Source organism: Ambystoma mexicanum, chromosome 14, assembly GCF_040938575.1.
Source record: "Ambystoma mexicanum isolate Mex_15411 chromosome 14, UKY_AmexF1_1, whole genome shotgun sequence".
Classification (NCBI taxonomy): Eukaryota; Metazoa; Chordata; class Amphibia; order Caudata; family Ambystomatidae; genus Ambystoma; species Ambystoma mexicanum.
In genome coordinates, this window is record NC_090940.1 from 522,402,158 (window position 1) to 522,546,336 (window position 144,179).

The 144,179-nt window shown below is 45.6% G+C and overlaps 1 long non-coding RNA gene and 1 pseudogene across 1 annotated transcript; one reads left to right on the forward strand and one right to left on the reverse strand.

Moving 5' to 3' along the window:
* Positions 1-3,746: 3,746 nt before the first annotated feature.
* On the reverse strand, positions 3,747-106,419 carry LOC138527319 (uncharacterized). The gene is made up of 3 exons (XR_011283891.1): positions 106,371-106,419; positions 23,098-23,225; positions 3,747-3,969 (listed from the first exon to the last, which is right to left on the reverse strand). It is a non-coding gene; the product is annotated as an uncharacterized lncRNA (long non-coding RNA).
* On the forward strand, positions 104,772-105,573 carry LOC138527525 (serine/arginine-rich splicing factor 7 pseudogene; annotated as a pseudogene).
* Positions 106,420-144,179: the final 37,760 nt, after the last annotated feature.

Here is a 144,179-nt window from a genome sequence, read left to right on the forward strand (position 1 = left end):
AACACAATCTTCTCATGGTGTCCATCTTGACTTACTAGCGTCACTTCTTGGGTGGTATGCGTTACTGGTCCGGAGGCTATCTCCGTACCATCCACCGTAGTAATGACGTCCTTTACAGCCTTTGGACAAAGAGTCAGATTCATCCTCAAAACAATTTCATGATCCACATAATTGCCGATGGCACCGCTGTCGACGTAAGCTTCAATCGCATGTAATCGATCCGGATGTTCAGGGCTAATGAGGACCATAGGTATCAAGAAATGCGAGGTCACGGAACTGGTTTTAATGCTCGGCAAGAGGACCTCTATTCTTGTCGGGCGAGGTCGTTTCCCTGCTCAGAGTTTGTGACCCTGGTAACTGCAGCTCCTACTGCCTTCTTGGCTGTTTTCACCGGACAGTCTCGAAGCAAGTGCCCGAGTTTCCGCAATAGAGGCATAATTGCAGCTGTTTTCTCCTTTCCCGCTCCTTTTGTGTTAGTGGTCCTTTCAGGCCCCCTATTTGCATGGGTTCCCCGGAGTCTACTCCTTTGGTAGGAGTTGGTGGTTTGGAAAATACTCGAGCATCAAACTTGGAACGATCGGCCTTCCTGTTCTGCAGTCTGTGGTCAAATTGAACGACTAAGTCAATATAGTCCGAACAGTCTTGCGGGGGATTCACTACTTGGGCTAACACATCTTTGAGCTCTGCATGTAGACCTCTATAAAACAGCGTAATCCTTTTGTCCTCAGGCCATCGAGTTTCCACTATCAGTCTGTTGAAAGACGCAATATAAGCCAAAAGGTCTTGATTACCCTGTTGCAATGAAAGGAGCTCATTGTCCAAGGCCTGCCCCTGTGAATGTCTTGCAAACAGTTTTTCCATACTGAGCTGAAAAGCTTGAAAATCATGGAGAACCGGATCATCTTGATTAACTAGAGGGATCGACCAGTCTGCCGCATTGCCACTAAGGTACGAAAGCACGAAAGCTACCTTAGCTTGATCAGTTGGAAAGGCTGCTGGCCGGCATAAGAAGTGCAACCGGCACTGATTAATAAATACTGCAAACCTCTTTGGGTCACCAGAAAATCGTTCGGGCGGAGCCAGAGGTACATTCCCAGGTAGGTTGATCTGCACTGGGTTCGTAGAGGATGTTGAAGGAAGATTTGCCCCTGATGCGGGTAACAGAGTTTGTCCGGCTTGTGACTGTAGCAATTGTCTAGCGAGATCGTCTGTTCGCTCCTTGGAAATAATCAGTTCCCTTCTTAGAGCATTCGTTTCCTGACGGGCTGCATGCACTTCTGCTCTTAGTTCCCCAAGTAACTGGGCTAGCTGGTCGGTATCCGAGGTTTCCATAGCGCCTGGGTGGGAGTTTTGCGATAGGCTTTGCGTTCTGTAACGCTCACCTGATTCCCGCAGAGGCGCCGGTCTTGACTGGGTGAATGCCGTATCTTCAAAGGTGATGTGTAACACACGGTTGGCTCTTTGGGCTGGACCTCTGTGCACTGTATGTCTGACTCGAAGAGTAAGATGTCTGCAGATAGAAAATATGGGATTAATGAACTGGGGTTATTGGGTGCCTCTCTCCTCTTCCCTTTCTCTTCTCCTGTAGAACCCCAAAGGTTAACACCCTCACCTTAGGTAAGTGAACGCCGAGCTCTCCATCTGCCTCGGGGCAGGGTGCCGTAACCAGTTTCTTCACTGGATAAGGGTGCAGGCCTCTTGACCTCAGAGGACTGCTGTCCGTCGTTAACTGCACGAACGGTAAGTTCTGGGCACTTCAAATGTCTTAAAAGTCTTTTGTAATGATATTTCTTGTTTTGCAGGGTTCCAGCGATGGCGGATGGCGGGCTGATGAGAGTTGAGGATCGAACCCGCGTGAGGAATAGAAGCGCCTGGAAGCACGTAAGTAAGCGCTTGTAGCCTGCTTCACAATGCGCACTAACTGTCCCTTTTATCTTGCAGGTACAAGTTCGGAGCTTTAGAGAAGCTGAAGGGTGGTGGAATACCCACTGGATTCGGCGTGGGAAGGAGTAATGGCACGTGAGTAATAAAGTTGCCCAATGTCTTTAAACGCACCTTCTTTTGTCTTTCAGATGCGGGATGCAGCGCCGAAGGCCTCCGGAGCGTGCGAAGAGCTGGTAAGCTTTTGTCTTTCAGATGCCGGAATGCAGTGCGAAGACCTCCGGAGCATGCGAAGAGTAGGTAAGCCTTTGTCTTTCAGATGCCGGAATGCAGCGCGAGGCGTTGATGACAGCCGATGGACCAGGTAAGAGATGCACTGCCACTGAAGACCGTAGTGCTAACCTGTTCTTTCTTTGTCTTTACAGGTGCTGCTGAAGACTGGATTCCAGGATGGTAAGCCTTTGTTCCCTTAGGCCCAGGATCAGAAGCAGAAGACACGATGAGCGTTCTGCTGCAGAGAATGCAGAATAATGCAAAGCAAGATTCATCCATCGGGTGTGGTTTAAATAGCCTCCTGTAGTGCTTAGGTGTCTCCTTCCACAGCCACGCCTAGGTAAGAAAAGAGTTCCTGCTTTCCAGAAGAGTTCCAGTGTTCTGAACCTAGGGAGTGACTCCTGCCCCACCCAACAGGAAAAGTAGTCCCAAACAGAAGAGGATCAGGGGTTCAACTGGCAGGTAAGTAAGCAGCATGGTCTGCTGCAGGTAAGTCCACCCAAGCATTATGAGCCCGGCGCTTCCAGCGCTGGGACTGGGCATCCTTATGTGCCTGGTGCCACTGGCGCCAGGACAGGGTCCAAAAGGTCCCAATTGGGACTGGCTGGCACTCGGAACCGGGGTTATGGGTCTGCTTCCAAGGGAGTCGGGCAAGTCCTGATCTTTTGGAAGCAGAGATCATGACACTGCCCGATAGATTTGGTACCCAACGCCTGCATACCCCATGGTTACATATATTCTCTTACACACAAGGAAGACATATTTCTCAAAGAGTACATAGAGAAAGCCTTACACCTGTGTCATATACACCCATCACGGTCTTCGGCAACTTCTCCAATCTTCTTTGTGCAAAAGAAGGATGGGAAGTTGCGTCGTTGTGTAGACTACTGGGCGCTGATATCGTAATTATTGGATTGCCAACAATCTTTGGCTGTTTTCACCAAGCTCGACCTCCGGGGGGGGCTTACAATCTGGTCTGCATACGACGTGGGGAGAAATGCAAAACCGCTTTCAAGACCAAATGCAGACTCTACGAATATCTCGGCATGCCCTTCGGCCTATGTAATGCCCCCACTACGATCCAGTACATTGTTAACAACATTTTCTGAGACATGGTATTGTTTGTTTATTTATATAGCGCCTATAGACAGGCAAGTGTTTCAAAGCATTCAAGAAGGGTGGGAACACAGGGAAAATACAGCAGTCACTCAGGGCCCTTGAAAATCTGAGACGATAATAGTCTGCACAGGCAGAGTAAGTGCATAAAATACATTTAACAGTAGGGATATAGCAAATTCTGCAATTTTAACAGTACAATTAGGGGTGAAGACAAAGAACACACTTGAATAGGTCAAAAATGAAGAAAAAACTTTTTTGCACTCTCCTCTGGTTTCTGTAGCAAAAAATACAAAACACTCTAATTACACTACACGGTCTGGGTAGGTTCTTGATTTTTATAATTTTGACAATTGCGCATTTGATAAATCAGAATACAAATTGTGCATAACACTCATACAGAAAAAATGAAACACAACAATATCAACACTGATTGATCTTCCTAAATTGTGTGTCAACAGTAATAAATGGAACACACGTGGCACAGTGTAAAGGACAGCGTGTGCTAAAGAACAAATGGACATTTTACACAAGGACAACAAAACAAATGACAGAATGTTCTTTCAAAATAACAGTGACGATGCACTGTAGCGAAAAGGTGCGTCTACACCGGGGTGTTTCAGGCCGTCTATGTGGGCTTGATGAGCCTTGTGTCTGTCGCGGCCTTCATCAGGACGGGGGCTGTATGAGCGTGGAGTGCTGTAAATATGGAAAGGGAGAGGTAATAAGGGCAGTGCCAAAGTAGTTTTCAATGCAATAAATGCGCCATATAGATAAAAACATGGAGGAAACACCTTAGCTAAGTGGTTTAGTAAACCCTAGGCACGTGTAAAGGCGACCGTCCAAAGGTACTTGTCCCGAAGTGCTCCTAATGTCAGACAAAAAGGACATACTCAATTTTGTGTCCTAATGTAATGTGAACACATTTACAGCTAAAAAATGTGCTTAAAAAAGTCTTACCTCAAAATGGAGGCGGAAGTCAAAATCTAATCAGGCTTGGTCACATAATGCAGGGAAAGTCCTGTAAGAGAGCCTAATGTCAATTCTACGTTCAATGTTGATTACTCTATTTTTAGATTGCTTAAGTATAAGCTAGCGTATAGCTTGAGCTGTGTATCATACATTCTGCAAGCGATGCGGGCGGCGAGAGCTTTGCCACGCCTGGCTGACAATCGGGTGCAGCAGCTGGAAACAAGACTGCTGAGTCAGTCTGGGTGATCGTGAAGCCTGGAGACGTAGCGTTGCTAAAGCCGCTCCCGGGCTTCCGAACTATTTATATCGGCGGCCATTTTGAGAAAATATGGACCGTCGCTGGCCTGAAAAGGATGCAAACGTGGCCCTCAGCGTGTAGAATGCAAAAAAAGCAATTACTATGATTTTCCTAGTTGCTCTCCTAATTGTGGTAAAGTTTGGTGAAAAGCTTTGAATGGTTGCCACGGTTACCAATAGACGATCGTTAGTCACTGATCGGAGTTGGGTAAAAGAATGCTCTGAGGGCCCTAAATAGGTCTCCCTGTGAGTGTAAAATTATGGGGTTTGGTGAGGCACTCCATGTGGCATGCGTGATGACTAAAACTGATGCTGCAAAAACCGTGCCCTAAAATGTTAGCACTAATAAAATGAGCATTATTCCGTGTCTCAATATTCAAATTAGGCCTTTGAATATGTGGTGTATCATATTTGTGACAAGGGTAAAATCAATCCTTCATACATATTTAACTCAGCCTATATGGTCATAAAATGATTACAGTTGAAGACATTCAGTAAGCACAGGGACATAATGCCTAGGTACTGCTTGCAAACCATATATTGACATTGGCATTACTATATGTCAAGTGAGCGACATGTACTTCATAACTAGGTATACATATATCGTTGTTACCCTGGAGAAGATGGTAGTCCATGTCTATGTCTGATGTTATAAAAACGCTGGTGACATGACCTTGGGCCTCATTACGACCCAGGCGGTAAGTTACCGCCTGTGCCGTGACTTTACCACCATGGCGTAAACTACGTTTACGCCATGGTGGTCGGCGGACTTACCGCCCCATTCCGACCTTGGCGGGGCGGTAAGTCCCCAATCCCCATTTACCCTTCCCCATTCCCATTTTTGCCCCATAGGGCATAATGGGAGTGGGGAAGGCGTTAATTACGCCACCGTAAATTACGGTGGCGTAATTAACTCCATGGTCCCTTAGCGCCATGGATTTTAACACCTGCTAAAAGCAGGTGTTAAAAGCGCCATGGCGCTAGGGGACCTCGTAATTGGCGGTAAGGGGTCGGCGCAGCTAACGCTGGCGTAAACCCCTTACCGCCAGGGTCGTAATGAGGCCCCTTGTGTTTATAATTAATCAAGGTAAAGGTAATATCCCTTAGATATAAACGGACCAACATCACACACATATACTAGAAATCCCCTGTTTGTATGAAAGGGGCCAGATGACCAGTTAACTAGTTCAAGAAATGGAAAGGTTATTGGGCCCTGGGAGTGGTCAATCAAAATGGATCACAGGGGGCCGTATGGTGTGTCAAGTGGGATGGTAGGGGTTAAAATGGTAGGGGTTAAGAATGGGCATATCTTTTCATATTCTCGTAGAGTCTCTTGAGGACAGATCAATTACATGAAGGTTTTCCATTCAACTGAGATGTTGAGTCCTGTGCGTACCGTATCCAATTTATGAACCCAAAGCTGTTCTAGTTGGGTAAGAATTCTGTTCATATCTCCCCCGCGTTTGGCTGGTTTCACTTTTTGTAATATGAGCCATCTAAGATCTGTGTCTTTATGATGTTTCTTCTCGAAGTGCTCAACCAGGGGTTTGTCGGCAACCAAATTTCTTATACGGAAAGAGGATACCCTCTCAAATCCATCAAGCAAGCGAAGAAGAGAGCAAAATATACACCCAGAGAAATTTGCCTTGAGAACAAGCCGAAAAAAGACATTGGTAGGTTGGTATGCGTTACAACCTTCGGACCATTGAGCCAGTTAATACAGAGGACTATGAAGAAAAACTGGCACCTGGTGAAACAACCAGGTACACTGAACCAGACCCCCTGTTTTGCATTCAAGAAAAATAAGAACCTAAGGGACTCCCTGGTACACACATTCATCGAACCACCGCCACGTGTGGACAATACATTGTGGAACCTACCCCCGGTGTTGGGGCACTACAAGTGTGGGAAGTGCATTGCCTGCCTCTTTACCCTACAGAAAAAAAACATTTGAATACAACAACACCAGATGGATTATGTAAGACCACACCAATTGCAATACAAAGGGTGTGATCTACATAATACAATGCCCATGTGACCTGCTATATGTAAGAAAGCCCATTCTTGTTTCCAGATGCTGCACCCGATTGTCAGCGACGCGCGGCAAAGCGCTCGCCGCCCGATACACAGCTCGAGCTATACGCTAGCTTATACTTAAGCGATCTAAAAATAGAGTAATTAACATTGAACGTAGAATTGACATTAGGCTCTCTTACAGGAGTTTCCCTGCATTACGTGACCAAGCCTGATTAGATTTTGACTTCAGCCTCCATTTTGAGATAAGACTTTTTTCAGCACATTTTTTAGCTGTAAATGTGTGCACATTACATTAGGACACAGAATTGAGTATGTCCTTTTTGTCTGACATTAGGACCACTTCGGGACCAGTACCTTTGGACGGTCGCCTTTACACGTGCCTAGGGTTTACTAAACCTCTTACGTAAGGTGTTGCATCCATGTTTCTATCTACATGGCGCATTTATTGCATTGAAAACTACTTTGGTACTCCCCTTATTACCTCTCCCTTTCCATATTTACAGCACTCCACGCCCATTCAGCCCCCATCCTGATGAAGGCCGCGACAGACACAAGGCTCACCAAGCCCACATAGAAGGCCTGAAACACCCCGGTGTAGACGCACCTTTTAGCTACAGTGCATCGTCACTGTTATTTTGAAAGAACGTTCTGTCATTTGTTTTGTTGTCCTTGTGTAAAATGTCCATTTGTTCTCTAGCACACGTTGTCCTTTAGACTGGGCCACGTGTGTTCCATACTGTTGACACACAATTTAGGAAGATCAATCAGTGTTGATAGTGTTGTGTTTCATTTTTTCTGTATGAGTGTTATGCACAATTTGTATTCTGATTTATCAAATGCGCAATTGTCAAAATTATAAAAATCAAGAACCTACCCAGACCGGGGAGTGTAATTAGAGTGTTTTGTATTTTTTGCTACAGAAACCAGAGGAGAGTGCAAAAGGTTTTTCTTCATTTTTGACCTATTCAAGTGTGTTCTTTGTTTTATAAGTAGCCCCCCTGGACCGAATAGGTCATTCACCAGGAGCCCTGATCTATAATCAATTAGGGGTGAAGACAGGGGAGAAACAGACAGACAATCTTCAGGCGTGATGCGTAAGGATTGAACAAGTGCACAGAGGGTCACAGGGAGGAGAGGGTCAAGTGAACCCAGTTGGTTGAGACTGGAGTAAGTGCAGAGAGAGCCACTCTCATGGGTTAATTTCTCAGTGCGTTGAGTGTGGGTGGGGTGTAGGGCTCTGAGGCAAGTGCGAGAGAGGACTGGCAGGGGTGCTGGGGACCAGTGATACTCTGAGGTACACCAAGCGGCCAATCGCCATACTGCAAGGAATAGGAGAGAGAGAGAGGGAAAGGACAGAGAACTAGGTTAGTAGGGTAGAGGGAGAGAGACGTAAGAGGAGAAGAGGAAGGTCTTGAGGAGTTTCCTGAATTTCAGGAGATCCAGCTCAAGACGTAGTGAGGCAGGGAGGCTATTCCAGAGGGAGGCACCTGCTGAGGATAAGGATCTCCCACCAAATCTCTGCTTGGAGAACTGGCTCACTCCCAGAAGGTTGAAGGTAGATCAGGGGAGGGCTCATGAAGGACAGTATTTAGGTAGGCAACATTGAAGGTAGGAGGGTCCTAGGCCCAAGAAAGCCTTGAGGACAATGCAAAAGGTCTTGAATCTGATCCTTGCAGCCACTGGGAGCCAGGGTAGGGATTTCAACGCCAGAGAGAGGCAGTCCCTGGGCTTGGGGCCAAGAATAAGTCTTGCTGTTCTGTTCTGGATGATTGCAGAGGGCGCAGGGCAGAAGAAGGGAGGTTGAGGAAGAGGCTGTTGCAATAGTTCAGGCTGGAGAGAACCTGGGCTCTAGAGACAGTGAGCCTCTGGGGGGAAGTGAAAAAGGTTAGAGTACCCCTGAGGAGGTGTAGTTGATAATTAGACTTTTTAGAGATCTCTGAAATGTAAGAGGAGAAGGAGAGACTGGAATCAAAGATGACCCCAAGGTTTCTGGCTTCACAGGTGGGTGCAGGTGCAGGGCCAAAGAGGCCGGGCAGAGGGAAAGTGGGAAAGCGGGAGCAGGGGTCCCAATGCGAATGATCTCATTTTAGTGGCATTGAGGCAGAGATTGTTTGCAGCACACCATACCTATTCCACCACCTCTTCCAGATAGACCCTCACTGACATCCTCTTTGATATTCATTCACCAGATCTATGGACCCCTCATATGATCTGTGCCCTGTCTTGTCTTCTCCTCTCCCATCATTAATGTCTACCTAAATGGCACTGTCGTGGTCCAAGGGTCTCAGTCCAATCTTCTCCTCTTCGATAGGTGGTACCCTTGCCTCATCAACTTCCTTTCATCTCCGGCTGTGCACTTTTCTCTTCCCTTGGCTACCTTGCCCCCTCTTCCCTCCTCCTCTGCCCCACCTCGGGCTCCCTCCACACCTTTGCAGGGCATACCTCTGATTTATACCCCTCCCCAGAAGGTCTTTAAGGCCGGCAACCTTCTTCATTTTGCCACCCCCAACTCTCGCTATGCTGTCAAACACTCCTCTGACATCCGCCACCTCTTATTAGAACTTGATCTTGATGCCTCGGTCTTACCGAGACATGTTTCACCGCCAGCTCTGTCACAAGCTTTGACACTCTCCTCCCTGATGGCTACAAGATCCTCTTCGTGCCCAGATCCACCCGGCCTGGAGGGGGTGTAGCCCTGATCATTCCTGAGTGGATTCCTGCTTCTATCATCCCCACTCAGACTTACTCCTCTTTCGAATTCCTTGTCTGCAGGCTCTCTCTCTCTCTCCTAGCCACTCTCTTAAAGTTGCTGCTCTATACCGGCCCCCTGATAAAATCACCTCTTTTTCTTTCTGAGTGGGCAGACCTCTCCTCCTCCCTCCTGGCCTCAACCACTCAACTCCTCCTCCTTGGTGACCACAACATCCATCTCGATTCTCTCTGCTCCTCATATTTTCTCTTTCACAACCTCTGCGAGTCCCTCTGCCTCTCCAGTCTCCCCTCTGCCCGACTCACTCTGCAGGTCACACACTTCATGTCTTGATCTCCTCTGGCTTCCCCCTCTCAATTCCTGTGATCACCCCTCTCTCCTGGAGCGATCGCTGCCTCCTCTCCTCTCATCTTTCCCACTCTTCCCCCCAAGCCAAGCCTCCCCCAAGATTGCCACCTACCTTCTCGGACATCCGGCCCATGGTGCATGTGTCAGTTGAGGCTTTCACTGCCACCTTCTCTCCCCCCTCCATCCCTGGCTGACTCACACCCTGACACAGCCCTGTCCCTGCTCTACTCCTCTATTTCTGCTACTCTTGATGCTCTTGCCCCTGTCATGAGGATCCATCTGAAGTCCAAAGCCAAGTGAAATTCTTGGTATGATTCTGACCTAGCTACACTTAAACGTAAGTGGAGGGCAGCTGAGAGGAAATGGAGGTCTTCTTGTTCATCCTCCGACAAACTGGCTTGTCGCCAGCTCCAAAGGCAATACCGACTCTCTGTCCTATCACCAAGAAGAGAGTCCATATTCAAGCCCGTGTCTCTGTGGCATCTAACAACTCAGTCAAACTCTTTAAAATCTGCAAGGGGCTGGTCAATCCTGCTGCAGTCTCTACCCCTCCTCTTGCCTCGCAGGCTCTTTGCAATGCCCTTGCCTCTCACTTTATCTCTAAAACCCAGGACATCCTGTCCACACTCTCCTCCCCCTCCTCTCCCCTCTCCTTCTCTGCTTGCTGACCCTCCTTCAGCCACGCCCACTCACTTTCTCATCCTTTCCACTTTTCCTCCCTGATGAGGTTGCTAGACAAATCCAATCTATGGAAGCCTCATCAAAACAGGTTCATCCCTGTTCCTCTAAAATCATCAAGGACCACGTTGATACCCTCGCTCGGGTCCTTGCCTATTTTTGCAACCGCTCCTTTGCCTCAAGATCCTTCCCCTCTCCTCTGAAGCACTCCCTTGTGCATCCTCTACTCAAGACCCTACAGCTGATCATTCTTGTCTGGTTAACTATCGCTCAATTTCCATTACTCCCTTTTTGGGTAAACTCATGGAAAAGCTGGCTATCTCTCAGCTTAACCTTCACTCCAATTCTGTTGGCTCTCTCCATGACCACTCTCCATGACCACCAATCTGGCTTCAAAGCTGCCAGAAGCATGGAAACTGCTCTCCTGAACATCTGTGAAACTCTGCTCCCCAACCTTGACTCTAACATTCTGTCTGGCCTCATCCTACTCAATCTCTCCTCTGCCTTTGACATGGTCAACCATATCACCCTGCTCAACTGTCCCCACGATAACCTGGGTATCACCGATCAGGCTCTGGCCTGGCTGACCTCTTTCCTCTCTGATTGACCCTCCCAGGTCCAACTTGGGTACTTCCTATTATCTATCACCCTCTCTACATGTGGGGTTCCGCAGGGATCTAATCTCTCGCCCTGGCTTTTCAACCAATACCTTGCAACTCTCACCCACTGCATTGCCATTTTCTGCTCAAATTTCCAGTGCTATGCTGGCGACACTCAACTCATATTCAGTCTTCCCTCGGCCACCTCCTCTCCTTCTCTCATCTCTGATTGCCTAACTGCCATTCAAGATTGATGTGCTGCCAATGATCTTTGTCTAAATGCCAACAAGACTGAGATCCTCCTATTCGGTACACCTTCACCATCCTTTCCCCTCACTCTCTGGCCGGCCTCCCTTGACCCTCCTCCTACCCCTACCTGCGAGGCTAAGAACCTCAGGGTCATTTTTGACTCCACGCTTTCCTTCTCCGCCCACATCTCTGACGTCTCTAAAATGTCAAACTTCCTACTTCACCTCCTCAGAAGTACTCTGCCTTTCCTTTCCTTCACCCAGAAGCTCCCTGTCGCCCAAGCACTGGTACTCTCTAGGTTGCACTACTGTAACAGCCTCTTTCTATATCTACCTGCCTCCACTCTCCGCCCTTTAAAATTAATCCAGAACAGGACTGCAAGACTTTTCCTTGGCCTCAAGCCCTGAGATCATATCTCTCTGGCTCTGAAATCCCTTCATTGGCTTCCAGTGGATGCAAGGATTACATTCAAAACCCTCTGCATTGTCCACAAGGCTTTCTGGGGCCTAGATCCAAAATACCTTCAACTATCCCTCCGTAAATACCTCCCCTCCCGAGCTCTTAGCTCCTCTACCTCTAACTCCCTCAGGGTCAATCGTTTTTTAAAGAAACCAGCAGGGGGTAGATCTCTGTCTTCGGCTGGGGCATCCCTTTGGAACAGCCTCTCTGCAACTCTGAAACTTGGGGAGAACCATCTCTGGTTCCGGAAGCACCTCAATCCCTTCCTCTTTGCTTCTGCCTTTGCCCTCCTTCTCCCCTGCTGATCTGTTTTTCTCTCTCAACACTGTGCAGCTGGCCACCCTCTGTTCTCCGGACCCAGGTAACTGCTCACCCTGCCACCCTATAGCACTGCCTCCGAGTCACCCCTTGCACTGGAGTCTGTATCTATACCCTTACAGTCACCCACCCGTTTTTCTTCTGCACTTATTCAGACATACTCTGTCTGCTAAACCCAGCACTTGCCACTTGCTGGCTGCACTACCACTGTTTCTTGTCTTTATTTATTTATTTATTTATTTATTATTTATCTGTTTTCTCCTATGCTCCGCACTTTCCACTTCTCCCGCTTCAATGCACTTTTCCCTCTTTTCCCTATCCCATGCACTTGCGTGTTCTCAGTTTCACTGGGCCTAGTAAGCTCGTTGTTTTTGTTCTCCCCCGTTCCCCCCTTGCCTTGTCGCGCTCTGAAACACTTTTGTATGAGCGCGATATAAATAAAAAATCAATTCAATTCAATTTAGCAGAACTGAATAGCAGACAGACAGTCATGTCAGACATATTGGACTGCTTCATTCTAGTATATCTGGACAACATCCTGATCTTCTCTGAAACCCTTGAAAAACACGTACAACATGTATGCATTGTTCTTCAAAGATTAAGGGAAAGTGCATTATTTGCGAAACTAGAGAAATGCGTCTTCCATGCCTCCTCAGTCAACTTCTTGGGATTCGTTCTTACCCCAGAGGGAGTCCAAATGAGCAACGCTAAACTGCGAGCAGTGCTTGACTGGCCGGTTCCCACTACCGTAAAAGCCCTGCAATCATTCCTGGGCTTTGCAAATTCCTATAGGCGATTTATTGCCTCGTTTTCAGAGGTAGTAGTTCCACTAACTCGTCTTACCAGTCCCTCTGTTCTGTTTGTTTGGAACGCAGAGGCAGAAGCAGCATTTCAATCCCTGATGGAAGTCTTTACCTCAGCTCCAGTCCTGCAATATCCGTATCCGTCCCAACCATATATCGTGAAGCCGACGCTTCCATGGTCGCTATCGGCTCCATCCTTTCGCAAAAATGTCCCACAATGCACCATCTACATCCGGTGGTTTATTACTCTAGAACCCTCTCAGTTTATGAAAGAAATGACACGATTATGGAAAGGGGGCTGTTGGATATTAGAGCCGCTTTTAGGGAATGGCGACATCACTTGTTGGGTACTCAACATCCTATCACAGTGTATTCTGATCATCCTAACCTGCAGGCTCAATCACGTGCCAAATGTACCAACGCACACCCGATCTGTTGGCATTTATTTTTTGCCATGTTTGACTTCATAGTCACCTACCATCCTGACACGCTACATGGCAAGGCTGACGCGCTGTCCAGGAATGGAGGGCTGGAGTTACCGCACACCAAAACCCTGGTCCTGCCAACAAACTCAGTGGACTGTGTTTTTTCGGTCTCTCCTTCTTTACTTGACAGCATCCGATCTTGGCTGAAAAAACATCCATTTCATACTAGTATACAAAACGCTCAAGTCATTAACAGTTTACTGTATATCCATGATCGTTTATACATTCCAGATAACAACACATGTCTTTTGGCATCCAAATGGTCCCACAATGCCAAGCTTGTATCCCATCCAGGTCGACAGAAGACCCTAGAGTTACTACAAAGATGGTGTTGGTAGCCTCATATGAAAAAAGACGTCATGAATTACATCCTGAAATGCGCTGCTTGCTCTCAGTGTAAAATCATCCAGGGAAAGCCAATGGGCTTGCTGCAAGCAATGCCAATATCACACAACCTTTGGTGCATGGTTTCTATGGGCCTTTTGGCGGAAATGCCACTGGTACAAGAAATGACCACCAATCTGGTAGTGGTTGATGCATTCATAAAAATAGCACGCTTTGCCCCCTACCTAGGAGTACCCCCGGCCTTGCAGCTTGCTACTCTGTTCTTCGACCATGTTGTTCTGTTTTTCGGTCTACCCTCTCTTATAGTCACAGATCGTTGATCGCAATTCACATTGCGCTTTTGGCTGGCTCTAACTAAATCTTTGGGTACTGATGCACGCTTTTCCTCTTCATACCATCCCCAAACAGATGGCCAGTCCAAAAGAGCCAATGCCACCATGGGGCAGTTCCCATGGTGCTTATGTTAACAATACTAATCCGATTGGCTTTCAGTATTAGGTGCAGCATAATTTGCTTACAACAACTCCCAACACTCTTTGGTCGCTGTTCCCTGTTCTTTGCTCTGTATGGTCAACATCCCTGTATTCTCCCACACATGCTGTCTAGCCCGGTGCATGTGCCGGCTGCTAATGCTGTGGTTCGCTCCCTGTCCAAGATACATACAGCCGTTCCTCTCCATCTACACAAGACCCAGGGACATATCAAACAACAGGCAGATTCACATTGGCAACTGGCCCTTTCCTATCAGCGCAGGGATAAGGTTTGGATAGCAATCAAGCATCTACGCCTCGCAGGAAAGTGCAAACAACTGCCTCGGTATGTTGGTCCGTATCTAGTGGACAAGTGTATCAACCCCATCGCTTATCGCATCAGGGTATCTTCGAACTGGCACATCTACCCGGTTTTTCATGCCGCCCTGTTGAAACCTTTTCTGGCCGGTACCAGATTACCTGCTAAACCCGCTCCCATTTCAGTGCATGGGGAGGATGAATATGAAGTACAGGCCATTCTTTGGTACACGGTGTCATGGTCCCAGTAAATGAGCACAGTTCCCATTTAGGCATACAGGAGAAGCAAGGGACATCACATCAGTCAACAGTGGGTAAAAGCATGGCACAAATGGCATTTGTACCATTCATAGCATGTGCACCCATAGGCTCTCATAGTGCTTACAGTGGTTTCATACACTAAACATGGCAGCCGCTAGGTCCATTGATAACTTACAGCACAGTCTATACCTATTGCAGAGGGAGCTACTTAAGCCCCACCTCCACTGGTGCGCTCGCTTCGCGTTTGCTCCACTGACAGCAGGTAATGCTACCGGCGTCTCTCCTCACAGAACCTATCAAAGGAGAAAAACAGAGACATTAGTTTTCACAGAAAAACAACAGAATTCCATAGTTATTGAAAAAACGTACCGAAACAAAGTATTTCCGAAGCAATTCTTCAGTCAGCTGTTTTTGTTCATAGCCGCAGCATCTTCTGTCACAAGTTCCCTCACAGCCGCAGCATCTTCTTCGCAGCAGTCTTCGTTCGCGGTGGCAGTACCTTCATTCAGAAGTTTCCTCAGCAGACTCTGCATCTTCCGAAGGTATTTCTTCTTCAGTTTTCTGAAAACCTGCAAACAAAAGGTATTTCATTAACGAACAAACTTAATAGAAAAAAAAATAAGTTTAAATACGTTACGTACCTGAAGTTTCTTCAAGTTTTCACCCCTTAGGTATTACTGCGCTCATCCCTGAAGGCTGCAATTACTCCGTGTAGACGAACTTACGTTTGTTAAATGTTTCTTCATTCCGAGTAATGTCGCAGTCATTCCACAGCCATTAACCTCTCCGAAATCCAAGAACCTGCAAGATTAAGGGAAAATATTAGAAAGAGAGATCTCTCCAATATAGGGACTAATCAAAATCTAACGAACTATAATATTTTCACCAAATATTTACCCAAGACAACTCTAGAAAAGCAATGACATTCTAAAGACAAGAGTTTATTGAACACTGCAGCCTTCCAAGTTAAAAGTTCTTCGTTCCAACGCGCCCCTGTATAATACAGGATGGAGAGCTCCACAAAACATGAACACAGGTGAGAAGGGAGGGATTACCAAAGGCACACTGCTATACAATAATTTCCCAGAAAATAGATATTATAGTAGTTCTATTGTTATTATTGTCGTTTACACAGAAAAGGACTACGAAAAGTGCCCAAGTAACAGATCCGCTGGCTGAGAAGGCATTACGCTCCCGAGCAGTCCAGGCAAGCATTACACGAGGGTTGTAAGGGGGGGGTCGGTACTATTTGATTGATTGGAAGGGTTACGAGCCGGAAGACAGAACCTGGGAGCCTGCTTCCAATGTACATGCTCACCGGCTTCTGCAGGCATTTCCTTCATCAGTTCTGCACGTTTCCCGGGGACAAGGTCCTTTGGGGAGGGGTATTGTCACAGCCTGTTCCTTCTCCATGGTGTCACTTACCCGCCACGCCATATAGTCCATACCGTGGTGCCTGCTGTGGCTCTTGGGACAACGCTCGGCACGTCGGCATTGCGCACTACAAATCCCAGGGATCCAAGAGCCTCACCCACGTGACAGGTCATGTGTCCAATCCACATACGCCACCCGGAAGCAGCCTACATAAGCATGCGTAACTTGCCAGGCGGCACTCTATAACTGTTGCGTTCCGCCCGGCAAGCAGCTTCTTACGATTTATTTTCTTTCACTACTTCTTGCTTGGCTCCCGACTTCATCAGCATTTTTTGCATCCAGACTTTGCTTTTGCCTCATCCTTGTCTGTGTCAGGTGCTCGACCCCTCAGAACTGATCTTCCGGTCCACCGATTGAACTTTGCCTAATCCATGTCTGTGTCTGGCGCTCCACCACTCAGAACTGATCTCACGGTCCCCCGATTGAACGTTGCCTCATCCTTGGTTGTTTCTCGGCCCCCTGGGCTTGATCACCTGGTATCCCTTGACCACAATTTTGCCTCTGGACTGCTTGTTGGATTCTTCCTCACCTCGCTCTGTGGATTCTCGCTTCCATACCTACCCTGGATTAGCTTGTCTCCAGCATCTGTGTGTTTGAACCCTCCTGGAACTATTCTTTACACTGGGCTAAAAGAAGTTTGTGTTGGACCTTCGACCGTCTGGATTAAGAACTTTCTGCCTTCTCCCTAGATTGCGCCCTCATGCCGTACGGGTCAGGTAAACTTGCTGTTGTACAGATCTTACACAGGACTCTTCTGGGTGCTTCTTTGGAACTTCCTGCTCTCTAGGTTTTTTCTGGCAGCTCACCCAGTAGGTATTTCCTTCTTCATCATCATCGAAACAGGTAAGAGCGGGATATTGTCTGAGGAAGGTGTTTGTTGTGTTGTGTACTATCATCTATGGTATTGGGATATAACATTGTATCTTTTTCCTCCCTTCTAGCTCTGCTGTTGCTCCTGCCTTTTCATCTGAGCCCCAAGACTGACAGTGGCCATTTGGCCTTCTGCAGGCTGCGCTCTTGGGAGGAAAGTCTCCCTGTGAAAGGAGACCCCAGTCTACAGTCCATACTGGGGTTATTAGAGGAAGACCCTGACAAGCGGTATATTGCAGCCAAATGAGAATTTTGATGGAAGCATGATGTAGGCAACTCGTGGCCAAGAAGAGCAACTACCCCAGAATTTAGAGTTTCAGTTTTGTGGCATGTTGATGTGGTAAAACCATAGGAGCCATTCCGTGAGGTTGAGCAAGGTCAAGTCCTGGTGAAGTACCGCTCCTTTTTCCCTAAACAGCTGGTTGTACACTGGTGAAAGCTTGATGGGGCGGACCGCCAAAAAGAGCCAGAAGCTCAGAGAACCATAACTGCATCATCTATGCCGGTGCCACAAGGATCAGCCTGCACAGATGGTGTTTAGCTATGTGCAGGACACTCGGTGTTACCAGAAACAAGGGAAAGGCATATAGGAATCTCCCATTCCATGGAAATGTGAAGGCATCCCCGGGTTCGGTGACTGCGGAAATCTGCTGGTGAATGTGACGCCTCTGGAATTGTCTTTCATGACAAAGAGTTCTATCTCCTGTATCCAGATGTTCAGAACAGGAGTTACATTTATCTGTGGAGGAGTTCTCATTCATTGCAGGAGTGGAGTTCTGTGCTGAGGGAATCGGCCACAGAGTTGTGAGATCTACTGCCAGTGGGAGTCCTGGAACTCCTGGAAAGGGGTGCATGCGGAGTCTTCAATGTTTGATAAGTGGGATGCATGAAGACATCATGCCTCGATAGCATGGACTTTATTCTGTAGACTTAAGAGGTAGCGGTGGAAGTGACAGTGTTGAGGTGCACACCTATGAACAGCATTTGCTGTGATGGGGTCATAGATGATTTTCCTTAATTGAGCGAGGAGTCCAAGGATGTGAGACAGGCTTTCATGGCTTCTGTGTGCTGCAGTCCCAGGTACAGGTAAACATGGATACCCGATTTTATGAGGTTTGCTGCAGCAGGACCCAAGCATTTCGTGAACATCCATGGAGCAGACTTGAGGCCAAAGGGAAGAAACTTGAATTGGTTAAGGCACCCTGTTACTGTGAAAAGTAGGAATTTGCTATGGCGACAGTGAATGGGTATATGGCAGTAAGCGTCCTTTATGATTTTTCTCTCTGCTGATAAAGGAATCCTTCCTTCATTTTCTCAGTGGGAGGAGGTCAAACATGTTGGCTGCTCTCATCATGGTAGCTTGTAATTTCATCGGACAAGAGTCTCTGAGAGTAAGCTCCTCCGGTTCGCCAACTGCAGGCACCAGAACATGAAACTTGTCTGAATTGGAGGAGCAGGTGCAGACTGAGTCTGGGGATACATCCGCATGAGAATGAGTGTTTGAAGAAACATCTCGAAATGGGCGCTCATGGTATAATGGCACTATAGCAGTCATTGGGTCCGGTAGCGGAGGGATGGTGGGAAACCTTGTCTGAAGTTTCGACACTAGCGTCTGAAGGGTGGACAATATTTTTGGATGTGATTGCGAGGAGCCTGGCTCATCCATTGCAGTCAGTGCTAGTGTGGAAAGCAATGGTGCACGAGGGGGCTGAACAGAAGATATCCCTGATAGTTTGTTTTCCTCCTCTCAAAACAGGTGTCAATAGTGTCTTCAGGAAACACATTGGGTTGCCCAGGCAAAATAGGTGGTACATAAAGTTGCAGCGTAAACAGCAGCTATTTAGAACTAACTGGAGACCTCAGCGGTGCAGGAGATGACAATTGACTTTCTTGACGAAGGGTGCACAAGTGAGGCCGGTGAGGAAGCAACAATGATGATGTCGACAGTGCTTTAGACGCAGAAAACGTGGTGGTTGTCGTTGAGGTGTTGCTCATCTGACTCGTCGATGGAGAAAGCTTGCAATATTTTGAGCTTTCAGTTATCGATTCGAAAGCCATTGAAGTGGTCGTTGACAGCTTCTTGGACAAAAGTGCTTTGGATGACGATGATGTCTTTTGGGTGCCATGACTCATGGACCTGAGAGTGTTTGGCGGCTTTGTTGACAGGGTTGACATCAAGGATTTGGTTGAAGATGATGACCGAGGATTCCCAGCCTGACAAAGGGGAATATTCTAACAGCATGCAAATCTATGAAAGATCCAGTGCTGGAGAACACAATTTACCTTCTATAGTTACATGAGGTTTGGTGGCATATATACTCATGTTCCTATTATTAACATGACACCTAAAACAGCAAATATTTAGTTCTGCTAAAATAACAGAAAGAGCCATTAGCGATAACATTACTGGGATGACAGGTTTATCGTTTATACCTTCCGATACTCATAATACAGAAAAGAATTGCATAATGTGTCATACCGGTGAGCGACATGGAATGCTTGCTTTTCCTCAACAAACACTGTCTTTAAAACGTGCAACTGTTTCTTTACATAGGTAATATTTTTGACTTGGGGTAAAACCAATAGACGATTTACAAACCTATGTGGCAACAACATGTACCAGTTCACTGGCATCTCATAGTCCATCTTACCGACCTAGACCTCTCCATCGGAATGAGAAGATGTTTGTATCTAGTAGTTGTCAAAAGCAAGAAATGTATGTCCACGGAAGGGGTCCCATGAGCCCAGGCACAACTATCATTGACCTCGAATTGTTCAATTCCTTGTACCGAGGTTCCAGTTACACATACCTCCCAACAAATTATATTTCCTCCCAACATTACCTGACTTGGTTCCATCTTTTATACATTACAGCTGGAATGGTTTGACGGGCTACAACAAGCAATAGTTCCTTATCCTATCAACACATGTGGCGTTATCCCTCGTGCGCTGAGCAGGAATTGGGCTGATTGTCCAGGAACATTTACTTGCCAGACATCACAGTGCAAGCTCAGTCCCAGATGGACCCTGCTCACATACCCATATAAATCTGACATTGTGGGGTTCACACTTCATCAACTGACCCCCAAGCTTGAAACAAGCACAACATCCTTTGACAGCTCAAGCTGCTGCATTTCTACAGCTTTATCCATGGTCACACCTCTGCAGGAACTCCAGATCTGTCTGTGATCTTGTGTGGCCAGACCTGATGTAATAAATCCTCGGAGATTCTAAGTAGCTGTCCATTCAGGAAGTCTTGGACTTCTGCACAGGCTAATTCGCACTTCATGTAATAACAAAATGATGTTCTAATATGAAGCTTTCAAAACAATTAAATTCATGTGTAATATAATCACCCATGTGAGGTGTACACAGTTTATTTCCCTTCTAAAGAGCTTGCAGTTATTTCATAACACAATTCAATACACATTGTTGTGTTGGGCGTTTCTCATTGCCCACATTATTTATTATATATTTTTTTCCAATCATTATTGGAGCTGTCCGAGCCCAATGTTTGTAACTCCTCGTGGCTCTTTTGCTCGATATTGCCTATTTTTGTGGGACTTTTTTTGAAGCAAAATACAAATCATATATAGTGAAAGTGCAAAAGTGAACAAAATGTGAAATAACAATACAGAGTTTTAAGGAAGTCCATAATTAATATACATTTACAATCATACAGTAAAAGACACTAAAATACATGCAATTCAATCCTAGCCTCTACATCTATATTTTTTTTGTGTTATTACTTGTGTATAATCACCTTGTGATTTTTACATCTATTATGTATTTGTAGGGTCAGAGTAGACACATTGTTTATATAATGTTGGCAGGGTTGTACTATTCTCCCCTGGTGTTCCTAATCCGTGGCAATAAAATGAGGCCTGTTGTAGTTTTGTTGTTCATCACAATAGTCTGTATGGCCAATCCTTCGCACTTCATAGCTTTTCTGGGAAAGGAGACATTGAAGGTGAGGGCCATCAGTAATTCTTAGTAATTGTGCTCAAGGCAGATATTATTCTCAGTTCTCCAATGTTTATATCTGTGTTGATCATCCGTGCCCCAGTGATAAGTCCCGTTACCTATTCTAAGGAGCCCATATGGTCACTAAGTGATTGTCCCCTGCCCACATTCGTTTGTATTCTTCCTCCCCTGAACTTCCTGGGTGCTGCCTGTACTGTGTTGAGCTCTATGTTATCATTTTGTGATTTAGAGGTTGGAACCACAGTGGGTAAGCTCTAAAAATTCTTTGTTTCATCGTGAAAGCTGGGAGACACAAACATTAGCCCTCAGTATGATTCTGCCGGTAGCCATGCCGTCATGAATTTTCTGGCACCCGGCAATGGGGACTTACCGGGACATTACAGCCTCGATGGTCCCGGTAATTCCCCATTGCCGGGTGCTGCAAAATATTACTCCCCATTCCCGTTTGAGACCTATTGGACTCAATGGGAATGGGAAGGACGGATGCACCGGCACCATTCATGAATGTTGCTGGTGCATCCATCAAGGTGTGCAAGCGGGTGCTGTTCCGCCCACCAGGTCAAACCTGGCGGGCTGAAAGGCACCCGCTCACAGAACTCGTAGTTTGCTGGTCCGGAAACAACGATACCGGCAAGCTTAACGGTACTGTTGTTTCCGGACCGGCAAACTTTTAATGAGGCCCATTGTTTCCTTGGCATGAGAATGTTTTGCCAGGAACAATTTTTCTGAAACTTTGTGACTTCCCTAACACTAAGATTCCAGAACGGAAGACAAGCTGGCAATATTGTGCTCATGGAGCCACAGGGTTCGCCGCAGGTCCCTCTAACTTCATGGAGTGATTTTCTTGGACAATTGGGTGAAGCTGTAACAGTATAAAACATTTTCTATCATTGTCGAGGGCAGAGAAATAATTTCCCTAAATGGGAACGTTTTATTTTACTGTGCTGGAGTTTTGGGTCTGCTTAAGGAAAGCTTGATGCTCTCCCAATGGATGAGAAGATTGATAAACATTGCTGTGCACATTATCATTAGAGGTTTTGGCAGGACCTACACTGAAGGACTAGTAGTGTGGGAGGACGGCAGGCCCTTACGACTGGCCTGCGCTGGCACCTGTGATTGTTATCTGGTATGTGGTTGGGCACAAGGTAGGTTGACAAGGGAGATCCTGCCTCAAAGCCCTGAGCTCAGAATCCACTGGCACAGGGTGTCACCTGGCCCCTTTAGTCACTACCATGGCAGTCCATACTGCTAAGCAGGGGGAGATGTAAGAGGGAGATACATGGGAGACGGGCAAGTATGCTTGCTCCCCAAAAGCCTGACACAGGCCCTGCTGACTGTACTACTGTTTTGAGAAAGGAAGCTGATGGTTCTAGGATCTTTAAGACTCCCAGGTTATGGTGCACTGAAGGTCAGTGTAGTCTGTTTCCCAAAGTAGATCCCCCTGCTATGCTCATTGACCCACTGGCTGGTGGCAACTCCTTTTTGTTTTTTCTAAAGCTGAATTCTGCTAACATTTTGAGATCCGGGAACAAAAGCGTGTTCCATGCAGGTACCCATTAAAAAGGTGGCCTGAACTAAGGAGTCTATGTGAGATTGCACAACTCGGTGGTGTTTACCAAGTGAGCATGGAAACACGTGCGGGCCATTTATGGGCATGCCCTTCCTGAAACTCCTGGTTGGGAGCTAAGGGCCACTATATGTAAATAGTTGGATGGATGCATGAGTGACAGGAGTTGACTACTAAATTAATAGTCTCTTTGTTTGCCCAGTAAGACACCTAGGAGAAGTTTGACTATTGAAACCAACCCTGATTGGGTGGTGTCCAAATTATTGAATGGTCCAGGTTTGTTGCCTTACTTGTGATCCCCCAGTTGGATTAAATAATCATTTGCCATACAGGCCTGCACCATCCTTGTTACTTTTCCTTAGCTTCTTTTATTCTAACTGCACTACTCTGAGAGAAAACATCCAAGTGCAACCCACTTCTGGGAGATGGAAAGGGGGAGCCATATTTTTCTGTCCCTGCATGAACTTAGTCAAATATGTGTATATAACTTAAGAAGTAAGAAACATGGACAGGAAATTGGTGTTGCAAGCTGTGCTAGGACCAAGTAAGCCTATTATTGACAGCCCCATTGATAAAAGACATGGAAGTATGACTTTTATGGATAGACCTGCAAAATTGCTTACCTTCACTACCTCAGACATTCCCAGTAATTAGGCTCTGCTGCCATGCCACTTTTAGGTAATCCTTCAAACGAGGTACTTTGCCCTGCTTGCCCAAGGCCCAATCCCTTCCCTGACATCCTTGAATGGACCTGCAGTCAAAGCAGAAGACATTCTTTGGCTATGTAACTCAATGCATGCAAAATAATAAAAGCACTGATGTTTGATTCCTTTCTTTTTATGTTAAAAAATCCTGATCTCTAGCTTCTGAATTAAAAGCACATGACTTGTTTGGACAATATTGCCAAATATATGCATAATATAAATAAAAGCAATCTTGAAACTGCTGCAAAAACAACACTTTACTTTGGTTAGCAAAACATAGTCACCATTTTGCAATCCATTCTACCGTCAGATTACGTTTTCAAACAAAAGAGGTTAAAAAAATCTGTTGTAAACAATACTTCCCCAAACTAGAGGTGGGATGATATGTAGTTTGAGACTATTCCTAAATCCTGACTTGACCACTTAACCGAAGTGTGTGCACCCTGGCAAAACATTTGATCGCTACAAGATACGTTTCTTTTTTTGTTTACATTTACCGTTTTTACTTGTGATGAAAGTGAAGGTGATGGTGACTGCTTAGTGATCTCTGCACTCTTGAAGATTAATGAATGACCTGCCAGTGTGTGTAAAGTAATTCACCAAATGCATTCAAAATCAAAGAGCTCGCCAGGCCATCAGCTTCACTCCCCCAGGGGCTTGTCAGCCATAAGTTGTTGTATGGCAGACTCATCTCTCGCAGTGCAGTAACACTTCCTTCTCAAGCTCTCCGCTCATCCACCTCCAACTCGCTCTGAGGGTCAGACGCTTCTCCAAGCAGAGAGTGGGAAGCAGATCTCTCTCCTCGGCTGGGGTCTCCCTCTGGAACAGCCTCCCTGCCTCTCTCAAACTTGAGCAGAACCACCTCCGGTTCAAGAAGCAACTCAAGACCTTCCTTTTCAATTCACTTTCTCTCTTCCTCTCCTCTGCTGATGTACCAGACAGCTCCACGCACTGGTCACCTGGCCACACTCTGAACTCGGGACCAGGCTCTTGCATGTCCAGATCCCCTTGCACTGCCTCCGGGCTCCCCCAGCACTTAAGGGTCTGTATCTGCAACCCTACAGTTTCCACTTATGAGCCACCTTCTGGCTGCACTTATTGTGTTACCTGCACTCCCCCCGCCACTGGCACTTCTCCCCTCCCACTTCCCTGTACTTGCACGATCTGAATGACACATGGCTAGTAAGATCGTTGTTCTGTCCTCCTTTTGTTTCTCCCTCCTTGTCTTGTCGCACATAGAAACACTTGTGTAGAGGCGCATTATAAATGACTTATCATATCACATCATATCACAGCAGTGTTCTAGCGAGTCTCTGTCTCTCCGGCTGAAGACAATGGTGTGAGGGCATGGCTATTCCGCACCCTCTTACAAATAATGAATACTCCTTAGAGCGCACACATTTGATCACCGAGCACAGCCCTTGGCGTCGGTCAGAGGGACAGGGACTTCCTCAGTGGGGTACAGCTGCGTGTTGTTACACAGCAAGGGCTGTCAGTTCTCTAACTCTAAGGTGTGATGCAACAACACACAGCGAGCCACTCAGTCATGGGCTAAGGGAGGTGCGGGGGCTGGAGTCTGGGGTGAACTGAGGATACTCTGGGTTGCCATAGCTGGGTTGCCATAGCTGCTGTGTTGCGGAGACTGCAAATTCCGGATATGTGCACACTCTGGGCATTGCGTTCACCTAAAAAAGCACTTCCAGTGCTGCATGACGCACAGATAGTGGTGCATGTTTAAGGGTGGCGGAGACAGAAAAGAGTAGTATGCTGCTGGCACCAATCTGCCATGTCTCTCTCCCCCTCGGCTCCCGACCTACTCCAGTCTAATTGTTTTTCTTGCCTGGCCAAGGGTTCAGATCCAAGATCTGGCGAGACACATTTTGCCAGATCTTGGATCTAGCAAAATCGGGCTCAATAGGCAGTGCTGAGTAGTCCATACATAATAAGATCATGAAGCCTACTGGAAGTCAAGTCTCGTTTCTTAAGTATTTGTGAAAAAATAGGGATAAAAGATGACCAGAAGAGTACATTGTTAAGGCCCTTTAACTCGGAGGTCTTGGAACACAGAAGCATTGTACTTGCTGAAAGAAATCATACAAATCTGAGCGTAAGATCTACCTTTGATGATGTTGATGAACGGTACGGTACATCTCGGCTATTGAACACACCATGGCTTAATGACACATCGAGTCTGAAAGAAATACATGATCACGGAGTAGAACATCAACCTCTTCTTCGCTTATAGCTCTCCGCCTCGTATTAAAATGATTGGTTAAATGAAATGGCAAAACAGCAGTGGAAGTAAAAGAACAAACATGGTGTAATGCTACATGCCATTAATAGTTTATATAACTTCCTGGCAGCAAACAAGCCTGGAGAATCCATGGGAGAAAGGGTGGTTTCCTGCTCTACACCACATGGAAACGGGGACATGTACATGGCACACGTTATAGCTGTTTGCCAGCTAGCAGGACAGAAGTAGATGGGGCCTATGAAGTAGTTAGCTAAAAGTTAGTTACAATGACAGAAAGAGAGAGAAGGGTGAAACCACATATGCAGACAGGAGGCAAAGACTTAAGGAGTATGTGGACATCAGACAGCTTACTAATGCAGAAGCTGTCAGTGAGAGGCAACCTTTACAAAAAGTCCAAACCCAACAAAGTCAATATAGGAAGGGAAAAACCTGCGTGGATAACTCAAGTAGCGAAGACTTGAATAATATAAAGGAATATATCTATAGTAAAGTACAGCAACAGAGGAATTCTTTGAGTAAGAATGGGAAATATTTAGGAGTGAGTGAGCTAAGACATTCAATGTTTTTAGATCATGAAATGGAAATGACGAAATAACCTGAAATGAATGAAAATCAGCATGCATGCCTCTTCTGATTACAACTATTTAACGCAAGTCTTTTCGCAAATCATTCAATATGGAAGGGGGACAGATATCTTCAAAACTGTGTGGTTGATGAGGGAAGAAGGGGGCCAAGGGGGCGAACTGGTCCTTTAAACGGAAAAGTGTATTATTATTATTGTATTTAATGTCCGCTTGTTAGGCACTTATACAGTAAGTAAATCCTGTTTCAAAGCGCCCACAGGGCAACCACGGAGGGAACATGGGAATGATACACATTAACATACACAAAATATTAAACACAGTGATGGGAAATAAAAAGTAAAAACCTACTATGCTTTGTGAGTATTCAGAACGTGCAAGTGCAGCAAGGAATAGGGCAGTGAGAGCAGGTGCTGGAGTGTCTGTGCTCGTGGGTGAGCCACAGATTAAGTGCAAGCTATGGTAAGTGCTACACAGCCTGATGCCGCGTTGGGTGGAAAAGTGAGAGGCTCCAGGAAGGAGAGTGTGCCGAGGCAAGTGCTGAGGTAGGCAGAAGCTGGGGAGAATCAATGTGGGAGGTCAAGGGGGTAGTGGATGTATGAGGGCCCTGGACACCAATCACACCAATTGTGAGATTAGCAGAGGAAAGAAGAAGGGAAGGAGGAGGTAAAGAGGAAAGTGTTGAGGAGATTTTGGAATTTAAGAAAGTCCTGTTCTAGACGCAGAGGGAGGGGAAGGCTGTTCCATAGGAGGGAGCCAGCTGAGGAAAGCGATTGACCTCCTGCCCTCTGTTTAGTGAAACGCTTTACACACAAAGAGTTGTTGCCAGAGGAACGTCGGCGTCTAAAGGGAGTGTATTTAGTAAGAGGGAGTTGCAGATGGTGTGGCCCCCGGCTGCAGACAGCCTTGTGGATGATGCAGAGGGATTTGAATTTAATCTGCGGCACAACCAGGAGCCAATGAAGACTTTTTAGGGCAGGAGAGATGCGGTCCCGGGCTTAAGGCCAAGGATATGATATGATATGATATGGCATTTATAACGCGCCTATGCACAAGTGCTTGCATAAGTCTTGCTGCCTTATTCTGGATTAGCTGGAGAGGTTGCAGAGTGGAAGAAGGTAGATTCAAGAGGAGGCTATTGCAATAGTCAAGTCTAGAGAGAACCAGGGTTCAGGTAACAATGAGCATCTGGGGAAAGTGAGAAAAGGGAGAATTCCTTTGAGAAGGAATAGCTGGAAGTGTGACTTTTTGGCAATGTCCTGAGTGTGTGGGAGGAAGGAGAGAGAGGGGTCGTAGATGACTCCAATGTTTCTGGCTTCAGAAGAAGGAGCAAGGGGAAAGCCCATTGAGAAAGGCCAGAGTGAAGGGAGGAAGGAGGAAGCAGGGGTCCCAATGGGAAGGATCTCAGTTTTTCTGGCATTGAGGCAGAGATTGTTGGAGGTGCACCAGGACTGTATGGCAGATAGTCAGGGATGATGGAAGGTGAAAGAGGGTCAGCAGGAAGTTTCAAAAAGAGTTGAGTGTCATCTGCGTAACACTGGAAGTTGGGGGAGAAGGAGGAGATGAGGAGTGCCAGCTGAGCAAGGTAGATGTTGAAAAGCCAAGGGGGGAATAGAACCCTCTGGGACACAACAGGTAGAGAAGGAAGTAGGAGAGGACAAGGTGCCCAGGATGAGCTGGGAAGAGCGGTCAATTAGGAACAAGGTCAGCCAATCCATTGCCCATTCTGAGATACCAACGGTATTGTGGAGCCTTTTTATAAAGAAGGAATGGTTGACTGGGTCAAAGGCAGAGGAGAGATCGAGTATGACGAGGACCGCTCGGGAGTTGGAGTGCAGAAATGAAAGGAGTTCTTCACAGGTGTTTAGAAGAGCAGTTTCCATGCCTCTGGATGCTTGGAATCCAGATTGATGGTTGTGCAGACCACCAACAAGTTCTGTGTGCGAGTTGAGTTGGGGCAAGGCCAGCTTCTTCAGTAGTTTCCCCAGGAAGGGGGTGATGGAAATAGTGCGGTAGCTGGCTGGACAGGTAGGGTCTGCTGAAGATTTTTTCAGGAGGGGGCGCACACGGGAATGCTTGAGGGAGGAGGGGAAAGATCCAGTGGCAAAAGAGTGGTTGCAGAAATCAGCACGTGTGGGCGCAAGAGAGCCAAGGTTTGCTTGTTAATGTGGATTGATTGTGGATATTACATTTTTGCTATTTTAAATTGCTTTTCAGCTTTTTTATTGTGACACATCTTATTTTAATAATTGTATATTGATTGTGTTGCACCTTCTATCATTGCATCAGTACGTTCTGAATAGCATTGTATTGGCTGCCTCTGTGATTTTAATCAACAAGAGAAGCTTCCTGCACGCACGGCACTTGGAAAAGCTACATTTCCCAGCAGCACTTGTAGTTCTTTTTGGCGCATTTCTTGCCTAATCCGGCACAAACGCACTGGCGCGAAGGGGGCAAGCCGGTCTGTCCCGGTCTGGCCAGACTATATAGTCCACAACTTCATCCTGATCCCTCAGGTTTGTTTGTTAATGTGGATCGATTGCGGATATTAAATTTTTGCTATTTTAAATTGCTTTTTAGCTTTTTTATTGTGACACATCTTATTTTAATAATTGTATATTGATTGTGTTGCACCTTCTATCATTGCAGCAGTACGTTCTGAATAGCATTGTATTGGCTGCCTCTGTGCGATTTGTGTCAGGAAGAGAAGCTTCCTGCACGCACAACACTCGGGAAAACTACATTTCCCAGCACCACTTGTAGTTCTTTTTGGCGCATTTCTTGCCTAACACGGCGCGAACGCGCCGGCGTGAAGGGGGCAAGTCGGTCTGTGGCCAGATGTGGTTACGTGGTAGCTCTCCTCGGTAAAATGGGGCGGCAGGAGGGTCTGAAGGCAATTGCTACAGCAAGAAATATCTTCAGTAATCCAACTGGAAGTATGGCCCTGCTGTGATTGTAAGTACCCCCACCTTAATTAAGAATATGGAGCCTAACCCCCTCCTCACACAGGACGCTCCTTTCATACCACCACCCCAGCCCCTATCTCAGGATACCCAAAAAGAAAAAGCCACGCCAAATCCAATGCTGGCCAACATTTATTGGGACAATCATAAACAACAGTGTGTTAGTAATGTCATTAAAGCCGTACATAACACGGTAGACAGAAAACGTCTAGTACCCATGATAGAAGAGAGTATAGCCATCAAAAGACACCTAAAAAAAGGTCGGCGGACAGAGACACAGTCCTGTAAACCAGCATGCAAAATACTATCTATAGCAGAGCTTAAAATCTGTATACTCAACACTAGATCATTGAATAAGCATGCCCTATGTATTCATGATAGGATTATTGAGGAGGCAATTGACATATTCTGTATTACAGAAACGTGGTTAAAAGAACCAATAGGCCCTACATGTGATATAGCAGTCCCTGAAGGATATGCAATATATTTCACTATCAGCTGGCCAAGGAGGAGGAGTGGCAGTTATTGCTAGGAACTCGATCTCCCTGTTTCCAGGTAAATCTATCTGCAAGGGTAGTGAAATTCTACATCTTAAATACTTGTCGACCGGAAACAGCTGTCTTAACCTGATAGTTGTATATAGGCCGCCCTCTATCACCCCTGACATTAATGAAGAGTTCTCCCACCTTCTTAACCTTCTCAAAGGTCCTAATTGCGCCACGTTAGTAGTGGGAGACCTCAATAGATGGTATGGTGACACAGCAGCTTTTTTCGTGTAGGCCCTCCACATGCATGCGTAGCATTTACATTTTGAAGTTACTGCGGGACGAAAAGACAGCTTTTCTTTACTTGTCAATTGCTAGATATGGCAATCGTCTTATGAAGCAAAAACAGACAGCTGTGATCTTTTCGGTAAACTTGTGCTGCTCTTTGACATATGCAGCTTTGGATCTCTTTAAGCCCTATTGAGCGGGTTTCAGGTTACAGTCTTGTAATCTCCAGAGAGGCTGGCTTCACCATCTTACATTGGCCTTTACAGCAGCTTGGTAGTCATCAGAATGGTAACATCTACCTCCTGAGGAAGACGTTGTGTCAACCACCACTATACGTCGAAACCGGTCGAGATACATTTTACAGGGATGCGATCTTTGTGCTTTGTTCTTGTTTGATCCACCCTGACAATAGATTGTCAATTGATTTTATTGCTTGTGAACACAATAATAATGTTTGTTATTGTGGGGAACAGTTATGAATTCCTTTTCCCCATATGTTTTTAGTATGGTTTTCTTGTCTTTTAGCATTTTGGATGTTTGTCACTGTATGATGAGTTATGTTTGAATGTTGCACCATGAATGGCAAGTATGTGTAATGATGTTTTAGCCTATTTTAGGCATATTGTAGCTGCTGTTTTGCTATGTTTAAGTGATTAGTGTTTCATAATTTGCGATTTAGTCACCATTTTTTTAATTTTGTATCACTTTAAATAAATTTTGATACAGCACTATAAATATTTCTTTCTCTGGACATATTTATTCTGTTTATTGATGACATTATAATACTCTGGTCCAGAGGCTAGAGTTTTCCTGCTCCTTTCAGTTTTTTGTACAGCAGATAAAGATGCCATCAACCTAGAGAGAGTATTAAAAACCTTGATTTCTACGTCACTAACAACAAACCCACAATGAAAAATGGACAACAACTAGACTGGGTAGTGACAAACAACTTAAAGACACATGACTACAAGACGGAACCATGTATTTGGTCCGATCATTTCAGTGTCACCTTCCAAATCACCGCTCCATCTTCCGGAGACAAAACTCAAAGCCCACTTTTGAAAACAGCCCAAAGGAATTTTAAAAAATCAATAGGAAACAGTTAGAAACCTTTATAAAATATATTAATGATAACATCAGAGAGGAAGACTCCTGCAAAGTCATGATGACCAATTTACTTGAACATCTCAAACAATTGTCGGACCAGAACGCCCCTCTACAGTCTAAAACTAGCAGGTCGATTGTCAAACAGCATACTTGGTTTTCTAAAAATCTGTCACAGCTAAAAAGGGAAAAAAGAAAGCTAGAAAATGTTTGGAAAAAAAATCCTACAATAGAGAACAAGGAAAAATGGAAGAACATAGAGCTACGATATAAGAAAGAGATAATAGGGGCAAAAACAGTACTATGACAACCAAATCACTACTACGGGTAATGCTACAGGTAAACTATTCAGCATCCTGAAGTCTAATGAAAAACCCAAGGCCATTTCACCCCCTTTCTGTCGCAACAAGATTGTGAGAATACACAACAAGCCTTCTTTGTGAAAACCGAAACAGCTAGAGATTTAATCACCAAATCCCAATTAGACAAACCAAAAAACTTGACCCTGCCTATGGAAGAGGCCATTGGCAATGTTAAAACTTTTAATTTCTCGAACGTTACACAAGAGGAGATGAAAAAAAACTTGCTACCATAAAGCCAACTTCTTGCGCTGAAAATATCCTACCAGCTAAAATGATCTTGGATAACTCAGATCTTTTTTCACCCATATTAGCTAAAATCGTTAACTCCTCTTTCAGGGACCAAATAGTCCCTTCGGACATAAAAAAAGGTTACTGTTACTCCATTGGTCAAGAAACCAGGCCTGGACCCTAGAAACCTCAGTAACCTCAGGCCAATTACTAACTGTAACTTCCTATTGAGAATTATGGACAGGATAGCCACAGTACAACTACAGGCACACATAGAAGCATCTGAATCTCTTCATCCCCAACAGTTGGGCTTCAAACCAGCTCATAGTACTGAGACGGCGTTGTTAGATCTTCAGACAAAGATGCTCAGTATTATGGACAATGGGAAAGCAGGCCTTCTTGTCCTATTGGACCTTAGTGAGGCCTTGACCGCCTTGAAGTTGCTCTGAGTAAAATAGCCAATTGCTCTATGGCAGCCAAGGGGTGGATAATGTAATTCCTAAAACATAGGACATAATGAGTTCATTGGGGTGACATATTCTCATCAGAAAGAGAAATTCTCTGTGGGGTTCCCCAGGGAGCCAGTATGTCCCCCTTGCTGTTTAATTTGTATCTTAGATTTCTCTGTCTCGTATTGGAACAGTTAAACGTCTATTTTACGAATTACGCAGCCGATACTCAGTGACTGAACTCTGTGGAGATCATAGGAAGGATAATGAAAATCTACTTAACATCTACTTCAGCATTGAGAAGTGGATGGATCTGAATTGTATGTGTTTAAACGGAAAGAAAACAGAGTTGATGGTCTTTGGCTCCCAGCAGGTCAGAAATTCTCTCTCTCCATATTACAACTCTTTTCAGATTGATGACACACTGATTAAGGTCCTTGATAAAGTTAAAACACTGGGCATAATGATGGAAGCATCATTAGGAGCAGAAGCACAGTCGCAATATACAAAAAAGACTTGCAGCTACTATCTGAGACTCCTTAAAATCATCAGGCCTTATCTATCAGAAGACAATTGCGCCACAGTAGCTATGGCAACCATTTTATCTCGGCTGGATTATGGTAATGCCCTGATGGTAGGGGCAAACAGCAAATGCATTAAAGCCTACCAGATCATACAAAATAATGGAGTCAGGATCATTAAGCGCATACCCAAACGCAATTGCATTAGTAGTGCCAGGAGAGAGTTGCATTGGCTTAAAATAGAGAGTAGAATTCAACTTAAGGCCCTCACCAGTGCACATTGTTGTATTCATGGAAAAGCCCCGGGGTACTTGAAATCAAAAATCCTCACATACGTTTCGACCCGTTCTCTTATCTGATGACCAAAGCAAAGTTGTGATAGCAAAGCATAAACATAAGCTTGGTCCAGGCAACCCTTCCTGACAGTTTCTGCTGGTCTATGGAATAATTTGCCCATCAATATAAGAAAAGAAGTGAACTACTTAAGTTTTCGGAAGCTTGTGAAGACACATCTTTAGTTAACTGATTCACATCTCTTATCTAGTTGCCCTCGTCACGTTTTGTCCTGTGTTTTATGTCGGTATCCTTGTGTATATGTACCTGTGCCCGATACTCGCAAGTTACCGGAGCTATATAAATCAAATAGAAACAGAAGTAGCCAATGTTGTCCTTAATGGTTCTGGAGGAGCAAGGGGAATCCTGTATGGAAGAGACTTTCATGGAGCGGGCAACTCTGGGAACTTCTTCAGGTGTGACAGGGGTGAAGGAGGAGAGGGGGAAGGAGTGGGGGTCAGGGGCCAAGGAAGGCAAGGGGGTGTGGGATGGGTTGGGCGGGTGAGTAACAAGGGAGTTCAGGATGTCCTCTGTTTTGGTGGTGAAGTGTGTGGCCAGTGCATTGCAAAGGGCCTGGGAAGGAAGAGGGGAGGAGAAGACTGGAGAAGGGTTGGCTAGTTCCCCTGCAGATTTTGAAAAGTTCAGCTGTGTTATTGGAGGCTCCAGATACCCGTGCCTGAATGTGGGCCCTTTTCTTGTCACGGATAGAGAGTCTGCATTCCCAATTTATTATATGAAATTTTAGCATTGAGGATGTTAAATACATGTGACATTGATTTTGTGAATCCAATGATGTTGGTAATACAGTCCATATTAAAATTAATCTGTGATCCTTAGCCGCAACTAATCTGATTTTAGTACCGAATGAAGACTTTCAGAATATGGGTTTTGATTTATACCCAGCAAAACATTCTTGTTTGCAGAGAGCTGCCACTATCAGAGACAATAAACCTAGGAATGAAGAACTAAATAAGGTAAGTAACAAAGCACTCTCAAACAACATATACATACATTGTGCTAGGGGTGGTCCCCATGCACCTACTGTGGAGCACATGTGGAGAAATAGGGAAATGGGGACAGTTCAGGAAAAAAGACTGCTACTAGTTGGCAGGAACTCTACAAAGATGATACAAAGTCTCTGATGAAACAAAAGAAAAGATTTGGAAAATGTCCTGGAATTTCAGGGGCTACATGCTTTTATCAAAAGGGAAAATTGGATTTCCTTGCCAAAGCTCTAAAAACCTGGCAGTTCAACTAAACCACATCCGCTCCGACCCTTACCTGCAGCTGTAATATAATTTACCTACATGTACTCTGATTACATATCGCAGCCTATGTATAACCTGACTGCATATAGTACCTATGTATATTCAACAATCTGCTGTAACAGCGCAGCGATGCCCTCGGGCTGTTGTGCGCTTTATAAATGAATAAATAAATAAATAACATAATAATAAGTACACAATATTATTTTGTTGCAAGATGTTTGGGATGCGCATAACTCAGTTTAACAAAGAGGCTATGTCACCTAATATTCTGGAAGCAGGCGTTTGTCATAATGTCACGGTTCGACCGTGGAAACTTTGGTCAAAATGGCAGCTGTTTTAAGCCACGGGATCGGGTGCAGCTCTCTCGCTGTTTCCCGGCGCAGGTTTAAAGGCGGCCACGCCCCCTTTCTGATGCGCTGCAACTTTTGGATTTGTCCGCGTCAGACTGTGCCCGTTCGTTGTTTGTGCCGACACTCTTCTCGTTCCGTGACTCGTCCTGTTCCCTCTTGTTCCATCCTGTTCTTCTCTTCTCCCGATAATATCTGTGCTATTTCAGTTGGCCTCTTTCTTCCGTCTCATCCCTCGCTCTACTATCCTGCTCCTCTGACTTTCTCTTTCTTCCATCTTCGGCGTCTGCCCGTCTTCTTCTGTGTACTCCTCCTCCTTTTCAAATTTTTTTAACTATACCCTCGCTCGCTCTTACTAGCTTTGCAACGTATCCTAGTTTTGACGTTTCCTCCTTACCTTTAGTTACCCTCGTCTCAGCAGATTCTTACTGATTTGACCCTTCTCTCCTTGGGATCTACTTTCTCCGCTTTCCTCCCTGCTCCTGTCCATATCCTTCCCAGCCTCCCGGTGTGCTTTGGATATCTCCTTCTTCTGTCCTGCTCCAGCGTTTCCTTTCAGTTTATATTGTCACCTGGCACTTGTCATCATTATCCACCAACCATTTCTGGGTATCGACATCCATCCTTGGCCTCACGGATATTTTGGCAAGAAACAGAACTTGCATCGGGAACAAGCAGGGGACTCTGTACACTGATCCCGCCTGAGATACGCCAGGGTTTTGTGTGCCTTTTAGGCTTTTTCCCTGTTTTTTGGGGCGAGCTCCCTTGGGTCCGCCTGACAGCTTTTACAACACTGTCAAGGTGGCCTCAGGGGGAGAGCGTCCCTTTCTCTTCGAAAGAAAGAAGAAGGTAAAGAAGCCTGAGAAGACTGAAGAGGACCCCAAACTTCGTAAGAAGGGAAGAAGGAGAGAAAGAGATTTGATCAAGACTCCCACTTCAGAAACCTCAGGTGAGGAGGCACAGGGGGAGGTTTCTGCAGACTTTGACAGCTTGCAGCGCCCACAAGAATCCATGGCATCTCCTGAACAATTCCAAGAGATGGTCAATGCCATCCAAGCTCTCCAAGTAGAAGTCCAGAATCTACGTTCCAGAACCAAACCTTAAAACAACAGATAACCAACAGAGAAGAGACTCGTGGAGATCTACCTCCCCTAGTGTTTTCCTTTGGCAAGTATGAGGGGAATCCTAAGACGTTGAAGGAGTTCCTGGATGCTTGCACAGTGTACTTCACCTTCCGTCCCAAGGCCTACGAATCTGATCGGGCGAAGGTGGGGTTTGTGGTTACAAACTTGACCGGAAATGCCTTAGCTTGGGCAACTCCGTTGATTACTCAAGAGGATCCAGCCATAAATGATTACCCTCAGTTTATTCAGCTTCTGAAGGCCAGGTTCGGGCGGGCTGAGGTTCAGTACTCGGCATATGAGGCTTTACTTGATATCCGACAGGGGTCGCAAGATGTCCAAACCTATGCCTCTTCATTTAGTAGGTTGGCTACAGAAGCAGCCTGGCCGGACTCTGCCCAACAGACCCTCTTTCGTCGTGGGTTACATGAAGATCTGAAGGATGAACTAGCGAGAGTGGCCTGACCCGATTCTTTCAGAGACTTAGTCACGCTCACCCTCCAGTTAGAATATCGCCTACAAGAAAGAAGACAAGAGAGACGAAGAACCAAGACCCCTTTTTCTTCAGGAATGCCAACTACGAGTCCTCCTAGAAACACTCAATCTGAAGAAGCTATGCAAATAGGATCTGCCAGAGGTCCCTTAACGCCGGAAGAGTGAAAGCGTTGCAAGGATCAGGGACTCTGCATGTACTGTGGATCTTCTAAACACCTGCTTCGGAACTGTCCTAAGCAGGGAACGGATCCGAGCAGAGAGGGCGTATCCCTGAAATAGGAATTCTCATGCTATTCCTCCTGATGACCACAGCCTTATTGTTATGTTGACAAATAATACGTTGCCTGCAATAAGCCTGTGCCATGGCAGCAAAATCTGGGGCATATCAGACTTGTATCAGTGTGGCAATCATAACATCCTTTCCTACACTGGCGAGTCCATGAGTCATAGGAGACAAGCAGGATAACAGTAGCTTTAGTTGAACAAGGCAACCATGTTCGTCTCACCATAGAGTATCAGATTATAGAGGACACCTTTCTGCGACTAATTGTCTTTTTCTGATGTTGGTGTTGCATCTTGATGGCCTGCTATTTCCTCTAGTGCTGTGAATGAAGGAGTTTGCATCCTGCTCTTTATTCTGAAGATATATTCAGCCTGAAAGTTGGAAATGGCTGCCTGTTGAGCAGTATCATCTACTAACATGTTCCCATGAATAATCTCATAAAAAAAATGGCTTATATGTTGATGCTCTGTGGTTTTGCAAGCTTGCATGAACATGTCAGTGTAACCAGTTCTACTACTTGTGATGAATACACCTTGGGTAGTCTACCACTCTCTACTACTTCCTTTGGTGAAAACAGTGCATATCCATCTATAAACTGACCTTTTTCATCTCTCATACAAGACCCTCAACAAAATATATTAAGTCTGCTTTGTGTAATGGAATGTCAAACAAGTTTTGTCTAGGCTAGAGGAGCTTATCAGTCATGTCAACACAGTGTTGTGGCTCGCAGTCACTCAGTGACTCATCAAGGGGAGTGGGTAACAGTTATACTGGATACAGAAAATGGCGACCTATCAGTGTTATATGTGATAAATTCAATGAAAACATTTCATACTTCGATGAGATAAGAACAGATGTGTTTTTGTCTTTAACAATAATGCTGATATGACATCTGGATTGGTTACCTATAATGGTGCTTCAAACACTATGAAGTCACATTCTAGTACAGCAAGAACTGACCTAAGAATGGGGGCAGCTATAACCTGGTCAATGCTATACTATATAGACAATTGGTCTCTGCTTCTCTCTGTGCTTTTGTGTAGGGATGGCTAAGGAAATTCTGTTTCATTATTTTTTTTTTTAAACATCTTTTTATTAGTTTTACAACATCAAACTTGCAATACCCAACTAACCCACTCCGCCCCTTGGAGGCAACCTTACTATGTCCTTGGTCCATTGCGCCTTGAACCAATCGCCGAGGTAAGAAGTTTTGTAACAAGAACATTGGGTCTCCCACCTCTCCCCCGACCCCCTCAGTGGCCACCCGGTTTCGTCCTTAATCCGTTACTCTCACGGACCAGTCGCTAATGTTCACTTTAAGTCCAGTAGTCGCAAATGCTGAGGACGCCACACAAGTCGAAAATCATCCTTCAGAAATGTCAGGGTTTCTTCCCAGTCTCTTGCGAAGGATTGCCCTCGCTTTCCTCCGAGAGCCAGGTTCCCCCGAGGCGGAGCCCCCTCCGAGTCCCAGGAGGACCTCCACTGGCGATCTACTATTCCCTGGCCCGAATGCCTGCTCCTGGACCCCCCGCACTTCCTGCCAGAAAGGCCTAATTTTCGGGCAATCCCACCAAATATGTTGTGCCGTACCCTCCATCCCACATCCCCTCCAGAAACTTCCCGAGGCACTAGGATCGATCTCCCGGAGGCGGGCCGGAGTATAATGCCACCCCAACCAAATCTTGTACCACATTTCATGTAGCTGGGATGCTTTAGCCAGCCTGGGAATTGCCCTCCATAACCTCTCCCACTCTTCGCGCTCTATGACCCTCCCCAGAATCTGATTCCACCTCTGCATATACTGCCATTGGTCCCTGCTGTTTGCCTCATCTAGAATTCTATATAGGTTAGATATTAATCCCCTGGACCCATCGTTAGACAGGAGGAATCTCTCAAACCGCATCTTCTCTCTCGTTGCAGCCTGCTTGTTCGCCGGGTTCAGGACCCAATATCATAATTGGGTGTATCTGAGTCTTTTCCCCTCCTTTATCCCGTATTCCCTTTTGCAATCTTCAAATGAGAGAATTTTCCCACCCCCAAAAGAGATCACCCAGCCACCTGCTGCCCCCTCCTACCACTGTCTAAATGCCCCCACTTCCAACCCAGGAGTAAAGTCCCCATTGCTGAACAAGGGTGTTAAAGGGGAGGGAAGGTTGTGATCCCTCTAGTGCCTACCAGTTTATCCCAGTTCTCTGCCATGAGTTTCGTTATAGAGCTGTTTTGGGAGCCATAATACCTCTGCCAAACTGCGATGTGCTACTGCTCTGTCCATTTTCACCCACTGTTTGTCTTGTGTAACTTCCCCTTCCCGGAGCCAGTCTCTAATGACTCATAACTGTGTAGCTTCGTAGTACTGTTCGAAGTTCGGCAGTGCTAGTCCCCCCTTCCGTCTGGGAGCCATCAGCAACTGCCTACTAACCCGCGCCTTCTTCCCTTCCCACAAAAACTCTCTGGTCAGGGTTTCCAGTTCCTTGAAAAAGCTTGTAGGGACTGCCTGGGGTATTGCCTGAAAGAGGTACAATAGAGGCGGCAAAGTCACCATCTTAACCGCCGCCATCCTACCCATCCACGACACGCGGAGGCCCCTCCACCTACGGTAATCGCACTTAATGTCTTTTAGTATCGGCAGGTAGTTAGCTGGGTACCACCCTGCCATGGTTGGCGTAATTTTTACTCCTAAATACCTGATGCCGCCCGAGCTCCATACAAATGGGGTAGCCGCCCCCAACCCGTCCCGATTCCCCGATTTCAGGGTCAAGTTCAGAAATTCTGATTTTCCCACATTTATCTTCAGACCAGAGGCTTCCCCAAAGTCCTCCAGCAGAGCTCTACTTGCCTGGATGGACTCCCTCGGCTCCGTCAGTGTGAGCATCATATCGTCAGCGAATGCCACCACCCTTTGATCTTACCCCCCAAATGGAATGCCCCGTATCCCCTCTGCCTCCCTAATTGCTTGCAAGAGAGGTTCCAGATAGATTGCGTAGAGCATCGGGGAGAGGGGGCAGCCCTGCTTGGTACCCCTACTCAGTCCAAAAGACCGAAACATTGTCCCGTTCACTGCTATCCTCATAGATGGCGTCTGATAATTGGCTTGAACCATCTGTAAAAATTCCCTGCCAGGGCCCGTCTTCTGCATGGTCTCACTCCACTCCACGCGGTCAAACGCTTTTTCTGTGTCCAAGGATAGGAGGACCGCGGGAGTATCCGTCGTTTGTGCCTTTTCCACCAAATGAGCCACCCTTCTGATGTTGTCCGCCGTCTGTCGACCTCTTATAAAACCTGCTTGGTCCGGGTGAATCAGACCCGGGAGAAAGCCCTCCAGCCTATTAGCCAAGATTTTCGTGAATATCTTGGCATCAATGTTAATCAATGCTATGGGCCTATAAGACGTCCTCTCTTCGGGGTCCTTGTTTGGCTTAAAATAAGTGTTAGCCTGGCCTCCTCCATGGACGGGGTTATTCTCCCCGTTGACCTGAATGTGTTAAAGAGGTATGTCAGATGCGGGATGAGCTCAGTTGCAAAGGTTTTGTAGAACGCCGCAGTGTAGCCATCTGGGCCTGGTGCTTTGTTCGGTGGTAAGCTACAAATCACTCTCCTCAGTTCCTCCTCTGTAATCTCCCTGCTAAGTGACTCCAGCTCTTCCTTCCCCATCTTTCCCAGTTCCACTCCCTCCCAAGACCTCTGCCTGTGCGCTAGCCCGAGGCTCTTGCGTCGTGTATAGGGATTCGTAAAAGACTACTAGTACCTCTCGTATCTCCTCTATCCATGTGACCCGTTCCCCTGAGGCCGTTTTTAGAGCCGTGATAGCGTTCCTAGATTGGGTACCCCTTAGCAGGCGAGCAAGCAGTGCATCTGCCTTGTTCGCTTTAGCATTGTATTTTTGGCGGACTCTATGCACGCCCCTTCAGCCTTTTTAGTTCGGGGTACCTCCAGTTGCCCCAATGCTCTGCGGTAGACCCTCATGGACGCCCTAGTCGGGGTTGTCCCCGCCTTCTGTCTCGCTTCCTCCACTTCCTCTTCCAACTGCGTTCCCAGTGCTTTCAACTGCTTCGCCCTCTGTGCCGCCACTGCTATTAGTTCCCCCCTCAACGTCGCATTGAAAGCGTCCCATCTCGTCTCATCCCTTGTGTCCCCCCTTTTATTGAGCACGAAGAAGTCCTTGATCTTCTGCTCTACTTCTTGCCGGATCAGTGGGTCCCTAATAAGGTGCTTTGGGTATTTCCAGGTCCACACCACTCTTTCCCGATGACCTAAGGTCATCCTCATGGATACTACTTTATGATCCGCAATACCGATGGGGCCTGTCACTACCTCTTGAATCCTGCCCACCAAGCTCGACGTGACCCAGATATAATCTATCCTGGATTGAGATCTGTAGATCCCGGATAGAAAAGTATAGCCTTCTTCGTCCCCTTTCAGTTCCCTATACACATCCCTCAGCCCTGCGTTCCCTATTCTTTCTTTAAGGTCTGCCGGCATCACTGCTCCCCCTCCTCTTGTGCGATCCCCCGACCTATCACGTCCCCTCTCCCATGCAATATTAAGGTCACCCAGCAAGACTATTTGCCCCCAGGCTTTATCAGCCAATATTCCCAGCATTTGCTTCAAAAATTGTTCCTGCCCTGAATTTGGAGCGTATACCGCCGCCAGGGTGTATGGGCTGTCCTGGTGCGTCCCCTTGGCTATAATGTACCTACCCTCCTTATCCCTTATAGTTTCTGTAACTATGAAATCTAATGAATTTTTGATAGCTAGGGCTACCCCTCCTGATTTACTTCTCCCGACGCATGTAGGATCTGGCCAAACCCCCGTAGCTTCAGGCGCCCCTGGTCTTTCTGCCTGAGATGCGTTTCCTGTAACCCAAAAATGTCTGGGCTCTCTCTCCTCGTAAATTGCTCTAATTTTTTCCGCTTAAGGGGGGTGTTCAGACCACTCACATTATGTGTCAGCCACTTGAATGTAGATTAACGTGCCATCGCTTCCCAGTTGCCTTTCACCCCCTTCCTCCTACCTCTTGTAACCACACTCGGTAAGCGAGTAACTTTGAGTGCACCCTTTTAATACCTCCTGTCCCCCCTCATATTGGGGTACATTTCTACTTCCCATATCCATGCCCTTGTAACTAGCCTCCGCTGCCCTCCCCACCTCCCTTTCCCTTCCATCTCCCCCCACTAAAAACGCACCCACCCTATCCCTACCCCTTCCCCTCACCCTCATCTAGAAGGGCGTGCCCTTCCCGCCTCCCTCTCCCCCCACTCCACGGGCATACCCACCCTTTCCGATTCATAGATGGTTACTCCCCCCATCCAATGTCATCATTTAATGGCCCACCACCCTTATATCGCTTTTTGGCTTATGTTTCCTCCTGCGCACTCCCTCCCGTTTCCCCAGGGCAATTATTGCTCCTTTCCTTGGGCGGCTTTCCACTCAGCTTAGCCCCCCTTCTCTTTTCCCCCACCATTGTCCAGGCCCACGGCTTTAAACCCGGCCCTGTGGCCGTGAGCTGTTTCCCAGCTCTAGTGGGGGAATCATCTAAGTCCAAATGGAGCGAGTCCGCTCCTTCCTGCAGCGTGGTTATCCGCTTTTGGGTCCCCTCCCACTCGAACACCAATCCGAAAGGAAAGGTCAATTTGTACTTGATCCCCCTGGCAGTGAGTGCCCTTAGAACCGGTCCCATTTGGCGCCTCTTTGTCAGAGTGCTGCTTGACAACTCCTGGAACAGTGCAATGTGATGCTCATTGTACATTATTGGCTCTTGTTTTCTTGCCTCTTGAAGGACTGCTTCCTTTTGGGCGTACCTGGTAAACGCCACCAGAACATCTCTAGGTCTCGACATTACACCTCTGCCCCCTCTGCCCACTCTGTGTGTACGGTCCAGCTCCACTTTATTCGGGGGGGACACTGCCAGTATTTTGGCGAAAATGGTTTGGACCACTCCTTTCAGCTCTTGATCTTGGACAGATTCCGGCAACATTTTGATCCTTATGTTGATCTTTCGAGATCTATTTTTCATGTCCTCCATCTGGATCTCCAAGTTCTGTGTAGCCACATCGAGCCTCTCAATTGCCTCACTGTTAGCTGTCACTTCTTTATCCATTTCCTGTAAAGCTCTCTTTAAGAGATCTGTTTGCTCCCCCTGTTGCTGCAATTCCTGCTTAATTTCCCCCAGGGCCGAATTAATGTCCGCTCGCAGGAGCTGGAATTGTTCCTGGAATGTTTTAGTTAGGCTGGCTTGCAAGGTGAGCATCTCCCCTCTAAAGTCCTGTCTCGAGATCGTAGCTGACCCTCCCCCCTCGGGTGGGGAGTCTGCATCCTCTAATCCATCTCTCGTGCTTTTGGCTGTCTCCCTCAACTCCTGTATCGGCCAAATGGTGGGGAGAGTGCCTGGGGCGTCCCTCGGGGTTTGCGGTGCTCTCCCGCCCTTCCCTGTGTTTTTCACGGCCATCGTAACGTGGGCTTTGCTTGCACGATGGTAGCTCTTAGGCACTACTGTCCCTCTCCTCAAGGCTCAGAGTGATCACAACGGGAACGTGCCAGGGTCGTATCTCAGTTTGCTCCGCTGCTTACATTTCTTGTCCCCTGGGATGTGGTCCGAAGTCTCCCACTCTTTCCTCCCTGACCTGCGGTCTCTTAGATAGTCCCGCTAGGTAGCAGGTGTTGCCTGTCCTAGCTCTTCTTGATTGAACACTCCCTCAGGGTAGTCGGGACCTCCCCACACACTGCCTGAGGCCTCAACGGTCCAGGGGATCTATCCCCTTGGGAGCTGTGAGTGAGCTGCTCCTAGCTTCCTCCTTTCAGAGGTGTGCCTCACAGGCTTCTCCCCCACCTCCTGGCCTGATGCTCCACCCGCCTCTTGGCTACTGCTGTTCCTTGCTCCGTGCCTTTAACTTCCTCTGGTCGGGCCTCCTCCGTTACTGCTGCCAGCCTCCTTCTTCAGCCTCACTCCAGAGAGGCTGTCCTCCACACCCCTCCAGGACCAGCTCCTCTGGACCTTTCCAGGGCCGCCCCTCCGGCACCCACTCCAGCTGCTGCTTTCCTCTGTGCCGCACTGACTCTGGAGGGGCACCCCCTCCTCCTCTTTCAATGCTGGAGCCGCTCAGAGGGGGTGCTGAGCCCCAGTCCCTCGCTCACCCGTCACCGGCTCTGCAGCTCCCCACTTCTTCCTCTCCTCTCCTCCTTTGGGGATAGCCGCACCCACTGCAGCCTCGCACCGCATCTGGCTAAACGCTGCCACACGTCCCTCGCTGAGTCACTGCCACGCTGCTCCCGCCACTGCTCCTCCTCCTCCACTGCGGGCGGATCGCAGGCCCGCTCACCAGGGCCGCCGCAGCCCGTTTCACATTCGGGTCCCGGCCCGTCCCGACACCGGGGTCACCGCAGCTGAGCCGGGCCTGTCAAGGCAGCCGCGAGGCAGAGCGGCTGCCTCACACCCGCTGCCAATCCGCTGCAGGGCTGCCCCCCCCCCCGCAGCTCCCCCTCCTCCAGTGCTGGCGGGCCGCAAGTTCTCTTGCCGAGGCCACCACAGCCTCCCTTGCCCTCAAGCTTCACAACCAGAGCAGTCACAGCGATTACAAGAAGTGAGCCCCCACTCCGTTCCTTGCCTCGTGGGTGTGCACAGATGCTCAAGTGCAACTCTACAATTTCTGCCTGGGCCTATCTAAGCCCAATGACCGGGTGGTGGGCTATTCCCAGGTCCGGGGTGAAGGAGCTCCGTCGGCACGTCTACCCCTTGCAGGCGGCTATCTTGAACCATCTGTTTCATTATTAACAATAAAGTGTGATTTTCTTTTTGTGATTTGTAATTGGGTAACCCTAATGCGGTGCATTTGATAATGCTAGCTGAAATGCTTCAACTGCTTTTTTTGTTTCTTTAGTCTACTGTAAGAGTGCTGGGGTATTTATCTTAGTTAATTGTTGTAGTGGCTTAAGAAGTGCTATGCAACCCACCCAATAAGCAATATCTGAAATATCCTGCCATACCTGAAAATGTTCCTCACTGGGTTACAGTTACTGTCTAGGGTCTGAATACCTTTGCATCTGTGCGTTTGCTATACATTGTTAGCCTGGATGCTCTCTCTACAGATTTGTCAACTTCTGCTTGGAGACTTCAAGTCCCTTCAATAATAACGCAGGTAGGAATACTTGTGTTCTTGTATGCAGGAATCATACAAAGGGAAGGCTAACACTAAATATCTACATACTGTACTAATTGGTACATCGAAGAGTGCAGGAAAATCAAATCCCTACTACTAATGCAAATAAAGAACACAAATAGAAATAAAGCTGAAGTGGCCAAGGTGGAACTGAATTATAAAAGGACACTAATGCAAGATATAAAAAGCATGAAAGTATGGTTCCTGGAAAAACTTCGAAGCTGTCATCAGAAATAAAATAAAAGCGAGTTCTGGAAAATTGTATCCAGGAGTTTTAAGGCAGCCTTTTTGGTGCCAATATTGTCAAGCCCTCTGCTGAAATATGGCCTAAAGACTTTAGTCACCTTTATAATTCATGAGCACAACCTAAAAGTTGTGCTTTAATGAACAGATTCCGGGAGAAGCATGAAACGTCTCACAATGAACAACTGTAAGGCAAGATTCACCCTTAATGATGTATGGCATGCTCTTTTCGTGGCGCCTACTGGGAAAGCTCTGTGACCAGATATGATATTGCTTGAAATATTCAAATATAATAATCATATCAAAGTTCCCGTTCCCGTATTAAAACATGTTTTAATGCAATTGCAGCCAGTAATGCAATTCTTGCTAGCAGGTCAAAGTCCATAATTGAACCTTTCTTTAAGGAAGGGAATAGTTTCTCACCTGTAACTCCATTTCTCCAGCACTGGTATCTTTCATGGATTCACATGCTTAGAATATTCCCCGACGACAGACTGGGAACCCTCGGTAAGCTTATATAGCCTTTTCCTATAGGAAAACTTTCGACACTTTAGTGTCCTATCTACGTCGTTTTGGGCCGCGCACGCACGCCCTACCAAGACGTAGCGGTATAAATGCTCCGCCCCTGCGGCTCCTTCCAGATTTCGACCCCTCCAAGTGGAACGGGGTGAAACCAGAAAAAATGCGAAGATTGCATTTCGAGGTGGCAGAAGGGCGCATGTGAATCCATGAAAGATACCTATGCTGGAGAAATGGAGTTACAGGTAAGAAACTATTCCCTTCTCCAGCATTGGATCTTTCATGGATTCACATGCTTAGAATAGAATGCACAGCAGTGAACGTGAAACAATGAAGGAGGTGTAACTGCAATCGAACAATCACCCCATTCTGCCAAATAAAACAAACCATGATTACATAAGATTTGAAATTAACCACCTGTCACCGTACTGTATACCGCAATATACATAAGTTAAAACAGGATACATAAAGCACGCATTGGAACCACATACGCATGTTCGTGCATATAATTAAAAGCATATACATATCTATATATATTTATATATATATATACATATATCTGCATGTATAAACACATATCCAACCAGCATAGAACCCTCTCGAAGAGAAAGGGCTTACCTTATTGAAAGAGATGCCGCAAGACTGCTCGGCCCATTTGAACTTTGTTTGCATGCTGTCGTTCTAAGCAGTAGTGGCGGGTGAATGTATGGAGCACTGACCATGCTGCTGCTCTACAAATGTCTGCCAGCGGGATCCCCGCCCATAATGCCGTCGACGACGAGGTTGCTCTGGTCGAATGGGCTCTCGGACGCCCTTGTAGCGGCTTTCCCGCTTTCAAGTGACAGAAAGCAATCGTCGACAAGACCCATCGAGCCAGACCTTGTTTCCAAATTGCTTTCCCCTTTGCTGAAGGGCCATACGCAACGAAGAGCTGCTGTGTCGATCAAAGTTGTTGGGTACGATGCAGGTAGAATTTTAGAGCCCTCTTGACATTGAGGGTATGCAGAACCTTTTCCACTGCCGACGATGTCGTTGCAAAGAAGGTGGGTAGGACCATGGTAGCGTGTTTATGAAAAACGTAGGAACTTTCGGGATGAAACGAGGACTCGTCGACAAGATCACCTTGTTCTTGAAGAATATGAGATATGGAGGCTCTATGACCAATTCTTGTAACTCTGAGATTCGTCTAGCCGACGTTATGGCTATTAGAAAAGCCACTTTCCTAGATAGAAACTTAATGGACTCCGTGGCCATTGGCTCAAAAGGTGATTTCATCAAACCTGCAAGTACCAAGTTAAGGCTCCATGTTGGTGGAAAACGCTTAACCGGGGGAAACGTCCGAAACAAACCTCTCATGAAATGTTTAACTAATCTGTCACTAAACAAAGGCATATAGTTCCTCCTTCTTGTGAACCTCGAGATGGCCGCCAGGTGAACCTTTATAGATGAAAAAGACAAGCCACTCCTCGCCAAATGCAACAGATACGGGAGGATCTGTTTCGGAGTAACTCTCAGAGGTTCCACTTCCGCCTGCCCTTGGCACCACACACAGAATCTTTTCCACTTACACCTGTAAGACTTGTTGGTGGACGGGGCATGCGCAGCCTGTAATATTTTTCGACAGTCCGATGGAATGGTCAAGGCCCCAAACTCCGAAAAGTCAGGAGCCAAGCAGTGAGGTTGAGACTGTTCGGGTCGTGATGCCACACCGTTCCTTCGTTCTGGGACAAGAGGTTGGGCGATTTTGGGAACGTTATCGGGTGGTCCGTTGACAGATGAAGGAGGTTGGAAAACCATGGTTGCCTCGCCCAACATGGCGCTAACAGGATGACTCGGCACCTGTACCTGCGTATCCACTGCAGAGTCCTCCGTATCAGGGGAAACGGAGGGAAGGGATAGAGGAACTTGTCTGTCCACGGGAAGGAAAAAGCTTCTTCCACTGAATTTTCCTGTGGCCATCTGCTGGCGTACATTTTGCACTTCTTGTTTGCCTTCGTTGCGAAGAGGTCCAGCGTCGGTTGTCCCCATTTCTGGAAGACCTTCGCCAAATGATCGTCGTTTATTTCCCACTCGTGAATCTGGTCCATCTTTCTGCTGAGCGAGTCCGCCTGCTCGTTTTTCACTCCTGGCAGATGATGGGCTATGATGGATACATCGTGCTTCAGCGCCCAGTGCCACACCTTCTGAGCCTCGATGGAGAGGGTCCTGGACAGCGTACCGCCTTGCTTTCGTAAATAAAACATTGTCGTGGTATTGTCCGTCAGAACTCTCACTGTGGATCCCCTGATGTGAGGCAGGAACGCTCTCAGGGCCCAGCGGACTGCTCTCAATTCCAGAATGTTGATGTGTAGGAGAGATTCTTTCTGAGACCAGCGGCCCTGTGTCTGCAGAGTGCCCATATGCGCTCCCCAGCCGGTTAGGTACGCGTCCGTCACCACTGTGAACTGGAATTCCGGTTCCTCTGGAGGCACTCCCTTGGAAACATTCCGACGATTCTTCCACCACCGTAGGGTTGACATGAGCTCAACGTCGCCGACGGTCAACGATCTGCCAAAAACTGTTGAACTGGCCTCATGAAAAGGCGACAGTTGGGCACTAGATGAATGCAGGACGCCATAGCTCCCAGGATTGACGTATATTTTCTCACTGACAACCTGGAATTTATCTTCAGCTGGCCTGCCAAACGACTGAGCCTGGTGATCCTGTCGAGGGATGGTTTGACTAATCCCAGCTGGGTGTCGAACTGGGCACCCAGAAACAGCAAGCTTCTGGACGGCGTTAATGAGGATTTGTCAAAGTTTATCGCAAACCCCAATCGTTCCAATAGGTTCAATGTGTCCTGTAGATTGTCGTGCGTCGAAGACGGGGAAGATCCCCTCACCAACCAGTCGTCGAGATACGGGTATACATGGTGGCCCTGCCTCCTCAGCCAGGCTGCCACCAGAGCCAGGCATTTGGTGAACGTTCTGGGGGAAGATTTTAGTCCAAAAGGGAGAACTGTGAACTGGTAGTGTTTGTGTTCTACCACAAACCTGAGGTATTTCTTGTGTCGCTGACACACCGGTAAGTGAAAGTACGCGTCCTGCAGGTCCAGAGACGCCAGAAAATCCCCTTTTTGAACTGACCTGATTACCTCTTGGAGCGTGAGCATCTTGAACTTTATGTTCTTCAACGACTTGTTCAGTTCTCGCAGATCTAGGATGGGATGCCATTTTCCATTCGGCTTTTTCACCACAAAGTACCGGGAGTAAACCCCTTGACCCCTTTGCGACGACGGGACCTGTTCTATAGCCCCTTTTTGTAGCATAAGTGCTACTTCCTGCAGCAACACGCTCAGATGGGAATGAGCTACACACACCGGTGGAATATGCGGAGGGTTGCTTTTGAACTGCAGGGAATGTCCGTATTCTACGGTGTCCAACACCCATTGATCTGTGGTTATCAGCTCCCATTCCTTGATGTAACATGATACTCTGCCCCCCAGAATGTTCCGATGCCCGTCATTGCTGACTCTTAGTTTGCTTATCCCTCGTCGACGACGAGAAACCTGCCCTTTTCTTAGGGGCTTGGTAGTCCCGGCACTGTCTAGCTGCTTGTGAAGCGCGTCTGTATCCTTGAGAGGAATATGTTGATCTACCGAAGAAACGGTCCCTGGAAGAGAACCTGGAGTTCCCCGAAGCTCCCCTGAAGGGACGAAAAGACCGGGAACCCCGACCACCCTGGAGAGCTCCCAAAGAACACGCAGTGTCCGAGTCCTCCTTCATGCCCTTCAGGGCTTCGTCGACCTTCTCGCCAAAAAGGAGGTCCCCTTCGAAAGGCATATCCAGTACCTTGTACTGCACCTCGGGTCGGAAGTTGGTGCATTTCAGCCACGCCTGCCGTCGGAGGACCACACCGTTGTTCACCTGCTTGAAACCCGACTCTGCAAGATCTACTACGATGTTAATTGCATGATTTGAAGCTTCCTCACCTTCCCTGACTAGCAACATAGCCGCTTTTCGATGTTCATCCGGAAGGTGTTCGAGTATGGGTGCCAGCCGGTGCCACATTTCCCTGTCGTATCTAGCGACTATGACAAAAGAATTGGCCGCCTTAACCGTGGTAGCACCTACCGTCAGGACTTTCTTGCCGAACGCATCTTGGCGTCTAGCATCACTTTTCGGGGGGGTCGTACACTTGTGTTGAGCCCTCGCCTTTCTCGCCGCCGATACCACAGAGTCAGGTGTTGGTTGTGAGGAAGGGCACTTGGGAGTAGAGTCCGGGGCCTTGAATTTCTTTTCCAGATGACCTTTAACCGCTGGCTCTGAGAAAGGGTGACTTATGGTCTGTAGACCTTCCTTCCACACATGTTCTAGTATGGGTACTGAAAACACTGACTTTCTCCTTTGACCCATGTGGTTGAAAAGAAAGCAATCTTTCTTTTCCTCTTCTTGTGCCAGCCCAAATTCCTTGCAGAATTTAGCCATCATGTTATGGAATGACCCGATATCGTTTGGGGGAGACGGCTGAGCCGGGCTCCTCAGCGTTTCCAACTCCATATCGGACTCCCAGGTCGGATCCCTGGATGGGGAAAGTGAGACTATTGACGACGCCCTGCTGCCTGATTACGAATCCAACAGCTCCCCTTCCTCGCGGCGTGGAACCGAGAGGCTTGCTTCCGGAGGCCCTGCATCGGGGGTTGCAAGTGGAGGACGGCGAGACGGGCCCGGGTCATCGACAACCAACCGAGCCGGGGATGTTCGAGGCAGTCTATCGTCCAGTGTCCGTAGCAGAGATTGCAGCGTGGATAAGACTTTCAACGATAGAATCGATTGTGGATTCAGCAGAGACATAGAACCCGGACAGCTTTCGGAGACAGGCTTGGTAAGTTGTAACCCCAGGTCTGCCGGGGCAGCTACCCTTTCGACCTCGTCCCCCGAAGACACCGACAAGGCCTCTTGTTGTAGGAGTGTGTCCGGTAAAACTGGGTCGTAGACCTCTGGGCACCAGGCGCTTTGAGGGATATCTGTCGACGAAGCCATAGTTGGTCCTGTCGTCGCCTTCTGCAATGCAGGTGCGGTAGATGTTAACTGCGTCAATAGCAGAGAAGTCGTTGACGACCGCCCAACCATCGACGACGGTGGTGGTCATGCAGGTGTATGCGTTGCTCCTGCCTTTTCTGAACTCGACCTGCGTTTTTCTTTTTCTCGACTCGAGGTCGATCCATGACGATCGCCTGAGGAGGATTTTGATTTGTCTTTATCTTTTCTCGTCGAAGATGATGACGAAGAGGCACCTTTTGACGCCGAGTCCTTGGAGCGGCCTTCCGACGACTCCTTGCCCACCAGTCTAGGTTTCTTCACCGGGGGCTCCGATGACGATGAGCGGCGCGGGGCCCCTGAAGATTTCGATGCCGAGGCCACGCTGCGTGTTGAGCCCACCTCTGAATGCGGGTATGCCCCCGCTCCATCGTTCAACGAGGCGACAAGTCTGCGACTCCGATCCTTAAGGGTCTTCTGGGAGAAGCCCTTACAAATGTCGCAGTCGTCAGCCGAGTGGTGAGGGTGCAGACAGTAGATGCAGTCCATATGCGCATCCCCCTCGTAGACCTTCTTTAGGCTGCACGTAGCGCACGGGCGGAAAAGTGCTTTTCCTGACATCAGGAAAAGAGCGCAACCTAACCAAGTAGAAAAATACACGAGGTGTTCCCACTTTGGAGACGGTCGAAATCTGGAAGGAGCCGCGGGGGCGGGGCATTTATACCGCTACGTCTTGGTAGGGCGGGCGTGTGCGGCCAAAAACGACGTAGATAGGACACTCAAGTGTCGAAAGTTTTCCTATAGGAAAAGGCTATATAAGCTTACCGAGGGTTCCCAGTCTGTCGACGGGGAATATTCTAAGCATGTGAATCCATGAAAGATCCAATGCTGGAGAAAGGTGATAGATTAGATCCATTTTACTGCCCAATCTCTTTGATTGATTCCTCTGCAAAATGGATGGGTAGGAGTGCTTTTAATTGAATTTTCGAATAGGCCTGTACCATCAATATTTTTTCAGAAGAGCATTATGGATTTAGAAAGGGAATGGGGACTAGCGAGCAAACCCTGAACCTCAGATTGATCTTTGATAAATATGTCATGGGATATTTGTGTGTGGCTTTCGATAGTGTGAATTAGCAGAAACTCTGGAGGGCACTTTACCAGCTTGGTTTGCCATGGCCTCTCTTAAATCTATGAATTACTCTTAATATTAACCTTTTTGAAGGATTTGACTGGAAAACAAGGGCATCCTTACTCCATCAATTATTGTAATAGGTGGAGTGTGACAATGATGTGTGCTGTCTCCACCATTATTTAACCTTTATCTCAATTTATTATCAACTGACTTAAACAAATTAACCAAGGTCACACCCAGAATGGTTGGCAGAAATATCTATGTCCTGTTTTATGCAGACAGCCCGGTCCTATAGGCCCGCACTCTGAAAGCACTGCAGATCCATGTAACCGTTAAACTGGATTTATGGATGCTTATGACTTGGCCCTGAATACCCAAAAGTCCAAATTAATGTGCGTAGGCAGATCTACTGGTAGATTACCCAGGTTTCTGGCTTCTGGTTGTAGATTAAAGTGTGTCAACCACTTCCCATGCCTTGGAATTGTTTTTAATAGCAGATTGGACTGGGTGGTTCATGTTAATTATTCAGCTATAAAATTCACCCAAGTCAATGCCGGAATCCTTATTTATGGTAGGGAAGTGGGTGGACTCACTTTTGATTAAATTCTTCATATATACTATGATATGTCAATTAAAACATGCACCAATGGTGCTGAAATATGGTACTTTATATCCATGTCCCAGATTCAAATTAAGGAAAACAAATTCTTGCATAGTATATTTGGCGTAGCCAAGGGTGCCGAATACTTGATACACACAAACACAAGTCTAGATTATATAAGTGACCTTAACAGTCTTAAATCCCTTCAATTTTGGGTCAGATGGTCAAATAAGAACTTACACCTCACTCATTTTTGTTTTCCAGGATCTGTTATTCTATGACATTGGTACCAAAATCTTTATGTTACATTTCTAAAAAAAGAGTTTAAACCCTTGGGTCTTTCTAAACTTTTTGTGCTGTCTGCTAACCTAGCCAAAATGGATATTAAAATGTTATGCTCTACATTTTTTCGCCAGTTTATAAAATTGTGTTATTATACTGAGACACGAAAGACCTGGGTTGCACGGTATTTTACACTCAATCTGCATCTTGTAAAAGCCAACTATGTATGTTGGTTTGAGAGTTTGCGGAAACAGAGTCTACTGTTCAATCTAAGGGCTGTCTTCCGATTTCCCTTATGAGGAGTATATGCACATGTACGAATTGACATCTATTGACTGCATTTTGCCCTTGTGACGGTTGGTCAGTGGGCAATCGTACCCATTTTTGTTGTCCTATATCAATTGTTCTGAGGAGAAAGTAGCTAATTCCTTTATTAATAGATATTACAATTAAACGACTAACGAAAGAAAACAATGTGTGTGCTCCCCACCCGACAAACTGCACATGCTGTGCCCTTCTACACTGAAAGAGCTCTATTGATGCTTGACAAACGTGCTGTTAATTAATTTATTAGTTATTGTGGTTTTCATTTTTGTGGTTATTTACGATTCATTGATTATGCTACTTTCATGTATTATGTTCATTATTCTTTATGATGGTTCTTAACTTTTGAAGTACAGCATATACCACTACTATAACCTGTACTAAGACAGGGAACTTGATATCATTCATGCCCTTTTTGAATAGTTGGGAGAAGAGCGTGGGAGGTTCATTGCACCTCTGTGGCAGGCTTGCGTAGGCATACTGAATTCTTCGATATGAATAGGCAAATAACTATCTACTGTCTACTGTATACTGTATAGATGTATCGGAACTGAAGAGAAGTATGAGGGGTCAGAAATGTAAGGCGGACAACTTTTAGAGGATTTTTCAAACAATGCCATTTTATTTAATCAAAGGTGTCAAACCAAGGCTTCACTTGCCCTACTGGAACGGGGGATTTCCCTACCTAAATAAAGTAAGGAAAACATTCTAGCCTAACATTTCTGGCCCTCACACATAGACATAAACAAGAAAATATATGGCAATTCCTAATATCAATACTTGTATTTGCAACACCTTCAAAGTCTTTGATTGCAACCTGGGAAAACTCCCCTTCCCCAGGTTTTAGGTCAAAGTCATTTCCATCGAAATAACACAAAACAACAAGGACATCTAGGGTTGAAACCGAATTCCAACACAGTACTTGATAAAGTCAGGCTGTTAAAGAAAACTTCCAACACTTCACAGTTCAACACAGAAAAGATCCTTCTTCTCCAGGAAAGGTATGGTTCAAAGTTCCTTAAACAGTACCAATGGTAAGGATGATTTCTGTTGAAACTTATATGATTCACAAAACACAAATAGAGTTCTCTTCGTAGTGCTTCTCTTTCAGCACCATGAAACACAATAACTTCTTTGTCCAGGAAATGACACAGCGTTTCTTTCTTAGCACAGAAAACACCAGCGACTCTTTTCACAGTGCTTCCCTCTTGGCACAATGAAACACAACTTCTTCTACGACTATCTTCATTGTATTTCTCTCTTGACACCATGAAACACAACAATTTCTTCTACGACTCTCTCCACAATGCTTCTCTCTTGTCACCATGAAACACAACAAATTCGGTTTTAAACATCTTCACAGTATATTCAACTTCAACCAGGGTAATTCACACCTGGTCTTCTACTTCCACTTCTGTCTGGTCAACTCTGCTGCCAGATCTAACTCCTTCAAAGACACACCATGCAGTTTTACTTCTCTGCTGCACAGTGTTTCAATTGCATTGCTTCTGAAGTTTCAGTTCCACTGACATGTCCAAGGTTTAACACTTCTTCAACTTAAAACAGCTTTATACAATTCTTCAACTTTTTGTAGAGAAGACAATAATCATGCCAATGCCCACTCTACTAGACAATCAATGTCTCTTTCTCTTCTTAGCACCAACTTTCTTCTAGGGCAGCTTTTCACCCAATCTTGTCTGTTGTCAAGCAACCAACCAAGTACTTTCAATGTAATCTCTATTGGCTTTGGCAATTTGAGTTTATGACTAATTGCTGATTGTTACACCCAATAATCAGTCATTTACAAGCTCTACTTTTATAGATGTTACATCATCCCCTTTTCCTCTGGAAGCAACAGCTATTTCCAAAGAAACCTTTACTTTAGTCTCTTTTGACAGAGGGCAATCCGTGTTGAACTCTAGGCTTAAGGGAATGCGTGCTTGTTCTCTTCGGTTCACAAAATGAGGTTTTAACACTTGGTTTCACAGGATACAATGTTATTGTGGTTTTACTTAGGCTTTGTGTTTGCGTTAGAATCACTTTTAGGTACACGCAATCAGGCTATTTTGTTTATCATTTTTACTGTTTGAAACCTCCTTCCACAGTGTATTTATCTATACGTGAGTGCTACAACCGTTGTCTGACATGCTCCGGTCAGCTTCATTCAATTTCACTCCCTCGTGAGTAAAAAGCAACTTGTTACAGTTGCCCGCCTGCAATGCCTGAAGGCTTGGGAAAGCGCTGAAATACTCACCTGCTCCTCTGCCACTGTCACCATCTGCAGGACTTCTACTATGTGTATTTTCTCGACCGGCACACTTCTCTCAGCAAGCTGCCTTCGGTCCCACCACACAGGCATGGAGTTCGTCTCACCATGACCCCTGGAGCATACCATCCTCCAGACACGGTGTGCTGCACGCCTCTCGCTGCAAAAGCTCTGCGATCAGGTTCACATGGGGGAACATTTCATATCTCATGCTTCCTGCTGCACATGCTCTCCAATCCAGATTTTGGGGCAAAAAGGCCCAACTAAGGACTGGTAACTGGAATAAGATGATGGAAAATCCTGGCGACATCCTTTCTTTCCTCCCACTTCTGTGGATCCTGCTTTCCTCTACCATTTTCTCCTGCAGCAGCTATCACTTTTTCTGCTACAACTGCTACTACTTCTCCAACCATGACCACATCTAATGGCTAGCACTTATGGAGCTTTTTAAGCCTCTCAGCCTTCCTCAGGTGTGGGCTGTTAAGCCTAATTGCTTGACCTTCAGGCCTGTGCTGCTCTTCAGCCCTCGTCTTCGACCCAGTACTCTTGGGACTATGGGACTTGAAGTCTTGATTAGAACATTTTGAGCTCTTTGCTCCTTCTGTTTGGCAATATGCCATCAATAATGTGGTAGTACGGGGAAAGCTATTTAAGGGGATATTACATTTGATCCTCCCGCAGGAAACCACCTCAAGGGTCAGCAGCAGGAAGCGTCTGCCTTACCCTGGCCGCATGAAAAGGGTCCCAGCGAATCATAGTTGATTTGTCAAAAAAGGCGGAACAGAGATCTACAACTGTAAAGTATTTCGCTGTTAGGAGAATACATGAGAGTATGGGAGCAGGGTTCAGGATGACTGGAAAAGGACGGTAACACTACAGTATTTACAGCTCTAAAGTCTTGGATGAATCCATAAGTATCTCTCTCTGGTTTCTTCACATGTAATACTGGGGTATTGCATTGGCTACTGGTTGGGAATATTATACCCTGTTTCATGAGCGATTGTATAACTGGGTTACACCCACTTCTGCTTCTGGGTGCCATTGATACTGGGTAATTGCTTTTGCTGTCTAAGTTCATTAAAAATGGTTCTACATGCTGAATACATTCTACTTTGTTATCATGAGTAGTACAAAGGGAATTTGGGACTGTGGCTAACAAATTAGTGAGTTCTGTGGATAAGCGTATATCTTTGTGATCTGAACCGTGTAACGGTATCTCATGTAGCTAAATCAACATTGCTTCATTGTTTCTGTCAGAGATGACCAAGAACACTCTGTCTGGGGAACAATAAATAGTGCAATTCAATGTTCATAAGACGTCCCTTTCCAGTAAATTTACACGAGCTGATGAACTCAATAAGAAAGCATGTTTGTTGGTAATAGATCCTAGGGTGACAGAGACAAGTTCAGTATGTGTGTGTGAAACAGGTGTATTCAATATGCCTACCGAATTGACAGCCGTGGATGATAAAGGGATGCCAGGGAAAGAAAACAGAATAGATTGCAGATCCACTAGCCCGCATGTCTACTAAACAATATATGGTCTGTCGTCCAACCTCACTCTGTGCATATGGACCATCTTGGGCTTCCAGTCTCAGGGGGCTCATGACAAGATATTTTTCTTGGGCTTTCCCAGCAGTGGTTTTTCTCTGCGGGACTAGATACTGATTTCTTTGGCTTGGACGTAGGGGTACAGAAGTTAACAAAATAGTTTTGGTCTGAGGGTGGGGCAGAAAAGTCAGTTGGTGTCAGATGGGTACTCATTCTTCCAGTGACCCTCTTGTTTATATTAATTACATGGTGTTGTAGGATCTGGGAACTCAACCTGCTTGAAATTCTGAGGGTGCTTCTTCCCCTTCTTCATCCTCTTCCCAAGCTCTCCTCCTATGTGCTTCTCTGACCCTCTGTGGGATCTGACCCTGAGGATTCTGCAGCTGCAAGGCCATGAGCTTACTCTCACTTTTCTCCTTTTTCTATTCTTGACAAGTGACACATTGCTCCGCCACCAACCGAGAGAAGGGTTTATTCTGCCCTCTAATACGTATCATTTTGAGATGATGCTGGAGGTTGGGTTGTAATCCTGAAATGAAGGCATTAGCTACTGTCCCATCCTCAATGTCATTTCATTTGATAATACCTGAATGTTGTGTGTGTACTATTTTGAGTTTGTCCAAATAATCTGCTGGCGATTCCCCTTTTTTCTGCAAGTATGTAATTTACCCCAATCCATATTCCACAGGTACACATTGGTAACTGCTGCTAATAGTCTATTTCTGTTTTTTTTCCAGTTGTGTACCTATCCTAAGATCATCATTTGGCTACTGGTGGAACCGTTTTTGCCTGACTTCTTCTGGCATAATGACCCCCAAAAACTGATTCATGTCAGGCCAAGAGGGGTTGTAGCAGTGGGTAACAGCCTCCAGTCCTGTGGCAAAATGCTGGGGCCTCTCACTGATATTCCCAGGGGCCGTGGCACATGTTTAGTGACTTGGTTTCTTCTCCATCAGTCAAGTTATCCTGGCAGTGGTCTGAATTGCCTCAGAGAATATGCAGGCAGTACTGCACTGATTCCAACCGTCGCACAGTTGGGGAGTCTGGGGCGGGAAATGTGAAGCAGTCGGTAACTGACCTGACACAGGTTGCTGAACAAGGGGCACTGGGACCCCTGCAGCCCAGGAGACCTCCCCCACCTGTGCAGTTCATGCTCTATAGACCCAAACATCTGTTGTCAATGCAAATGTCTCTGCTGTTTCCATTATGTCACTCAAATCCTTTTGGAAGGCTCCCTCCCAAACGATGAACAGAATTGCAATTTTTCATCACACACAAAGCTGTAAATGTCCATTACTTCCTGCTCAAGTCTTAACCATGCATTGCCTATGCAAGGGGCACCTCTGGTGCCTAAGTCTGACCCACTGCTTCAGAAGCTTTACGTCTCAATTCAATGGTGCCGTTGATCAGAAAAAAGGAATTAAAGGAGAAGACATATATTACAGTAGCAATAATTACTCATTGCAATCAAATCCATACTTATTAGTTCCAAAAGAAAGAATGTCATAGATCTTATTCTAAATACGTATCTGAAAGAATTAAACCAATAACATACAATAGATCCTGTGATTGTTCAGATGAAAGAGAGATCATATAATAAAATAGCATCTGAAAATGTCATGCGTTTGAGTGTATCTATGACTTTCAAATGTGCTTACTTATGATGGGTCCCTGTCTGAATGACTAGTCGGTTGCTGGCGTGTGTGTGTGTGTGTGTCTGTATGGATCACATTCTGCATATTGTTATAAAAGTTGCTAGTTCAGTGGTGTATATAATTAAAAAAACATTCCACTATGGAGATCTTTGAACATGCATGTTCAAAAAAACGCCACCACAAAGTCACACCCATGCAATCAGGCTGTGCATGCGTGTAGCTTTGTGAGTGAGCTATGCATTACTTCTGCTTTGCTGTTTTGGTGTTCTTATGCGATTTTAAAGGTTGCCTCCACATAGGATATAGTGTTAAATGTGTTTTAGTTTATTGACATGTTCTGCAAAATGTGGAGTTTTGGGACTCCTTGATCAACTTGCTTTAGTGCTTTCTGCTGAATATAGGAGCCGGATTTGGTGAAAATCTCAGCTGCAACAAAGGGGTCATATAATGGCTTATTTGACATCTTACGATCACAAATGTGATGGTGTTCCCAATGGGCTTCTCCTCCAAGTCTGACCACAACATTTTTTATCACGGCATATTTAATGTTTTGACTGTAATATATATTGTGGTTTCAACTCTACATTATTTATTCCATGTTTGGAGGCTTGTGCTATTGCACATAGAAGCATTAAATATTGTTTGATACCATTTCCTTATGCCTATTTTATGGTCAGTGATGATGGGGTTAGTTGGGTAGTGTGCGTGCATTTGTGTGTGCAATCTGGTTTCAATATTTATCCTTTATTAATGTCTTCTTATGTAAAGTTTGCCTGTGCCCCATCTACCCATCAGAATACTTGGTGATGGCACAAGTTCTGCCTTTCACCTGTGTGGTTGGGTCACAGCAAAAACGCAGCAGTTCGTTCTCTTGCAGGTGGAGTTTTTTGTTAGTGTCATTTACAAAAAGCATTGGTGCAGGCATTGACAGTAGCCTAAAATCAAAAAACGGTCTGCCACTCAAAGTTTGCGCCACACATACGTTTTTTAAACAAACACAAAAAGCCCTTTATTCCTTGTTTACACGTGTTTCGGCTGCTCAAGAGCCTTTCTCAAAACAAATAGGGCATTAACAAAAGACCATCATATTCTGTATACAATATTGTTTGAGCATATTCATATGTTAAACCCCACAGAAGAACAAAAAGAACGGAGGGTTTGAAATTTCGAAAAATTATTTCACATAATTTGAAGAGTAAACATTAAAATCATAAGAATTACACCCAAAAAACATGTAAACGATGGTATTTGTCAATCATTACGAACAAACATGAGACAAAACAGGAGAAAATAAAATAAAAATAAAAATAAAAAACAGAGAAATAAAGAAAGAATATTTTAGCATGATTATTATTAATTTGTTCGTTTTTACATTATTTGTTCCTAGTTCAAAAAACCTCTTTTTTACTTCCTCGTCCTCCTTAATCCTATGTTATGTCTTTGTATTATATTATGTTATACATTATTAGGTGCAGGTTATAAAGCATCTTCCATTTGACATTCTCCATTTATGCAATAATAAAAATAAATGAAAAACTCTCTTACCCATCTTTTTTCTTATTAGTCCCGGGTAAATCCCTATAGTCAAGATAATGTAAAATAGATTTGCAATCCAATTGCATATTCCTCATAGAACCATTTACGCATATTTGTTTTAAAATCTTTGATCATGCTCTGTTAATACGCCCCTCCTTTAGACTTAACCAGTGTAACGTGAAAAATATAATATACGGTCCTGTTTTGTAGTAGAAACTGCACAATTCTAAATGAGATAAGTACCGTAACTGCACCTCAGTTTATATAGTCCCTTAGTCATTGAGATACCTTATCCACATTATGTTCCCCTCGTTATTAAAACTAACCATAAATGTTCCGTGCATCCCTCCGCGTTAGTTTTAGGCATTACCGCGTTATGTGCTCCACATTATTTTTGACTAGCAGAGATAGTCCGTGTGTCCCCTTGCGTATACTTTGAAGCCTGAATGCGGGCATAGAAAAACGTCTCCTTTCCCCGTCCAGAAACACACGGAGTCTGCTTACCTCGAGCGCTTTCAGTCCAGACTCCTCGCGTCGGCCTCACACAGTAATGGGCCATCGCGTGGATCTTTCATGTAATCTATAGTGTTACCATAGTTACAGCGGCCATCCTTTCTCAGTTTCTACTTTGAATTTCATGGCGGCCATATTAAAATGGTTTAGAACTCAGGACCATGCATTACAATCCCGTTATTATTCCCTATTCATGGCATTGTGTACACATTGTATACCCCATATGTATGAATAAAATGCAATTAAATGTTTTGAATACCTTGTTTCAATTTGAAAAACATTTTAAATTCTTGCGATTTAACCATTTCTGCATTCTGTAGAGGTCAAATGACCCTGTGTTTTCTAATCCCTCGTAAAAACTCATTTTATGCAATGTTACCATATTAAAAAGGTATACATTTCGAGATCACACAATACACTCACATTGGTGAATCCTAGAACAAGCATTGTCTCCCATATGTCAGAAGTATTCAGAGATCCCCTTCATGGATAATGTATAAATACGCATTGGTGCCAAATGTATCCTACTAAAACCCGCATCAAGTTTATACTTTAAACCAGTTCATGTGTAGGTTTCCCCTCCCAAGAGCATATATATATATATATATATATATATATATATATATATATATATATATATATATATATATATATATATAGCTATATATACTTAAGTTCAGAGACTCGGCTTTCAGATTACCCTTCATACATTATTTTATACTTATTGAAAATAGGTACAAGGTCATTATTTGGTAGGAAAACATCCATATATATATATACAGTTTGCCCTTCCCACTTTCCACTAGGTTAATAAGAGTACAGTAATATGTATTTGTGCTTCTCCTTCATCAGTACGTGGTATAGCCTTATTCATTTTTCACACAATAGAGTCATGATAAGATCATACACATTTTAGTTATTTGTCCATTAGGTTCATTGAAAGTTTCCCATTTCATTATCATGATTTAAACCAAATTCTATTGTCCTGAATTTACATATCAATCTTGCTTCCATCTGCCTAAGCTTTTCTTCCATGTTTCCCCCTCTTCTTCCTAGTTTTACCTTCTGTAGTCCAATAAACTTCAGAGTCTTTTTATCATCCATCTGATGTCTAAGTTGCCAGAGCTGGGCCATTGGTAGTGATGCATCCTGGCTTCCAATTGTTGAAAAATGTTCCTGTATGCGAATCCTTATTTCCCTAATCGTGCTTCCAATGTAAATCTTTTTGCAGGGACATATTATACAGTTTATTTGGAGTGACAGTTAATATTCTCTCTAATTTTCATATTTGTTCCTCTTGAATCCACAAATTCAGTTGTCACCTCATGTGCAAAGTGGCACACGGTACATGTGCCACATTTCCGGAAACCTGACACCCTTGTATCCAACCATGTTCTAGTGGGGTCAGGATTCCCATCTGGTAGAAATGAAGGGCTCACGGTCACTTTCAGTGTTTTGGCCTTACGATATGTCATTTTGGGCTTCTCACCGATGTATCCCGTTAGATGAGGATCTAGTTGCAGAAGATGCCAATTTTTTGTTTAAGGTTTTCCTCAGTACAAAATATCAGAACTGTATGTCGTAATAAAATTTATCTCATTGGATTCAGTTCTATCCATTTTATCCTTCGGCATCAGAGTCTGCTCCCAAGTCACTTTGGCCACCTTTTGTTTTTCTGCTTTAATGCATTGTCTCGAGTAACCTCTTTGTTTGAAACGGTCCTGCAATAGCTCGCATTCTGCCTTGAAATCATTGGTATTTGTACAGTTCCTCCTTGCTCTGATAAATTCCCCTTTAGGGACATTCCATTTTACAGGTTTATGGTGGCAACTTTCAGCATGAAGGGTCGAGTTTACCTCAGTTTCTTTACGGAAAGTCTGTGTTGCCAATTTATTATTCTGTACAAAAATAGTCAAATCCAAAAAGTTTATAGACTTCTTGTCATCATAACCCACAAATTCAATGCCAAGGTCATTCTCGTTCATTCCCATTCTGAATTCAACTCCAAGCTTGTTCCATCCCAAATTATCAAGACATCGTCAATGAAACGGACCCACAAAATTACACGTTCTTTAAATGCTTCATCCATGTGTACTATTTTTTCTTCAAAAATTCCCATGAAAAGGTTTGCCAATGCCGGTGCTTACTTTGTGTCCATAGCAATTTCTTTTTTCTGCTGATAACACTTATTGTCAAACATACAAATGTTGTTTTCCAATGTTGTTGCCAGCATTTCTTTGAGCATTTGTATGTAGTGGTAATGTGATGTTGAATCTTGTTTATATTCAAAATCTATAGTTTTATAGCTGCCTGATGTTCAATGAGGGTGTACAGCGCGTGGACATTCCACGTTGCTAGTCGGTATGATGGTTTCCAAATTATTTTATTAACTGCCTTGATAGTATCGGTAGTATCTTTGATAAAAGCCTTCAATTTTGGTACATGAGGTCTCAGTATGTTGTCTATATATTCTGAAATTCTCTCTGTTAACCAACCAATACCACTAAGTATTGGGCGTCCTTCCGGAATTCTGTCAAATTGTTTGTGTATTTTCGGCAAAAAATACATAGTCGGAATTACCGGGGATTTATTCAGTAGTGCAGATTTGTCATCATCTGTAATCAGACCCTTTCTATGCCATCCATTTATTTGTTCTTCCACTCGAATTATAATTTCGGTTTTTGGGGTTCCCGGTAGCTCCAAATAGCAAGTAGGTGTTGTTGAATGATTGTAAGCCATTTTTATCTAGTCTTGTCTGTCCATCAAGACAATGGGCCTCATTACGACCCAGGCGGTCCGGAAATAACGGTGGCGGTAAACCCGCCGCCACCGTTGTTTCCGGACGGCCTGAGTCCAACCCCTGCAGGCGGGAGGTGATGTTCCCGCCAGGTCTGGCCTGGCGGGTTTAACACCTCCCGCATGCAGGCGGACGAGGAAACACCGGCAGCATTACGAGATGCTGCCGGTGTTTCCATGATCCCCATTTCCATCGAGTCCCATAGGACTCAATGGGAATGGGGATTTACACCATTCCGCCTCCGTGATTCCTGGAAAACCGGGGTTGTAATGCCCCGGTAATTCCGGGAATCACGGAGGCGGAATGGTAATACGAGTCCGGCGTTAATCAGGCGGTTTTACCGCCTCGGTTAACGCCGGACTCGTAATGAGGCCCATTCTTTCCGCCTTTATCAGCTTCCTTTATTACAATTGTTTTGTCTTTCTCCAAGTTTCTCAAAGCCTTTCTTTCACACTTTGTTAAGTTCTGTTTGTCTAATTCAGGTCTAATTTCATCATACATGTTGTATATATCCCTGGTCGTTGCTTTATAGAATACCTCAATCATGTTCTCATTAGACAGTTGCAGTGAGAATCTGGATTTAAGTTTAAGTTCCTTGTCTACAAGGCAAATTGGTCTGATTTCCAGGTCATGAAGTGTACTGTGTATTTCACTTTCTTCTTGATCTCCCAATGTTTTTAAAGTATGAATATTCTCAATATCTTCCATAGTCAAATCGGTTTTAATAAGTTCTTCCTCTGTTCGTACAAAGCCACTCTTTTGAGCTGTTGCAAAAAATGTCTTTAACCTCAGTTTACGCACACATTTAAACAGATCTATCTGTGTATTAATAAGATCCAGCTTGCTTGTTGGGGCAAATGATAATCCTTTGTTGAGTACAGATATCTCATCTTTAGTTAGGGTACGGTTTGATAAATTCATAACCAAATCCGTTACTACTTCTTCCTGGCTGCCTCCCGGGCGGCCGCCTGCGTTAGGTGTCGAAAATCCTCCAGCGCATCTTGGTTGCCTGTGTCTACAACCCCCCCTCCTTCCTCTCCTCCTTGGGTAGGACTATTCTTGGTTGGTGCATTTGGTAGTTGAAAACAGACTTGTTTCTGGTTTCCCAATCTCGTTCCTTTCTTGTACCTCCTTATTTGATTTAAGAAACCAGCACTGTTTTGGTTTTTGTCTTTAGATTTGTCATTTTATAGTTCCTCTCCTTATACTCCTTCTATCTTTGATTCTGAGTCAACCTCTGAGCTTCCAGAGGATGTATTTGGTGTGCTAGCCTTTGATAATGGTTTTGTAAGTTTCTCAAATTTCTCCTGGAACGTATAAACACGGTCTTCTTTATAGTCCCTTTCATCCCTAAAGAATTTGCGTAGTTTTCTCATTTTTATATCATCCTGGTTAATCTTTAGTATTTCATACATTTGTTTGTAGTTTTTTTCCTTCGTTGATTCTAGAGCTTGAGTTTCTGCAATTTTCTTGGTAATTATTTCAATCTGTTCCGTTGCACGTTTGTGTTCCCTATCAGCATGTTGAATTAAGATTCTTATCATATTGTCTGAACTGGCATTTAGGTTTTGCTCCCAATCATCTGCCAAATCTTGATCTTCATCCTTTGAAAAGTCAGGAAATATGAGTATTCTTAGACCTCTCAATATTTGCTTCTTGCTCAAATAGTTCTTCAATGATATCAGTTCCCAATACTTATCAATTTCCTTTCTGGATATCCGTTCACGTTTTATAAATTTATATATTAGATCTTCTGTTCTTTTAGTGCCAGGGTTTGATAGTCCGTGTTCCATACTACCTTTTGGAGTAAATTATTTACTGGCGTCCTCCTCACGATTTTGCATATATTCTGCCATCTTTCCCTTTTCCCTTTTTTCTGGGTCAGCAAACTGTTGTACCTGTATGAAAATACAGATTTTTTTGTTGGGATCTGTATTGGTACAACCTCTTCTGTTGGCGGATAAGGTATCTCAATGACTAAGGACCTATCTAAAGTGAGGTGCAGTTACGGTACTTATCTCATTTAGAATTGTGTAGTTTCTAATACAAAACAGGACCGTATATTATATTTTTCACGTTATACTGGTAAAAGTCTAAAGGAGGGACGTATTAACAGCGCATGATCAAAGATTTTAAAACAAATATGTGTAAATGGTTCTATGTGTCATGAACTACAGAACACGTCCCTTTTGGACTTCCTGGTCCTTGTCACAACAGGGCTTGCACTCCATAATACTCCCAACATGGTCGTCCAGCATGAAACCCCTTTCTCGCTCCACGCGCTGGACGTAACGTATTCTATTAATAGACCACGCCTTCTGCTGCTCCGCGCGTCTCAATGCTATTGCAAAGTAGCGATCTGACGTGTGTCCCGTAGCTCGCGGTATTGTTTCCTTGTACCTGTCTATCTACCCGTTCCTTGCCCCTTCCTTTCTTCCTATCTCCTGGTAAAAGTCTAAAGGAGGGGCGTATTAACAGCGCATGATCAAAGATTTTAAAACAAATATGTGTAAATGGTTCTATGTGTCATGAACTACAAACCACGTCCCTTTTGGACTTCCTGGTCCTTGTCACAATGGGGCTTGCACTCCATAATACTCCCAACATGGTCGTCCAGCGTGAAACCCCTTTCTCGCTCCACGCGCTGGACCTATTGTTTCCTTGTACCTGTCTATCTACCCGTTCCTTGCCCCTTCCTTTCTTCCTATCTCCTGGACTCGTGTGCTAGTTGCACCTTTCCAGTTTCCCGGATTCCTGGATCCGCATCCCGGAAACTCAACGCACTCTGGAGTCGAAAGAGACTCAGGCAGCCTTGTTTAAAACCAGGTCCGTCCGAAAGAAGGCAGTGACCAAGGACTCCAGCAAAGAACGGACCCAGGTGAGAAGGGGGGAACTCCTTGACACTATGAAGAATATGCAATTGGATTGCAAATCTATTTTACATTATCTTGACTATAGGGATTTACCGGGGACTAATAAGAAAAAAGACGGGTAAGAGAATTTTTCATTTATTTTTATTATTGCATTAACAGAGAGTGTCAAATGGAAGATGCTTTATAACCTGCACCTAATAATGTATAACATAATATAATACAAAGACATAACATAGGATTAAGGAGGACGAGGAAGTAAAAAAGAGGTTTTTTGAACTAGGAACAAATAATGTAAAAACAAACAAATTAATAATAATCATGCTAAAATATTCTTTCTTTATTTCTCTGTTTTTTATTTTTATTTTTATTTTATTTTCTCCTGTTTTGTCTCATGTTTGTTCGTAATGATTGACAAATACCATCGTTTACATGTTGTCTGGGTGTAATTCTTATGATTTTAATGTTTACTCTTCAAATTATGTGAAATAATTTTCGAAATTTCAAACCCTCCGTTCTTTTTGTTCTTCTGTGGGGTTTAACATATGAATATGCTCAAACAATATTGTATACAGAATATGATGGTCTTTTGTTAATGCCCTATTTGTTTTGAGAAAGGCTCTTGAGCAGCCGAAACACGTGTAAACAAGGAATAAAGGGCTTTTTGTGTTTGTTGAAAAAACTTATGTGTGGTGCAATCTTTGAGTGGCAGACCGTTTTTTGATTTTTGTCTAACCAAGGAGGTAGGGGATTGGTTCCTCCAGCAGATGCCACACAGATGCGACACGGCTGAAAAGCCTTAATATTTAAATACAAGGTCGCCAAGAGAAGAGGTTGTACCAACACAGATCCCAACAAAAAAATCTGTATTGACAGTAGCCTAGTTTTGCACAGCCACCCACCAGAGAGCTTTGTAAGGGCAAGAGCTACCTCTTGCAACTCTCTAAAAGTCTGGTTAATGGCAAATTGTCTGTATTTATCTTTCAGGTGGACATGAATATGAGAAAACATAGGATACTTTAGGCACTGGGAAAAATATGATACTGTGAACAACCTGATGTGTAGATTGTGAGGATCTGCATGAAATGACTGAAAGCAAAAGTCTGACTACCAAAAGTCCAATTTTTTCCCCCACTTTTCCGCAAATATATATGTGGGGGGGAGACTCCCCATAGCCCCCCACCTTATCCCTATACATTTTTATTAACTTTACTCCCCCACAAATATATCTGCGGAAAAATGGGGGTCGGACTTTTTGCATTCAGTAATTTCGTACAATACAGATTATGAGTAGACTATTATTTTCTGACGTTTACAGGATAGTAAAGCAATCAATATCCCCAGCATTGCCAGTATTTGGCACTGTGCGAAAACAATTCTGATGGATTTGCGCCAATATGCCAGTATAAGCCCCTGCAACAATACACCTGTTATTGGATTGCCCTAACATGCCACTATTGGACGATGTACAATGATGGCTTCCCTCTAACATGTCACTAGTAGCTTCTCTAAGAACACACTGGCGATGGCTTTGGCCAGACTTGCAACTAGCAGCCCCTTTAAGAACACACTTGTGATAGCTTTTGCCCAAACTTGCCAGTATTAGGCTCTGTAAGGACCAAGCTGTGGTGGCATTGCCTCAACTTGCCAGTATCTGACCTTGTAACAACACAGCAGTGATTGCTTTGCACCGGTTCCATGTGTTAAAATCACAGCAAAAATGGCCGTTTACACAAATAATCGTGGAAAAAAGGCTGTGATTCTTCAGCTGCAATCCATGTAAAGATGCAGGGGACACCCCTGCAACCACCACACCCATTATACCATTTATGGGGAGCGGGGGACTACCCCACAAGCACTGCTTCCGTTAAATGGTATAATGGGGTACACCTTTATCGGGTCAAACCACAGCATTTTTGCCGCAATTTTTTGTAAAGGCGACAATTTTGTGACAATTTTATTACTGCATACCTTTGCACCATCATACCAGTATTTGGTCCTGTAAGAGCACCCTTAAAATGTTCAAAGGAGGTTTTCCAGGCATTTCGGTGCTGGACTGCCCTTGTGGGCGGGACAAAGACTGATATGCAAATGGCTATTCCTCCTTTGTGAAAAGTACAGTGGGCAAAAAGCGATGGCTGCGTACTCTCAAAGTGGGAAAAAACCACAGAACAGGTTATCATGTCATGTTCTTTCTAGAGAGGGTCACCTGCTACCTTTTTTGTATTTTTGCAAGAAACTTGAGGTTGGTCACTCTAAGTTACCTGGGGGAACCCAGATGTAGACAGAGAGGGGCGCCTGCTACCTTTTATTGTATTTTTGCAAGGAACATGGGGTTGGTCCCCCTAAGTTACCTGGGGGATCCCAGACGTGGATCCCTTGAACACTGTGCTCAGAGAGGCACAGCTCCACCTCACTGATGAGGCCCAACAAGGCTGAAACATGTGTCTGCGGTTGCTGTTGGTACTCTTGTTCAAATGAGGTTTGCCTGGCATTTCGGTGCTGTCTGCCCTTGTGGGCGGGACGAAGACTGATAGGCAAATGGCTATTCCTCCTCTGTGAAAATTACAGTGAGCAAAAAGTGATGGCTTTGGACTCTGAAAGTGGGCAAAAACCACAGAACAGGCTATCATGCCATGTTCTTTCTAGAGAGGGGCGCCTGCTACCTGTTTTACACCCTTAAAATGTATCTACCCCAACATGCCCCTAGTAACCTCTATAAGAACACACATGATGGCTTTGCCCCAACATGCCAGTAAATCCTGTGTAAGAACACAGGGGACCCAGGGCAACCTACGTCGTGCGCCAAAACAAAAGCTACAGAACAGAAGTATTTACAGAAAGCAAATGGACGAACGTGTCAAATGCTTTATTTAAATGATGACCAAGTACTTTTTTAGGTTGTCTTTCACTGAAGCACCAAACATACCAACCTGTTCAGCTGGTTTATGCTTACACAGTGCGAGAGCGTTTGCAGCTTCTTTAAAACACTTTTTGTTGGAGGGCGGAAATTCCGATGACTCTGGTTACACATGAAATGCTTTTCTAAAGGTGAAGGTGTTCTATTTGTTCCTTGTGAATGGCGTAGTGCAGGTTCCTGAACATGGATGTAAGCCGATGTTACTGATAATGGGTCCCCTACTGGCATGTTTAGCAAAGCATTGTGCACAGTGGGCAGGATCCTAAACTGAAACGCTTATCGCCTTTCCATCCGGTGTTAGAATTCTAGTCCTGCCCGAATGCCATTCTATTGTTTGATCGCAGTATTGCATGAGTCACTCAACTGCCCCAGGCCCAACCCAATTTCCCAAAGCATATCATAGTGGCATCCCCAGACTCTTATGAATGGGGTGGCCCAAGTGGGGCACTGACCAATGCAGGTGTGGCATGACGTACGAGCGCACACACACACATAATGATCATACTTTAGGATAATGGGGTGGCACCTTGGGTGGCCAGACAGATTCCAGGGTTAGCAGTACCACCCCAGGCCACTACCTGGACACGCCTATGAGCCTATGACATGCACACTCTTTCGACACTCATGTACATTCACGCACACGGACCACATTTCATTCAGTATACATTCACCTTCTCCTTTCAAGTTGTGTTTGAATCTTAACCCCATTTCCCATCACAGGCCCTAATTTGCAGCGAGGATGCTCTCTCTGCAACTCTCCCTGCAGCACCTTACCTCCATCTTGTATTCCTGCTTCTGTAAGACTTAAAAGGGTATTGGCTTGTTATTCCCCATTTTTATGTGTTTCCTGTGGAACTACTTTTGGGTCAAGAGAATTGTGTTTGTAAGGGTATAACCATTAACGTGTGCGCTTTTGCCGCTTCAGTCTATGCTGTGGCAAGCTGCGTCTCCGGGACCAAGGGGTCTACCCACGAAAAGCCCCTAACGGTAAGTCACAGCGTTTGGCGGTGCCCCTGAATCGCATTAAACCTATAGATTTTAACTGCTATTGTATATGTGATTGATCAGGATAAGGTCTATATACACCACAATAAAGTCATTAACAATTAGGTCTTGATGTAATTCTTCTGATTGAAGTTTATTATCATGTCTCAGCCGACACGTGTTTGGACACTAGGTTGTTTTCACGGCTGATGAGTTATCAATAATAACTTGTGTGTTGTATGGAGCACCATACTAGCCGTGGCCGGTTCAGAGATAAACCCTAGTTGTCAAGTGCTCATATTAATCTACTTGCTTATGCATTAGCGTGCCCTTGTAGACATTTGTGCCATTAAATAGATCATCTTTGCCATGCTTCCCATCATATCATTAGTGATTCCTGGATTTAAATTCAAACTCACCCAATGACAACATTCTTAAACATTTAGTCCTAAAAATAAAGATGGAAAATGTTTAGGATTCACTTCACATATACTAGCCATTCCTGTGTTGACCTATATGCATTGTATTATCTAAAAAATGAGGCTTACCCGTTCATTGCGCGCTATCCTTTCTTAAAGGTCAGTCTTCCAATAAGTAAACCTCCTTGAGGTGCCTAAAAGTCAAAAGTTGTGTGTTGGGCAAATTGCCAGCAGAAAACCTATATAAATAACTCTCTAATATGCATTTTTTTATTTGGTATTTCCTCTGTTTCATCAGCGCCATCATGGGCATCATATTCATTTGGAGCACTCAACAAGAGCTGCATGTACAGAAAATACATGTGTTTTGGGACAAACTGAAATTTCATTCTTAATAGACATGTAATAAGGATTTCCTAATGAATTCTCAATGATGCATGATATATAACAATCCATAATTGGTTTACTAATCAACTTGACATAACCTGGGACAAGCATTTTCCTCCTAATTCATAATTAATAAAGTTGTAATAATAATAAAGATTTTGTAAGAATAATACAAATCTGTCTATCAGTCTAAAGGCCTCGACAAAGACCAGTGGTCGAAACATGCGTTGGCACAGGGCACAGAGGCTTAGGGGCCTCATTTTCATATATTACATTTAGTTGAAAATATGTTTTCCCTACAATGCGTTTTGTGTGTTGTACACTGTTACTAATGTAGCTAATTTATGACATCATATTTTGTGAATCCAAAAGTGTCCATTTGGCAACTTAAAAAGGTATGTATAAGAACTAAAGTACAGAGACCAGTCCCTTTACACAAATAATTGATAAAGGCAGTTGCAGTTTGCCTTATCTATACTTGAGCAGCGTTTATCATACATACAAACAAATTGAACTAGCAAGTAACATATAGGGCTCTTTGGTGCAAAACCATTCTCAATTGGTTTACCTGCTTCTTCACTGGAAGGATACGCTTTGTCTCAATGACACCCTATTAATCAAATCCTACCCCGTCAAGTATGTGTACCACAACGGTATTTCCTACATGCTGTGGGGATTAATCAAAGCCCCCAAATAAACAAAACTGAAGGGCCACAGGAAGCATGGCCTGCCAGCTTTCATCAAAGAAAATCAGAAAAACCTTCACACAAAAAATAGGCCTATTAAGGCAAACTGTGGGGTTTCTGCAAGTAACACAAGGAAGGGCCATGTGAAAAAGTACTACCTGTCATTACAAAAGGAAAAACAGCATTTTAATTAACAAATGAAGACAAAATTCAAAGGTCCCTTCACATGAAAAACAGGATTTTTAAACACTGACACGAAAGCAGCTTTGCATGTGTGTTTGCAGTTTAAAGCAAGACATGAGAAAACTGTTCCCCTCCCAACATAAAGATGTCAGGGAAAAGACGTAGGGCCTCATTATGCGGATGGTGGAAGCCATGCCGCAATTTGCGGCATGGCTACCCCCATTCCGGGTACCGGGTCCGGGTTCCTGGAATGGGGAAATACCGGGCCATTCCGACCTTGGAGGGCCCGGTATTTCCCCATTCCAGGAATCCAGACCCTGTACATCCCCATTCCCATTCGAGAAACCATAGGGCTCAACGGGAATGGGGATGATGCAAACAACGGGCCCGTTAATGACGGGCCCGTTGTTTGCATCCTGGTCTGCTCGCGGGACCCGCTAAGGAACCAGGCATCCTTAGCGGGTCCCGCAAGGAGACCTCGTAATGAGGCGGTAGGGGCTTAACAGAGCCGGCAGCTCTACTGGCCCCGTTAACCCCCTACTGCCTTCCTCGTAATGAGGCCCTTAGTGTGAATTGACAAGATGTAATGTATATTATGCTTCACATGCAGAATAGCGGCAAACATTTGAAAAGAAAGTCCACTTTGTTTCCATGAAAACGTTCCTGTAGGCCTGAGGCAGACCCTTGTGCTTACTGTGTGCAGAATTCACAAATGGCGTCTCCGACTGCCAGCCTGGTTTGTGCATCCCAACTTTTTACAAGTACAATAAAATGTCTCCTGCCTGAGTTTTGAAAAGCAAGTGTCCTCCAGACCTGCTGTCTTTGAAAGCCTAGATTTGGGCAGGACAAATGGCACTTGCTGGTGCATCCCAGGTATTTATGATCTGCAACAAACTTCATCAACAAAGAGACTCATAAAAACACTTGCTGCCAAGAGTAACAAATGAAGATTCCCCCTTAAGTTTAAGTGGACTATCACAAGTGTAGACATTTTTCTCAGCAACCAAAAGATTCACTTTCTTGATTGATGTCATTTGTTTAGGTAACTTCCAGGCATTTTTGGTGATTTAAAATTCATCCACCTGTGACTCATGGAACTTTAATGGCCAACAAAAATGGGTTTCTGGCTGATATGAAAATGTCCAGAATTTAAGAGTTGGCAAACTGGTGGAGGGTAAAATTAGGACTGTGGGTAGTAAATGACATGTTCCTAACTATTATGCTTTTTGTAAAAACAGCGGGAAATTGCCAAACATCAGTGCAACCCAGCTGTCGTTTTCTTTAATTCCCCATGATTAGCTGAATCAGAATATATGTATATATATATATATATATATATATATATATATATATATATATATGGGATACATTACTCACCGTAATCGTATTTCTGATGCTTGTATCTGCTTAGATTCACATGCTGTGCATAGGCCGACATCTAGTGGAAGCTGCAGAGTATTACAGTTTGTTTTTCGAAACTTGAAAATGGGCATCGACACAGGGTGTGCCAGTAATACTATCCCTAGTGTGACGTCCACTGTACCCATGATCCCTCACGCATGTAGGACCCTCAGATTGTATTTTTTCTGACATGAGGTAGCATGAGGAGTATTGTGAGTACAGATTATCCAAGCAGATAGATAGGTAGATAAGACTACAAGCATCCATGCGCCTTCTCTCAGAGGGGAGGAAGGGCGGGCGCATATGAATCTAAGCAGATACAAGCATCAGAAATAAGATTACGGTGAGTAATGTATCCCTTCTGAGGCTTGTGGAATCTGCTTAGATCACATGTTGTGCATAGATTAGTGAGCAGTCTTAGAAGAAGGAGGTGGGATGTGAGAAGGGGCATGAGCAAACAGGTGTCTTAGGGCCGCTTGTCCCACTTGAGTATCTGTCTTGGAATGGGTGTCAATGCAGTAGTGCTGAGTAAAAGTGTGAATAAAGCTCCAAGTAGCTGCATTGCAAATGGTGTCTAAGGGTACATTTGCAATGAAAGCCAGAGTGGCCCCTGTGCCTCTTGTAGAGTGCGCTCTTGGCGTAAAAGGCAGAGTTCTTTCAGAAAGGGAGTCACATAGCTGGATACAATTGACTATCCACTTTGAGATGGCACCTTTAGAGACGCGATCTCCTTCTCTGCCTGTAGCTACGGAGACAAACAGTTGGTCTGTTTTCCTTAGCAGCCTGGTCTTGTCTACATAGTAGAGGACCGCTCTTCGCACATCTAGAGTGTGTAGTTTCACCTCAGCAGAGCTTTGGGGTTCTTGGAAGAAGGCCCTAAGCTCAATGGACTGGTTAACGTGGAATTTTGAAATGAACTTAGGTGAGAATCTAGGGTGTGTTCGTAGAACCAGTTTATCTTTATGAACAGTAAAGAAAGGATCCTGCACTGACAGAGCCTGAATTTCACTGACCCTTCTTATGGATGTAATGGCTACTAAAAAGGCAGCTTTATAGGTCAGGTATTTGAGACTGGCTTTATGTATGGGTTCAAAGGGTGGGCCCATGAGTTTAGCAAGCACCACATTAAGGTCCCATCCTGGTGGTGGGTTAGAAATTGGAGGGTGGAGTCTCTTTACCCCTTCCATGAAGGCTTTAACCACTGGTACTTTCCACCACAAAACCTTGCTATGGGAGGTGGTGTAGGTGGACAGCGCCACCAGGTGCACCTTGAGTGAGTTAAATACCAACCCTGCGTCCAGCAGGTGGAGCATGTAGGTGACAATATTGGAAGGAGTGCAATCAGCCGGATTGATTTGCTTATTCTGGCACCAGATAATGAATCTCTTCCATTTATCAAAATAACAGTGCCTCGTGTTTGGTTTCCTAGATTCCTTTAGGATGTCCATGCACCTCTGTGGTAAATTGAGATGCCCAAACTCTATGACTTCAGGAGCCATGCTGCCAAGTTCATTGAGCTGGGTTGAGGATGCACTGTGTGACCTTGGTGCTGGGATAGAAGGTTGTGCCAGCACGGAAGTCTGATGGGTTCGCACACTGCTAGTCTGCGTAGGTGTGGGAACCACAGTTGCCTCACCCACATGGGAGCAACTAGGATGAGCGTCATCGATTCCCTGTGCATCTTGTTGACCACCTTCCTCATGAAAGGGGTTGGTGGAAAAGTGTAGGCAAACATCCCTGACCAGTTCATCCACAGGGCGTTCCCCTTGGAGTCTGGCTGAGGGAAACTGGATGCGAATCCTGGGCATTGTTTGTTTTCGCTTGTGGCGAATAGGTCTATAGTGGCGAAGCCCCACTGTGAGAAGATGTCTTCTACGACTTCTCTGTGAGGACATCATTCATTTTCTTCTGGGAGAGGATCTCTGCTTAAAGCATCTGCTAGTGAATTGAAATCCACTGGAACATGTTGAGATGTCAGGGAAATGTTCCGTCTGAGTGCCCATGTCCACATTTTCTGGGCAAGCCTGGACAGATTTGGGGAACAAGTCCCTCCCTGTTTGTTTATGTAAAACATCGCTGTCGTACTGTCTGTTAGGATCTCTACTGACAGGTCCAATAGGTGGGGTTCGAACGCTCGAAGCGCTCTGAAGACTGCCAGGAGTTCTAGCAAATTTATATGATTCTTGGCCACTGTGTGAGACCAGAGACCCTGAGCTGTATGGTGTAGGAGGTGTGCTCCCCACCCTGACAGGGACGTGTTTGCAGTGACTACAGCTTGTACCTCCGGATCGTAAAAGGGTTACCCCTTTGACAGGTTCTCTCTTGTCCACCAGTGAAGACTTTGTATAAGTGTTGGCGAAATGATCAGGCACGCGTGGGGGACCAGGTATATCCATGACGCCATCATGCCTAGCAAACGCATTGCTTTGCGCACCCTTATCTGGCGACCGGGCTGATATAGAGGAATTTGCAGTAGTAGATTCTGAATTCTTTCCTCCGATTGAAAGGCCAACCCCTCTTGAGTGTTTAGTACAGCTCCTAGGAACTGATTGGAGGTGCTTGGCACCAGGCTTGATTTTTTTCTCGTTGATAGAGAAACCCAATTCGAAGAGGACGTCTATCTTTGGATGTTTGATCTGCAAATTACTGGGGTCTCCCCCGTGATGAGCCAGTCGTCCAGGTAAGGGTACACTGGGATTGCCTCCCTGCGTAGGTGTTCCGCCGCCACCCCCAGTACCTTGGTGAATACCCTTGGAGCCAAGGCTATAACGAAGGCCAACACCTTGAACTGGTGGTGTTGACTGTCCACCTTGAAGCGCACAAATCTTCTGTGCGCTGGGAACATGGAAATATGAAAATAGGCATCTTTCATGTCCAATGTTGCCATGTAATACCCCTCTTTTAGGAGGGGGGATTACTTCTTGGAGAGTAGTCATGCAAAATTTTTGGGGCTTGACATACTTGTTTGCAGGGCGTAAGTCTAATACTGGGCGCATTGTCAAATCTTTTTTTGGCACAACGAAGTAAGTTGAATAGATACCCTTGTTTACCTGGTTGCCCGGGACGAGTTCTATCGCGTCCTTTGCGAGAAGATTGACGATTTCCTCGAGGAGGATCTTCTGGTGGTCCAGTGAATGTATCTTTTGTCGTGGAGGGTGGTTGTGGGGGCGCTCTAGCAGTTCGATGCAGTATCCTGCAGACACTGTGGATAGCACCCATCTGTCCGATGTGATCCCTTCCCATGCTTGGATGAAGTTGGAAAAGCGCCCCCCTACGGGGGATGCATGGGAAGGGACCCTGAGCGGAACATCACTGCTTTGCGGGAGGCGTGCTGCCGCCTCTGCCGGGGCTGCCTCTACCTCTACCAAGGCCCCTCTTCTTACCTCTGCCTTAACTCTGGGTAGTCTGCTGGTTGCCACCCCATGATGTACCCTGTCCCTCTGTATAATTGGAGCCACTCTGGGATTTTTGTCTGCGTGAGCGTCGAAAATTACTATTCCCTCTTTGATTGGTGGGTTTACTCGCCAATTGTCCCAGGGACTATAGAGTATCATACTCGTCTTTGGCAGTTTTCAATGCGTCCTCTACCGCTTTACCAAACAAGACATTTGTTTCCACTGGCATGTCAATAAGGGTTGCCTGGGTCTCGGGCTTAAACCTTGACTGTCTTAGCCAAGCGTGCCTCTTAATGACAGAGCCCTCTGCTATGAGCCAGCCTGCATTATCTGCGGCGTCAAAGGTTGTCTTAAGAATGCACCCAGACATGGCTCTACCCTCCGACGCGATCTGGGCCAACTGACCCTTTAGTGGTTCCGGTGCGGAGTCAATGAGAGCAGCTACCTGCTCCCACTGGTGGCAATTATAGCTTGCCAGCAGAGTGGTGGTGTGGGCGATCCTTGCTTGGTAAGCGGAAGTGGAGGCTACTTTCCTTCCTAACCCGTAGATTATTTTGCTCTCCTTGTCTGGGGGAGCCTCCGATGATGATAGAGGTGTCCCCGCCCTTTTTCTGGTGTTAGTGATTACCAAGGAGTCGGGCTTTAGTTGACCCCTTATGTAAAGAGGGTCTGACTGGGCGGCCCTGAACATCTTCTCAATTCTGGGGTTCACAGCTTTAGTGAGATTAGGAGTGAGAAGGGAAGGATCAATTCTACGTTGGATTGATTTGAGAATAGGAATGGCTTGAACAATGGGTCTTTTGTCCTCCACTAACTCCTCTGCAAAGACCCTCTCTTCCTGCACCCCCTGCGTATCTTTGTGGAAGTGCTCTGCAGCTTTAGCCAAGACCTGATTTAGAAGGGGCTGGTTATCTATAGGTGAGTCAGAAGCCTGTGGTTCCTTGTTAACCAGGGAATCCATCTGCTTCGTCTTCCTCCTCCGCATCCTGGCCCTCGTCATCTCCATAATACTCGACCCCAATTTGGTCATCCAGCACCATAACGTCTGGGTCATCCTCATACTGTTGGTAAGGCTAAATATGGTAAGGGTCTGAAGCCAGTCCATGAGCTGGAATATCAAGCCGAGATCTCTTATTAGAAAGCTGGGAGTCCTTGGATCCTGAAGGAGTAGCATTGTCAGGGGTATAGCAAAGAAAATGCTGTGGGTTTTTTTCATACAAATTAGCTAAGGAAGACATTCTCCTCATCACCCTGTCTATGTCCTCAATGCTCCATTCTTTGGAACTGGGGATGACAACCTCCTGATGAGGTTCCTCTTCTAATCCCATATCGTAAGAAGAGGGAGGGGTGAGCCTGGGTGAAGACACAGGGACAGGGGTCTTAGATTTGTCCCTACCTGACGACCTGTGTTTGTCCTGGGGTGCAGAAGTTGTAAGTGTAGACCATTTCTGCTGTTTCTCCCCTTTCCCTTGAGTGGAAGAGTGTTTCCCTGACGGTTTGGCCTTTCCGGAATCTTTGGACGCCTGATGTCGAGATTCGGGGGGTACTTTCTCTCTCTTTAGAGTGCGCACGTCAGGACTCAGAGGCAGACGCCGAACATGCTGCCGGGGCCGACTTTGGGTGTGCGGCCTGGGGATGGAGGTCGGCTTCGTCTTCTGACGAACGAACCTCCGTTACTTTAGGGAGCGAGGCACTCTTGGCAACTGTGGACAGCTGCCTTGTGTCATGCGGCGATCTCGACCTGGAACGCCCAGAGGACACCGATTCGGTGGACCGCACTCTACGTGCCTCTTTCTTCCGTGAAATCGACACGAGTGTCGAGTCTCGGTTGGACTTAGTGTGTTTAGATGTAGAAGAAGAAGAAAGTGTAGCGCTCGTGTCGCCGGGTGTGTTCACCATAAGTGCCCTGCCGGACAATCCTCCAAGGTCAGGGACTAGCGCTTGGGTGTCTTTCGACACCACTGTGCCCTCGCCGTCCGAATGGCCGGCGTCGCGTCGCTGCCATCACTGAAGGTGCCCACCGCTTCCATGGCCTCGAGCTGCCTGGTGTGGTGGGCCCAACGTTTAGTGGAGCGGTCCTTGAGTGTTTTAGCTTTAAAAAGCCTACACGCTCTGCAGATTACAGGTGGCCTGTTTGTCATTCCAAGGGTACTTGCGGTTGCACTTGGGGCAAAATTTAAATGGAGTACTCTCCATATGTCACCTTATGGCAGCTGGCTAGTGTGTGTAGGAAAATTAAGAGTGTAGAGTATGTTTCCACCCCCCACTCTCCCTACTTGCGGGGCGAGGCCAGAGGCCTTCCAAGGCCCAAAGTCCGTTGTGCAGCTCTTGACGGTTGTTTGTTCTTCGGACCGGCATTGATCTTCGATGTCTCGACGTGGGAGTGGAAGAACGGGGAAATTAATATTGATTTTTGTGAAAATGGATTTTTGTGAAAATGGCTACTTGTCGGAAGCCAATGCTTCCGACAAGTATGGCGGAAAAAAACAATCTGAGGATCCTACACACATGAGGGATCATGGGTACAGTGGACGTCACACTAGGGATAGTATTACTGGCACGCCCTGTGTCGACGCCCATTTTTGAGTTTCGAAAAACAAACTGTAATACCTGTAATACTCTGCAGCTTCCACTAGATGTCGGCCTATGCACAACATGTGATCTAAGCAGATTCCACAAGCCTCAGAAATATATATATATATATATATATATATATATATATATATATATATATATATATATATATATATAATGGCACTTACTAGTAAATTCTGAAGTTTTGCCACATAACAAATTCTTGCCAAAAAGTTGACATAGAAACAAAAGGAGATTTCAAATTGAAGTTTCCATATGTCTCCTGCAGACTCCTAAGGCAATCCTTAGAGAAGGGATGGATTTGAGAGGAGAGAGAGAAGGGTAACTGTCCAATCCTATTTGCGAGAACTCTTTGCAGGGTACGCACTAAGATTGTAACCTTGATGGTATCATCACTGCTATATAAAGTGGATGCAGTATGAGCGAAGGAGAGAGCTCCTAAAATGAACTTTAAACAGAGGCTTTCTATGTGAGTAGAACTGTGCCATGGGAGACCAAAAGGTCGGGGGGAATCTGATTACCTTAAATCCTTTTACTTTATAGTGGGCAGGGGGGACTGTGTAGCAAGACGTTAATGGTGTGCCACAAAGAAGGTGGTGTGTGTAGTTTAGTGTCATTTCTATGACCTAGAATTCAAATAAATACATATATATTTCTTGTACACCGGCCTGGTCCTTCGCTCATTGGTAGCTCAGGGCGAGGGATCCAAAGGGCATTATATGAGGCTGAAATAGGGCTGAATAAAAGAACTGCCATTAACTGTTTATTGCGTGACAATTAGCTTGGGGAGGGAAGGAACTCCCTGTGTTGAGGATGGCCTCTCAATAAACCGTTACAAATTGGGGACTCATGGCCGGGCTTTGACTAGCTATTTCTGACTCATGACAAGTGCATTGTGACAGACCATTCAATTGGTTGTAAGTGCATTAAGGTGAAGGGAAAGTCATCTTTGTGCTGTGAGGACTTGAACCATGAGTTCCAGGGAGGTGTATAGGTGACAAATTAAGATTGAGTAAGAATTGATTTGGATTTGGCACTCTGAGTTGAAATCAGGCAAGACCAGGGTGATTTTTGCCCCTGCGCAAAAGAAATTCTACAGAAATTACAAAAAAGCAATTTTTAAAAATGAATACAATTGAATTAATTGATGCCAGGAGACATTTCCTTACTAAGCTGTTCATCCATGGAGAGTGGACAGAGGCAGGCGAAGGGAGCTGGCAAGCTAAAATGATGCAAGCTGTTACATCATAAGGATTTGAACTTTGGTGTGAAAGTGGGATATGGCACAAAACATTAGAGGCATTTTATATGACCCGAAATGCTGAAGAAAAACTGCGTCAAATGGAAGGCAGAGGAGACCCTCGGACCCAGCCCAATCGAAGGGTAGTCAGGCAGCATCTCAGCCCAATGACCCCTCTGACCCTGCCCCCTCTATAGGCCCTAGGTACAAGGGTACCAAAACAATCTTAGGGTATGTATACACTCCCCCAGCCCAAGAGGGGGCACCAATCATGTAGGTACTGCCCTAGGAAACTTCCCTCAGGAGAGAAGTATCACTCCATCTCCCAATTTGAACTTTTTCCCAAGATATCCTCGGAACCAACTTTAAAAATAATCTTCTTCTCTCTCCCCGGTTCAAGGACAATAGATCCCGGAACCTGGGAGAAGGGAGATTCAGGATGGAAAATTATAGGGGGAATTTCCATTACCCGAGCAACTCTGGGAGAAGGGACAGTTACCCTTTTCAGGAGCAGCAGAGGTACGACTTGAGACCTTCCTACAGCCCAGAGAAGGTCTTGCAGCTGGAGCGACAGGTCGAGCAACCGACTGACGACCTGGGCACATGCTGAGGGCTCAGTTCAACCCTCAACCTAAGCCTACTTCCCAGCATTTCCCAACACCCAGGTCTGATGTCCCAGGGGGCAAATGACGGGAGAAAACATCCAACCACAGGTTCCTGAGGAGGGAGCCCGGGTGGAGGGGAGATGCCAAGCCCTAGAGTAAGCTTCCTTTCTCACCCAGACAGAACCCTTAAAAACATGGGGGAGATTGCGGATTCCCCAAATTCACCCATTGCTAGTTGCAACATTTAATTTACAGGTCCATGATCTCTGACAAAGAAAATTGGTGGTGATCCTCCCTCGCTTGTCCACCCCCAGGGTCGGGATCCAAAAGCAATGGCCCTTCCCTGGCCACCTGAATGGAAGATCCTGTGGCAGTAGGTGGGAGAATACTGTCAGATTTCTCACATGATCTAGAAATAAACATTGGGCGACAATGAGTTAAACATCTGGTGACAGTCGTGATTGCAGAGAGCACACCTTGTTTACTGGGGAACGATCTCCTGAGGAGGTTATCACCTCTGATCGACTGTGTAAACAAGGTCCTCTGGACCCAGACTAACCAGTCTATACAATAAAAAATATGTACCAATTATGTAAGCAGGAATGATACCTGCCATTTAATTGATCAACTTTCTTAGAAAGTTGAATTCTATTTCCAAGAATAACCAAGTCCCAGAGATCATTGACATCTCTGTAGGAGAACAAAGTGGCGATGGGAACCCTTCTTCATTCTTGAAAATCAACCTTCCTCACAGTTTTAAGTGGCAATCCACACTGGAAGTGAACACCCTAAAATGATACACCGGTTAAATCAGAAGACACCCTGAGTCCCGTGAAACCAGATAAGGAAGAACCCGCTCAAAGTCTGACGGGCATTCAGAAAAAGGGCGATCAGTTGTTTTTCCCCATTCAGTTAAATGAGGGGGAGGAACCGGTGCTCGCCAGAGTATGCCTGAATAATGGAAGGTGCTACAGCAGTGAATAATTATTCAGGAAACTCCCAAAAGACCAGACCATTCCCACATTTAAATTGATTGACAAATGGGAAGTAGGACTGGAAACCCCAAATTCCAAACATCTCCCGCCTAGCAGGTGTATGCAAAAGAATTTCATTGGAAACAAAAGCATAGAGCATAATTGTTGGGTCGTTAGAGAAAATTCATATTAAAGCCTAGTCCCGACTGGGGGGTAACCCCATGGACTTCGACAACACCGAAAAAGCATTCCGGTCAGCTCAATTGCTGCCTTATGCGGTTGAAGTGCAAGTGCGAGAAGAGGTTACCATCCCAGGACAGGTGCAACAATTCACCATTCCACTCAAAAGTAAGCAAGGACAGAACCTCAAACATCAGGACACCTATATACATTCAAATTCCCATCTCCAACAACATGGTTTGTATTTCAATCTGACACCTCTAGAAGACTTGGAACACGACCCCATTTGAATATTGGTGGATAACAGTGATCCTCAAAGTATCACTTTAGGCACAGATACCTTTATTGGAATGATGGCTGATACCCAGCATTATTCTATTGATTGAGGTAATTAAATCAAGGGACCAATCCCAAACAACTGTTTCGACATCAGCAACGGTATTCCTCCAGAAAATATTTTTACTAGGGATGGGGGAAATTTCATGGTATACTAGAGGTGTGACATTAGGGGGGAGGAGGGAGTGCACAGAGTCAAAGACCACTTTCTCGAATCCCTGGAACCTGCTGTAAACACCATCAAAAGAGATCTCCCAATCCAAATGGTGGATACCGCTGAAACTGCCAAGTCAGAGGCCTTTCCAGGTTTCAAGCAGATGGTCGAGGAAAGGATCAATCTTGCTGATACCTGTGAGACAGAGGAGCAGATACAAACGCTGAAACAGGTATTCCTGTAATTCCAAGATATCTTTTCAGCGGACTCATACAACTGGGATGCATATCCATTCATTCAACCACGATACCCACAGACCCGGAGATGGCTCGAGTATTTGTGAAACATTACCGGAGTCACTTACAGAGATTAAGAACTTTGAATCCTGTGGGATAATTAGTCTGATCCACAGTACCTTCAACAACCCGGTACTGGGGATTCTCAAACCCAACGGCCAATGGAGGGATCTGACGATGGTTACTGGACAGTACAGGTGAGTAGGGAAGACCAGTACAAGCTTGACTTTACCTACAGGGTGGGGCAGCAGTACACATGAATCCAAGCCCCCTTTGGATACACAAACTCTGGCAATGAGTTCAACATCTTTCTACATAAGGCCATGCCCGACTTGGGCAAAAGGAGAAACCCGGCCTACGTAGATGATGTTCTGATCAAGAGCTCAACTGCGGAGGAACATATAGCAGGAATACACTATGTTCCAACCCAGTTGCAGAAAGCCAGAGCAAAACTGTCCTTTCAGAAGGCACAGTGGTTTAAGACCCAAGTGAAATTCTTGGGGCATGAGATCACCCCTGAGGGTCTGAATTCCCAGGTAAAGAAGGCGGAAACCATTATTCAAATGAAAAGACCCTAATACTGTGCGAAAATTAAGAAGCCTTCTTGGACTCACTAATTATAGTCAGATATTCATTGAAGACTGCGCAGAGGTCACTCAACCCTTGGTCCATTTAATAAAGGCCGGAGTCAAGTGGGAGCGGGGTCCGAAACAAGCCGAGGCACTTAAACAACTGAAGTGAAGCCTTTCCCAGGCTCCTTGTTTGGCTTACCCCATTAAGAACAACGAGGTCTTCTTGGAACCGTGGTTCTCAGATACTTGCCTAACAGCGGTGTTGTATCAAAAGCATGACAAGGTCAAAAAGGTCATCTTGTACGTGAGTAAGACTTTGTCCTCTGTGGAGGAAAAATTCAATTATTGCGAGAAAGCACTCCTGGCAACAGTGCATGGTGTTGAAAAAGGACCACCCATTCATTCAGGGGGAGCACATCATTGTCGAGACTCCTCACCAACCCTTGCAATATCTACAAAGTGGGCGGGGAATATTAGTAATTCTAGAATTACTTCCTGGATTCTGTCCATGCAAAGCTTTCCTGTGGAGGTCAGCAATGGACAAAACAAGAAGAGTCCCCTAGCGCAAGGGTTGGCAAACTTTTATGATTGTGTTCAAGAAAACTGTCTTGAGGACGAAAGTCTTATGACCAACAACAACATGAAGGCATACTTAACCTCCCCACACAAGGTCTATGAAGAAGAAACGTGTCAGGGGATACCCACAGTTTATGTGAATGGGTGTTCCTACCATGTTCACAACAACAGCGGAAAAAGAACTGGTGGCTGGCATTGGGAATGCCTGGGTGAATGATACCCCAGAACCCTCCCCTTGTTATAAAATAGGAACCCAAAGTAGTCAGGTTGCACAGTTGATTGCCGTTCATTGAGTCCTCATTGCAGTGCACAACCAACTCAATGAACTGGTCATAATCAATGACTCTGCTTATATCAGGAATGGGTTTGTGGAGTACCTGATTAACTGAATGAATTGAGGCATGATTTATGCCAACAATAAACCCTTGAAGCATGCCAAACTGATTAGAGGTCCTTCCAAAATCGAGGGGCCAGGTAAGACTGGGAATTACCTGGCTGATCAGCTGGCTAAAACCGGAGCTCTGCGGGGGGGATTTCATAGAAACGGAATCCCTGCTGGGGGAAATCCAGGTTGCTGCTGTCACCAGGTCACAAACTTGTGCAAATGGTGAACTCTTGACTGCCCAGTGGAGTAAACATACCCCAGATGCAGATTTGATCACTACACAAACCCGATCATTTGGAAATGTTATCGACACATTGAAGACCCAGTGAGTTTTCCTCTAACAGAGTCAAATTGTACCGGTAAAGAGGATCTCTGGGTGTTGATGAAGTTTACCAAGATGTTCTGGATCAAAGATGGTTTGTTGGTAAGGAGAGCCTTATCTGGCACTGACCAGTGGGTAGGGGTGGTACCTACCTCATTCCGAACCTGATGTTGAACCACAGCCATAACGCGGCCACTGACGGTGATAGGGGGTTTCAGACAACATTGGGAATCTTGTGCAAGGTTGCCTAGTGGCCACACATGGGCCAGGACCTTGACACTTACCTAAAGGGGTGTCTTGTGTGTGCAAAATTTCAACCCAGTTCACCCGTACACAGTGCTCCTCTACAAAAAAGGAGAATGACACTGCCTTGGTCAGATTTGCAAGTTGATTTCACAGGCCAGTGATTCGCTCCTCTACAGGAAACAAGTACATGTTGACTGTAACATGCTTGTCAACAAAGTGGGTAGAGTGTCTCCCCGCCCGGAATTGTTAGGCGGAGAGAGCTGCTGCACTAATGATCAACTACATCTTCTCTCATTTCGGCCTCCCGCAAAGGATTGATCCAGACCGAGGAAGCCATTTTACCAGTGAGGTGATGGCAAAGATGTGGGAGATTCCATGGTTAAAACGAAAACTCCATATTGCCTACCGCCTGACCTCAACAGGGGGTAGAGAGATAAAACAACACAATTGTGAGTAACTTATAGAAGTTTGTGGCAGACTCTGGACCCAGTTGGCGCATCCAAATACCACTTGTTCTGATGGCTATTAGGTCTATACCATCTTCTGCAACAAAGATGTCTCCATTTGAGCTCAGGACCAGAAGAAAAATTGTGTTACCTCAGCATCTGCTCTACAGAACTCAGGAGCAGACACTGATAAATGCGTCCACTTCTCATGAGTACATTGAAAATTTAAGGAAGTACCTCCAGCACGCTTTGGCTTATGCTCAGCGCAATTTAGAAAAGTCGGCTGAAGGAATGAAGACCTATTATGATCTTAAGACCACCAAGAAAGAGTATGAAGTAGGGGACAAGGTTTACCTGTACAATTTTCAAAGGAATCAGACCAAGGAGCTGAGGTTTCTCGCATCTTGGTGTGGTGGCTTTGAAATTGTAGATAAAATATCACCTGTTGTCTACAACATCTACATCCCAAAAGGAGAACAGACAGAAGAAAAATGGGCCATAACAATCAGTTGAAAAGCTGTTGTCCCAGACCAGCTTTACGACTGACTGAGGAAACAAATGAAAGACAAGCTGAGGCACCACCTGAAGAATGAAAAGGAAGGGTGAAAAATCAGATAGAAATTCATATGTACACACCCGAAATGTCTAAAAGACAGTATACCCTACGGGGAATTTTTAAGAATGAAAAGGAACTGTAGCGAAAACAAATCTTTTGAAAAAAATGCCAAAACAACAGCAATTAATTTTATGGCAAGAGGCTATAAGAAATCGACTATCAATAGTGCTTTCAATCAATGTTTCAAACAGACACGAGCTGATATTTTCAGAAGAAATAAGGAGAAAAATTAATTGAAGCTATTGGAAACTAAATCTGACAATATACGTTTCATCACAACTTACAAAAATGGGGCTTAAGACATTCAAAAAATTCTGGCCAAACGATGGGCGCTATTACAAAGAGATCCAGATATCGCAGGACACATTCAGAAAAATGCCAGTGTGACATTCAGGAAAGCAAAATCGCTACAATCAGAACTGTCACCAAGTCTCTTCTCGACCCCGACACAGACATCAAATCAATGGCTATTAAGCAATCAGGGGGGTTTCCACAAATGCACCAAATGCAAGGCCTGTAAATATGGGGTGTCTTTGAAAAACTGTATACATCCTCGAACCAAGAGGGAAGTGACTATCAAGAAACATATTACCTGTGTAACAACTTATGTGGTTTATGTGATAACATGTGGTTGCAACCTATGGTATATAGGTAGCACGAAATTAGAAGTAAAACTTCGGATCTTGCAACATCTTGGTGCTATTAAAAACAAAGATCCAACTTACCCCCTAGCCAAGCATTTTGAGGAAAAACATAATGGAGATATCTCATCATTCAGATATTATGGCATAGACAAAATTTTACCAAACCCAAGAGGGGGTAATCGGGAACTGAGGTTGAGACAAACTGAATGTAAATATATTGTCGACTACCAAATAAAACACCCAGGTGGCCACAACAAGGACGAGGAGCTCTATACATTTGTGGGAAACTAGAATTGGTTTTTGGTTTATCAGTTATATGCTTATATATAATACACACATAAAGCAAAATAAGAGAAGAGAAATAAGAATATGAATGCTTTGTCTAAGAATATGAGGCCACTGTAGGTCTGCTTTTCTTTGTCATATACTTTCTTTTAACACACTGTTTTACACAACAGTCCTTACATTTCTTAATATGCAGGCTTTTTAAATCATCATATATACATTTGTTTGAACATGGTTGCATTTTCTCAACTTGTTACAGGTTTTTTAAACACTTGGTAAATATGTTATTCCCCTTGTTTCCTCTCATCACTTCCCCCCTAGTCGTTTTTGATCCTTTTGCGTGAATAATCTACATTTGAAAATTGAGATAATGCAAGACCGAAAGGAGTGACCATATATAGTGAAAGCATCAAGTACCCTATTTTAGGCAAAGAGGTTTTTATTAACTAGGGAAAACTGTGGCATGAATATTGTGATGTAACATACATGGTACTTATAATCAGCCTAGTTAAGTTATATACTGAATGCACTAAGCACTTTATTTTGACAAAAAGACTTTTATAATTAGTGAAGACCTTCGTAAGATTATTGTGTTGCACTATGCACTTTACTTGTAGCACTAGTCACTTATAAGATGCGGAATAACTGCTGCTATTATTCATAATGCACTTTACCCAGTGTTTGAGAAACAGTGGAGGCTGTGGAATATTGATTATTATGATGCACACTTCATTCTATTTTTAAGGGTGAGAAATGATTGCTTTTACTCCTTGAAATATTGAGAGATATCTGTTGCCATAAGTATTTAATCGATGCTATCATGCACTATGCACTTTATTCAAGGTAATAGAAACTTTGGGAAATTGGGAAATATCGGCAGCTATAATGCACAATGCACTTTAGTAATAGTACTCAATATTTTATAATATGGTAACTTTAATGGAAGAGATACTTTTTCCAAAGATTGATGGTCATATTTTGATATTCTGTTAACATATGACCTATAACAGCACAAATTGTTTCGAAACAGTGGAAATACATATTGTCATAATGCACAATGCACTTTATTGAAAGCGCGAGGCATTTTAGGTATATGGAAAGTGCAACAGGGGCAGAATATAAGAAAATATCTTTCTAAAAATATGGGTCACTATGGACAATCTGGGGAGTGCAATGTTTGTTGTCAAAATGTGGAAAAAACGCAAGAAAATGCAAAACAGTGCAAAATAATGCATAACAATGCAAATACGATCAATATGGGGAAAATATATTAGCCTATGAGTATCTTGGTTGGTATGTTGTAATATCCTTGAAAGCAACACACCTGATGCAAAACATGAAAGTATTGGGCTTTACTTGCATTCATGAGAATATATATGTGTATGTACTTTTTACCATTCCAAGATGTCACTCAGAGAAACACGCATTTGGATTGAGAGGCAAACTCAAGGGAAAGTAAAGAAGGACTCTTTTCTTGTATGCACAAGTGTTTAAATGAGAAGCCTGTCATTTATGTTTACAACCAGACGAAGCCCGCAAGGGTGAAACGCGTAGTTGTTTTTGTTCTCTCCTGAGCAACTTGTCCACTGTACTTGTCAAATAAAGGACGTTTGATGGAGATCCTTTTTGATGTATCTGGGTGGTTTTGTGATTGAGGAAGAGTGCCGTCCAGGAAGTGGTATTCCACTTTCATTTTCTTTTGTTCTTATATATATATATATATATATATATATATATATATATATATATATATATACATATATATGTGTGTGTGTGTGTGTGTGTGTGTAGTAATTTACTTAGTGCTCATTGTAAAGATAAAAAAAATAGATACATAAATAAGGTTTTGTGAAATTGTGAAAATATTTTGTGTTATAATTGTATGCTGTTGTTTTTGTCAATTCTGTGTAAATGTTCCAGGGAAATCTGTTGAGTAAAAAGTACTGAACCTCTCTTTTTCCATTTGTTAGATAATTAACTACATTCACTTCCAGCCTGGAGGCAAGAGGGGAGTCTGATGAGAACCCCAGGGGTCCCGGGAAGAAGGAACAAAAGAGGTGCCGTGCCACACACCTCCCAACCAAGAGACCTAAGGGGAGACTGGAGTGCCCACAAAGGAAATTGAGTCAGACAGGCTCCAAAATAAGGGGGGGGGGGGAAGGGGACTTTGGATGAAAACCCCACTCTGCCCTGCACTTCCCCCCGAAAGAAACATGGAAAAAACAGGGGTCTGGGGGGACATATGGAGATTAATCAAAGCCTCCAAATAAACAAAACTGAAGGGCCACAGGAAACATGGTTTGCCTGCTTTCATCAAAGAAAATAGGATAAACCATCACACATAAAATGAGCCTATTAAGGCAAACTGTGCGGTTTTCTGCAAGAAACATAAGGAAGGGCCATGTAAAAAATCCTACCTGCCATTACAAAAGGAAAAACAGCATTTCCCTTTCAAATGAAAAACAGGATTTTTAAACACTGACACTAAAACGGCTTTGCATGTGTGTTTGCAGTTTAAAACAAGACATGAGAAAAATGTTCCCCAGCCAACATAAAGATGTCAGGGAAACGACTTAATGTGCGTTTACAAGATGCAACGTATATTATGTTTCAGATGCAAAATACCAGCACACATTTGAAATGAAAGGCCCACTTTCCTTCCATAAAAAAGTTCCTGTCCCAAAGGCCCAAAGAAGACCCTTTTGCTTGCTGTGGGGCAGGCAAAAATCACAAATGTCATCCCCCAGTGCCAGCCTGGTTGTGCATCCCATATGTTTACAACTACAATAAAATGTGTCCTGCCCGAAACCAAGTGTGCACCAGACTTGCTGTCTCTGAAAGCCCAGCTTTGGGCAGGACAAATGGCACTGGCTGGTGCATCCCAGGTATTTACGATCTGCAACAAACTTCAAACAACAAAGAGACTCATAAAAACACTGGTCAAGAGCGATAAATGGCCGGAAGGAAGGGAGCTCATATTTACACATATGAAAATTCCTCCTTAAGTTTGAATGGACTATCACAAGTGTAGGCCTTTTTCTCAGCAACCAAAAGTCGTACTTTCTTGATTGATGTGTTGTTTTTTAGGTAATTTCCAGGCGATTGTGGTGATATAAAATTCATTCATCTGCAACTCACAGAACTGTAATGGCCATCTAAAATGGGTTTCTGGCTGATCTGAAAATGTCCTGAATTTAACAGTTGGCGAACTGGTGGAGAGTAAAATTAGGAAAAAACGGCAGAAAATTGCCAAACAGCCGTGCAACATGGTGCAGACCTTGCTGTCATTTTATTTAATTCCCCATGATTAGCTGAATCTGAATAAATATATATTATGGAAGTTAATAGTAAATTCTGAAGTTTGCCACATAACTAATTTTTGCCAAAAAGTTGACTTAGAAACAAAGGGGGATTTCAAATGGAAGTTGCCATATGTCTGCTCCAGACTCCTAAGCCAAACCTTATAGAAGGGATGATTTGGGAGGAGATAGAAGGGTAACTATCCAATCCTATTTGCTAGAACTCTTGCAGGGTACTCCCAAGATTGGTGTCATCACTGTTATATGAAGTGGATGCACTATGAAAGACAGAGAGAGCTCCTGAAATTACCATCGGGAGAGAGCTGCTGAAAATTACCAACGGACAGCTGCCACGAAAAACCAAAAGGAGATTTTGCTGAAATTGCATCTGGGTATGAAATGATATGATAGTTTATTTATATAGCGCCTATACACAATGTGTTTTAATGGGTAGAGCTGTCTGTTGCTGTCTCTTGCTGGTGAGGCCTAAAAGATGATTGGAATCTATAGTGAAGAGCTGGGGACCATCTATCTCTCGCACTCTATTCTTCCTGCTGGGCCGACTCACTCTGCAGGGCACACGCTGGATGTTCTGATCTCGTCAGACCTCCCTCTCTCCAACCCTCTGACCACCTTCTTCTCTCCTCTCACTTGTTGCTCTCTGCCCCTCAGGCTAAGCCGACCCCAGCACTGCCACCCACCTTCTCAGTCATCCTGCCCATGAGGCATGTGTCAGTGGAGGCTTTAACTGATATTTTATCTCCTCCTCCTATGCCTTTGGCTGACTCACACTCTGACACAGCCCTCGCCAATATTCATCTCTTAATTTCTAACACTCTATATCCTTGCCCCTGTCAGGAGGATCTGTTTGAAGCCTGCATCCAAGTGTAACTATTGGTACGATTCAGACCTCGCCACCCTTAAGTGCAAGTGTAGGGTGGTTGAGAGGAAGTGGAGGGCATCAGGCTCTTCCTCTGACAAACTGGCCTGCCGACTGCTCCAAAGGCAATACAGACTCTCTGTGCTTTCTAAGAAGAGTACAAAAAAGAAGGTGGGTGAGGCGCGCACTCCCAGTCCTGGTCAATTAAACCTGTTGCACAAAATAAGTAGCTGGGTCACATCCCAAAATGGACAAATATTCACAGGGTTATATCCCTTCTGATGCAAATCAGGTACTCAGTATTAACAGGGTTAGATCCCTCGGCTGCAGTTCTGTGGTCTGTAGTTGTTCTCCTCCTAGCGCTTTCTTATCTCAAATAATCATCAGGGAGGCTGTTAAACAGGTGTGTCTAATTAGACTCAAAGGATTCTGGTAGCTGCAGGGAAAGTTTCTTTCTGTTCAGGTGACCAGCAACAGACACCCCTCCAAAGCACAAGTCCTTCCCAAATTTGGGGAAGGGCAGAGAACCATCTTTATGATTCTCTAAAGTGGGGCACAGTCACCCCATGGCGCTGCCTCTGGAGCCCGGGACTCCCATAGCATTCAGTACAAAAAAGAAGGTGGGTGAGGCGCGCACTCCCGGTCCTGGTCAATTAAACCTGTTGCACAAAATAAGTAGCTGGGTCACATCCCTAAATGGACAAATATTCACAGGGTTAGATCCCTTCTGCTGCAAATCAGGTACTCAGTATTAACAGGGTTAGATCCTTCGGCTGCTTTCTAAGTAGAGAGCATGCATCCAAGCCCGCAACTCGGCGGCCACTACCAACTCAGCCAAACTTTTCAAAAACTGCAAGGAGCTGATCTTGCTGCAATCTCCACCTCTCCTGTTCCCTCCCAGATCCCTTGCACGGCTCTGGCATCTCATTTCACCACTTAAACACAGGACATCCTGTCTACACTCTCCTCTTCCTCTACCTCCTCTCCCTCTCTCTCTACCATTCCAGGCCCCTCTCCAGCCGCATCTCATCTTCCTTTCTCCTCCTTCTCCCTGCTCACTCCCCACGAGGTTTCTAGGCAAGTCCGATCTATGAAAGTCTCGTCAAAGCAGGTGCTCCCCTGCTCCTCAAGAACCATTAAGGACCAAATTGCTACTATTGCTCCAGCCCTGGCTGATTTCTGCAATCACTCTTTTTCCACTGGAAACCTTCCCCTCCCCCCTTAAGCACTCCCTTGTGCACCCCCTCCTTAAGAAGCCCTCTGCCGATCCTTCCTCTCTGGCAAACTACCGCCCGATCTCCGTCACTCCTTTCCTGGCCAAACTCATGGAAAACCTGGCCATCTTCATACTGAATCTGTTGGTTGTCTCCATGATCACCAGTCTGGCTTTAGAGCAGACAGAAGCATGGAAACTGCTCTCCTGAAAACCTGTGAAGACTTGCTCTCTAATCTAGACTCTAACCTTCCTTCTGTCCTCATTATCCTTGGTCTATCCTCTGCTTTCGACACGGTCAACCACGCCATCCTGCTCAATTGTCTCTGTGACAATCTGGCCATATCTGGTCAGGCCCTAGCCTGGTTGACCTCCTTTCTCTTAAATCGACTCTCGCAGGTCAAACCTGGGTCTTTCCTCTCTTCTCTCCCTCTCTCTACATGTGGTGTCCACCAGGGGTCTAACCTCTTTCCCTGGCTCTTTAACCTACCTGGCATCTCCTGCTCACTGCATCTCTACCTTCTTTTCTAACTTTCAGTGTAATGCAGATGACACCCAGCTCTCCTTCAGGCTCCCCTCGGCCTCCTCTGCTCCTTCTCTCATACCTGTCTGTTCGCAATTCAGGAATTGTGTGCTTCCAACGATCTCTGCCTTAATGCCAGTAAGACTGAGATCCTCCTCATTGGGACACCTGCTCCCACCTTCCCTCTCTCACTCCGGCCGCCCACCCCGGACCCTATACCTGCACCTTTCTGTGATGCTATGAACCTTGGTGACATCTTCTACTCCACCCTCTCCTCACAGCTCTGACATCTCTAAGAAGTCACACTATCAGCTGCACCTCCTCAGAGGTATTCTTCCTTTTCTCACTTTCCCCCAGAAGCTCTCTGTCTCCAGAGCCCTGGTCCTCTCTAGGCTGGACTACTGAAACAGCCTCTTTCTAAATATGCCTGCCTCTACTCTTCGCCCTGTACAACTAATCCAGAAGAGGACTGTGTGACTTGTCCTTGGCCTCAAGCCCAGGGATCGTATCTCTCCAGCCCTGAAATCTCTCCACTGGCTCCCGGTGGCTCAATATTCAAGTTCAAGACCCTCTGCATTGTCCACAAGGCTTTCTGGGGTCGGGGACCACACTGAAACTTTTTTTCCTAAGCTTCTTCCTTCTCAAGCCCACCGCTCATCCACCTCCAACTCTCTGAGGGTCAGACGCTTCTGCAGGCAGATTGTGGGGGCTAGATTTATTTATTTATTTATTTATTCAGATTTTTAAAGCACGCAATCAGCCCGCGGGCATTGTGGCGCTGTTACAGTTCAAAAATACAATTCTCTGGTTACATAGAAGAGAAAGGTTGATTATGGTACAGGCATTTTGCTTTACAGTCTGTGCATATAAGGTGTTGTATACAGGGCATAATGTATACAGTACTGTTGCTTTGTTACATTTGTATTTAGTTACATTTCAAACAGCAGAACGTTTGCGGTACAGCTTGGGCAAAAGTGTGGGAGGGGGTAGATGCGCTGTTTTAGGTAAAGAGCTTGGTTTTGAGTAATTTGTGGAAGGATAGCAGGGATGGTCCGCTCTAAGGGTGATGGGGAGGTCATTCCAGAGCTTGGGGGCTATGTGTGGGAAGCCAATGCCACCATTGGCTCTTTTTATGGTGGCACTTGAAGTTGGTTGTCATATTGGCTTCTTGTTGGACGGAGCGAGGATTTCCTGTTTATGGTCTCTGATAAGTATGACGGAGCAGTATGATTGATACATTTGTGAGTGAGGGTGAGTATTTTGAAATTGATTCTTTCCTTGACTGGGAGTCAGTGTGCCTCTCTACGGGCCTGAGATACATGGTCGGATTTCGGGATGTGCAGGGCAGCGCGGAGCGCGTTGTTTTGTACTATTTGGAGCTTTTTTAGATTTTTTGCAGATGTGCCGGATAGGAGGGCGTTGCAATAGTCTAATTTGGCTGCTATGGTTGCTCTAGTGATGGCAAGGCAGTTGGGTGTGGTATGGTGAGGTAGAGTTTTATGGCAAGGATGAGTTTGGTGGTCAATGCAGATGAAGAGGAGATGGCGCTGACTTGTCTTGACATGGAGAGGTGTTGTCTAGGTAGAGTCCTAGGGTTTTGACAGCAGTGGAGACCGGTATGTTGATGTTATCAATGATCATGTGTGAATATTCTTGGCTGAGTCTGGAGAGGGTTTCGCTGCGTGCCAGGATAATGATCTCAGTTTTGTCGTTGTTAAGGCAGAGACCGTTGATCGCCATCCAGGTCTGGATTGTGGAGTAGATGTTGAGGAGGGCTTCTGAGTCTTTGGCATAGTCTCCAGTAAGTGGGAGTAGGACTTGAGTGTAATCGGCATAGTTGGTGTAGGCTATGCCGAGGGCGTCCAGTAGGTCAAAGAGAGGTTTAGTGAAAAGGTTGTAGAGGGTCGGTGCAGTGCAGGAGCCTTGCGGGACTCCACAGCTAATGGTGGTGGGGGGAGCGTTGGCGAGATCCGAGTAGAGTTCCATGGCCCTGCCTTCAAGGAATGAGGTGATCCAGGTGGTTGCTTTGTGAGAGAATTGGGCTGCATTGGAAAGGGGAGATGTGAGGATGTTGTGGTCGACTAGGTCGAATGCTGCGGAGAGATCGAGCAGAAGGAGGAGAGCAGGTTTACCTGTGTCCATTATTTTTGGTGATTTGATTTTTCAGATCTAGAAGGGCAGTTTCAGTTCCATGTCCTTTGCGGAACCCCAATTGCCTTTTGCCGAGGATGACGTAGGTTTCCAGGTACTGCTGTATTTGGTTGTGTGCGGCTTTATCTAGGATTTTGAGGAGGAAGGGGACGGTGGTGATGGGGCGATAGTTGTTAGGGGAAGTCGGGTCTAGGGATGGTTTTTTTAAGAGTGGGCGGACCCAGGCCTCTTTTAGGCATTGGGGTACTGAGCCAGAGGAGAAGGAGGCATTGATGAATGCTGTGATGATGGGGGTGAGGGCTTCAGAGCACTCTTTAATGATGGTGGGCGGGCATATGTCACCTTTGCATGTTGAGGGTTTGATGTTTTTGAGTATGGGGAAACTTCTGGCTCTGTGACTTCCCTAAAGGCAAAGAGGGGTATTTCTGGGTGTGGGTTGAGAGGGGATGGGGAGGGGGGCGTGGGGGCTGTGTTGAGTGCTTTACGTTGGGATGCAATTTTGTCTTGGAGCGTTTTGACTTTGCTAAGGAGTGCTGTTTGGATGCCTGAGCACCAAGCTTCATCCTTAATGATTTTGTCGGGACTAGACTCAAGGGTGGTGAGTTCTTTGAATATAGAGAATATTTCTCTTAATTTTGTGCTTGCTTTGGATATTCTTTGATTATAGGATTCGGATTTGGCTTTGAAGATGGCGTTTTTGTAGGACAGTGCAATGGCTTTGAACTCATCTAGCGAGGATTGGTTGGGAGTTGATTGCCAATTGGATAGGGCTTTCTGTTTTTTCTCTGTCCTCAGCCGGGGCCTCCATCTGCAACAGCCTCCCTGCCTCTCTCAAACTTGCCGGACCATCTAAAGTTCAGGTAGCAACTCAAGACCTTCCTTTATTGCTTCCTCTTTCTCTCTCCATCTCCCTTGCTGATGCCCCTGACTTCTGCGCATCCAGGTTACCTGGCCACCCACTGAATTTATGGGCCTAGGCTCCTGCATGGCGAGTTGCCTTTGCACTGCCTCTGGGCCTCCCAACCACCTAGGGACTGTATCTGCAACCCTACAGTCCCTTGACCATCTTCACATATGAGCCACCTCCCTGGTGGCACTTATGAATTCATTTGCACATTCCCCTCCCACACCCCCCACACGTCTACCCCTTCCTCCCTCTGCACGTGCGCAATCTGAATGACACCAGGTCTACCAAGATCAGTTTTCTGTCTTCTTTTGTCTCCCCTTCCTTGTCTTGTCGTGCCTAGAAACACTTGTGTACAGGCGCGTTATAAATTACTTATCATATCATATCATCCTTGAGAGTGGAGTGACCAGACCCCTGCCCTATCCTCTAAGAGGGTCTGAAATGCAGCTTTCTTTCATGAACTTTAAACATAGGCTTTCTGTGTACTTAGAACTGAGCCCTGGAAGACCAAAAGGTGGAGGAATCTGCTTGCCTTAACTCATTTCCCTTTATAGTGGGCGGGGGAAAAATTGTGTAGATCCTTAACCTAATTAAATAAAAATATTAATTTAATTAATTCCCCTTGGCAGAACACCACAGGGTGATTTCTGTTAAAATTTGAAATTAACAAAGCTCATTCGCAGTGTGCACTGAAAACTATAGACTGTAATTTAATTGGATATTCCTATTTGTCCTGTTGACTCCGACTTCTTTCCCAACACTGGCCTTTAAGTGGAGGGGTGTCTGAAATCCAAAATTTTCAAATCACCACAATGCTTACCATCCAGCTTCCCCACCACAGGCCTTTAAGTGGAGGGGGGAGGGTTATGAAATCCAAAATGTTCAAATCATTCCAATTTTTACCATCCAGCTTCCCCAACACAGGCCTTTAATTGGATGACGGGAAGGGGGTGGGGGTCTGATTTAAAAAATTCTCAAATCATCACAAATTTTGCCATCCAGCTTCCCCAACACAGACATTCAAGTGGGGTGGGGGTCTGAAATCCAAAATTCTCAAATCATCCCAATTTTTACCATCCAGCTTCCTCAACAAAGACCAAAGTATGGGCGGGGTCTGAAAACCCCACTGCTAAATCACCCTTTGTATTTACTGCTAGCCTTTAAAGCACGCAGGAAAATCTAAATTGCACAGCACTACATTTGTAATTAATTTTGTTCACTCACCACACAAATTATTTCTTGAATTGAAATTGAGATAAACAGCCTCATTACGAGTTACGTGGTAACTCTGCGGTAAATCCCCAGAAAACAAATTAGTATTACTGCCACTTGGTCAGGCATATTTTCCACTGGATTACAAGAGGTGGTAGCGGTGTAATCCCCCATTTATTTTGGGTCCATTGGACCCAATGGAGATTTGTTTGCGGAATTACCACTGCAAAATTACTGCTGCAGTAATTCTGCCAGTTCTGACGATTTTTGGGTGTTGGGTGGCAAGATTTACCTCCAGGGTTTTGCTGCAGGGAAATCTTCCACTCAAAGCCAAAACTCATAATTTGGCGTGGTGGTAACTGAGTTACCGCCAATTGTACCACTTACCGCCCACCTCATAATGAGGCCCAATTAATTTGTGTAATTTATGTATGTAACAAGAAGTTAATTGTGAGTCACAAAGAAGGTGGCGTGTGTAGTTTAGTGTGATTTCTATTACATATAATTTAAATTAATACAAATATATTTCCTGTAAACCGGCCTGGTTCTTGGCTCATTGGTAGCTCAGGGAGAGGGATCCAAGGGGCATGATCTGAGGCTGAAGTAGGGCTGAATAAAAGAACTGTCACTAACCGTTTATTGTGTGACAGCTTGGGGAGGGAAGGAACTCCCTGTGTTGCGGGTGGCCTCACAATAAACCGTCACACTGCCCTCCTATTCAACTTATCGGCTGTATAACTTGCATAAAGCCTTAGCTACCACAGCACCTGCTTTCATCAATACTCATACAACACAGATGAACAAGTTACTTCTTACCTTGTAACGTTCTTTCGACGGGATGTTCCTCCGACGTATTCCTTATCTTTGATAATACGTTTCCAGCTTGCTGGCCTCGGAATTTTTTATGTAGAGGGCGCTGCGCGTCGACGTCCGCCGAGTCGATGTCCCTCGACGGCCACAGTATCGGCGCCGACGTCACCATGCTCATAAATAGCCACGCGCTGCTTCCGTTGCTCAGTTCCGTTTTGTAGCATAAGAAAAGTCATGCCTGAATTGGTTATTGACCTTGAAGGAGTGTAAACTGCAACCACAAGGGAAGTATTACTGCGGGGATGGATGGGAGGGGCGATAAGGAATACGTCGGAGGAACATCCCGTCGAAAGAACGTTACAAGGTAAGAAGTAACTTGTTCTTCGAAGATATTGTGTCCTCCGACGTATTCCTTATCTTTGATAGACTCCCATAGCAATGGCATATAATTGGAGGTGGGAGTAAGAATGTTATGTATCCCTTTAGGGATGGACCGAATGTAATACGGCCTTGCCAAATCTGGTCTCTTGACTAGTGGAGGAATCCAGGTTGTAAAATTTTGTGAATGTATGTGCGGACGACCATGTGGCAGCCGCACATATGTCTCTGACCGGTACCCCTCTTTGGAGAGCCGAAGAGGCTGCGATACCCCTGGTTGATTGAGCCCTAAGATTTTGAGGTGGCTCTTTCCCTGCCAGTTTGTAACATTCCAGAATGGCCAAAATAATCCACCTGGAAATGGTTTGTTTTGTTATGGGTAGTCCCAACTTGTGACCTGAGTATCCTACAAACAGTTGGTCTGCTTGCCTGATCCTAGCCATTCTGCCGATGTAAAAGCTGAGAGCTCACCTTTGGTCCAGCCTATGTAGCCTTTCTTCCTCTTTCCCCGGATGGGCAGGCGGGTAGAACGAAGGTAAGGTAATTTTCTGAGTAATATGAAATTCAGAAACCACCTTTAGGAGGAAATTAGGCTTCACCTGTAGGACAACTTTGTCCTTGTGGAAAGTTTTATGTGGGGGTTTACAGCAGAGAGCTTGTAGCTCGCTCACCCTCCTAGCAGATGTTAGTGCTACCAATAGGACAGTTTTAAGTGTGAGAAATCTCAGCGAACAAGAGTGAAGTGGTTCGAATGGAGTGCCTAAGAGGAAGTTTAAGACTAAATATAAGTCCCATAAGGGAACCTGGAATGGTTTTGGAAGATAAACATTAGTTAATCCCTTGAGAAATTGTATCACTAGAGGTAGTTTGAAATACAACGGTTCCTCCGCAGTGCGCTTGAAGATAGAAAGCGCTGTGAGATAGCCTTTTACAGTGCCAACTTGAAGGCCTGAGTTTGCCAAGTAGAGTAGAAACGATAACACCGTTGGTGTACCACATGAAAAAGGGTCGATATTCTCTTTCCTACACCAGCTGCAAAGTTTCTTCCAACGGCAGCGATATAAAGACTTTGTTGCTGGCCTTCTGGCCGAAAGCAACACCTCCATGACGTCATCAGGGAGATCCCAATCCTTGTACCTCACCCTTTCAGAAGCCAAGCGTGAAGGTTCAGGGTTCTGGTGTCTGGATGGAGAACCTGACCTCCCTTCTGTGAGAGAAGATTCTCTTTGAGTGGAAGACGGATTGGAGGGCAGATGGACATATCTAGAAGGTCCGTGTACCACGTTCTCCTGGCCCAGTCCGGGGCAATTAGGATCATGGTTTTCCGGAATCTTCTCAACCTCCTGATCATTTGAGGAATAACAGGGACTGGTGGGAACGCGTAAAGGAGTGGAAACTCCCAGTCCACTACGAACGCGTCTCCTAGTGCTCCTCTCGGGGGAAATTCCCTTGAACAGAACAGATCGCACTTCCTGTTGGTGCTTGTGGCAAACAGATCCACCTGAGGGGTTGCCCAAAGGGTGAAGATCTCTTGAAGGACTTCCTGAGCTAGCTCCCACTCGTGGGAGACTGTGCTCTGCCTGCTTAAAGCATCCGCTGTCAAGTTCTTCTCTCCGCTAGGTGGACTGCCGATAGATTCCTTCCCGAATTGCCCAAAACCAGAGCTGCATTGCCTCTCTGCAGAGTGGCAGTGATCCTACGCCTCCTCTTTTGTTGAGGTAGTGCATGGCCACCGTGTTGTCCGTCATTATCAGGACATTTCTCCCTTGTACTGAAGGCAGGAAAGCTTTCAGCGCTAGTCTGATCGCTCTCAGCTCCAATAGGTTGATGTGTAGTCTGGTCTCCGATGGAGACCAACGACCGCTGATGGTCAAGTCGTTGGCATGGGCTCCCCACCCCGTGAGTGAGGCGTCTGTGACTACTGTTATCTCCGGCCATGGTTGCCAAAACAGTTCTCCTTTGAAGATGTTTTCTGGATAGGCCCACCATTGAAGGTCGCGGGCTACTTTGTCCGGAATCCGGAGGAGATCTGTCATTCTCCCTGAGAATTGCGACCACTGAGTTCTCAGTGCACACTGAAGGGATCTCATTCTCAGGCGAGCCTCTGGCACAAGGAAGATGCAGGATGCCATGAGGCCTAGCAACCTCAAAAAGTCGATGGCTGGGAGACGTTGGGCATTTTGAAACTTGTTGACCATCTGCAGAATATCTTGAGCCCTCACCTCTGGTGGCGAGGCTTTTCCCAGGAAAGTGTCCAGGACCGCTCCGATGAATTGGAGTCTCTGTGATGGTATCATCTGTGACTTCTTTAAATTGAGGGAGAAGCCCATTTTGTGAAGGAAGTGGCAGACATAATCTAGCTGGAGCTGAGCTTGTTCCGAAGATACAGCCCTGATCAGCCAATCGTCCAGGTAGGGATAGACGTGGATCCCTTCCCTCCTTAGACTTGCAGCCACTACCGACATTAGCTTGGTGAAGACCCTTGGGGCGGAGGTCAGCCCAAATGGCAGAACTTCAAATTGATAATGAGAGGCGCCAATTGCGAACCTCAGGTATTTCCTGTGTTTGAAATGGATAGGCACATGGAAATAAGCATCCTGAAGGTCCAGGGATACCAGCCAGTCCTGGAGCTGGAGGGCCTGAAGGATCTGAGAGAGAGTTACCCTCTTGAACTTGTCCTTCCTGAGGAACTTGTTCAATTCTCGTAAGTCCAGGGTGGGTCTCAGTCCTCCGTCCTTCTTTGGTATGAGAAAGTAGGGGGAGTACCAGCCTTGTTCATGTCCGTTACAGGTACCGGTTCTATGGCACCTTTCTCTAGCAGGTCTATAATTTCCTGCAAGAGGAGCAGATCTGGAACTTTTAGAGAGCTGTGCCCCGGTGGATGACTCTGAGGGACGTGTAGAAAGGGTAGGCAGTAACCCTGGGCAACTGTCTCCAATGCCCCAGCATCTGACGTTATAGCCTGCCATTCCGTCAGATGGTGAGTGAACCTGCCCCCTTCAGGTGTCTTGTGTGGAAAGACCTCAGAGTGGTTTGTGGGCGGCTGATGCAGATGCCGAGGGTAAAGAGATACCTGCTGATGCTGCGGCCTTAGTACCTTTGGCCCGTCCACCTCGGGTGGATCTCCTTTGGCCTCTTTGTGTCGGCTGTCCTCTGCCTTTCCCGAATGCGGAATAATAGCGAAAGGACTTTCCTCTTCCAGAAGTTCCTGAGGGGCGAAAAGGAGTTTGGCGGATTGCAGCTCCTAACGATTTTGCCGCTGCTTTAGATGTTTGCAACTTTTCCAGACTGTCATCAGCCTTCTTTCTGAATAATGAAGAGCCGTCAAAGGGCATATTGAAAAGTCTGGCCTGTACATCTGGAACAAAGCCAAACTTTCGCAACCACGCATCCCTGCGGATTGTTGTACTTGCCGCTATGGCCCTGCTGATACTGTCAGCGGAATCGATGCCAGTTTGAAGTGACTCTCACATGGCATCTTTGCCATCTTTAATAATGTTAAGGAAGGCTTCCTTTTCCTCTCCTTCGGGTATGCAGTCAGCCGCTGATGAAGCACACTCCCACAGTGTGTGACTGAACCTGGTGAGCGTACACCTGGCGTTGATGGACTTCAACGCCATACTACAAGCAGAGAACACTTTCTTCGCCATAGAATCGTACCTCTTGTCATCTCTATCCTGTGGGACAGTAGGGTAAGCGGTCCTACTGCTAGATGAAGTTGCCGCTTGGACCACCAGGTTCTCTGGAGTTGGGTGTTTTGATAAGTATTCAGGGTCAGCAGCCGCTACCCTATACTTGGCTGACAATCTTTTATTGACCGCAGGGATAACTTCAGGAGTTTCCCAATTAGATGTAATTTTCCTTTGTAAAGCTGCATGGAAGGGGACCACAGGATCCTCCTGTGGACCTTTGTCTAATATGTCTGCAGGTCACCCTGTTGAAAAACAGGCGAAGGCGCAGACCAACCCATAATTTCAATAATACTTGCCATAAGGGTTCTATAGGGTGTTTCGGCATGTTCCCCTGGGTCTGGCTTAACAAATTCCACTTCTGGGGATGTGTCCACCCCACTTGCCTCATGTAGTGACTCCTGTAGGTCCTTCAACCTTCTTTCCTCAGAGGTGAAATCCTCTGAAACAGGCAGTGTGGTCCTCTGCAACCCAAAGGTTTCCTGGTCAGAATCTTCCCCCTCTTCATAAATTGAAGATAGTCCAGGGTACTCTGACCTCTGAAATGGTGTAAAACCCATCTCTAAGGCAGAAGGAGCCAAACTCGTCATTATCGGGCGAGAAACCGTCGATGTCGTCGACGCCGATGTGACAGGCTTCGAAGGCGCCGAGAACGGCGTCGAGAAAACTGGAAGAGGTCTCGAAGAACTCGAGAGGATCGGGATCCTACTCAAGGATGTCGACGACGGTCTCGGCGTCATGCCGGAGGCCCTTGGAATCACCGTTGGCATAGCCTTGGTCTTTTCTTTCATCGGCGTCGATGTTGGCGTCGACGATGGGGTCGAGTCGATCTACCGATGCGTCGAAGAACCCTTCGACAACAGCGTCAATGGCGCCGATCCATGCGTCGAAGGAATCTTCGACGACGGCGTCGAAGACGGTGCCTTCTTACCCGATGGCCCATGGCACTCTCGGGTGGAATGCTTCGCCAGGTGCTGCGACTCGCGGCGTTTTGATTTTTTGGGTTTTTCACCCAGGGTATCACCCTCAGCTGTCTTCGAGGGGGGCGAGGCCGCTTTCTCAAAGACGCTTAACATTTTCTTTCTGAATTCCTCCCACTCAGCCTGAGAGCTGTGTTTTGTGGGACAGGAGACCCTTTCTGGGGAAACAGAAGACAACGAGGAAGGGGATCTTCGACGTCTCTTCTTTGAGTGTCTCGATCTCGATGAATGGTGAGAGCTACTTCGAGATCTAGAATGGGAATGTTTTAGACGGCGAGGAGATGAATGCCTCGACTCAGCCGAAGAAACCTTCGAGGAGGTTTTGACTGACTTACCTCTCTCGAGCTTCCCCTTGCGCTCCTTCAAGGCTTTCGCCGTCATGGACATGCAGTCCTCACACTCCGAACAATGGTGCTCGGCTCCCAAGCACCACAAGCAGATCCTGTGTGGATCTGTTATCGACATTTTTTTACTGCAGTCTCGACATTTCTTTAAGCCGGATCGCGGCGTTGTCGGTTCCGATGAAGATGCCATCGAGAACGAGTTGGTATTTATTTGAGTAGATAAAGAGGGTTATCCTGACTGAACTGAGCAACGACGTTCCGAGGCCCCACGAAGCGCGGAAAAACGAAACTGAGCAACGGACGCAGCGCGTGGCTATTTATGGGCATGGTGACGTCGGCGCCGATATGGTGGCCGTCGAAGGACATCGACTCGGCAGACGTCGACGCGCAGCGCCCTCTACAGAAAAAAATTCTGAGGCCAGCAAGCTGGAAACGTATTATCAAAGATAAGGAATACGTTGGAGGACATAATCCCTTTGAAATATATTTTTAAATCTCTCCAACGGGCTCCAGCGCCTCAGAAACTCTATCCACCATTACCAACTGGATGGCTAGCCATGTGCTAAAACTCAGCCCTTTCAAAACAGAATACCTCCACAAATCCAACCTCAACCCTGCGCCAACAATCTCACTGTGGGCAACCCAAACATCCCCCTCTGCTATAGACCCCTGACTATCCTTCACAGACCACATAGCTGCCAATATAAAGCATACAGCTGACTGCTACACCTCCTTCACAAGATAAGGCACATCCTTCCCCTTGATGACTTCCGTATCTTGGTCAAGGCTCAAGTTCTCTCATCATGCTGGACTACAGAAAGGCAAGCCTCATTGGACACCCCAACACCACCCTTGTTTCCGTGCAAGCCATTACAAATGCAGCAGCAAGACTAATTCTGCACTTACCGAAAGGCCCGAGAGTGGCCAGATCCTGGGTGGGAGCTAAGACCCACCAGGTGCCGGAACAAGGACGTTGAAACGTAAGGAGAGCCATGGCATGCACTGCCAAGAAGAGGCCCGCCGACCAGAGGCGCTGGGCGGCAAGGAGAGGCAGAGCACCGCCCCCTAGCGACATACAAAGCAACAAACCGAAACGCACAACGCTTAGCACGGAGGCAAGATGGGCGCCGATCCCCAGGCTGTAACCTAGGCACGCAGAGAGTAGTCAGGGCCTAACCCACTGGACACTGCTATAACGTGGGTGACAACTGAGACCCGCCGATTGAAGATCTATAGACATCGCGTAGTGAGCAGACCCAACCCATACACCATTGAGAGAACTGCAACACGGAGGTGGGTGACAAGGCCGCAAGGGGAGGGTTCCGAGGTCTGCTGGCAGAAAGATGAAAGGGGAGACGAACTAGGCCCATTGTAGCAAGGCCATGAAAGTGTCAGCCTGAGCAGTAAACTGACACACAGTTTTGAGCAGGAAAAACTCACAGCCGTTAAGAAAGAAACAGTGCATGCTCATCGGTTGAGTGGGAAAAGGCCTGCGGACCCAAAGCGGACAGCTTTGGTCCGCAAGCCTGGGCAGGAGACACTCGGTGGGCAAATGGATCGAGACTGTTAGGCCTCGGGTCTGAGACGCATCAGACTAAGCAAGGAGGCCACAGTAAAGTGAGCAAGAACATCCACATACTGCTAAAGAATACAGACCAGGACATCAGCAGCCTCCATTAAGGTTGTGAAAATACTTGAGACACTAAAGAGGGACTTACAATTCTGTGAGATAAGTTAGATTGTACAAAAAGTAGATACTGGTGCGGTGAGGTTGTGAAACGCAGAGGGCTACAGACCTAAGCCAGTTGAATCAATATGTTACGCTTTGGTGGGTGCTATTCTAGAGATGAATTTGGCTCCTCCAGTAGGCAAGGTGGAAGTGGGCGTGAACCGGATGGCGAGCGTAAGGTGGAAGTGGGCAACCTGGCTGTAGGCGCTGGGAAGGGCGAGGTGGAGCGCACCTTTCGATACTATGGGCCATTGAGAAGTGTCTGAATTGCCAGGAAGCCACCTGGCTTTGCTTTTGTAGAATTTGAAGACCCGCGAGATGCAGAAGATGCTGTCCGTGGCATGGATGGAAACAAGGAGATCTGTGGCTCACGGGTGCGCGTGGAGCTGTCCTCAGGCAGGCCCCGGTGCTCCGGGTATGACTAGCCTCCTGCCAGAGCTGGCTTTGATCCTTCCGATCGCTGCTACGATTGTGGCAAGAGGGGCCATTATGCGTATGATTGCCACCGCTTCAGCGGTGGTCGCCGCCTTAGGAGCAGGTCCAGATCTCGCTCCAAATCACGCTCTAGAGGCAGGAGGCGATCACGCCCCCCGAAGCAGAAGCCGTGACAGGAGAACGAGGTCCTCCTCTCCTCGTAGATCTCACTCATCTCCCCGCAGATCTGGCTCTGCCAAGAGATCAAGATCCCGGTCCAGGTCTGCTGGACGGGGAAGAAGCAGGTCCGTTTCCCGGAGTAAAGGCCAGTCTGCCTCCCCCGCCAAGAGCGGATCACAATCCAGGTCACCAAGCCCCTGGAAGTAATTCCCTGTATAGCCCCCTCCATCCTTCCTACCCCTCCACCCAAGCAGTGTAATGCCACCAAGAGATGAGTAGCGTTGTGTTGATCGAATGTTTCAAATAAAGTTGTTTTGTTTATATTATTAAAAATTTAAAAAAATCTGCACTTACCCATACACTCGCATATTACCCCAGCTCTCTCCTAGCTTCACTGACTCGCCATACTTCAAAGAAATGCTTTCAAGCGACTCTGCATCATATAAACAATACACATAATGCCCACACAAACACCAGACAGGCCAACCAAAAAATTCCTACACATTACACTCTGCAAACTAACACGTTCCTAAAAATAGGCCTCCTCCAAATGGGCACCCAGAGCCAGGAATACCCTCCAACCTCACCGACATGCTTACCGTCCAATCATCACCTTCTGCAAAAGCCTAAAATGACACTGCTTTCCCCCACCTAATCCGGCCAGACCCCCTCCCCCAGTGTCCTTGATCTATCTTGATATGTCTCTGCTGTTCTAAAAAACCTTTTACATTCTCTTCACCACTTCCCTTTGAAGTTTGATCCACAAGGTTGGGACAGTGCTGTATACAAGTTTAAATCAAAATAAAATAACAGACACTCTCATTTACTGGGCATAAACTCTCATAGATAAAAAGACACTCTTGTGTTCAATATGCACACACGCAGACACCCTCGGCCACTTGCTCAGAGCTCGCACTCGTGGAACACTCCCGCACCACTCTTCCGCTCCCACTTTCTGGTAGTCAACCGCATCTCGCCATCTCTTAGACATACACGCAGACTCGTGCACCTGCACAGACAGTCTTTCATTTCATTTCAGTAATGCACTGACGCACACAAAAACATGCAGGCACATTTTGTTTCTCACCTACCCTCAGTGAGTGGTGATGATGACAGCCCAGCTCTAAGGTTCACTTCTCATCTGGGCCGAGACAAGTTTACACAGACTAAGCCATCAGGCACTCCCTCGCCCTAGGCCATTGTCATGCTACTCTTTCAGTGGGCAGAGGAGCTGCGCCCCGTGACGCACAAGCTCTCCTTCGCCAGCCCCCCTGCACCTCGACAATAAAGGCTAAAAATATAACACAGCCGCGGTGGACAGCCGAAGGAGCCGCATCCTGTGCTGCTGGCGCTTGCTTGCTGCCGCCAAACTAGACTTTCTCCCTTTGAGTGTAGCCATACACGAAGAAGGGCAGGCTCCCCCACCTGACCTGCCCTGCAAGCATTACGGGGTCAAGATGCGACCAGCAACGCCGACCCTCACTGAAACCCCAATATTATTTTCGAAATAAAGAAAAAACAGTTCCATGTGTTAAAATAGCATCAAAAATGGCCGTTTCCACAAAAAAATCACGGCAAAAGGCTGTGGTTTTGCCGCCGCAATCCATGTAAAGGATGCAGGCGACACACCTGCAACCCCCAGACCCATTATACCATTTAGGGGGTGCGGGGAACACCTCCACAACCCCTGCTTCCCTTAAATAGTATAATGGGGTACACCTTTACTTGGTCAAACCACAGCATTTTTGCCGCGATTTTTTTGTGAAGGCAACATTTTTGCCGCAATTTTATTACAGCATACCGAAAAAAACACCCTGTAAATCTTTCTATTTTCTGGCTGATGAGGCCAACAGGACTAAGGTTATATACCATAGAATTTTGCAAAATCCGACGACTCATCGGTTCACCTTAAAAAAACACACACAAAATAAAAATACACTGATGTCATTAGTGTGCTCTAGTTTCCAGTGATGTCATTAATGATGGCATAAGTGATGCAATTTGTGATGTCAGCAGTGTGCTTGTGGGCTGCTCATTGGGGTGTCATAGTTAAGGTAGTGTGGCTTTCAAAACCTGCTGAAGTTCATGTGTTTTGCTGTGTTAAACCGACGCTTTAATGTACCTTCAATATATATATGTAATGTTTTGGCCCTTGAGCGGGACAGAATGCAAATGAACCTCTGATGTATACTGATTTCTGTAGCAGTATTATATCCCAAAACATATCCATCCGTTATCCCGTAGAATAGTAAATAATTGTGGGTGTGAATAGTCGTCCAATCTTATGTTTTAAGTGTTTGAGGAATGCTGCTGTTTTACTGTGTAAACAAGTTTTGTATTCCTGCTTTTATGTGTGCTTTGATGACTTTGTTGCCGAATAATGCTTATGAAAATTAAATTAATATATGTATTGGCGTGCACCCGGAATTACACAGAAGTACACTGTTGACTGTGTTGGACTTTGCTGTTGGCGTTTTCGCTCCCTGTCTGCATTTAACCAAGGAGCGTGTGCTGTGTAGAACTTCGTGCTGAAGAGGACGTCATTAAAAGCAACACGGAAGTTGCCTGACTTGAAGTAAATCACTTTATTCTTGCTGATGTTAAACTGTAATTTTGAATTGTAAGTGAAGTCCTCTGCTACGCAGAGGAAAATCCAGTGTGAAAGTCTTAATTGACATTGTCCCTCTTTTGTTTTTGTGTTTCCCTTTTGCAGTCCCTCTGTGATCTGCTTAGGCTCTCTGGCCACTCCCACAAGCCCGTCCCACTCCCGCTACAAAATCTGTGTGTGCAGTGCACCCGTGTGCGCACCCGGAAGTGCACAGAAGTGCACTGTTGACTGTTAACTGTGAACGGTGAGCGGTGAGTGCCTTTTAAACTAGTGTCAGAGTAAACAAATTATACGTATCAACTATATTAACTTGTACTAGAGAGAAAGATTTTGCTTTACCGGCAATTAATAAAATTACGGCTGAGATTATTGTACATCCGGAACCTAATGAATCTTCAGATATAGTTTATGCCGAAAATAATGAATATGAAAAAACGGTTGAAGATAATGAGGTTATTTCAAACTCACCAAAAAGTATAGGCTCTCCTGATATCGAAGAGCCGAATATAGAGGAAGATGTGGAGCATTTATCACAATCTCCTGCAATGTTTCCGGAAATGTTCCCATGACTCCTCTATTTTGTCTATATCGTTTACACAACACTCCCCCAGACATCAGAAACATGATAAGGTTGGAACCCAATGTCCCCAAAAACCAGTTACAGCGCTTCCTACTGAATTAACACTACAGGCCATGAATACGGCTCTGTTTTCCCTAGCCAAGCTATATGAAACCTTAGATGCAAGGCTATTGGTTCAGAATTTTCTTCTCAGAGAGCTATTGTAAAGTAAAAATGCTATGTTTTTTCCGATAAAAAATACCTTGGCAGAAAATATAACTACTCAGATAGCATGCTCATCTATACCCAAAAAAATTGAAAAAATGGCTGATAGTCTAAAGGGCGATTAAAAATCAGCTTGAAGCAATGACAAGTTCTGTGGGTATCATTGAAAAACCAACAGGCTCTGGATGTGTTATATATGATAAAAGTACAATTGAAATTACTGATCAAGAAGAAGTGCAAAGAGTTGTCACAAAAAAATGTGCAGAAGTAAGAGTATCTGAGAAAGAGAATGTCTCTATTGCACCCTTCTCTGTGAGTAATGAAACATATAACATATTCAGTGTGACCAAAAAAGGGAAGAAAAAACTCCCCAATGAGCAAGCCGAGACAAAAACAACTAAGAACCAGAAGATAATGAAATTGCAGAAGAATAAAAACTCTTGACAATTTATAAAACCCCTGTATATGCCTGACAAAAGAAGTAAAGAAAAGACTGCAGCAATTATTAAGGAACATGCCATTATTAATAAAAAATAAAGCCCCTTTACCTCCTATACAATTGATCCCGGAACAAAACAAAACTTCTACAAATGAGGAACTGAGATATGAACCATTGATAATCTAGTGAATTAAGTGTCTAAAAATGAGCAAACTGATGACATGCTGAAAACATTTCCCTGTTCCTTATTAGTACAATCAAAAGAACAGAGAAATGACCAAGATAATAGATCTCAGAAATCCTCTTTTCTTACCCTTGAAGACAGACGCAAGGAGATTATGAAATCAATGGGCATATTTTTTTGCACGTAACCTACAGCCCACTAAACCCAGTATAACTAGATCTTCTGAGATTGAGTCAAATCAGACTGGGAAATATGCCTCGAAGGTTAAGGAGATAGATCTTTACCAAAATGCCACATCCAGTGGGGCAAGAATGGCACCTGCTAGTACAAACGTTAATATGAGAAATAAGCAAAATGAAATGAAAATACCGCTGAAAAACCGACATAATAAATGCACTGACTTAACACATGTTAGTCTAATCTTACAATGTCGAGGCAGAGATTTTGGTCTATATGATCTGAATCGATCCTCTGTATTAAATATTTTACAGAGCATCTCTGATTTGCAAGGATTAAAATCTGATGATATGGCCCAAATAGAATTCATGCATGATCAAGATAGATCTGTAGTGAAAATGTGGATGTCTTCAGCCTTAGTGAAATATTCAATTTGGCATGCAAGGGACGAAATATTCCAACTAGGCTTCTTGTTGCATGATCCTTTAGACCTGTCGCATACATCAAATGTTCACCATGTGAATATTGCTACTGTCTATCCTCCAAGAGTAAACAGTACACACATGAATAATGTAAATGAAAAGAAATGGTTGGCTGACAGATGCTCTGACCCACTGATGATAAAATGCTTTACAGCATGTGACAATCAAATACGAACTGTAACGAGTATGTCCCAGAACAGATTAACAAATGAATGATAGCTAATTTGTATCAAAAATAGACCAAATGTGCAGCTAGCTTCATGGAATACTAGGGGCCAAATTCATCTTGCATCAACCTCTATGGCCATATTGGGAATTTATGATATAATTATGCTACAAGAAGTTTGGCTCACTGTATGGGAGAATCATTATGTCATTTTAGAACCTGCCATCCAACCAATTAGGGGGCGCCCTAAAGCGGGTCTTTTGACAGCGGTAAAAATGACAAGTGGAATTAAAGCAGAGGCGTGGGCCTCCCCGAATAGTTATACACAGATGGTACGAATCTCAGTAAATATTTATGTTGTTGCATGTATTAATTTATATTGGAACCACATAGACATCAACAACAATCTTTTTTTAAAGATCTGATGAAAATGTCTGGACATGATTGATAGAGACCCTTCTGTCAAATTTACAATTATTGCAGGAGACTAAAATATGGATTGCCTAAATGAGAAATGGGGGAAGCTAAAGGATACAAAAGAAAATTGGAAGCACTTGATGAAAGAGAGAGGTCTCTCTATGATAAATGGTTCAGTATACGGAGATATTCCTTCTAAAACCACATGGAAGCGAGGCAAGCAAACTTCCACCATTGACTATATTTGTACTAATAATGAGTTATTCTCCTGTGTCAACTCCTTCAATGTAGTACAACAAAACAAAAGTGATCATAGCATGCTCCATTTGACATGGACTTGTCCAGATAAAACTGTTATGGATCCCAGACTAAAATATTCAGAGGAATTAGCAGTATCTGCTAAAGGCAATCGCATTAGATGGACTCCAGCTAACCTACATGATCTTCTAGTTGCAGTGTCATATCCTAAAGATATATTTAAACCAAATTTACACTACTTAGAAGGAGACTATGTGGGAAAATTGCAATTATTCAAAAAAACTGACCTCGTTTTCTAAAGATCGGAAACATCATGAACATACGTATGATGTAGAAATAAGAACTAAGAAAGCTGAACTTAGACGGGAGGTTAGATATATCCTTCAGCAAAATTATAATAATAAGGTGCTCTTGGTATCTAGATGTAAACATAAATATAAAAACTGGATAAAGCAACGAAAAGCGAAAATGTTATTAAAAGACGGTCACATTATGTTGCAGTCGATAACGTCTAAGAACTCTGCTTTAGTATGGGGCCTAATTAAAACTACCTATGGAGACAAACAATCTATAAAGCAAATAAATGTAGTACCAGAGGAAATTTGAGTGCAATATTATAACACCCTATATGCTGAAATCTATATCTCAAAGAGACAAAAAGATCATGGAGTCTCAAGAAAAGAACAATTGGTTTTTGATAATTTAGACATTGAAATATTTATCAAAAAACTAAGCAAGTCAAGAGCCCCGGGCCCAGATGGCCTCTCTAATGCTATGCTAAGAAAGAATCCGGAGGCTTGGGCTGCTGTTCTGGGGGCTATATTTAATCAAATCATCCCCTCTAGAAAAATCCCTCCCTCTTGGCAAAAGTCGATCATTGTTCCTATTTATAAAAAGGGAGATAGATTAGACCTGAGAAACTACAGACCCATCGCGTTACTTGATGTGCCAGGTAAGATCTTTGCACGCTTAATCTTAAGAGACTATATAAATGGCTGAAACAAGCAGGTCTCAACGATCCATTTCAAACAGGTTTCGTAGTGGGTCTAAGTACATCTGTGAATCTTCAAGCCCTAAATGTTATTAAACAACACGAGCTACAGGTCAACCAAGCGGTCTTCATGGCCTTTATCGATTTCGAGACTGCATTTGACCCTGTCTCGAGGGAACTTTTATTCGATAAATTGGCTAAAAACTCATGTCCTGAGTATCTACAAAATTGGATATTTCAATTCCATACTAAAACTTCGATACAAGTAAGCTTGACAATGGATGGCTCTTTATCGAGATCAATTAATACCTATAAGGGCCTAAAACAGGGATGTCTCCTAGCCTCAACCCTTTTTAACTACTTCATAGCTGATGTGGTGGAAGAGTTTAAGAGAGTAATATCGGATGCACCCCGTTTAGGTAAAGATGCAGTCCCTTGGATGTTTTATGCTGATGACTTGGTTCTCCTTGCTAAAACACAGAGGGGCTTGCAGAATTTACTTGATCAATTGGGGAAATATGTGAAAAAAATCAGCCGGTTATAAATGTCTCCAAATCAAAAATTATGAAGAATGTACCGAACAAGAAAGCTGGAGTATCTCGTTTCTTGTGGACTTTGATGTCTCTTCCCTTAGAAAACGTAACCCAATACAAATATTTAGGAATGAATGTTAATACATCAAGGGCGGATACCCAGTATTATGAAGATCTCAAGAAAAAAATCAGCACTGCCATATTTCAGGCTTCAATTATAAACCAAAAATTCTGTACATTTTCTTTGAAGCCTATAATCATGCTTTATTGCCAGAAAGTAGTACCAACGATATTATATGGTGCCGAGACTAGGCCATGGAGAAACGAGATGGCCTGGCAAAGATTGGAAGGTTGTTTTTGGAAAAAAGTTTTGCATGTACCGATGGCTACGCAAATGTGAGATATGAATTGGGTATGTTTTAATTATTTTGTATGTACATGTGGCGACTATGTATCTTATATCGGAAATGTATCATGGAACAACACGAGAATACCTTACTACACGTCTTGTCTAACTACATGAACACAAGTGAACATTAAACTGTGAGTTTATGGCGACAACGAGTTAAACATTATTTAGAAACAGCGGAAGTCACAGAAGAATTATTGTTGACAAATCCCAATACAGCCAAAGAAAAAGTCCTAATATGGGACTGGATCAATACCTTTGAACAATGTCAGAAGACTAAACATGCTATAGATCACAAGATAATTACGAAAAAAATGCGATCACCAGAAAATTATCTGCTAAAATTCCCTGGTGCCGGAGCGAGAAATTCATTCTTAAGATTTAGATTGAATTTATGGCATACAAAAAATATTCTTGCAAAGTGGAATATCATTGCAAAAAAGAGGATATTTGCCGTTTCTGTAAAGACACACAAACCTCTGAAACACTAATACATCTAGTAACAGAATGTCCTATGTTATTGCATAAAGGAATTGAGTATTTTAAGAAACATTTTGAGACATATATACCATTAACTAATGAACAATTTTGGTATCGAATATATAATACGCAAATAACAACCGTAAGATTAGCTATCCTGAATTACTTGATTGCACTGGAAGTAAAAGAGAATTTTAGAGAAGGATAGTCTGAATAAATAACAAGAAAATGAAGATCAGAAGCCCTAATTAGCTTCCATTTCTCTTATAAGTTATGGTATGTATCTTGTTTTTAATGAGAAGGATAGTGAAAACAATGGATTATGATTGTTATACTCTTTTTCTTTTTTTTTCTTTTGTATTTTTTCTTGTGAAGTTTATGTAATATGTTTTTAACATGAAATGAAATAATATGTAATGATGTAATGTATATAAGATTGACTATGTATGCCAAAATCTTTTTTTTTGTATATATATATTGAAAAGTTGATTCTTCAACTATATCAATAAAAAAAAATATATCGATGTATAAATATTCAGTGAAAAAACTTTAGTGAGGACATTCAGCCTTTGTGGGAAGTGACAGCCATCACTATGGCCAAGGCCCAGAGATGCATAGGCTATAGGTCAATCCCCCATTTTTCCCGCTTTTCATTTTCTTTTTTTTAAAAAACATTATTTATTGAACAGTGAAGACATCCAATTCAATAAATTAGAACATATCCGTGTATCATTCTGACATTATATAATAATTACATAAGTATATTCAGCCAAGTGTAATGTACATTCAAACGTCAGCTTAAAGAAAATTAATCGGCATTGGACAATTGTCCAAGTAGATATTCTTGGAATGGTCCCCAAATATTCTTGGGCCTGCAAGTCGATGTAAACAGTGATATATATGTTTCTTCATAGTCACTTACAAGAGTCATTTCTTTCAACCACATATCAATTTTTGATGCAAACTTGGACTTCCACTTGAGCAAAATACATTTATTCGCTATAAGACAGCCAAGGTTAAACAATCGTTTTTTTTAACCAAGATCTTTCCAATATCTCCAAACAAATATTTGGGAAATGTTAGCAACAGAGGTACATTAGTGCATATATTAAGAATCACAGCCACTTCCTCCCATAGCCTGACAACACGAGGGCAGGACCAGAACATGTGGTGTGTGTCCGCAACATCAGCACTGCATTTGCAACAGTTGGGGCTCGCCAGGGGGGCAAATCTAGAGACCCTCTCAGGGGTACAATGCAGACAATTAAGCATTTTAATCTGAATGAGTCAGTGTCTAGCATTTAACGAGATTTCCCATGTGAACCTACACCAACGTGTCCATCTAGAATCATCAAGTGGGGAGCCCAAGTGTTTCTCCAAGTTCAGTCTGGCAGAACCAGTCGGCACCTGTATATCTTGGCATTTCTCATAAAGTGTGGAGATTAGCCCTCGACTGTAACCCGTACCAGTTCCAGGGGCTGGCACATGTCAGGCTCGTTGGGAAAGGATGGCCACTTAGATCTGACTGCCGCTCTGAGTCTGTAATATTGTAGTGTACGGGTGAAGCCTTCACCAAGCCATTCAGCAAAGTCTGGTAAGGACATGTAGGTGCCCTCTGGGAAAAGGTCCCTCGGTGTCATTATCCCCTCAGGATCCCAACCTCTCTTAACAGATCTATCGTAAGTGGGGGGAAGCCCGGGGCACTGCCATAGGGGAATAGAGCCTGCATACGGCTCGGGAAATAGCATTCTCTTGAATATCCTCGACCAGGCGTTAACAGTTGTGCGGACCGGGTCGAACGTACAGGTTTCAAGATGTTTGTTGGCAAGAACTATGGTGCGCAGACAAGTGGGGGCTGCACTGTACCTTTCCAAATTTGTATGAAGTGGGAGGGAATGTGGGGCATACCAATGACTGGCAAAGTGCACCTGGGCTACCTCGTAGTAAAGTTCAAAGTCAGGTGCCTGTAGTCCGCCTTGTTCATACAGCTTAGTCATGGCCTCCCACTTCATGCAGGGCGTATCATTCCCCCAGCAGAAGCCAATTGCCAGTGTTCTGAGTTTATCAAAATATGTCCTACCAGGCCACAGAGGTATGTTGACAAAATAATAAAGTGACTTAGGGACTACAATCATTTTCAATAGAGAGAGTCTGCCATATAACGATAGCAGAAGTCTGGACCATACACTCAGCTTGTCAGTAAGGGTAAGTATGTATTTCCAATGATTCTCGGAAACCAATGTTTGGTGCTGTCGTGAGACCATGATCCCCAGATATTTCATCTTATCTTGTGCCCATCTGAAACCCAGAAGATTCTTCGGTGGGACTCTGGCCTCGTTTAATGGGAACAGTTCAGACTTATCCTCATTTATGCGGTACCCACAGTATTTAGGGAATTTGCACACTTCTTCAAGTATTGGGGGAGGTTGACTGACGGATCCCTAATGAAAAGAAGTGAGTCATCCGCATATAAAGAGAATATATGGGTAGGGCCAGTCATGCAGAGTCCATGGTGTAAGTGCATACGACGCAGGATACAGGCGAGGGGTTCTATGGAAAGGGCAAAGAGCAGCAGGGATAGGGGCAGCCTTGTCGTGTACCCCGGGCAAGCAAGAATATAGGGGATATTGTGGATCCAGCCCTGACCCTTGCCTTCGGCGAGGAGTAGAGCAGCTTCACATATTGGATAAAGAACTCACCCAAGCCCATACGTCGGAGAACCGAGAAAAGAAATTGCGATGATAAGGAATCAAACGCCTTTTCGGCATCCAATGACGCAGCATCCGCTTATGAATTAGGATCAAGTTGTGAAAGTATCCCAAATAGCCTACGCAGGTTATATGCTGTATTGCGTCCGGGGATAAACCCAGACTGGTCCGGATGGACCAGCTCTGGCATATGTGGGAGCAGCCTGGTCGATAATAATTTAGTGAAGACCTTAGTATCCAAATTAATCAAAGAGAACGGCCGGTAGGAGCCCAAATTTTCAGGGAGTCTATTAGGTTTCAGGAGCACAGTAATCAGAGCCTCTGACATCGAGGTGGGAAGTGTTCCGCACTGCAACTCTTCCTCGTAAGTGCTGAGTAAATGTGGGCACAGGACCAAGCTCAGCTCCTTATACAGTTCAATCCGAGCCCGTCCGGGTCAGAGGCTTTACCGGAGGGGAGAGATTTAATAGTCAGCAATCTCATCAACAGTTAATGGGAGGTTTAGCACGTGGCATGCCTCTTCTGCGAGCTTAGTGAGCAGGATAGAATCAAGGTAGTTTACTTGTTCTGGCACCAACTTCCCTATTACCACCCCCCACCCTCATCATCTCACCCAACTTGACGATGTACACCCAAATTGTAGTAAACTTAATAAACTCTGTGGGGTGCACTGTGAGACCACCTGAGAGCTCTAATAGCGGCTAGCAACCCCAGTACAGACCTCGTGCCAAGTAAAGTTACGCCTTCACTAAGGATACAGACAGGTTAGTGTGGTCCATCATCATCATACAACGGGCCTCATTCTGAGATTTGCGGTAACAAACAGTCATTACCGGCATGGCGGTACTAACACGTCCGAGTTGCCTCGACGCCGCAGATAGCGGCTGATTATGAGAGTCCTTGCATGCGCGTACCTCCATGCCGGTAATGGCTGCACCGCCATGCCGTTAAAGACCCCCCAACCCTCGATAGAGGCATCACGAAACCCGCTGATACCTCCTCTGCCCATGAGACCCCCTAAATAACGGACCCGTTAATACCATCATGGCAATACCGGGTCCTAAATACTGGGCCTGGAAGTAACGTCATTGCGCCGGAACATGAAATGTGCAGGCGGCCATCTTTATAAACACAATCCATTGCAATACTTGTACCGACTGGAGAGCACCCTGAATCACCCCAGAATGGCAAAAGCTACCAGGAAAGGCGCACCCCGGCTGCGCAAGAAGAGCTTTTCCGATGACGAGCTGAAGATGTTGGCCGACATGTTGGTTGGCCATGCTGACGAAGTGTTCGCAGCAGACTTAAGGCGTCCAGCCCAACTCCGCAAGAAAGACATTTGGGAGGAAGTGGCCAGGAAGATCACTGCGGTCGGCACCTCCACCTGCACTGTCAAAGACATGAAGAAGCGGTGGGACGATCTACGTCTCCGCGTCAGAAATATTATGTCGGCCAACCGCAGGCAGGGTCTGGCAAAAGGCGGCGGGGACCACTCTCCCACAAAACTCACAAGGTGGGAGGAAACATGCAGCAGCACCATCAGCATGTAGGGAATCGAGGGATTCGGGGACGTGGAATTGGGAGGAAAGATGGTTCGGATCCGAGGGCGGAAGGAAGGTGTTCCTGAGCTTGGACACCAGAACCGGGAAGCTAGAGCCTCTGGATTTTTGGAGCTTAACCTGGGGATAGACATGGTGTGAATTTGAGCTGTTGTAAGAGGCCTTGAGGAGGTGTGCGGGGAGAGTCTATTGGAGAGGTATGCTGGTGCAAGATTTGCCCTTGCTTTGTGGGTTAGAGCAAGCGTTTTAAGGGAGATTCTATGCTCAACAGACAGCCACTGAAAGTTGCGCCTTGTGTCCGATATGTGGAGCTTCTTCAGAATGTTGAGGGCAGTCCTGATGGCATTGTTTTGTGTTACTTGGAGTTTATTAATATTTCTGTGGCTGATCCCTAAGTAGAGGGTGTTACAATAATCAATTTTGGCCATAATTAGGGTTCTTGCAAGAGTAATACTGTTGGAAGTTGTGAGGAAGGGCCTACACGCAGTGATTAATTTGTTTTCTCATCGTTTAGACAGAGTCCGTGATGCGCCGTCCAGGCTTGGATAACAGAATAGATTTTGTTGAGGGCTTTTGTATCTATTGCGTTGTCTCCAGTGATGGGAATGAGAATCTGGGTGTCATCAGCGTAATTGGTATACGAGACACCCAGATGATCGAGAATGTCGAAGAGAGGCTTTGTGAAGACATTGTAAAGCGTAGGAGAGACGTACATTATGCATACTCACTGCATGTTGCTGAATTGTGTTACAGTGGGTACGGTCTAATGATGTGCAGTGGACGTGTTGAGGGATGTCGGCTGCTTGCAAGTCTGGCATATTGGCATTGGTGTTCAGCATTGATTATTTGTATGACATTTATGTGTCATGTTCAGGTTGGGATTTTTTGGGGCACAGTGTTTTGCTGTATGGGCATTGTCCAGTCACCCTCCCAAATCGCCCAGGGGGAGTATGCAGCTCCTCCCCCCAATCTCACTTCAGGAGGGCATCCTGCGCTTGGTTCAGCATGCGTGAAAAGAAAGGTTGTGATATGTCATGCAGCTGCCCCACTGTGTGCTGGTGGGTGCCTGTGGCCAGGAAGTGGAGCACAGACATTACCTTCAGTAGAGGGGGATGGCGGTGCGGATTTCAATCAGGCTGACAATGTCGTTGTGTATCATGTCCACAATGGTGGTGATGGTGTCCCGGTCCAGGCGGTACAGGGTGTGGATCTGCACAGGGGTTAGGTTGAAAGGACTGGCTCTGATGCGAAGGATTGGTGGCTGCCTACGTGGTACCACTGGCTGCACTGGCGGGACTTGCTGGGCCTGTCTTACCCTCCTTCTCCTCCTGCTCTCCTCTGTAGTGCCTGTTGTTGTTGTTGCTCATGGATCAGCAATGCAGGCATGTCCTCCAGCCCCAAAATCGCAACAGCAAGTGGGATCATTTTGGTGTGGGAAGGGGTGTGGTATGTGGGTGTCCTCCTTTTGAGCTGGGCCAGACACCATTGCCTCCACCTCTGCTGAGAGTGTGCACCTGTGGCAGTTGGGAACGCAGCAGATTGCTATTTACGGGTGATCCGCAATGCCGGTAATACTGGCATTGTGGTGACCCTATTTACCGCCTTCAGGATGCCGGTAGGTGCATGCCTGCGTAACTTGTGATGTCCTCCTTTTAGCGGCGTCCTGATATTGCCACCACGAAGGGCGCGTGTACGTGCGCATGCCGCTACGGAGGGGCACGTCCAAGCGGTGGTGGTAATGCTGGGATGTCGACTCGTAATAGGCCGGACCAATAGACGATGCCAGTATTACCATTCCGGCATCATTTTTGACTTACCGTGATTCTCGTAATGAGGCCCATTGTCTCTTATGTTAGGGGGAGTAACATGTGGCGGGGAGCCACCTCTATCGCCACGGTCCCTCTGCGGCAGCGGGATGGGGATGTTGGCTTCAATATATGATACATCATCACCACGATCCTCAAAGAAATGGGCCCTGCCCCCATGTTGCTGGCGGAGTTTGGCAGGGTATAGAAGGGCATAGTGCACTTGGCACATCCGTAACAGTTTCTTGACAGGATCAAATGATTTGCGCCGGGAAAGCACTGCTGTCGCAAAGTCAGGATAGATTTGAATTTCAGAGTATTCAAAACGTAGTGCCCTATTCTCGCAGGCAAAGCGCAATATCAAGTCCCTATCCCGATAATTTAGGAGCCGAGCACAGTCGTTCGAGGAGGGGCGCCCGGCTTAGGAACCGGGACTAGTACCCGGTGTACCCTTTCGAACAGGAAATGTTGGGAGAATCCAGAGGGGCTAAACAGGGTCTTAAGTAGATTCCGTGAACTGTTCCATCGGGCCCTTACAGGCCACCTCAGAAATCCCGACAATTCTAATGTTATTGCAGCGAGAGCGCGATTCAAGGTCATCACATTTATTGCAGACTCGGCTAAACTCCTGCTGGAGGTGTGCTATGTCTCAACCCTGCTTTGCGATCTGATCTTCAGTGTCCCCCACTCTGGATTCAATCTCAGTGATGGGATCACCCTCCTTCTGCAATTTTGACTTTAGGGAGCCTATGGTGGAAACAATGTCATCCAGCTTGACATTTACGGCAAGAAAGCCATTCTGTACAGTGACCAGCAGGTGGTCCTCCCTCAATGACGTGGGGGGGATTGCTCTTCCACTGGGGGGTCACCTAACGGGGTGGAGGATTTGGCGGGGTGTTGGTGTAGGTGTCCATAGGCCCCTTCTTCTTGGATGTGGCTCCTTTGGTCATGGCTCAAGGATAGTAGCACTCGGACTGTAATGGCTAGGGCGGGAGCACCTCAATGTTTCGCACAGGCCCAGCCATCACCTCAGGTATGAAAAGGCCACACCGGAGGGCAGCAGCGCTCCAAGCACCGGAGTACAACGGTCAGCCTGTCAATACAGGGTTGATGAAGCCGTAGAAAAAAAAAGCAGGAGGGCCACAAATCTGATGCAGAAAGCAGCCCGGTAGACAAGATATACAAAGGGGCCAGCCCCAAGGGGTTGACAGGCCCGGACACCAGGCACAGCTCGAACTATGATCACGGTGGGAAATTCAATGGCCACTGACTTCTGGTATCAAAAGCTGAGTCATACAATTCAGCGAGGTAGTCGCAACACTGCTGCCCAGTACGCTCAAGTCAGTGCATCACAATAATGGCATCCTTGTAAGATTCCGCAAAAGGCACCCCTCAGATGGAATACGCAAGTAGTTGGGGATTAGGCGGTCACTCAGTCAATGTGGATCAGGGAGAGCAGCCAGTGTAACCCATTCCCAGCACCGGCAAGTGCACGCACTGAGAGCATTCTGCAAACTTAATTATGGAGCCTGCAGTTCCAGGATATTCGGTGCGTAGACCGGACCGTTTCTCAGGCTCTGTTGGATATGTCACACTTAAGTTCAAGGATATTCCAGGGGCATCTATCCCAGCAAGTCGCACCTACCGGATGTCACGAAGTTCAGGCACGTCCCCCCCGCACTCCCTGGAAAGGATCCGTAAGAGGTAGATGGCAGCGCACACTTCGGCCGCCAAGACGCCCTCCCAGATGAGGATCAGCCTCCGTAGTGCTGTCGAGGCTCGCACGCAGATCAGCAATGGCCCGCCACAGGCCAGCGGGTCAGATCCAGGCCATACGCACTCCTCATGATCTTGCGTGGGCAGGGCCCATCCGGAGCTTCCTCGGGGTGTCGCGGCTGCGCTCTGCAAGAGACACTGGCTACTGCAAAGCCCGGACGGCCCTCACAGGGTCGCCAGGGCAGTGCTCCCTTGAAGGGGCCCCTGAGGGACCCTCGCATATGGAAACAAGGCACAATCACCACACACAAACTGATACACCAGACACGAGATTGTATTCCCAAAAGCTAGGGTTTATTGCAAAGCAAATAGTCTCAGTTGGCCAACTGGGTCCCACGCCCCGCGACGTGTGTTTCCAGACCTCGGGGGATGCAAGGGGTCGAGAATCATACAACAGTTACATATATACAAAACGAGCATCTTACAATCAGTGCTGACACATTCAATACCGCCCATATTGTATGTCCTTTGAACTGGGTCCGATGATTGACAATTGTGACGAGTATGACACCTTCAAACATTCATTTAGCAACAGTTTGCAATTTTGCGAGCCTACAGACACAAGTCTTTGGTTTTAAAGAACACAATGCTTCTCTTTTTGCAAGCAAGCTGCGTGCAGGGGAGAGACACATTCCAGGCCTTGCTATCTCCTAGTTTCTATTCGTGCACTGGGGGTCAACTTGCTCTCCAGGGATCTACAGGGCTCAGGAAAGTGGGGCCGCAAAGAAGAGCATAATTCAAGCCATTTAATGTTCGCTTCTTACATTTCTACTGTATTAACAAGACTAGCTGGCACCTGTGTACTAAGAATGCCTTGCTGCTCACTTCCAAGGACTTTTGAGGGAGGAGACCGGGCATTTCTGTCTGGGTTGCTGCGTTACGTTTCAACATGTCTCTTGTGGCCTTGCGTTATGCACTAGTGGAGCAGAATAAGTTTTCAGCAAAGCAGTTTTAACAGAAAGCAAAAGGCAAACGTTAGAAGAAAACAAAATGGCGATTTCAGTCACCTTAAAATGGCTGCACTTTAGTCAAGCTTATGGCTATATATTTCTAATACTGAACACATGAGGCGGTTTGTCTCCGGCCAACAAAGTACATTGCCTTATGATTGAGGGTTGTCTACTTTTTCTGGACTGACACCCTGATGTTCGCCGGCCCAGCAAAGCAGCGCAGGTATGGCAATGCGTTAGGGCTACCACACGGCACGTCGCCGAACCCACGATCCAGAGCCCATCCAGCAGCTTGAAAGAGTCAGACACTCTGTTCCAGAGTGTGTCCGTGCAAACACACCCGTCCGTTGGGACCAACTACAGTGGAACGCTCAAGCCAGGTGGCAGCGCATAAGCCCGTCGCAATCCGAGCACAGCACAGCGCGGGAAGAGCTCCACTCAGCCCTTCCTCACAGCAGTCCTCTGGCTCGTATCAACTTCAGAGGCTCGATGTTTGGGGCTCAGTCGCTGATTCAGCTCAGGATTAGGTCCCCAGGTACCCAAGCTGTCACCAGCCCTCCGCCCTCCGACCTCATTAGTTTGTCCTTTTATATCGGCGTAACCGGATTTATTATAGCTAAGGATTATGCTTGGCAGGAGCTCTCCACTCAAGCAGCCATCTTGTTTGTCAGCTCAACAGTGCCCCCCCTCTTTTTATTTTCACAATAATTATTCATGCTAAGAGTGTATTGCTCCATGAATTCCATCCTCTTTTCCCTTGGAATCATTCCTAGCAATCACTCATGTGGTAATGCAGAGCATTCAAATTCTTGCAGTAACCCAATATCTGCGAGATTCTCCCGGTAATTGGAAAATGCTTCAAATTGTAAAAGTCTTCCCTGCCACCACTGGCACTCACTGCGTGCCCCCCACTCTTTTCTTGGCCCCCCCTTGTGCATTTCCTCCTTGAACGCTTCCCATTATTACCCCCTTTCTTTCTCCAGTTCATGTTACACCATTTCTTTTCCAAGTGCAGCTTTTGACATTACTGCTTGCATCTATTGAAATCCCATCAAGATTCCCCTGGTAAGATAAAATGTGATTGTCCCAAAACAGGTTCCCTAGCCCACCCCTAACTGTCTCACTGCAGATGTCCTCTTTCACCCTCCCCACCTCTAGCCTGATACAAATTCACCCAGTTCCCTCCTCCAAATATAATTTTTAGCACTTTTCCCTTTTGGCTTCCCTTTGTATTACTACAGGAATCATTTGCATCGAGCAACAACAAAGAAAAGTGTTGACTTTTCATTTCTGAAAAGTGTCTCTCTCCTGCAATGAGCTCGCTCTCACTTCCCTTGTTGGGTTGATTTGAAACACTTTGTTCAGTGGTTATGTTCCAAATTATCAATCCACAGTTCTTTATACAGTTTTTTCAAGTATTCTTATTTATTCCTGACCAGTCAGTGTCACAATATTATTGCCAATGCATTTCGGACCTCAGTCCATCATCAGGGCTATTAACACTACTATTTGTAAATCAGTGACATATCCATTATTGTAATCCATTCCCAATTATTCACCATGAAGTGAAATCCGTAAAAAAAATTGTAAAGAAAATTACACATACCAGGTTATGGTTATGATCCGCAGTGGGGTTCAAACAATGCAAAAATACAAGAAACACAAAGAAATTCATTGTAGACCATTGTTAGACACTATTTTCTTATATTATTTCAAAGTATGCACTTAAAGCACTCTACCTGTTTGGCCTTTTATCCCCCAGAGTGTATGTTCATCTCTGTAGAAAGTATTTCTATGCAGCACGTGTTCTGTAAGTTAAATATTTGTATTCATTACTACCATAAGTTTGAATTACAGCCCTCCTGTAACCCTGTGCATTATTCTACTCCCCTCATTCTTACCTCTTAGTTGCTTCGCTGTCTTGACGCGCTGGCTTCCCAAAGGAGCTGCCACCATCTGTGGTAGCGTTTATGAGCGCTACTCATTTACGTGCGTGCACACAATGTCCTATTCTGTACTGCTAATCACTCTCGCGCATGCGCGCATGATTCTGCCACCTACTCTCGATCTTCTCATTCCAAGGACGGATTGTGACGGGTACATTTGTGCACTCTGTCACTCTTGCCTTGTTTATTTATTACATTGGGAAATTAAAGCAACTATTGATGATGCTACATGCATATCTTTACTAGTATACATGTCGGTCAAATGCGCTTGCGCGCGCTTCGTCCACTATGCTATTGGGCGCCCACGCATGCGCTTGGGTCCCATAAATCGTGTCTCTCCTTAATCCACACCTGGGAAAATCTCTTGTCTTTGTCCACTCTGGGGTAGACTTGTACCCCACCTGGCCTATAGGGCTGGCTGAGTACCTCTCGACATACTTATCTATCATTGGAGCATTAGGAATTGGTCTGAAAGAGTATGGGCATTCATGGGATCTTCTCCCCTTCTTCCGCGTCATGTACCTTATAGGAGGGGGTGAACTTCCCCATCCCTCTTCAACATATTTTGGGAACATTTCATCTAAATACATCCAACAGGTCAAGCGTTATCAGCAATAGAATTTTGGAAAAAGTCACATGAATAGGATTTAGTTTAACTATATGGTGATGACTGCCACCATATTATAAATTAAACGGCCCGCGGTAGCGGCCGTGTAGTTATGCTTAGGTTGCTAAAGCCATAGGAAGAGCACTTTTTGGGTGGCTTATAACTTCGCTCCCCCTGGACGAATCCTCACCAAACGTTGCAAAAAAAGTTATATGGCCCACTCTGATATTACTCACAAAGTTTGGTGAGGTTTCGTCCAGGGGAGGCAAAGTTATAGGGGGGTCCCAACATTTCTTTTTTTTCCATAGACTGAATGGAGAAAAACTTAGCTCACGCCTACAGCCCAAACCGCTGGACGGATTTTCACCAAATTTGCGGCAGGAGTGGCAGCTTGGTCCGGAAGGTGTGCTTTTGTAGATTTGGTGGAAATCCGTCCAGTATTTTTTTTAAAACTACCAAAAAGTAGGTCAAAAAGAATTATTGATATCTGGGTTCGGTGCGCGGACTCACTTCCCTGTTCGGTCTGTGGACAGGACTCCGATTGGCTTAGAAGGCAACGTGGTGTCTGCGGACATTGGACGCGCCCACTGATTGCATGGTGAAAAGCGTGAAGTGCGTCTGATTTTTGGAAACGCCCGCCATCTTGGATTCGTGGACAGTGACCACGGACATCACAGTAAAAACATATAAAAAACACAACATTGCACTTGTCAAACTTATCAAATAATCTCTAGGGAGGTGAGTGGTGATGAGGATGGGATGGGATATGGCTGCAAGAAGCAAACAAATTGGTGTTTTTCACTGTCAAAGTCCGCGAACAGTTCGGATGTTCGCGAACAGCCATGTGAAGTTTGCGGCCACCTGTGCATTACAGGATTGGTGAAAAGCAGTTCTTGGATGGCTTATAACTTTTGCGCCACTTAATGAAACGGCATGAAATCTTGCAATTAAATTCTTGACCTAATTCCAAATGAGTTTGCAAAGTTTGGTGGGATTCTGTCAAGAGGGGGCAAAATTAGAGGAGGGGTCCCAAAATATTGTAAAGGCTTATAAATGTGGTGCCATTCGACGAATCTATACAAAGGTTTGCAAACTGATAATAGATCTTCATATAAATGTTTTTGCAAAGTTTGGTGGGATTTTGTCAAGAGGGGGCAAAATTAGAGGGGGGTCCCAAAATATTGTAAAGGCTTATAAAAGTGGTGCCATTTGACGAATCTACACAAAGGTTTGCAAATGATTATAGATATAGATATAAATGTTTATGCAAAGTTTGGTGGGATTTTGTCAAGAGGGGGCAAAATTTGAAGGGGGGTCCCAAAATATTGTAAAGGCTTATCAATGTGGTGCCATTTGACAAATCTACACAAAGGTTTGCAAAAAGATTATAGATCTTATCTGGTAACATTCTTTCGATGGGATGTTCCTCCGGCGTATTCCTTATCTTTGATAGATCATCTCCAGCTTGCTAGCCCCAGAATTTTTTTTTTTTTCAGTAGAGGGCGCTGCGCGTCGACGTCCCTCGAGCCGATGTCCCTCGACAGCCTATGTATCGGCGCCGACGTCATCACGCGTATAAATAGACTTGTGCAGCGTCCGTTGCTCAGTTCCGTTTTGACCTTAACAGTTGTTTTACATGAATTGGTTATTGACCTTGAAGGAGCGTAAGCTGCAACCACAAGGGAAGTATTACTGCGGGGATGGATGGGAGGGGCAATAAGGAATACGTCAGAGGAACATCCCATCGAAAGAACGTTAACAGGTAAGAAGTAACTTGTTCTTCGAAGGGATTGTGTCCTCTGACGTATTCCTTATCTTTGATAGACTCCCATAGCAGTGGTGTGTAATTGGAGGTGGGAGTAAAAACGCCATGTTTCCCTTTAGGAATGAACAGAATGTTATACGGCTTTGCCAAACCTAGTCTCTTGACTAGAGGAGGAATCCAGGTTGTAAAATCTTGTGAAGGTATGTGCGGACGACCATGTGGCAGCCGCACATATGTCTCGAACTGGAACCCCACTTTCGAGGGCCGAAGAGGCTGCGATACCCCTGGTTGAATGAGCCCTAAGATTTTGAGGAGGCTCTTTCCCTGCTAGTTTGTAACATTCCAGAATGGCCAAAATAATCCATCTGGAAATTATCTGTTTTGTGAACGGTAGTCCCAATTTGTGCCCTGAGTAACCTACGAACAGTTGGTCTGCTTGCCTAATCCTAGCAAGTCTGCTGATGTAAAAGCTTAAAGCCCGCCTTGGGTCCAGCCTATGTAGCCTTTCTTCCTCTTTCCCTGGATGGAGAGAAGGAGAGAATGAAGGTAAGGTAATTTTCCGAGTGATGTGGAATTCAGAAACCACATTTGGGAGGAAATTAGGCTTCACCTGTAGGACAACTTTGTCTTTATGAAAAATTGTATGAGGGGGTTTACAAGATAGAGCTTGTAATTCGCTCACCTTTCTAGCAGATGTTAATGCCACTAACAAGACAGTTTTAAGGGTGAGAAATCTTAGCGAACAAGAGTGGAGTGGTTCGAAAGGAGTACCCATCAGGAAATTTAAGACTAAATTTAAGTCCCAGGAACCTGGAACGGTCTTGGAGGGTAGACATTAGTTAATCTCTTTAGAAATTGTATTACTAAGGGTAATTTGAAATACAATGGCTCCTCTGCAGTGCACTTGAAGATCGATAGCGCTGCGAGATAGCCCTTGATAGTGCCAACTTGAAGGCCTGAATTTGCCAAGTAGAGTAGAAAGGATAACACTGTTGGAGTACCACATAAAAAGGGGTTGATATTCTCTTCTCTACACCAGCTGCAAAATCTGTTCCAACAGCAGCGGTATAAAGACTTGTTGCTGGCCTTCTGGCCGAAAGCAACACCTCCATGACGTCATCAGTGAGGTCCCAATCCTTGTATCTCAACCTTTCAGAAGCCAGGCATGAAGGTTGAGGGTTCTGATGGCTGGATGGAGAACCTGACCTCCCTTCTGTGAGAGAAGATTCTCCTTGAGTGGAAGACGAATTGGAGGGCAGATGGACATGTCCAGAAGGTCCGGGTACCACGTTCTCCTGGCCCAGTCTGGGGCAATTAGGATCATGGTCCTCCGGAATCTTCTCAACCTCCTGATCATTTGAGGAATGACAGGGACTGCTGGAAACGCGTACAGGAGTGGAAACTCCCAGTCCACTACGAACGTGTCCCCTTCTGCTCCTCTCGGGGGAAATTCCCTTGAACAAAACAGATCGCACATCCTGTTGGTACTGGTGGCGAACAGATCCACTTGAGGGGTTCCCCAAAGTGCGAAGATCTCCTGAAGGACTTCCTGAGCTAGTTCCTACTCATGGGAGACTGTGCCCTGCCTGCTCAGAGCGTCCGCCGTCAAGTTCTTCTCTACGGCTAGGTGAACTGCTTATAGAGAGATTCCTTCTTGAATTGCCCAAAACCAGAGCTGCATTGCCTCTCTGCACAGTGGCAGTGATCCTACGCCTCCTCTTTTGTTGAGGTAGTGCATGGCCACTGTGTTGTCTGTCATTATCAGGACATTTTTTCCCTGTACATATGGCAGAAAAGCCTTCAGCGCTAGTCTGATTGCTCTCAGCTCTAACAGGTTGATATGTAGTCTGGACTCCGATGGAGACCAACGACCGCTGATGGTCAAGTCGTTGGTATAGGCTCCCCACCCCGTGAGTGAGGCATCTGTGACTACTCTTATCTCTGGCCATGGTTGCCAAAACAGTTCTCCCTTCAAGATGTTTTTCTGGCAGGCCCACCACTGAACGTCTCGAGCCACCTTGTCCGGAACCTGAAGAATGTCTGTCATTCTCCCTGAGAATTGCGACCACTGAGTTCTCAGTGCCCACTGAAGAGATCTCATTCTCAGGCGAGCCTCTGGCACAAGGAAGATGCAGGATGCCATGAGGCCTAGCAACCTCAAAAAGGCGAAGGCTGGGAGACGTTGGGCATTTTGAAACTTGGTGACCATCTGCAGAATATCTTGAGCCCTCACCTCTGGTGGCAAGGCTTTTCCCAGGGAAGTGTCCAGGACCGCTCCAATGAACTGGAGACTCTGTGATGGTATCATCTGTGACTTCTTTAAATTGAGGGAGAAGCCCAGTTTGTGAAGGAAGTGGCAGACATAATCTAGCTGAATCTGAGCTTGTTCCGGAGATACAGCTCTGATCAGCCAAAGGTCCAGGTAGGGGTAGACTTGAATCCCTTCCCTCCTTAGACTTGCAGCCACTACCAACACTAGCTTGGTGAAGACCCTCGGGGCGGAAGTCAGCCCAAATGGCAGAACTCGAAATTGATAATGAGAGCCGCCAATTGCGACCTCAGGTATTTCCTGTGTTTGAGATGGATTGGCACATGGAAATAAGCATCCTGGAGGTCCAGAGATACCAGCCAGTCCTGGAGTTGGAGGGCCTGAAGGATCTGAGAGAGAGTTACTATCTTGAACTTGTCGTTCCTGAGGAACTTGTTCAATTCTCGTAAGTCCAAGATAGGTCTCAGTCCTCCGTCTTTCTTCGGTATGAGAAAGTAGGGGGAGTACCAGCCCTTGTTCCTCTCCGCTACAGGTGCTGGTTCTATGGCACCTTTCTCTAGCAGGTCTACAATTTCCTGCAAGAGGAGCGGATCTGGAACTTTCAGAGAGCTGTTCCCCGGTGGATGACTCTGAGGGATGCGTAGAAAAGGCAGGCAGTAACCTTGGGCAACTGTTTCCAATGCCCAAGCATCTGACGTAATAGCCTGCCATTCCGTCAGATTTTGAGTTAACCTGCCCCCTACTGGTGTCTTGTGAGGAGGGTCCGCAGAGCGGTTTCGAGGCGGCTGATGCAGATGCCGAGGGTAAAGAGGCACCTGCTGCTGCTGCGGCTTTTGTATTTTTAACCCGTCCACCTTGGGTGAATCTTTTCTGACCCCTTTGAACCGGCTGTCCTCTGCCTCTTCCGACTGTGGAATAGAAGCGAAAGGACTTGCCTCTCCAAGAGGTTCCTGAGGGGCGATATGGTGTCTGACGGATTGCAGCTCCCAGGGATTTTGCTGCTGCCTTTGATGTTTGTAGCTTTTCTAAACTGTCATCCCCCTTCTTACCAAACAAAGAAGAGCCGTCAAAGGGCATATTCAAGAGTCTGCTTTGCACATCTGGAGCAAAACCAGACTTTCCCAACCAAGCAAATCTCCGGGTTGTTGTACTGGCCGCCATGGCCCTGCTGATGCTGTCAGCAGAATTGATGCCAGTTTGAAGGGATTCGCACATTGCGTCTTTACATCCTTAATGATGTTTAGAAACGCTTCTCTTTCTTCTCCCTCCGGGAGGCAGTCAGCCGCTGATGAACCACACTCCCAAAGTGTGTGGCTGAACCTTACGAGCGTACAAGTAGCATTGATGGATTTCAATGCCATGCTACATGCAGAAAAGACTTTTTTGGCCACAGAGTCATATCTCTTGTCATCCCTGTCCTGTGGAACAGTGGGGTAAGCCGATTTACTACCTGACAAAGTTGCTGCCTGAACAACCAGACTCTCCGGAGTTGGGTGTCTGGATAAATATTCGGGGTCAGCAGTAGATACCCTTTATTTAGCTGATAATTTCTTGTTAACCGCTGGGATAACCTCAGGTGTTTCCCAGTTTGCCAATATTTTCCTTTGTAATGCCGCATGAAATGGCACCACAGGATCCTCCTGTGGATCTTTAACCAAAATGTCTGTGAGGTTGTCTTGCTGAAAAGCAGGTGAGGGTGTGGACCACCCCATACACTCTATTATCCTTGCCATCAAGGTTCTGTAAGGGGTTTCAGCATGTTCCCCTGGGTCTGATTTGGCAAATTCCACTTCTGGGGAAGTGTCCAACCCACTTGCTTCATGTAAGGATTCTTGGAGGTCTTTTAACCTACCTTCCTCAGAGGTAAATTCCTCTGGTACAGGAGTTGAAGATCCCTGCAACTCAAAAGGTCTTTCCTGATCCGAATTCTCCCCTTCTTCATAAATAGATGATAAGGCTCTGGAATGATCAGGTCTTGGAAATGGTATAAATCCCATTTCCAGAGCAGAAGGGGCCGAATTCGTCATAATTGGCTGAGAAAACGTCGACGTCGTCGACGCGGACGTTAAAAGCTTCGAAGCCATCGAAAAAGGCGTCGAGAAAGTTGGTAGAGGCCTCGAGGAACTCGAGAGAATCGGAATTCTACTCGAGGTTGTCGACGACATTCTCGTGATCGAGGCTCTGGGTATGGCCACTGGTTGTGAGGTGGCCGTGGGTTTGACCTTTCTCGGCGTCGGCGTCGAAGACGGCGTCGAATCGACTGACCTATGCGTCGAAGAACCCTTCCAAACTGGCGTTGAAGACGCAGATCTATGCGTCGAAGGTACTTCGACGATGGCATAGAAGACGTGACCTTGCCTTTGCTCGAGGGTTCATGACGCTTTCGAGTAGCTTCTTTCGCCGGGTGCTGCGACTCACGGCGTTTCGATTTTTTGGGTCTTTCACCCAGGGTATCACCCTCAGCAGTCTTCGAGGGGGTCGAGGCCGCTTTCTCGAAGACGCTAAGCAATTTTCCTGAATTCCTCCCACTCAGCCTGAGAGCTATGTTTTGTGGGGCAGCAGACCCTTTTTGGGGAAATGGAAGAAGAAGAAGACGACGAAGGGGATCTTTGACGTCTTTTTTTGAATGTTTAGATCTTGAAGAGTGATGGGAACTGCTTTGAGACCTAGAACGAGAATGTCTTTTGCGATGGCGAGGAGACGAATGTCTCGACTCCGCCGCAGAAACTTTCGAAGCAGTTTTAACTGCCTTACCTCTCTCAAGTTTCCCCTTATGCTCCTTCAAGGCTTTCGCCGTCATGGACATGCAGTCCTCGCACTCCGAACAATGGTGCTCGACTCCCAGGCACCACAAACAGATCCTGTGAGGATCCGTCAACGACATTTTCTTTCCACAGTCTCGACATTTTTTGAAGCTGGACCGTGGAGTTGTCGGTTCGGATGAGGAAGCCATCGAGTACGAGTCGGTATTCTCGAGGAATAATGAAGTACATTTGACTGAAGAACTGAGCAACGATATTCTTTGGCCCCACGAAGCACGGAAAAACAGAACTGAGCAACGGACGCTGCGCAAGTCTATTTATACGCGTGATGACGTCGGCGCCGATACAGAGGCTGTCGAGGGACATCGGCTCGAGGGACGTCGACGCGCAGCACCCTCTACTGAAAAAAATTAAAATAATTACGAGGCCAGCAAGCTGGAGATGATCTATCAAAGATAAGGAATAATCGGAGGACACAATCCCTTCGAAATACATGTTTTTGTAAAGTCTGAATGGATTTTGTCAAGTGGGGGCTAAGTTAAATGAGTATTGTATGTGCATACATTTGACACTTTTGAAAAAATAAAACATGGGTGGATTTCCAGGAAACTTGTTTAAGGAGCATTGGCAAGGACCTTAAAGCATGGTTTTGCAAATTTGTCTGTGTTTTATTTTTTTGACAAGTGTCATAATGTAGGTACAAAAAATAGTGATATACCTTTGGTGACTGAGGTGTAGCCTGTGGCCATGGGCAGTGGCCACATTGTCTGGGTCATGGAATAAGTTCATGATCCGGACAATCAGGCTACTGGCCATAACCATGAGGTACAACACATGGGGTTAAAGTGGCCATGTCCACCTGGGACAGGCTTTGTGGTAAAGTTATTCGAAAGTGGAATAGGTTTGAAAGGGAAGAAACATGTGCTTGTGGTAATATCGTCATAGGGTTCTCTTTTTGCCTTCTGCAGACTGCCATGGAAAGCGAAGAGGGGCCCTGTATGGAACCCCACCTTCCCATTCCATGGTGGCCATCTTGGAAAAGGATTTTCCTTCGTAGGCGTCCCGGTGTAGGAAGAAAAATCCTTTTCTTATCCCCTAGCATTTCCGCTTTGGGAACCTAGGGTGCTAATGGCCTTTATCCCCCACTACAGGGGCTGGAATGGGGGGATAATGGTCTGGAGACCTCGTTATCCACCTTTGCTTCGCTTGGGCTGATAACTTGGGCTGCCAGGCTGGTATCCACCATTCCGGTCCCTGGAACGGTGGATGAACGCCACAATATTCCCATTAGCAATTCAAAAAATGCAAATGGAAATGTTGGAAAATCTTATTGGGTCTATGTACTTTACTGAGAAATGTAAAGTAGATCGAGTCTATTTTTTTAACCGTGAAAAGTGGTTCCTAAAGGCAGGAGAGCTTAGAACGAAAGGTGGGGAAGGAAATGAGGGAAGAGGCACCAAACACTAATATGGAGGGGCAGGATGGATAAGGGATAATGTTACGCATGTGTTATTTCTAAGGTAGGGGGCAGTGTTTCTCATGCTCGTTGATTACAGCAGTGGTGGTGGCTCTTGGGGAGGAGGGATGCCATTTTAAGATAAATATCAGTTTTGCTAAAAGTATGTACTGTGTACTAGATTGTTAATGGATAATGAGTAGGAATAGGTCTAGGAGCTGTGCAAGGGAAATTTTGAAGTTGAAAGTTCCTAGATCAGTAGAAAATGCAGTTCCTAACTGTCCACGAAGCACAGATGTTATTGTGTAGTGTAGACGGGTTCTCGGACACGTCATAATGCCGCACACCAGTTTATGGTCATGTGGCACTGTCTGGAAGGTCCGCAATGAAGTCATTTGTGATGTCATATTTGATGTCCTGGGTATTTGTCTTAGCAGTGCATGGTGGTGGTGCTAGTTATGGTTGCTTAGCTTACCATAACTGGCGAATTTCTGGGGGGTTTCGATTTTACGTGTAACCATAACATCCCTTTAACAAAGTTTTTTCATTGAATTTCATAGGTTTTATTAGTGCACCTTAACCAAAACGTCCCTTTAACAAAGTTTTTTCATTGAATATATATATATATATATATATATATATATATATATATATATATATATATATATATATATATATATATATATGCACACACCCACATGCATACATAAATACACTTAGTGATTAAGGGATCTTATGGGTTGGTTGCAGAACAAAACAAAATCCTATAACTTCTGCAGTTATGGGTCAGAGAAGAAATTATAACTTGGCCAACGCCATGCACTGGTCCTGCCGACACCACACATCACATTGGAACTGACATGCATGTACCACATGTCCCAAAGAATAAGGGGATCAGAATGGTTTGCTTTTTTTAATGATGTGTGCTAATATACCTAGAGTGGCCACTGGGAATGAACTACATCCATACCCAGTTGTCACTGTGACTGCGGAATGACCTTTGACCATGCCCAGGCTCTTCCATGAGCCCCAAATATGTATATGTGGCATGGCCTGCAGCCATGCCCAATGGACACTGTGATAGGAGACTGGACTTTGTCTATGCCCTGTGCTCCTACCATGAGCAGGCCTGTGGCCATGGTGAGTCATCAATTGGCCAGGAACATGACTAAAGGCCAGACCATATGTTCCTCCCATACCCCTAATGTGGCCATGGCCTCTGGCAATATCTAGAGAGTACTTTGCTTGGGACATGGCCCTCTGGTATGGTGGAGCACTTCCTACATACATCATGGGCCCATTAGTAATTTTATTTTGCCCAGGCGATCCATAACCCAGAGCACCCTTGTGGCCACTGGGCATAGCCTATGGCCAGTCCCATTGCCCACTTTTAAGAGGTGTGACTTTTGGGCGATACCAAAAGCAACATACTGTGACTATTGGGCATGGCCTGCAACAATGCCTAAGTCTTAGTTACTTACCTGTAACTGTATTTCTCCAGCATTGGTATCTTTCATAGATTCACATGCTTGAATATTCCCCGTCGTCAGACTGGGAAACCTCGGTGATAAATTAAATAATAATAATAATAATAATAATTTTTTTTAAAAAAAAAAATATATATATATATATATAAATATATAAATATATATGTATATATATATTTATATTTATATATATATATATATATATATATATATATATATATATATATATATATATATATATATATACACACTGCCACCTAGCAGTGCATGTACATAGCCCATTATAGCCTATGAGCCACTCCATTATGTAGTCCCTCCACCTCACTTTGGTCCTTTATGGCCCCAGCCAATGAGGTGGCAGGGCTTAAGCTCCGCCCCCGGCAGCCATCTTCAGATTTTGAACCGTAGCGATTACAGTATGATGGATGCCGATCATAGGAGCAGCCTCTCAGGGGAGGCGGGCGGGCGCATGTGAATCTATGAAAGATACCAATGCTGGAGAAATACAGTTACAGGTAAGTAACTAAGACTTCTCCAGCATTGGATCTTTCATAGATTCAGATGCTTGAATAGAATACCAAGCAGTTAAAACATGCCACCATTATGAACAGATATGCATAATTACAGAAAAACATATTTCTGATCAAACCTTTACCATGCAGCAACACAACGGTTACATACTTCGGGAAAGGTGGGAAAGGAGGCTGGTCCTACCTTATACAAAGAGATGGCGGAGCACTGCCTGTCCAACTGCAGTTTCTTTGTTGGTATCTTCAGTCAGGCAGTAGTGTTTCGCGAAAGTATGCAGAGTGCTCCACGTGGCAGCTCGGCATATGTCTTTCAAGGCCACCCCTGCGTGGAATGCTGTTGATGCCGCCCTTCCTCTGGTGGAGTGCGCAGACGGCGGTCTAGTTAAAGGGTCGCCTTTCAACTGATGACAGTGGGTGATGCAGGACGATACCCAGCGTGCCAGGCTTTGTTTGGATATATGTTGGCCCTTGGTACGGCCAGAGAAGGAAATGAATAGCCGGTTTGAGGAGCGGAACTCCTTGGTTCTTTGCAAGTAAAACTTCAACACCCTAGAAACGTCTAGAGAGTGTAATGTCCTTTCCGCTTCCGAAGCGTGATTCTGGAAGAAGGTTGGTAAAACAATGCCCTCAGTGAACGACATCTCCGAAAGTACCTTGGGGAGGAACTTAGGGTGAGGCCTTAAGATGACGCGGTCCTTCTGGAACAAGGTAAACGGAGGTTCCGAAGACAAAGCTTGTAACTCACTGATCCTTCTGGCCGATGTGATGGCTACCAGGAAGGATGTCTTCCAGGACAAGAATTTCATATCGCATCTATGTATGGGCTCGAAGGGAGGTTGCATGAGGGCTGTTAAGACGGTGTTGAGGCACCAGTCCGGAACTGGTGTAGGTGTAGGCGGATAAGTACGCATCAGTCCTTTCAGGAAGATCTTGATCGCTGGTAAGGAGAGTAAGGCTTGCGTCTCCGCGGTTACTGTGTAGGCCGCTATGGCTGACAGATGGACCTTGATAGAGGACAGTGAGAGCCCTGATTTAGCCAGGTGCAACAAGTAAGGCAGAATTTGATCAACCGAGGCCGTGAGGGGATCGATCGCAGAGGTCTTGCACCATTTGGAAAACCTAGCCCATTTTCTGGTGTAGGTGAGTTGCGTGGAGGGGGCTCTAGCGGCCCTGATGATATCCCAGCATTCTGATGGTAACTTTAGGTGCATCAGTTTATGCTGCTCAGGAACCATGCTTTGAGGGACAGGCTCCTCGGGTTGTGGTGGAGGACCTTGCGGTTCTGTTGTGTCAGTAGATATTGATGTGATTTGAGACGAATCGGGGTTTTGCAGGATAGATGTCTCAGCGTCGGGTACCAGACTTGCCGTGCCCAATCGGGTGCAATAAGAATCAAGGAACAATCCTGTTCTTTCACCCTGCGAAGTACCCTCGACATGAGGGGAATGGGTGGGAAGGCGCAGAGGAGCTTCCCCGACCAATCCACTGAGAACGCGTCTCCCAGCGATTGGTGCTCGGGGTATCTTGACGCAAATATCTTGCATTTTTTGTTGTTCCTGGTGGCAAAAAGGTCGATCTGCGGATGGCCCCATAAGGCAAATATCCGTCGGGTTTCTCTGTCGTCCAACTCCCACTTGTGTGACGCTGTGTATTCTCTGCTTAATCTGTCCGCTAGGACATTGTCCACTCCTGGAAGGTGCTCTGCCCTGATCTGTATCCCGTAGCGCAAGGCCCATGCCCATAGCTGTTGGGCTTCTTGCGACAGAATCTGAGACCTCGTGCCTCCCTGCTTGTTTGTATAGTGCATGGAGGTCGTGTTGTCTGTCTGGACTGTAAGAACTTGACCAGCTATAACCGGTAGGAAGGCTTTCAGCGCCAACCTTACGGCCCTGAGCTCCAACACGTTGATGTGGAGCTGGGACTCTTGTGCCGACCAAGATCCCTTGGTTTGGAGGTCCGCAAGATGAGCGCCCCAGCCTGATAAGGAAGCGTCCGTCCGCAGCAGGAGGGTCGATGTCGGTGCTTGAAACGGCATTCCCTGTAGAAGATTCCTCGGAGCGTTCCACCATCGAAGGGCCTTGTGCAACGTCGATGGAATCTGGACAATGTCTTCCCAGCATCCGAAAGCTTGTTTCCATTGGTGGTCCAGAGCTTCCTGAACCGGCCTCATGCGAAGCCTGCAGTTCGGTATGAGGAATATGCATGATGACATCATGCCCAATAGGGATTTGTAAGAGCGTACAGATGTTGTCTCTTTCTGTAGGAAGTTCGAAGTTAAGCGTAGAATCGCTGCTATTCTCTCTGTGGATGGTCTCACTCTGGGAATGCTGGAGTCGAGCTCGGCTCCCAGGAAGAGAGCTACCTTGCTGGGAACGAGGCAGGACTTCGTCTGGTTGATAGAGAAACCTAACTCTTTTAGGAGGTTGACCGTCCTCGACACTGCCGAACGAGCCTTTGCAGCTGAACTTGCCTTTATCAGCCAATCGTCCAGGTATGGAAAAACGTCCGTTCCTGCTCTCCTGAGACTTGCCGCTACCGGTGCCAGGCATTTCGTGAAAACTCTTGGCGCCGATTTTAGACCGAACGGAAGCACTTGAAACTGAAAGTGGAGCCCTCCCACTGTGAACCTGAGGAACTGCCTGTGTGCTGGATGGATCGGAATGTGGAAGTATGCATCCTCCAAGTCTAAAGTGGCCAAGAAGACGTGCTTGTTTAACCAGGGTAGCACCCCTTGTAGAGCTACCATCTTGAAAGTGATGCGATTGATGAACTTGTTGAGAGCCCTCAGGTCCAAGATGGGCCTCCATTGACCGTTTTTCTTTCTGACGAGGAAGAATCGGGAGTAGAAACCTTTTCCCCTCTGAGAATAGGGTATTGGTTCTACTGCTGCCTTCTGGAGCAGTTTTTTCACTTCGGACATGACCTGTCCTAGCATATGCACTCTGCGGGGAGTTGGAGGCAGGGAAGGAGGTTGGTCCACAAATTCCAAGGTGTGACCCTTTCGGATCACCTGTAACACCCATTTGTCCGATGTAATTGACCGCCAGCGCTGGAAAAACTGGCTCACCCTTCCCCCCACCGGGGTGTGGCGAAGGGGGAGGGAGATTGGTCGTCAGTTCTGCTTGCCTTGCGACTTCCCTTGGGCGGAGCCACGTCTGCCTCTATGGGCGTATCTGTTTGATGACTGATATTTATTGCCTTGGTACATGCCGCCTTGTGCTTTTTGACCATAGGAGGAACGACTGTATCCCCTGAACTTGGAAGATGAACCTCTAAGGGGACGAAAAGACCGGTGGTCCTTACTTTTGTCCTTTAAAGAACTGATGGCTCTGGCTGTGTCAGTGTCCATCTTGATTGCCTTCAAATGGTCGTCTATCTTTTTCCCAAAGAGATCTTGGCCGTCAAATGGCATGTCTAGTATCTGCGCCTGAACTTCAGGTCTAAAGTTAGTAGCCTTCATCCAGGCCTGCCTTCTGAGCACTGTGCCGTGCGCCATCTGCCTGAAGCCTGATTCGGCCACATCAACTGCTGCGTCGATCATGTGATCCGATGTTGCTTCACCATCCGCGAATATGGATTTTGCCTCCTCCTGGAGCTCCGGTGGTAATTGTTTCGCCAAGTTAGACATGCGGAGCCAAAGCTCGCGATCGAATCTTGCGGTCATGGCCAGTGCATTACCCGCTCTGATTGTAAGTGATGCAGAAGATGATACTTTCCTGCCCATGGCTTCCAATTTACGTCCGTCCTTATCCGGTGGTGCCGACAACGGTGAGGAGGGGTTGGCGAGTTTCTTTCTGGCCGCCACTGTAATAACTGAGTCCGGTTTCGTGTGACCCCTTAAACAAAGCGGTGCTGAATCCGGAGCTTTATATTTCTTTTCTGGCCTGGACACCAACGCCGGAGTCGATAAGGGCGTAGATAGGATCTTAGATCCGGAATCCCAGATGGTATCGAGGAGGGGAATTGTGGTCACTGTCCTCCTTCGTTTGTCCCTGTGCTCATAGAGCACTGATTGCCTTTCCTCCGAAGAAACCTGAATTTTAAACAGTTCTGCGGCTTTACCTATTATGGTGTGGAAAGAGACGAGATCATCCGGTGGTGAGGCCTTGCCCGGCGAGTCTCTCCTCCTGGGCTTCTCGACGACGTAGTCATCCCAATCACTGGGTGCGTCTGGCTCCTGAGTAATTTCTCCTTCTTCTGGTTCCGAAAATTCACCAAAAGGATCCTCCTGCCAGTCTGATACCGAGATGGTGGACGGTACCATGGTGGGATCTACGTCCGGAGATCGCGGTCTGTGCGATGACTGTGGTGACGGGACTCTTGTAGGTGAAGCACTGTGGGTGCTGCTCCTCGGTCTTCGAACAGGTGATCTCATCTGTTTTTGCGGTCTACTCCTGTAAGAAGAGCAACCCGATGTGCCTGGAATCGGGGATGACTCTCTAGGAATGGGATTAATCGGAATTTGCTCCTCCCTTTGCCGTTTGTAAAATTCTTCTACAATCCTCTGCACGGATAACATGAGCACCGGGTCATGAGGATATTCGGATTCTCCCGTGGACGGGTGCCAAGGAGGGCTGTATTGTTTCGGTAAGGGACCGATGGACTCTTCCACCACTTCCGCATCGGAGAATTCTTCCTGAAGAATTATATCCGGAAGTTCTGCCATGTGCCCCAAAGGTGAAAATTGCTGCACCAGAGGTTCAGTTACAGTATTCTTCTCAATGATATTGCTTGTAATGACAGGAGCTTCAAGAGTGAGAGGCAGTAATTCCTCTGTAACTGCCGAAATTTGCGGTGCCTCTGAAGGCATTATGGATGATGTTATCCTCGTCGACGACTGAGATTTTCCCGTCGACGAGGGCTTCGCCGCCGACTGAGATTTTCCCGTCGACGACTGAGATTGTCCCGTCGACGAAGGCTTCGCTGTCGACTGAGATTTTCCCGTCGACGACTGAGATTTTCCCGTCGACGAGGGATTCGTCGTCGACGACTGACATTTCCCCGTCGACGAGGGCTTCGTTGACGAATGTGGAGTGTGTTCCATGGACGACTGCGTCATGGACGAATGCTTCGTGGACGAGTGGTGTTTCTTGCTCGTCGACGATTGCTTCGCGGTCGACATGTCCGATGACGATGATCTAACTGTCGACGATGTCTTAAGCGTCGTCGTCGTCGATGCTGGTTTCGTCGATGGTATGGCTGATGACGGGCCTTTACCTTTCCCTTCATTCGTGGGCGGTTTAACCGTCGACGACTGCCCCCCCCCGTTTTTTGCAAACTCCTCCTTACCTCTGGAGGCAGATTTTGCTGACTTTTTCTGGCTTGACAGGTCAGCTGGAGGCAGAAAGTGTATCAATTCCAGCTTCCTCTTTTTGGATTTGGGAGAGGAACTCCTTTCCACTGAAGAGGCCCTTCTCTTTGAAGTTTGCCTCTCAGATGGAGTGCTGGATTGGACAGGAGCTGTTCTGACAGACTCTTCGTCCGAAGATTGATCCCTGGATTCCAGGTATGAAAGGAGTCTTCTATGCCTGTCATGAAGGGTCTTGGTGGAAAAAGTTTTACAAATCTCACATTTTTTAATGTCATGTGGGTACAGACAATAAATGCAATGCTCGTGGGGGTCCTTGTAGTAAACCAATTTCTTCTTGCACCTCGTGCAGTCCCTGAACAGGGAAGGCTTCCTGACAGCCTGAGGTGCCTCCATTTCTGAAGAGAAGTTCAGTCAACGATTTTGAGAGGAAAACAACAAGTTTTGCCACCAAGGTTAATTGGAAAGAAAGCCCCTAAGAAGGGGAACAAGATGGAATATATTTTACAAATATATTCCACACAAAAGTAGAAAGAATTTGAAAAAGCTCAGAGAGCTTGAGGATTCCCTGTGTCTGATAGACTGCGGTGAAAAATCTGAAGATGGCTGCCGGGGGCGGAGCTTAAGCCCTGCCACCTCATTGGCTGGGGCCATAAAGGACCAAAGTGAGGTGGAGGGACTACATAATAGAGTGGCTCATAGGCTATAATGGGCTATGTACATGCACTGCTAGGTGGCAGTGTATATATATATATATATATAAAAAAAAATTATTATTATTATTTAATTTATCACCGAGGTTTCCTAGTCTGTCGACGGGGAATATTCAAGCATCTGAATCTATGAAAGATCCAATGCTGGAGAATGACCATTTACCTTGGGACATTACTTTTAGCTCCCTGTGAAGCCAAATGAAGTTGCCACAGGGCATAATATATAGCCATGCATAGTGGCCACTTTACCCAGGGCATTCCCTTCGGCTATGCCACATATACACCTGCATGTCATATGTTGTGGCAGCTGGACATGACCCACAGCCATGTCCAGTGGCAAGTTTACCCAAGGCATGACTGGGCTTTCACTAAATCTACAGACTGGGTCAGCCATCAGCCATAAGAAATGGCCAGTGGGTGTGGTCTGTAGCATGCCCATTGCCTCTTGTGTCTGGGGCATGCCCTAGGGCCAAACCCAGTGCCAATATTGCATGGGGTAAGCCTTTGACCATGCCCAGGTAGCAACATGTCCCTCACTGTGGCAACTAGGTGCGGCCTGCAGAATCAATCAAGCATCAACCTCCAGATACAGAGAATCAGCAACTAGTAGTGGTGTGGAAATATCATGACGTCAGCTCCACAGTACCTTGCACAATGATTTATTTAAATAACAGATGAGGTTCCTGCACCAAAATGGAAGACAACAATAAGAGGGAGATGCAGGAGATACTACAGAGGAAGAAGAAATAGAACAAAACCAGGCGAGGGAAATGCGGTCAGAACAAGTCAACCAGACGAGACACCAAAGGGAGACAAATCCGCTCTGGCTATTAGACCAGACAAGTACAGTAATGGGTGACAATGATAACTTACATAGCATCAATTCTTCCTGATGAGAGCCATCGGACATTGAGAACTCAGTTTTTCAAAAAGCATAGCATTCTAACCTAAATTGGTATACTCTTATGCACTAACTAGAATTGACTTGCCATTTTTATTAGAAAACTGAAATTATTCAAACACTTGGCCAATATCAACTATGGCCCAGAACACTTGCAAAAGTAATATACCATTAGCAAAGGCATAGGTGGAAACATCCCCTTTCTCCTGGAACGAATAGAACTTGATGATAAATCGAGAAAGATCATATACCCGTTGCCACTCATATGTATTATCACTGAGGACACCAATCTCAGAGACATTGCCTCTTGCACTAAAGAAATCATCAGCAATAACTTTGGAATTGCAACAGATGCCTCTAAAATGAGTGACATTCGGAAGAAGTTAAAACTCACACCATAACTCGCCATCAACAAAACAGACATTTTCAGAAGTATGGTAACTGCAGAACTGATAACCATAAGGTAGAGAGACATCAAATACAAACCAAACTCAGTTTATTAGGAAATTGGTGTTGCCATACAGAGCCTGAAATCTGACACAAGTTTTGTCAATATACCATCAGACAAGTGGCAGGCAACACTGTGGGACAAACACCAACCAATAGGTCCAGGAGACAAACCAGCAATTGTAGTGATATACTGAGAGACCACCCTTAACATGGGGAGTTCCCCCCCTAATTAAGATGCCACACAATAAATCATTTATCTAGTTCAAGCTAGCCCTATCTAGGACTCATATAGAGCCATGTAGATCCCCCCCGTGCCACCAATGATAAGGTTTACATTTAAATCAAATGCACATTTCAGTTTTCAAAACAATTTGTATGCTTAAACTGTCGGCACAACTGTAAATGCTAGCAGTTTTGAAATCACAACAGACATTGATACTACGTTTGATTGATAGAACCCTGTTTCTGCGATCAGGGTCACTTACTCTCAGCAGAGAGTGTGCATTTTTCAATTAGGAATTAGGCTTGGTTTTCCTTAGCAAGGCCCTTCCCTACCTGGCACCAAAAACCCAGGTTTCAGTTACATTCAGCACCCATCTGGTTCAAGGCCAGGTCTGAGGAATGGTGACATTAGGAATTTCGTTTTTGGACAGGGACACCTCTTTCCTTTAGGGAAATCTGGTGGTGACAAGAAAAATAGATGTACCCAATTACATTAACAGACTATAGTTTCTAAAGTACACTGGGAAATGCAATGTGTTAATTTCAAAGGTTAGCAAAATCACCCCATTTTATTTGGCTATAGGAGAAATAATTAAATTATTATTATTCAAAATATACTAAGGATCTACTTCCCTACTTCCACCCATTAATTAAGGAGAAGGCGTTAAATCAACCAATTCCCGCACTTTGTTTTGTTGGAAAATCTACGTACATTGGAGATCTTTTTTTGGTGCTCAAGAAAAGTCAGCAGGGCTCCTCTTACAGGGACAGGACAGAAACATCAGAATCCACCATCAGTCAGGGATATTCTCTAGGCTCAATCGCTCTGTTCAGCCTATGACCCCTCGTCTGGTGTGGCTTCCAGCCAGCTTCAGTATTTCCCAATGGCTGTCTCCAAGGCAAAGTTAACCCTGCAGCAATCTTTTGGTGCTTACACCCAGATGACATTTAGACAGCTGTCCTGGCAAGATTCAATTCTGCCACTTACTTTCAGTGTACGCCAGAGTTACATATCAGTATAAGAACTGACCCAAAGAAGGCAACATTCTGAAACCTACTTCCGAACAATGTCCACATTGTTACTTCAAACGCCTGTAGTTTAGTTTAGTTTAGTTTATTCATTTGTATTGCGCGCCAGATCCAAGAGTATGAGGGCGCATGAGCAGCATATTATTCAAAGCTTGGTTACAGGTTGCTTATACATATCTTATACATATAATTTACAGTGTTACAGTGAGGTAGTTTATACATATCATATACATATCACTTACAGCTTATACATATCATATACCTACATTGCAGATATATTAGGGAGTTTGCAGATGAGCATTCGTTCTAGGTTGGCGGCCGTGTGGTGTTGGGTTAGACGAATTAGAGCTCTTTGTTCTTTATCCATTGGATATAATTGAGTCTGAAGTGAGTAAAGGTTTGAGGTGACCTAAGGGATGGTGGTAGGGCGTTCCAAAGTTGGGGTGCCTTCACCTGGAAGCTGTTGCCACCCATTTTAGTGCGTTTGTACCTAGGGACTATGAGTAGGTTTGCGTTAGAGGTTCTGGTGGGTCTGTTGGGGGTGTATTTGCATATTCTGTCTGCAAGGTAGCATGGGGCAGCGTTGTTCAGACATTTGTGCGTTAGCGATGCTACTTTGAGCAAGATTTTGTCTGAGGTGTTGAGCCAGTTATGGGATTTCCGGATGTTGGAGATGTGGGCTCTCTTGGGGATGTTAAGCGCAGCTCTGAGAGCGTTGTTTTGAATTTT